The sequence below is a fragment of the Indicator indicator genome, chromosome 28 (genome assembly GCF_027791375.1).
Source record: "Indicator indicator isolate 239-I01 chromosome 28, UM_Iind_1.1, whole genome shotgun sequence".
Lineage (NCBI taxonomy): Eukaryota > Metazoa > Chordata > Aves > Piciformes > Indicatoridae > Indicator > Indicator indicator.
This window is the reverse complement of record NC_072037.1, coordinates 12,204,876-12,326,771: the sequence shown is the minus strand read 5'-3', so window position 1 is coordinate 12,326,771 and position 121,896 is coordinate 12,204,876. Positions and strand designations below refer to the sequence as shown.

Sequence of the window (121,896 nt, the reverse complement as noted above, 5' to 3'; positions counted from 1 at the left end):
ACAGCAGCGCTGATCTTGATGGTGATGTGCTGTCATCGTGCTTTGTTCTCACCTGATCAAAGCCATGCAGATGGATTTATACCAGTAGCTTTCAGCTGTGTTGAGGTGAGGAGCAACAACACTGATCCCTAGCTGGTGGCAGTTCTGCCTAGAGATCAGTCCTGCTTTCTGCAGCACTTCCCCCTAGGCTGCGCTAGAGCCCCACAGCACCTACAACCCTGCTCCACTTGCCAGCTTTTTAAGACAGAGGATGTTTTCCAGTCCTGCTCCCACCCAAGAAAGAGTCTCAGGTTGTTTTCTTAGAGCTACCTGAGCCAGCTGCTGCCTGAGCATGTGGTTTCCTATCACTTAACATCAGAATTTGGGCTGGGAAGTTTGCCTAGCGCAGAGCAGAATAAAGGCTTGAATGAAGCTATTGTCTTTCTGCAGAACCAGTGTATGAATAAGCAAAGTTTGCAGCTTGCTTATTGGTGATAGAGAGCTGTACCAGTGTAGAAGCAGGGCAGATGAAAAGTGAAGTGTGTTTAGTGCCTTCATTGTTAGAGTTCCTCCTGTAGCTGGAGCAGAAAAGGCAAACAGAAAGCAAGAGAACGCTGGAAGCTCAGTTACCAGGAGCTGCCAGCAGCAGGAAGTGCATCCCTGCTGGCAAGTGGTCTCCAGATCTGAGCAAAAGGGTGACTGCTGCTCTTCTCTGCTTGCTCTTGGAGGTTTTGCCAGGCCCCTGGGAGGATGCTGGGCTTTCTGAAGAAGCCAGTTGTGGTCACTGCAGAGATAAACCTGAACCTGGTGGCACTGACTCTGCTGGGGTTAATGAGTCGGCTCTGGGGCCTCTCCTACCCACGGGCTGTGGTGTGAGTACAATGTTTGATTTTCTCCTGCAATGACACAAACTTGAGTGTTTTGTAAGAGTGCAGGAGCAGAGGAGCAGAGCTTGCCCGCTGTCAGCCCTGTACCAGTCACAGTGTTTCCCTGGTAGAAACTCCTGAGGGGAGGGCGAAGGGGCAAAGCCACTCAGCCTCACTGCATTCTTAGCTTTCCACCAACAAACCAGGGCTTCCTTCCCTAGTGTCCCTAGGGCTTGCAGGGTGTTTCCAGTTAGCTCTGACATGTTTCTACCTGATGTTTCAGCTTTGATGAAGTTTACTATGGCCAGTTCATTTCGCTCTACATGAAGAGGATCTTCTTTGTGGATGACAGTGGCCCCCCTTTGGGCCACATGCTGCTAGCTCTGGGAGGTAGGGCAGCTCCTGGATCTGGGAAGTGGCTGCTGCTGAGGCAGAGAGAAGTGCTGCTTAGAAGTGAGATGTCAAATCCTGTTACTGGGGAAAAGCAGAAAGCAGCTGAGAGATTCTGACATAGGGAGAGTTAAGATTGCCCTCATTTGCTATTGTAAGGGGCCTGTTGCATGAGTACTGGGGAGGTGGTGGAGCCCTGTATCCATTACCTCATTGTTGTGCAGCCCTCTGGATAAAGAGAAAGGTAAGATTAGAACTGCCAGTGACTAGAAACAGCCAGCTACAATCAGACTTTCAGGCCTGAATATCTTTCTGTAGCTGGGATACATAAAGATGTATGGGAAGGAGAGATAAAATATACATGGAACTCTCTCACTGAGAGTCTCTTCATCCCAATTTCTATTCTTTGTGCCTCTGCACGTTATCAAGCACTGCTGCAGGCAGAACAGCACCAAAGAGGACCCTTCTGGGAAAGGGTTTTCATGCATGGAAAAACTGTGTTAGGGAAATGGTTCCAGGACTAATTTAGCACCAGTTTTAGACCTGTTTTGAGACTGGAAATTCTGAATTGCTGCTTCTGTTGTAGGTTACTTAGGAGGATTTGATGGAAATTTCTTGTGGAACAGGATTGGAGCTGGTAAGAGCTGATTTGAACTGTCTCATTTGTTTGAGAAAAGCAGCAGTATTTCAGTGGCTGACATTCCTCTTGCCTGAGTAGTGGAAATAACACTTTTATGTGACACCTTCACTTCTCCTCTGGGATAAATCATCTGCAGGTCTCTACCAGAAGTTTAAGGCACTATGATCCATGGCACAGGTTGTTTAAATCAGCTAAAACAGTTTAAGCAGCACAAGATGGACAATAAATTCCTAGGAGGGGAGTCAGGTTCGACAACTTGTCACAGCCATGAGGAGCTCGTTATTGATCTACCTTCTCTGCAATTAATGGCTTCCAACTCTGAGCCCCACTCTTGTCTCCTCTTTCAGAATACACCCTGAATGTTCCTGTTTGGTCCCTGAGACTCCTGCCAGCCCTGGCTGGTGCTCTCTGTGTGCCTTTAGCATACCAGATTTTGGTGGAAATGCATTTCTCCCACTGTGCTGCCCTTGGAGCTGCTCTTCTGATTCTTCTGGGTAAGAGGCTGGGTCCTATTCGTCAGACACAGGCAGAAAGGTCTCCTTAACCCATGTGAATTTTAGGGTGCATGAAAGGCTGGAGAAGTCTCTCCCCATGGCATGCTAAGAACACATCAGAGCCACTTTCAGCCCTGGCCTGAATCAGTCTCTGCTGAGCCTCTCAGGCTGCCATTCCAGGCTGAGGCTTTATCTTTTCATTATTAAGCAAAGTCAGCAGCCTCAGCAGCCCCACAGGAAGCACCTTCCTTGCATCCCAGGAGTTCTGAACCCTTTTCCTCAGGGCTTTGCAGGATGAGCTACAACACACTGGGTTTTAACAGCAGGATGATCCTCCTTAGAGTCAGAGCTCATCACGTTTCCTCATCTCCAAACTGTAGCACACCAGGCTGTGTCCCTGGCACCATGGTTTGACATTGTTTTGGTGTGTGCAGCTCAGTTGATTGTTTTGTTTGTTTTGTTTTTTTTTTTTTCTCAGAGGGTTTGCTGGCAGCTGCCTGAAAAGGAAAGAGTCTCTCAGCAGCCCTTTAGCAGTCTGATAAGAGAAACCTCTCCTAGCTGCTGGCTGCTCTGAGTCTGGCTCAGAGAATGCTGCTCAGAGCAGCTCGTTGCAGCTCTCTCTTCCAAGATTTGTCATCATGCTCTTTGCCTGCTGAGGTCACTGCCCTGACTCTTTGCCCCTGGGTTTCCCAGCATTGATTTTTCTCTGCCTTTGGAGGCAAGCAGAGGACTTTTATCTGCCTCCTGCCAGGCTTTACTGCTTGCCCACCTCTTTGTCCTTGGAGACAGTCACAGCCATGTACTTTGCTCCTGCTGGAGGTGCTTTTGTCCCTTCAAACCAACACCACCCCATTACAGCCAGTAAGATTGCAAATTAATTGGCTGTCCTTAAAGGGCCAGGCCCTTCTGTTGAGTAGTGATCTGATCTTCACTTCTGTCTCTCTCTCTCTTCTCCAACAGAGAACTCTCTGATCACTCAGTCAAGGTTCATGCTCCTGGAATCAATACTGATTTTTTTTATCCTGTTGGCAGTTTTGTCCTACCTGAAGTTCTACAATTTGCCAAGGAACAGGTAAAGCTGGGTTGTCTTCCATCCTTTGGGAGGTTCTTTTTGTGTCACAGTCTGTGTGGTGTTTTGACTGTAAATCACTTCACCATTCTGCAACTGACTTCATCTGGTGATAAAATCCAATGCTGTGACCCCTCCTAGGGCTGCCCCAGAAGTTTGTTTTTCTTCTAGGCAGTGTTTTAACTGCTAGCAAGGTTGTCTGGTTTTATTATTATTTATTTTGCAATAAAAATAAAAGCCCTTGGGAGCACTGCTTTGCCCACCCAGATGTGTAGGGGAAGGTTTCCTTCTGTGCACAGGAACACTGATGGCAGTGAGTCACTTAATGCTTCTTTACTGTTGCCAGGCACTGAATTTAGAGATCTGTCTTTGTTCTTGTGATGTGACATAGTCTCTGACCCCTGCAGAGGGTAAAGCAACCTTTAATGAAGTAAAATCATCTTTAAAGTGAGCCCAGTGAGTGACTGAACACATTTCCTTTATTATCAGCAGGTGGTCAGTTTTGCTTCTCAGGATACAGAGAAGTGCATTTAACAGCACCCTGTAGGTCAGGGCTGAGAGCTGATGGTGAGGGAGGTTCAAAATGAGGCAGTCCTGAGCAGAATAAGGAATATTGGAGTCCTGCCAGGTGTTTTCAAGCCAAATTACAGGACCACAGAATTGTCAGGTTTGGAAGGGACCTCAAAGGTCATCTAGTTCCAACCCCCCTGCCATGGGCAGGGACACCTCACACCTGAATTCAGGATAAGAAGGTGCCCAGATCTCACCATAAATCCTTTCCTTTGTCCTTTCCTTTAAGTTCCTTCTCTGGGAGCTGGTGGTTTTGGCTCCTCTTGACTGGAGCAGCTTGTTCTTGTGCAATTGGGTAAGTGGTGATGTCTTTCTTTGGTTTAGGAAGCTGACTTTTGTGCCTGCCCGCTGAGGATTCAGTGGGGCTTTGGCTTCTGCAGACTGCTTCCTGGTGCTGTTCTGAGCAGACAGCTCTCCCTGGCTTCCTTGGATCATCTCTCTGGAGAGGATGGCAGTTCACAGGGGGCAGTGCTGGGATTGGAGGGTTCTGTCTTGGGGAGGACAACATCAATTTCTCTTTATGTTATAAATTAGCATCTGCATTTCATCCTCCAGCTTCAGTGAACCTGAATGTTAGGGACTGTGCTTTATGATCTTGTTATCCAGAAAGTTCTCTGCTATTATTTAATACTCTTGGCAAACAAATTTTATCTTCTGCTGTCAAAGCCTTGAAGCTTATTTCTGTTCTTGTACCAAACTGCTCATGGGGCTAAGTGCTTGGACTTTGATGATCCTGCTGAAGGGAAAGTTTGGATGTTTATTTCTTGTACTAGGTAATGGTGGAGCTTTCAGCTGTGCTCATTTCTAATGCCCTTTCTTCTCAGAGTGAAATATATGGGCCTGTTCACCTACCTGCTACTCCTGGCCCTTGCAGGACTGCACTTCTGGCACATGATAGGAGACCAGAGCTTCTCTAACGTAGGTAGCACAACATGCTGAGTGTATCATGTGCAGGAGCCAGCCAGGAGCCCTCCAAGCCCACAGATAAGGATGCTGTGGGTAGCTGGGTCCTGTACTAAAATTCCTTCTCACAGTCTGCAAACCCTCAGGTCACAGAACAGCTTCCCAGCTCAGCTGCTGGAGGAGATGGAGTTAAATTGAAGATAAGCATGTGTGTGTGGCTGGCTTTTCTGCTCTTATCCATGGCTCAGTGATTTGTGGCTCCAAGCCTCTACTGTTTCACATACCTCCTGCTGGCTCCAGTCCAAATCCTTAGTGGAAGTTTTCCAGCTGTCCACCAAGCTGGATCTGAGTGAGGGTGGTTGGGGAAACTTAGACACACAAAAGAAACCACGGGCACTGGTGTTCTTTCATGGTTTTTGTCGTTGGGGCATGAAACTATCAAGTTCTCCCTGTTCTTCTAGGTTTCCTTGATTTGCCATTTTCTAGCAAGGGGCCTGGCCCTCCTCATCATCCCTCTGGCCATGTACCTGTCCTTCTTCTACCTGCACCTGACTTTGCTGTACCGCTCGGGGCCTCACGACCAGATCATGAGCAGTGCTTTCCAAGCCAGCTTAGAGGTAAAGGAAACTGAAACTGATTTATTAGGGGAGCAGGATGGGGGAAATCTGTCTAGAAGAGCAGTGTGCCATCTTCTTCCTTTGGTCTTGCATATTTGTTCCTGTTGTGTCATTGAACTGCTGTTTAAAGATGGAGCAGCAGAGACTGAAGTCCTGGTGATGGTTGAAGAGCTTTGCCCACTGGACCAAGAGCAGCTGTGTTCACTCTTCTGCTGAGGGTTTGGCCCTTCCTGCAGGAAACTGCACAGCAAGAGATACAGTACTGAACTCTGAGTGATGGTTTTGTAGGATGACAGTGTGATTTTCTGCAGAAGAGTGCTTGCTCTGTCTTTTGGAACAGACTTTTAGAGACCTTCCCCAAATCCTGGAGTCTTTCAGGCCTTGCTGTGTTTACTGCCTGCAAGACGTGGTCTTTGTAGGTGCAACCAAATGAAGAGGCACCGTGCTGAGACACTGCTGTGTTTAAAGGGCTCTTCACACAGGATTGAAGCAGCCTCTGGGTTGTTTCTTGTCCTTCCCACTCACCCTGTTTTCTGCTTCTCAGGGGGGGCTGGCTCGGATCACCCAGGGGCAGCCCTTGGAGGTTGCCTACGGCTCTCAGATCACCCTGCGGAACGTCCTGGGCAAGCCCATGCAGTGCTGGCTGCATTCTCACCCCAATACTTACCCCATCAGGTGAGCTGGCTGGCTGGCTCTGTGCTGTTAGGGTGCAAGTGTGCTCTGGTTCCTCCCCTGCCAGTCCAGCCAGCTCTGTTTGGGTCCTGGCAATCTTTTCAGCAATCCTTCAGAGCATGCTGCAGGTGCACAGATTCCCTGTGCTCTGTAGGAGTGGAGCCAAGGCTGTGGTGCTGCTTTGTGTCTGCTGGGCACAGGAGGCAGCTCTCAGACTCATGTGGAATTTTAACCCTCTGTACAGGTATGAGAATGGCAGAGGTAGCTCCCATCAGCAGCAGGTGACCTGCTACCCCTTCAAGGATGTGAACAACTGGTGGATTGTCAAAGATCCTGGAATGTGAGTATGGAAGAGGTTTAAATGCCAGGCTGCTGTAAGCATAGCTCCTATGTGCTCCCAAAACCTAACCAGGGCAGAGCTTGGGTTGGGCATAACCCAACCCTGCTGATGGGTGCAGAGGCTCTGTGTGATCCTGAGCTGCAGAGCTGGTGGGGGTGAGCAGCCCTCCTCACTGTGGTAAAAGCATTACTGAAGACTCTGAAATTCTGTCTGAACTGCTTCTGCCATGGCTGTGCAGTGCACAAGGGGAGCTTTAAAGGCTCTCCAGACTCAGGTGCTCTGCCTCAGAGGGAAATTCTGCTGTTTGAAGTGTGTGAGCCATGGCATTAGTGTGCCTGGCTGAGTTTTATCAAGGAGAGAGTAGAAATCACTTCTGCAGAACGAGTGTTTCTTTGTATTTAAAGTGAGGGATGAGCTGCAGAACCTGCCCCATCAGGAGGGATTCCAAGAGGGTGCTGTGCCTGAGGGGCCTGGTTTGTGCTGAAGTGTTTGCCATTGTAGCTGTCAGTCAGGAGCAGGGCTCCTTGTGGTTTGCCAATCAAAGCCCTTGTGTGACAGCATTTTATTCTGCTCCAAAGGCTGCTCTTGAAGCTTTCTTCTGTTGCTCTGGGAGCTGTGTGAAGAGTCCTCCCAGGAGGACAGTGTGCCATTACAGACACCCACCTGGGGAAGCTTTGGCCATGCTGCTCTCCCAGAGCCACAGAAACCTTGAAATTCTTCAGACTCAGGACTCCTGTGAGCCCTGGAGGATGGGAAGTCCTAGAATAGAGCAGTCAAGTCCAGGCAGCAGTTGGGTGACCAGCAGCCAAAGCAAAGCCAGAAGCAGAAGTTTGATCTCCCTGGCAGCCACTGGTCTGAGAGTCCTGCCAGGGTGACATCAGTTGTGCTGCATCACCTGTCAGAGCTCCCTGGGGCACTGACTCATGGCATAGAAGCCACCAACAGCTGTGGGGGGGAATCACCTGACCCTGCTCCTGCCTGACCTGGATTCAGACCACTGACCTAATGCCTGAGATGTTGCCACCCCACCACTGATCCCCTGAGTCCCTTCTGCCCTTACCTCACCTTTTGCCTTGAGGAGCTTTGTTTCCATTCCAGTACTGTCTATGGATTGCTTGAATTTCTCTTAACTGCTGTTTGTCTGTCCCTGCCTGCAGCTTCTTGGCCCCCAGCTGGGTCATGACAAGGCTGCAAGTAAATCTGAAGCAGAATGTAACCAGTTCCTCCTGGCTGTCCCTCCCCCAGGCAGCAGCTGGTGGTGAGCAACCCCCCCCGGCCCGTCCGGCACGGCCACATCGTGCAGCTGGTCCATGGCATCACCACTCGCTACCTCAACACGTAAGGCCTCTCCTTCCTCATCCTTCCTCATCCTTCCTCTGCCTCTTTCTGCTGGGCTGTCTCTCAGAAGAGCTGCTCATGGCTTGAGGTGCACTGCCCTTTGCTTTCAGCTCTGTTCTGTCTCATGGAGTCTTAAGGCAGTGGGGCTAGGAGGGACCTCCTGTGGTTAGTTAGGTAAGGCCTGGAGCCCAGAGAGAGACAGACAGGCCTGGAGCCCAGAGAGAGACAGACAGGCCTGGAGCCCAGAGAGAGACAGACAGGCCTGGAGCCCAGAGAGAGACAGACAGGCCTGGAGCCCAGAGAGAGACAGGCCTGGAGCCCAGAGAGAGACAGGCCTGGAGCCCAGAGAGAGACAGGCCTGGAGCCCAGAGAGAGACAGGCCTGGAGCCCAGAGAGAGACAGGCCTGGAGCCCAGAGAGAGACAGGCCTGGAGCCCAGAGAGAGACAGGCCTGGAGCCCAGAGAGAGACAGGCCTGGAGCCCAGAGAGAGACAGGCCTGGAGCCCAGAGACAGACAGGCCTGGAGCCCAGAGACAGACAGGCCTGGAGCCCAGAGAGACAGACAGGCCTGGAGCCCAGAGACAGACAGGCCTGGAGCCCAGAGACAGACAGGCCTGGAGCCCAGAGACAGACAGGCCTGGAGCCCAGAGACAGACAGGCCTGGAGCCCAGAGACAGACAGGCCTGGAGCCCAGAGACAGACAGGCCTGGAGCCCAGAGACAGGCCGCTCCAGGCTCATCTGTGCTTTGCAGTTGACTTGGCAGAGGGTTTGATGCTACTCACAAAATGCTCAGTGGCTGCTAGCTGTTTCTGGTCTCTGCTAGTGGCCTTTAGAGGGGCTTGTGGTGGTTTCACCCTTGTTCACAATCCTTCTCAGCTGTGCAGGTTCCTCAATGCATGGTCCCTTGGTGGGTCTTCATCTGTGCCCTTCCTCTGCCTCTGCCCCAGGCAGGTGCAGATGCTATTTTGGGTGAGTTAACCCTACATGAAGGGTGTGCTCAGGATGCTGGGAAGATGTGCTGGGGAATTTGCTGTGCTGTAGCCAACTGCCATGGATTCTTCCCTGTTTTGCAAAGGCTGCAGCCTGAAATTGCTTCCTGACTGCTTCCCAAAGGTATCTGCATGTGCTTGAATATCCCCGAGGTTAGGAAGGAGGTTGTAAAGGTTGTTCTGAGTTTGGGGTTTTGCTGTGTCCCTTCCAAGTCCAATTTGTTCCTGACTGAAAGGGCAGTGAACGGCATCTCTGTTTGTCACAATCAGTGCTTGTTCTTCAGCCTGGCAGAGCAGGCATCTGTGCTGCCTTCCTCCAAGCCTCCCTCTGGCAGCTCTTGGTGGTGGGGAGGGTTGTCTCTGAGTCAACAGCACAGTCTGTAGAAATCAGTTACTTCTGCCTTTATTACTGAATCTGCTCTACCTCAGTACCTCGCTGGCTTGGCTTGGTTTGAAGCTGGAGGATCTCACTTCTCTTCCAGGCATGATGTTGCTGCCCCTCTGAGCCCCCACTCCCAAGAAGTGTCCTGCTATATTGATTACAACATCTCCATGCCAGCACAGAACCTCTGGAGAGTGGTGAGTGATCAAAGGGGGAGGGAGTTGCTCATCCTGCAGCAGGAGCAGCTGAGCCACCCTGGTGATCAAAAGGCATCTTTCTGTGGCAGGAAATTGTGAACCGGGAGTCTGACAGCGAGGTCTGGAAGACAATTCTGTCAGAAGTGAGGTTTGTTCATGTGAACACCTCTGCAGTGCTGAAGGCAAGTGGATTTACCTTTATTTGTTCCATGCTCTTCTCCTAATCTCATAAGCTGCTCCTCTCTCTCTGCTCCAGAATGCCTAAGCCCCTAAAATAACCCAAAAAATAAAGAAAAGGAAGCAATGAAGTTGCTAAATAAAGAGCAGCGTGCTGCAGGCACTTGTGGTCCTGCTCCGTGCCCTTTCAGCATGCAGAGCTGGTCTGTGCTCAGGAGCCTGGCACCCCTGTACACAACTGGGCCTTAGCTACACCTCAGAAATGGATGCTGGGGCTGCAGTGTGTGACAGCAGCTGCAGCAGTGACAGAGCTCTGCACAGGTTGCCAGAATCACTGACTTGGTGACACTGAGCCAGCATTGTGTGGTCCCTTGCTGTCATCCACTGCTCAGGCAGGGCCTAGGGGCTTCTATCCTGAAGAATTCCATCCTGAAGAACTTCCATCCTGTAGTTCCCTTGGCAATACCCTGACCAGCCTTCCCTTTCAGCTCAGTGGAGCATCCTTACCCGAGTGGGGGTACCGGCAGCTGGAGGTGGTTGGAGAGAAGCTGTCCAAGGGCTACCACCAGAGCATGCTGTGGAATGTGGAAGAGCACAGATATGGGAAAAGTAGGTCTCAGCCATGTTCCCAAAGCAGCTTTCTGTGGCTGGGAGGGACAGCTGGTGTTGAGGAGGGGGTGGGATGCTGTGTATGTGTGTGCAGCAGGCTCTGGCCCTATCCTGATGGCAGAACCTTTCCAGATCCCCTTAGAGTGCTCTTGCAGTTGGGTTGTGTATTGGAGAAGGGCTCCTGGGATGTGAGGAGCCAGGGAGAGTCTTTTATCTGCTCACCTGTTTTCCACCTATTGCTGAGCTATGCTCTTTTCTTCCAGGCCAAGAACAAAAAGAGAGAGAGGTGGAACTCCACTCTCCCACCCAGATGGACATCAGTAAAAACCTCAGCTTCATGGCAAAGTTCACAGAGCTGCAGGTGAGTTTTGTCTTATTTCTCCTCCTGCTGCAGAGCAGGAACTTGAGCAAACTTTGAGCCTGAGGATTCATTCAGTGTTTATTCCTTGCTGATAGAACATTGAAAAAAAATTCTGAATGCACTTAGAAGGGTGTTTGTTAGAGAGCTGTGCTGTGCAGTACCCAACACCCAAATGTGTGAAAAGGAAGAGGGAGGAAGATCAGCTGGGCCCTCAGACACTGTCTGCAGCTGCAGTCAGTGTTGCTGCCCCTCACAAGCAGTTGACTAAGGAAAGTGCATTATGGGAGAAGGAAGTAAACCCTTGCACTGATCAGCATCCAGCATCAGATCTGCAAAATCCTTCTCCACTCCCAGGTTAGGAGTGGATCATCAATACCTGGAGCTGTTCCCCTGTCCCTGCTACCTCACTCACTGGTCCAGGTCTGAACACCTTCTTGTCCACTTCTTTTTCTTTTCTTCCCTAGTGGAAAATACTCACCTTAAAGAATGAAGACACAGAACACAAGTACAGCTCCTCTGCTCTGGACTGGATCACCATGGACACAAACATTGCCTACTGGCTCCACCCCACCTCTGCTGTAAGTGTGAGTGGTGAAGAAGGAGCTGGGGAAGGAGGCAGGTGCCAAGGAGCTCCTCCTGGATGGTTCCCTCCTGAGGGTTGGGTTTGGTTTTTTTTGCATGGCTCTGAGAGTAATTGCTTTTATGAAATCATGGCTTCTTGCACAGTGGGTTTTGTGAAGGAAAAGTGCAGTTTAATAGTTTCCATGATGGATTCCATGTAGCTGAGCTCACCTCCAGTGGCATCTCTTACATGCCTTAGGCTAAAAAACAGCCTTAAAGTAGCAGAGCTTATGAGTAGCTTTGTTCCAGGAAACAGCACAGCCTGACAATGACCTTAGCAAGCAGCTGGAGGTGCTATTTAAACATGTTCCTGCTCCAGCCTTAGCCCAGCATCATCTTCTGTCCTTCAGGCCCAGATCCACCTCCTTGGGAATGTGGTCACCTGGACTTCAGCTAACGTTGCTGCTCTGCTCTACACCTGCCTGTCCCTGTGCTACTTGGTCCGACGGAGGAGGCAGATTTATGACATCCCTGAAGGTCTGAGCCCATGGTCTGTGTGTGCTGAGGGGGAGGAAGGTTTCTCATTTCTGCTACACTTCAGTGTCTCCCCAACCCACTCGTTTTTTGCAGCTATGTGTTTGGCTGTGCTGAGAATGTCCTGCCCCCTGAAATGGTTAACACACGACCATCTGGGGTAGCTCAGGAAGAGATTGCTTCTGGTTATTGCAGTATCACCAGCACCTGATGAGACATGACAGGAGCCAGCACAGGCTTTGAGTCATTCCCTGGACACAAGAAATGTTCAGGCCTCAGATTTAAGCTCTACTGAGCCCTTTTGTGCTGATTTAAAAGAGGCAGAGCCTGGCTGTGTGGGGAGGGGGTTTTGGAGGTGTGTTTGTCCCGGCCAAGGTCCCATCTGCTCTATGTGCCTGGACAGCCTTGCCCTGACCTTTCTGGCAGCACATTTTGTTGTCCTGCTGTGGAGCTGCTCTGTGCTGGCACCAATGTCCTGCAGCAATCTCCTTCAGCTGAGGGTGGTTAAGTTGAAGGCTGAATTAGCACAAAATGCAGAGTGAGGAAAAATAAAACCCTCAAGCCATGATTGTAGTCAAATTCCTAGACTTCAGGTTGCAGGGTCCATGCCTTGAGCTGCCTCCTGTCTCCTGCAGATGCATGGCAGCTCTGGCTCTCAGCTGGGGGCATCTCTGTTGGAGGCTGGGCTGTGAACTACCTGCCCTTCTTCCTGATGGAGAAGACACTTTTCCTGTACCACTACCTGCCTGCCCTCACCTTCCAGATCCTCCTGATTCCCATTGTCTTGCAGCACCTCAATGACCATCTCTGCAGGTATTTGGGTTGAGCAGCTGGACAGCAGGGACAGAATGCTGCAGGGCTGCCACCTTTTGTCACCTGCCTTTGGAGGAGACAGGCCAGCTGCTGGCCCTCCCTTTGGCTGCAGTGTTTGGCCAGCCTTGCTGTAACACCACTGCTTTTTTTTTTTTTTCCCCCCTCTCACCCCAGATCTCTGCTTCTCAAGAGCATGTTCAGTGGGCTGACCATAGCCTGGTTCTCCTCAGTTTACTTTGTCTACTGCACCTTCAGCCCTGTGACCTACGGGGAGCCCTCGCTGTCTGCCAGCGAGCTCAGGGCCCTGCGCTGGAAGGACTCCTGGAACATCCTCCTCAGAAAGCAGCAGCCCTGACTGCTGCAGCCACAACCAGACACCTTCTGTGCAAAGCCAAGAATTTATTGTTAGTATCATCAACAGCTTGACTGCTCTGGACTGAGAGCTGACAGCAGAAAAGGAAAATAAAAGGAGACTGTTACCAAAAAAAACAAACAAACAAACAAACAAAAAAAAAACGTCTGGGCAGCAATGGAGCTGTGATCAGCACAGCAACTTTTAACCCTTAACATTCACACTCCCACTGCTCTTCAGGAGCTGAAGGTGGCTGACCTCAGCTGACAGCAGCCCAGCTCCTTTGCTGGGAAGAGCATACTGCAAGGGTTTCTTCTTCCTCCTTCCCAGGAGTGTCACCTTGATGGTTTCTTCCTTACACCTCCTTGCACTGAGGCCTGTTCTGTGTTTCCCAGCAGCTTGCTCTGTACATGGACAGAGCTGCTCCTCTGCTCCATCTGCTTTGCTACCCCTAAAACCTTGGGGTTCCCAGCTCTAAAGCTTACACTTCTTTACCTGTCAGCTATCATCACCCTTCATCAGTCTTCAGCTCCATCCCCTGACTCAGCAGGGCATTATCTGCCCCCCACCTTTCTCATCCCTCTTTCATTACCTTACAGCATTAAGCTCATGCTGTACAGAACACCACCTTGGGACTCTTACCTATGGGTAACCATTTGGCTTTGCTGCAGTTTTTATAAAGCTGAGTAAAACAATAAACCAGACAAGAAAAGAATCACTGCTGCAGCTGAACAAGCTAAAAACAGAGCTTCAGGCAGGCCCCAGAAGTCAGCCAAAGCCAGGCTCCTGTGGTGCTTACCTGAAGCCTGGGCCTGGTTCTAGCAGTGGCTGCATTTGCTTTGCTGGGCTGCAGGGTCACACCTCAGCTCTGGCAGAAGGAGGCACTTGGAGCAAGGTGGAGGTGATTGTGCTGAGGAGGAAACCTGCTCCAGCTTGTACACATGGGTTCAGATAAAAAATAAACAGCACAAAACCTGTGCCCTGGCCTGCACCAGCAGAGGAATTCCCAGGGCAGAAGGGCTGGGATCACTCAGTGGGGCCTGTGCAAGGGTTACAGTACCTGAGCCACACTGGACTTCTGTTTCCCCTGGCTACAGCAGTAAGGTCTTTCTCAGATCCAACAAAGAGCAGCAGCCCCATGCAGCCCAGATGCTTCTGAGTTCCTCTCTGCTCTAACAAAAGCTATTCAGGGCTGCCCTGAACTCCCCCACCCCCAGAGGAAGCTATGATCCAACACCACAGCCATTCAGAGCAGCTTTTAGTGACTATTTTGCTCCTACTTGAAGCAGCCCCACAGCTCATGCTTCAGGGCAGTAGCTCATACTCCAAGTCTGTCCCTCTAAGCTAACCAGCAGCAGCTGGGACATGAACAACTTCTTCCTCTGAAGAGTGAGCACTGACAGCTAACAAAGCTTCACCCCTGGCCAGTGTTGAACAGACTGCAGGGATGCCAGGCTGCAGTCTTAAACCTCTTTTTTTTTCCCTGTCTCTAAGGCCTCCTTCAGCCATTCTGAGCTTAGAACTGCTGAGTACAAGAACACCTCCAGCAATGTTCTTCTCTGTACCTCTGTGCAAGCAGCACAAAGACCTTGAACAGAAAATAAGTCATTTGGGTTCACTTATTAGCCAAATGAGCACACCCACACCCCACAGCCAGACCCCAGGGGGCTGGAAAATAGCAAATATGGAAAAAAAAAACTCTTAATATTATTTCCCCCCAACCCCCCTCATTCTTAAACTCACCCCTAAGTCCAGACTCAAGAAGGACACCACAAGGACACTGTCACAGCCTCAGCCAGCACTTCAGAACACTTTTTTCCAGAAGCAGTGTCCCTGCCTGGGCTCTTTCCAGTCTCTGCTCTTTCTCAGAAAGCCATAAATTGAGTGCAAGGCAATGCTCTGACCCTGCCAGGCACAGCATCCCCTCCTTGATCTGGATCTCACCCCCACTCCCCCAGCTCTGGAAGCAGAGAGATTCTGCCCAGCAGAATCTGCAACCAGCAGAACAGAAATGCCCTAAAAGGACTGACAAGGGTCAGCTTGCTGCTTCCATGAGCAACTCAATCCTGTTGGAGCTCACACAGTCAGAAACTGTAGTAAAGGAGACTACTTGGGTACAAAAAAAACACAATCATACTGTGGAGCAAGGGTCAGGAGCTTAGGAAGGAATAAATTAGGAACCAGAAGCACACAGATTCTTGGGCCTGTCCCCTCAAGCAACTGCAAGGTCCCATTTGTCCCACAGTCCCTGTTCTGTCTCTCAGAGACTGCTCTGCAGGTGCATCTCTGCCCCCAGGTGCTACTACAGGCTAAAAACAGAGGCAGGAGAGCAATCCCAGAGCTCAAGGTGCCAACAAGGTGAAGAGCAAGGACTGCACTTACTTGTTACAATGAACAGGGTGTGAGCAAGCCTTGGGTACAGAGACCTGGATGAAGACAACTTCCCTGCTGAGGAGGAGCATCCTCAGGGACAAGGGCAGCCTTGCAATCACCTCAGGGGAGATGCCAACATCAGAAGTCATTGGAAATGAAAATGTGAGGCAAGCAGCACTTCCCTGAACCAGTTCACTGAGTGACATCCTAACTCCAGACACCGTGGGGAGCAAAGAAAGGGGGTTCAGAGGGGAGAGGGGCTGCAGGCCAACCCCTTCCTCTCCTCTCTGTGAGCAGTTTCTCACCGGTTTCCCCTCCGCTGCCAGGATGACTTAAAGGGCACTTCACCAACCCTGCTGCTGAAGTCCTTTCCCAAAGCTGTCTCAGCATGGACCAGAGGCAAGGCCTGGGAGGGCTGGGGTCAGTGAGGGCGGCTGCTGGACTCCAGGTGGGAGCGTTTGCCGGCCCCCAGCACAGCGCCGCCCTCTGGCTGCTCCGGGAACGGCCGCTTGGAGCTGCGGCTGTGGCCGTTCACAGCCCCACGCTGCCACTTGCAGATGTCTCCGTTGAGGATGTCCTGAATGTGCTGCACGATGAGGTTGATGGCAACTGCAGAGAGGAAGAGGAGATACAGCACAGGGCTGGGTTGCTTGGCTGAGCTATCCAGAAGGCATGGAGCAGCTCAGGTGTTAACAAGCCCTTGCATAGCACCATGGCTGCCCCCTCCAGTGAGGTCAGACCCCCCTGCAGAAAGCAGCAGCTGCAGCACTGCTGCCCTGCTCTGGCCCCATTTCCAGTCCTCCACAGGCTGGTCAGGCCCCAAGCAGCTCCCACACCTCCAGCCCTCTCCACCAGAACAGCTCTCCTTAGGAGCATGCAACCAAGGGCCATGCTGTGCCACCTGTGCTCCTCCCAAGCCCACTGGTGGTCTCCCCAGGGAAAGCAGGCAGAGAACCCAACCCCCTCTTACCCATGTTGTCAACTCCTCGGGGGATGATCACATCTGCATACTTCTTGGTCTGCAAAACAGCAATGGTGTGGAGATTGTCAGTGGGAAGAGCCAGGTGGATTCTAGAAAGAAGCTGCAAAAGCAAGCTGGGGGCTTGTGCTCTGGGGCACAGAGTTAAAGCTCTCAAGTCATGGGAACACCTAAAGGAATTAGAGTCATCCTGGATAACTGGATTTAAGGTCAGGGGTTGCTCTTGCTGCCCCTTTGCTCTGCCTGGGTCAAAACAGGAGCCTGGGTGAAGGTGGTGAGTGTGGAGGGAAAGGAGCTGGGGTGAAGCTTGATGGCAGAAGCAGCAGGTCAGGTGCAGAGCACCTGGGTCTGACCCTTCTGAAGAGCCTTGAGCTGGGCTGCCTGCTCCAAGGCTGAGTCTGTTTGCTAAGAGCTGGCTCTAATCAGCATTTCACAAGCCACTGCTAAATCCCTGCAGAGAGCCAAGGTACCCAAGGTGTGTGTGAAACTCCTGCCTGCCTCTGAGGACCCATTATTGATCTCCACCAGCAGAGCCTCTGCTTCTCCCTCCCTGCCTCTGCTTACAACAGGGCTGGCAAACCCAGCACTGCTAATGAGTGCTTTTACAAGCCCAGAACTGCTTTGATCTGGGGCAAGAGGAGCCTTTTCCATCTCATTTAATCCACACACTGCATTCTGTTCTCAAAGGCATTTCTTACAAATTACTCTGATTACAAGAGCACCTAAACTGGCCTCACATTAGGTGGTGGAGCAAGTCAAGGCTATCATAGCCTGCCCCAGGTGTTCATCAGGGCTCCCTGTCAGGAGTCTGCTGGAAACTTCTTCCTGCAAGACCTGAGAATCAGTGCAGGAGGGAAGCATTTTGGTCAGAGGGACCCAAGACAGTGAGAAAAAAATGTGTGCAGCCTCCTCCATGCTGGACTTGATCTTAAAGATCTCTTCCAACCAAAACAATTCTTAGAGGGGTTGGCAAGCAGAAGGCAGGAACCATTTCAGTTCCTTGAACAAGCAGCTCAGCATGGGCAAAGAGCTGAGGAGAGAGTGGGGCTCATGAAATCCCAGGGTCAAAGCCCACTTACTGCTCCATCTACACTGCAGCTGATTCCCTTCTTTCACCCCTGCCAGAGCCCTCCCCAAATGAAGTGAAGGAAGCTCCCAGTACCGGCAGGCAGAACTCCTCGAAGGCAGGCTTGACGAAGGTGGTGTACTGCGTGAGGATCTGCTCCAGGTCCCTCCCACGCTTCATATCTCGCAGCACTGGCAGAGGAAGAGAAGTGCCATGAGCTAAGGAGGGAGAGAGCCAGCAGCTGGCTGGTGCTGCCTAGCACAGCAGAGCCTCACCTCTGCGGGACAGACGGACGTCGGAGTCGGTGTCCACGAAGAGCCGCAGGTGGAACATGTCCCGGATGTCCTGGTTGTAGAAAACCAGGATCCCCTCGAAGAGCACAACATCAGCAGGGTAGACCACTGTGGTCTCTGCCAGCCTGCCAGGAAAAAAGCACCCAGAGCATATCACACTCAGGCTGGGGACATCCACAGGCACCCTCCCAGGCTTCCCACAGCACCAGAACCCACCTAGAGTGGGTCACGAAGTCGTAGGTTGGTACCTCAACAGTCCTGCCCTCAACGATGCTCTTCAGGGTTGTGTGCATCAAATCATTGTCAAAAGCATCTGCAAGAGGGAGGTTTAAAAAGGAAGAACTTCAGATCGTGGAATGGTTTGGGTTGGAGGTGACAGACTCACAGATTGCATCAGGCTGGAAAGTACCCTCAAAGGTCGTGTTGTGCAACCCCCCTGCAGGCAGCAGGGACACCTGCAACTGGATCAGGCTGCCCCGGGTCAGAGCAAGGCTGATCTTGAATGTCTCCAGGAACAGGGCTTCAACCCACAGCCCTGGGCGACGTGGGACCTTAAAGATCCAGTTCCAACCCCCCTGCCATGGGCAGGGACACCTTCCTCTAGCCCAGGTTGCTCTAGTTACTCTGTCACTTAGCTTGGAAAAGATCATTGAGTCCACCTGATGCTGCTGCCTCAGATGATCTGCTCAGATTGTCTACACCTGAAGGAGAAACTCCCTAACTGGTTTGTTTTTTTTTTTTCCAGCAGCAAAAAGGGACCTTAGGGCTTCTTCTTTCCTACCAGCAGCAACCCAACACTTCCTGCCTGAGCCAGAACTGCTCTGCTTGGTGCACAAAGGAGGAAGAGAGAATTTGTTACTTGTAAATAACTGTAACACAGTGACAGTAAGAAGCTGAAAGCTGAATCACAGAGTTGTTCTGTTTGGAAAAGATCACTGAGACCCTCCAGTCCAACTCTCAACCCAGCACCACCACAATCACTAACCCATGTCCCCAAGAGCCATGGCCACACAGTTACTGAACATGTCCAGGGATGGGGACTCCACCACCTCCCTAGGCAGCCTGCTTTGGGGATCAGAGCCTCCCAGGAGCCCAGGATGAAGGGACAGGGCTGCTCCCAGCTCTCCAGCAGAGCTCTGTGCAGGTGTACCCCCGAGCAGCCGTTACCAGCCGCAGCAGCCCAGCTGCAGCAGCCCAGCTGCAGCGACCACACCACGGTAAGAGCTGTGCCGCTGCTGGGACGAGCGCCTCTGGCGCCCCACACTCCCCAGACCCTCCCAGCCACTCTCCACCCCCCAGCCCAGCACCCTGAGCCCGGGGGGCGCCACTCACCCGGGTGGTCGAAGTTGTACTGGCCCTTGAGCGCCTTGGCTTGCTGCTCGACTGTCAGCACCTTGTAGAAGGAGTCCTGGCTGAGGATCAGCACCTTCCGCTGCCGCCGCTCCACCTCGTTCTGCCCCAGCAGCTCCATGATCTTCTCGCACACTGTGGACTAAGCGGCCCGGAGCGGGGGGGGGTGCTCAGGCAGGGCTGGGGGCCTCACCCGCACCCCGCCGAGCCAGGGGCAGCCGCGGCCCCGATCCCCCCTTGCCCGGGCCCGCAGCGCAAGGAGGAGGCGGCTCTCGCCGCCAGGGAGGCCGGGCCCGGTTGAGCCGGCACCGGCGATACACCGGAGCGACTCAGGCCTGTGCCGGGGTCTCACCTTGCCGCTGGCGGTGCCGCCGCTGACACCGATGAGGAAGGGCTTGGGGTGCGGCCGCTCGGACTCGGCGCCACCGGCGGAGGCCATGACAGAGCTACGGCGCTGCCGCTGGGCATGGCGGGAGATGAAGGCCGGGGCGGGGCCTGGGGCCGTCGGGCACGGGAGGAGGGCGGAGCAGGGCGTGGCTACCACGGAGAGACCGGGCGGAGGGGAGAGCTCCCGGCTCGATGCAGCTCCCTGAAAGGAGATTGGAGCCAGCTGGGGTTGGGCTCTTCTCTAGTCTCAAGTGATAGAAGGAAAGGCAATGGCCTGAAACTGTGCCAGGGGAGGGTTAGGTTGGAGATTAGGAACAATTTCTGTCCTGTAAGAGTGGTCAGAGACTGGCACAGGCTGCCCAGGGAGGTGGTGGAGTCCTCATGCCTGGAGGTGTTCGAGAAATCTGTGGCCATAATGCTGCAGAGTTGCTGGTTGGACTGGATGATCTTAAACAGTTCTGTGATTCCCTATAAAATATGTACAGGTGCAGCTCCACCCCAGCTGCTTTGCACCCATTTTGTGCCTCGTAGACGTGGCTGGGACGTGAAGGCAACCCTCTCCTCACCACCCCCTCAAATAAAGCCAAATCTCTCTTTAACCCCTGAAAATCTGCCTTTAACCCGATGCCAACAACCACCCCCACCCACCGCATCTGCACCTCCCCGCTCCGCTGCGGGGCTGGCACCGCGGAGTCCCGGGGGGGTGACCTCGTCCCTGTCCCGTGCCCTCCCAGCTCCCTTGGGTGCTGGGGCCAGGCTGTCCGTACCGGGCGCGGTCCCGCCGACGCAGGGCCCCGGGCAAACAGCCGGTCAATGATTAACCGCCGGGCCAGGCCCGTCCCGTCCCGCCGCGCTCCGGCCGCCGGCGCGGGGCCATGCGGGGACCGGGGAACGCGGCAGGGCCGTAGCCGGGGCTAGGGCCGAGCGTCCGGCGGGAGGGACCCCGCGGGCACCGACGTGAGTGGGGACGGGGATGGGGCTCTGGGGGTGGGTTCGGGCTGCCTGGGGGGCAGTGGGGTTCAAGGGAGGGGGAGAGGCCAGGGCGGTGGGGGGTCCGCTTAGCCTGGCCTGAACTCGATTCGAATTACAGGGGACGGCTGGGGGTGGGGGCGGGCACAGCTCCAGCCATTGCCCAGGGGGTGGGGGACAGCGGGGCAGCCCACGGCCTCCTTGTGTCCCCAGGATTCTCCGCAGGATGGAGGCTGAGGAGCCGGCGGGGCTAGCGGAGCAGCGCGGGGGCAGCGGAGCAGCCGGGGGGCTGCAGGACCCCGGGACCCGCAGGGACCCTCCAACCCCTCCTGTGGGTGGGCCGGTGGTGGTGGCGGCGGTCACCAACGCGGCCTTCGAGGAGGACCCCCCGCCCTACACCCCGCCGGACCCCAAGAGCCTGCACCTCCTTTACCCTCCCTTCCCGTCCGGATTCTCCCCGCAGGCTCCGGTCGTCTACCAGCCGGGGCCGGGGGGGCCCTTCCCACCCCAGGGCATCCCTTCTGCCCCCCTGCCCTACCCCACCGTACGTATTCCCCACCCTGCCGTGTTCCTGCGGGGTCACCCCGCATCCCCCCTCCCGGCTTTCTGGGGTCCCCAGCAGCACTTCGAGCACACAAGCCGGGTGGGGAGGGCACAGGGGGAGCGGTGCAGCTCTAACCAACGCCCCCCGCCGCCCCTGTCGCAGTTCAACGGACAGCCGAGCGCGGGGTCGGCGCAGCGCCTGCCCAGGGACTACCTGGTGGAGTCGGTGCTGGTGACCGTCTTCTGCTGCCTGCTCTCCGGGGTCATCGCCCTCGTCTACTCCTACGAGGTGAGGACGGTGTGGTCCTGATCTGCACCAACCCACCCAGCACCTCGAGCCCTGCTGTGGGGCTCCTCTAACCTCTCCCCTTCTCCCCCTGCGCCAGACCCGAGCTGCACTCAGCCGCGGGGACGTGGTCCAGGCGAACGCGGCATCCAAAAAGGCACAGTCCCTGGTCCTCTTCAGCCTCCTCTTCGGGTTGTTCGCTTCCATCAGCTGGGTCATCTACGTCCTGGTGTCCCTGAACCTATGACAGGGACCCCGAGCCCCAGGGACCCCTGCAGGAGGCTCTTTGTGGCTCACCACCGCCCAGGGGCCAAGCGCAGGTGGAGCAGCCACAGCCCTCGTGTGGCATTGCCAGATGACCACAGAACATTACTGGGGCCAAAGGGCAGCATCCATCCTTCCTGGTGGGGTGAGGAACCACGTTGGAGCCACACATTGCCTTCACCTCCCTGCTCTGAGCCCCACGGGCAGGAGGAACCCAGCCCAAAGCGCTGCTGGTGCTGTGCCCTGCTGGGACCGGCTCTGGCCAGGGAGCTGTGCTGCAGCAGAGGCACCAAGCGCAGCCCCAGGCTCTGCTGTGGGACCTCGGATCCCATCAGCACGGACTGTCACCTGGAGGTGCCAAAGGGGAGTGTGGTGCATGGGGAGCACCTTGTGGAATTGGGGCTGGAGAGGGAGCAAATGGACAAGGGATAAGAGAGAGGCCAAGGCTCCCCCAGCAGCTGCAGCTCTGGGCACAGAGCAGCCCCCACTGGCGAGTATCAAGTTGAGAAGACACAACCTCACCTCTCCAGCTCCTCCTTCCTGCTTCCAGACTGAAATAAACACAGCTGTGGCCAAAGCTTCTCTTTCTGTGCACACCGAGGACCTTCCCCTCAGCCTGTGGCTTGTGGCCACCACAAATTCAGGCTGAGGTCCCCAGGGAGACCCCTGGGGAAGGGCAGCCTGCATGGGGCTGTGCTGGGGATGCAGCAGCCCCAGCTCTGGGGGTGCCCCTCGGGGAGGATGAGCTGCTGGATCCTCTGAAGGCTGCTGTGATGAGCAGAGCTTGGCTGTGTGCCCTGTGCCAGGGACCAGCTCTGCTCACACCTCTGCCTCCTGGGGGCTGACAGACCCCACAGCCCCCCACACTTTGCAGGGCCACTGGGACATGGCACCATGGTCCAGCTCTGGGGAACAAGTAGTGGGAATCTGTGGGGTCAGTGTCTGGGCATCCTCCTGAGCTGCTGATGGTTCCCAGAGGAATGTTGAACCCCATGCAGGACTGGCACAGAGTGGAGCCTGCTTGGCCACCCAGGCTGCTGTGGGGTTATTTATAGCCCTTGGCTGCCTGGCACGGGGCCAGGGCTGGGCACACACCTGCCAGCCTGCTCTGGGGAGCAGAAACCCCTCATGGGGTCAGCAGTGCCCAGAGGGTGCCAGGAGCAGAAAGCCCTTCCCAGGCACAGGGCTTGGGGTGGGACCAGCTCACTGGGAGGTGAAGAAGAGATTTGTAGGGGAAAAATAAAAGGGAAAAGGGCCAAGGGAAGGGCAGATCCCTGTGGGGAGGGTGGAAAGCAGGAGGCCAGACCAGAGGTGGACTCGATTGTCACTTTAATCCAGACTGCTGCATGCACCGCAGGCAGGACCGGCAGGAGGCTTTGTCACTGCTCTTTATTTGACTTCAATAGAAAAGGTACAGGGCTGAGAGGTTGGCAGGGAGATGCCACCAGCGGGGCTGGGGCAGCGGCCAATGTACAACACAACCCAGCTGCTGGGGGTGGGGGAGAGGGGCAGGGGGCTGGTGACCAGGGGCATCGCTTCTCCCCACTCCCTGCCCTGTGTGGAGAGGGGATTGAGACCCCTCCCTGCCCCCAGACAGAGGTGATGGTCTCAGGGATGCTGCCTGCAAGCCACAGGAGTGTGCCCATGGCCACTCTTGCCATGTTCTGGGCTCCTGCTCCCCAGGGGTGCTGCTCCTTGGGGATGGGGTCTCTGGTCAGCAAAGCTGAAGCTGCTCTGCATGAGGAGAGCCTTCTTTAGGGTCCCTCCAGCCCTGTGACACCAGCCTGAGGTCAGGACTCGAGCCAGGAGCCATGGTGGGGCCATCCTGCTTGGCTGGCGATGAGGGCACAGTACAGGGGAGAAGCAGGGGAAGACAGCCAGGGGCTCAGCCCCACCATGCTGGAGGAGGTGCTGTGACCACACCGACCTCCCCCTACCCCATCCCACCCCATGGGCTGAGCCTCTGGCTTCTAGGGGGCTGGAAGAAGATATGGAGCAAGATCCTCCCATTCTGGTGCTAAGAGGAGTCGTGGAAAGAGCCTGGAGACAGCTCCTGCTCCCCAGAGCACCCCACAGGGCTAAGGACCAGCTGATCCTCCTGTCCCTCTCTGGCATCGAGTCCCCAGTGTGGACTCTGCCACCCCCAGGGCCTCACAAGGGAAGGGGAGCAGTGAGGGAAGGGGAGCAGTGAGCTGTGGTTCCAGTGCTGCCACCACACACAGTGCTCCCAGAAGCAGTCTGTGCCACAGCACAGGGCCCAGAAGAGGTGCTGGAGGCAGCTGGGGGAGGCCAGGGCCAGAGGCCAGGGCTAGATGCCAGAGCCAGCTGTGGGCTGTGTTTGTGTATTTGCCTTTTCACAGTCTGGTGCTGTCAGGTTGCTGAAAACCTCTTATTTACAAAGGAAAGAGGAGCAGGGCTCCTGCCTGTGAGCCTGGGGAGCCTCTGGGCATTGCAAAGCCTGGGGGCAGGGGGGGCACAGCACATGGCCCAGGGCCCTTGGTACCACCAAAATAAACTGGTCTGGAAGTGTCCTGGGCTGGAGGCTGCTCACAGCAGCTCCTCCCACTCTGGGATGCACTAACCTGTGTTGGGCCCCACACTCTGCTCCCCCAGAGGATGGCCTCAGTGGCAGGGGAGGTCTCTCTGCTCTCCAGGCACTGGGCTGCTGCACAAGTCCTGTGCTTGAACCTTGGGGCAGAGGCTGGAGCTGGGTGCACTCCTGTGAACTGCTCCCCACAGGGAGCCAGCTGAGGCTTTGCAAGCTGCAGGAGGAAGTGCTGGCAGCTCTGGTCCACCCAGAGCAAACAGAGAGGCTTCAGCAAACACAGGGCTGCTGTTGAGAAATAAATTAGGGATGCTCTGCCAGGCCCCCTGCCCTGCCTGGGTTCCTTGAGAGCTGCTGCCCTAAGCCTGCAGGACTCTGCCAGAGAGGGCTCTACAAGCCTGGGACTACAACACAGTGCTGAGAAAGGTCTTCTGGGGCTACTAACACTTTCAGTGTGCCCTCAAACCCATCTCCCACACCACAAACCTGGGATGGGGACAGGTAAGGGATGTGAAATGGCCTGGCTGGGGCTGCAGAGGGGAGGGACACAGGAGGCCCCCCTGGGTGGGACACGGAGAGGGGCCAGAAGGGCTGAATAAGGCACACAAGAGATTGGGGTTAACGCTGCCTGTGTGGGAAACGAGACCCCTCCATGCCCAGCTGCCCCTGCCCTGCTGGGGCTCCTGCCAAAGCACAGCTCACAAAGCACAGCACCAAGGGTCAGCCAGATGGGGACCCCCTGAAGGAAACATTTGGCAACAGTGAGAGGAGAGGGGAGTGGGGTGGGGGGGACCAGGGTGGCTCAGCCAGGCGCAGGGCTCCCTCCTGCTTCCCACCCCCAGCTCCAGGAACGGCTCTGCTGGCTCCTGCAGCCTCCCTTCTTCCAGCACTTGGAATGCTGGGGGCTGGTTGTGAACTGTACACAGAATGGTTTGCAGGTTTCTGCCCCCAATGCCTCAGTCTCAGCCATGGACCCCCGGGGCTCTAAGCTCTAATCCCTACACTCCTGTGTCCTACAGCAGCTGCTGTGCAAAGCTCTGTACCGGCGCTGCCCGGCGCGGGCCCAGGGCGGGCACTCGGTGTCTGCAGGGGCTGGGGGGATGAAGAACGTTGCTTAAATAAGGGGATCTGAGAGGAGGAGGAGGAGGGGGGGGGGGGGGATTGGATGGCTGGAGATGGCAGGTCCCTGCCCACAGTTTCAGTGCCTCTTCCATATCTGTGGCCGGTGCCTTCCTCCCGGTGAAGAAGGCGCCGGGGTCGGGGGTAAAGCCAAGCCCCCTGTAAACACAAGCAGCTCTCTGACAGCAGAGCTCCTCCAGCAGGCAGTGGGAGTCTCTTCCATCCTCATCTCCTAGGGATGGACACCGCTCCAGGTGGCATTGCAGGGGACACTCAAACCCTTGGCTTCCGCAGCTGCTGCCTGCTGAACACCACTCCGGAGGCAGGGCTGTGGCTGCTGAGCTCTCGCCGACCCTCCCAGACCCAGCGCTGGGTTGCTCCCAGATGCCATCAGCTGGCAAACCAGTAACAGGCTGGCGTGGGACCCTCCTTCCACAGAGCTCTCTGCCCGGGTTGGAAGCTGGTTGATGGCACAGAGGGATGGGAGGAGGAGGAGGAGGAGGAGGGCGAATGCAGCGAGCACCGGCGGATCCCTGCCTCGGTCACTCCTCTGCTGTGACGGCCCCACGCTCACCCCCCGGGGGCACTGCCAGCTGGGAGGAGGGGGCATTATCCAGTAACAGGAACAAACATGGAACTCCAGTCTCATAGCTGCCCTCGGTGCCTGTGTGGAGCAATTCTGCTGGCTCACCCGAGCCCTGCTCCTAGGTTTTCTCCTCCCGCTCTGTTTTCCGCCTGGTGATGTTGCGAGGTTTGATTTTCAGGGACAGTTCCCACAAGGCCTCCTCAGCCAGGTGGTCGCTGAAGTCGTTGAAGAAGGACACGATGTCATCATTCCTCCTGATGTCATAATGTCTGCAAAGCCACACAGGAGGAGGCTGTCAAACCAGGAGGAGGCCTGCAGCATCCTGCTCTAGTGGGAGGTGTCCCAGCCCGTGGCAGGGGGGTTGGAATTGGATGGTCATTAAGGTCCCTTCCAACCCAAACTATTCCATCAATCTCAATCTATGAATCAGGGCCTACCTGGGGACCTCTCCCAGCTCTGAGCCACCCCTGCCCTGCTCTAAGGGACATCCAGAGCTGTGGAATCTGTGGCATTACCTGAGCCCAATACTTGTGACTGTAGAGTGACACCAAGAAGGGAAAAAAACATCATACCCAGTGCTGAACTGGGGGGGGCACAAAGCCCCCATCCCACTGAACCCAGCAGCTACATCTGCTGCCTCTGCTGCAAGACAGCACTAAAGACCACCCTCCAGAAGCTAGGGAATGGTGGAACCAGCAACAGCAAAACCTGGAGGAAGAACTCTTGGCTGAGAGGTGGTGGCAAAGCCTCCCTGCACTGCATCTCCAAACTCGGAGAGGAAAAGCTTCTTCACAACTTTCAGTCCTGGCTAACCCAGAGATGGAGGAGGCTGAGCACAGCCCTGGCCTCCCCAGGTCTCTGCACATCTCCACCATGGTGCTTTGACATAAAAGCCCTTCCCTGGGCCTCCTGTGCACAGCCCCTCCCTCCTCCAGCCCCCCAGCTCTGCCCCACTCACACTTGCTGGAAGCACCTCATGCTGTCCAGGATGTTAAACTGCTGCCAGCGCTTGGAGAAGTTCACTTTGCTGTCAATGTAATCAGGGTTCCCCAGATGGACAAAGGTCAGGTCCTGCAGGATCAGGCCTCTGGAAGAGAGAAAGGGGCAGCAGGCCAGGGAGAAGGCAAACAAGGGCAGAGGTTAGTCACACAGGGGCAGGACAGACTGCCAAAAACCAGGCAGCCCAACAGGCCTCCCACTGCTGCCACCACTGCATGGCAACCTCAGACCAGAGGGAAACAAGCCCCAGGAAGCAGAGCTGAACGTGTTGAGGTGCAAGGTGCTCATCATACACAACCTCTGAGGCACTCATTCTCACACTAAGGATACTGAGATTGCTCTTTCACCCTCCATGGAAAGAAGGACCAGGCTGGAAGAAGGTCATGATGGGAACTGCCTGCCAGGGGTTAAACCACAACTGCAGTTGTATGCAAGAGGGATTCCCTCACCTGCAGGTTTCCCAACAAGGAGGTCTGGGCTCCCTTCCTCTCCCTTCCTCCCCTGCTCAGCCATGTCTTTGCACAGCCCTGCTGTGGTGCCCTGCCAGCTGAGATGCCAGGTACCTACACAGCCTCTTCCTGCAGAACTCACTCATGGCAGAAAGCAAGACCAGGAGTTTTGCTGGTGTGAAGCCACAGCAAGTCTGGTATCTAGACCAAAAGGCCTTTAGGGAGAAGGGCATTGGCTTCAACCTTCCATCAGAGCCAGGATGAAGCAGCAGTTTGCCCAGGCAGACTCTCCTGCACCAGCTCTTGCAGTCAGCAGAACCAGGGCTGTGGCAGAGGATCAAGCAGCAGCTTGAAGCTGTGGGATCCATTGCACCTCTTGGGGAAAATTTGTCTTTCTCCACACAGACCCCAAAGCAAATACAGTTGAAAAAGGGTCAGCTGAAGATCCAGGCCCTTCATCTTTCCTTTGCCACCACCACTTCACAAAGGGCCTCACAGAGAGACAGCTGCCACCCTGCCTGCCTGTGCCACAGGGGCTCCAGAGGGGGCTCCTGGGCTGGTGGCAGACGCTGCTGTGTCTTACTCTAGGTGTAGGGCAAAAGGCAAGAGCTGAGCTGAGCTGAGCAGAGCAGAAGCTGCTGAGAACTCCTTGAAGGAACCATCTGAAGGTGCAGAAGTGACAGCAGAGGACAGCAAGTCCCCACTCACAGGTAAGGGATGCAGGGAGGCTCCACATCAGCCAGAGCTGCTCGGTAGGCACGGAAGGAGGAGGAGCTGTCGATCAGTGTGCAGTACTCTGCCAGGCCCTGGGACAACACAAAGCTCCTGCTGACACCACTGCTGCAAGCCCCTTTGCTTGGTAACCTCTCCCCAGAGAGCCACACAGGCCAGGGGCTCAATGCCATCCTGCAAACAGCTCCAGCTGAGTTACTCAGCCTGGCCACGATTGCAGTTACACAGAACCTCGCTGCCTTCAGCCTCACCAAGCCTTCCATCTGCAGTGAGGAGGAGGAGGCTGTTCTCACCCATGACTGTGCTGGCACTCCTGCAGCTGTCAGGATGCCCACCTGCAGCTGTCAGGATGCCCAACCACTCTGCAGGCTTCCAGTACCATGGAATTATCTATACCCAGTGGAGAGCAGCTCTCCACCTTCCCTCCCACCCTGGGACATTGCTGAGCTGACAGAACCACCCCAGCTGCTCCACACCACACCCAGAGGTCCCTCTCTCCCCTGAAGCTGCCAGCCCTGGCTGCTCCTCACCTCTGAGGTTTGTTTCTGCCACTCCAGCCTTCGGATGGGTGCAGAATCCAGTGCAGAAAGAATGGCCAGGTAGGAATTGAAATTATTCAGCTTCCGTAAGTGCTGTGAAGAGGGAGAACGTTCCAATGACTCCAGAGAGCTGAGAGGCCTTCTAAGGCTCCCAACAGCTTTCCCAACCAGAAGGTCCCCCTCCCCTGCTCCTTTCAGGAGTGCTGTGTGAGCTTCACAGCAAGGATCAAGCTGATACCTTCATAATCTTTATAAATTTCAGGAGCAGCCTCTCTCGGTCTTGGGCTTTCTCTTGGAGCATAATTATTGAACGGACCCTGGAAGAGCAGAGAGAACACAGAAAGGATAAATTCACTTAAGCAGAGCTCAGATTTCTTCTTGTTTCATTAAAAAAAAGCCCTGATAAGGCTAGGCCAAGAATGCTAAAAAGCTGCAGCTTAGCTGGAGGACTCTAGCTCAGCACCAGGCCAGCCTAGTTTGGAGGACCAGCACAGGAACCCTTCCCAGGGAGCATTTCTTTGCAGGGGCAATGTTGGTTTGCAGGTCTCAGTGGTGCTGAGGTCACAGAGCCCTCCACAACCCTCCTGGTTTTCTTTCTCATGTGCTCTGGGGTCTTACATGAGTGCTCTGCACCTACTTCCTAGCCAAGATCTGATGTCCCACTTGTACCAAGGGAACCCAGCTCCATGAGGAATGTTTGCAGGGCACAGGAGGTTAAGGGCAGTTCAGTGCCACAGCTGGCCCTGGGCTCCTTACCAGTAGGACATGTTATTAAAGTGCTCTGTGAACTGTGTCAGGTTGGGGCTCTTCTCTTCATTTTGCTCCTTTGCCCAAAGCAAAACTTCTGGGATCTGCCAAGGAAGAAGAAGAGAGGGGTGGGAAAAAATGCCACAGATGACAGTGGGATTTGTGCCTCAAGAGTCCCAGCTGCAGTCTGTGGTCACAGCCACTTGCTGCCAACAAGCTCAGCTGTCACCTCCCACCCAGCAGGTGTCCTTGAGATGCTGCAGGGAATGCCAGAGATTGCAGAGGGTCTGTGTGCCAGTTCCCACCACCACCCTCACCCCACCCTTGTCCCTCTACCTCGATTTTGTAGAAGAGCTCAGCATCGAGGAGGGTCAGCTGCTCAGCGATCTCGTGGCTGTGGAAATCATGCAGAGTCCCTGGCCTGTAGGGAGCAAGGGACAGGTATCAAGGGTGAGGTATCAAGGGTGAGGTATCAAGGGTGACGTATGTAGTATCAGGTGACAGGAGGAGAGGACATGGCCTGAAATTGTGCCAGGGGAGGTTTAAGATGGGGACTAGGAAAAATTTCTTTGCTGCAAGAGTGGTCAGGGATTGGAACAGGCTGCCCAGGGTGGAGTCCCCATCCCTGGAGGTGGCACTTGGGGACATGGTTTAGTGGCCATGGTGGTGTTGGGTTGCTTGTTGCACTGGATGATCTGAGAGGGCTTCTGCAACCCAAACAATTCTGTGACAAAGCCTAAGAGGGCCTGGACTCGTTGGCCTCTGGAGGTCCCTTCCAACCCAAACCATTCTCTGGTTGCACAAAACCACAACCTGCTCTCTTTCCTTTCTTCTAGTTCTGACTGAGCAAATTCTCCTGTCCACAAGAAAGGGACCTCCTGGCTCTCAAAGGACCAAGCTGTGGTGACTTGCATCTGTCCTCACCTGGCTGCCACCCCTCTGGCTGCCAGAGGTTTGATGGAGTTGGCATAGCTCAGCATCTTCTTCTGATCCACTTTATCGAGGATGTTCTTGCGTAGGACCCTGGCCAGGCTCAGCTCCCCATTGCAGACCAGCCTGAAGACCAGGTCCATCAGCAGCTTGAGGATCTCCTCTGTCAGCTCCACCAAGCTGAGGGAAAGATGCAAAACCCCAGGAAGGCATCAGAGCTGTGACTGAGCTGCAGAGTTTCTACCTGCACTGAGTCTTGCCTCCCTTTCCTACAGGCAGAACCAAGGGCCTGAAATTCCTGCTCTTCCCAGGTCTTCCCTTCCCAGGGATTCTCCTTTCACTGCTCAGTTTAAAATCACTCAGCCAGGGAGGACACCCTGAGACCCTGCTCCTCCACCAGGAGGGTTCAGCACTGCTGGTGTAGATCTCAGCTGTCATCACAGATAGGGTTTAAACACCACATCCTCATAACTACCTGAGGGGTGGGGGTCAGGATGAAGGTGCCAAGGCTCTTTCTGGTGGTGCCCAGTGAGAGGACAAGGAACAGCAGGTACCAGCTGGAGCACAGAAGGTTCCTCCTCAACATGAGGAGAAACTTCTTGGTGTGAGGGTGCTGGAGCCCTGCAGCAGGCTGCCCAGAGAGGTTGTGGAGTCTCCTTCTGTGGAGACTTTCAAGCCCCACCTGGATGTGTTCCTGTGACCTGCCCTGGGTGACCCTGCTCTGGCAGGGGGGGTTGGACTGGATGACCTCTGGAGGTCCCTTCTAACCCCTGACTTTGTGTGAAACTCCTGCAGGGTTACCAACCCCACCCTTCCCACCCCAAAAGAAAGCAGGCAGCTCACCAGAGCTCATCCACCACTCTGACCAGCACAAAGAAGGTGTTCTTGCTGACTCTCTTCTTGAACGTGTCTGGGAAGTGGCAAAACTTCTCATATGTTGGTTGCAAATTAAAGAATCAACTTGTGGAGGTCAGAGCAGCAGCAGCACCACTCAGAGCTGCTTTGATGGACAGCAGAAGGGTGCTGCTGGTCTGTCTTGACTGAGATTGGTGATCAGTTTCCAGGAGATAAGGGCCAACAGCTCCGTGGCTCTAATTAACGTGGCAGTGAGCTGCTAGCAGCTGCAGGCAGCAGGGGTTGAGGAGGGACTTACACCTAGCAGCAGTGGACCCTGCAACTGTTGTCTCCAAGGTGGAATTTAATGAGCAGCACTCAGTGCTATGATCTCCTACAGCTCTGTGACATCTGGTCTCAACAGATCACAGATGTCACCTCCATCTTCCTCCCTGCTGCAAGGGGAATGGTGGCAGGGGAGACAGCACAGGTTGGGAAAGCTTCTGCCAGGTGCAGGAAGGGGAGAAGAAGGTTCTGAGTGAGCCAGACACTGATATGGGGCTGCAGGAATGCCCCAGCAGTGGTGACTGACAGCTGCTCTGCAGTCATCTGCTGTGTCCTTGGCCAGGCTGATCCCAGCAGGGGCCAGGGGAGTGGTGCTCTGCTGCAGATGGCAGTGAGGAGCTGTGACACAGGACAGGCTGACGTCAGAGGGTGCAGCAGGACCAAAGCCCAAGGCCCACGAGGTCTTTGCACTGCCTGAACCCAGACACTGACCCAGCTCAGCTGACAGCCAGGGGAGCTGCAGGAGCAGAGCCAAGGGGAAGGAGCTGCAGGCAGGGTGCTCAACAGCAAACCTGCTCCACACCCTGCCAGCAAAGCCCCAGGGATGCACAGAATCTGACCTGCTCTTGTGCCTGGCCAGGTCCAGTTCCCCACCCTGCCTGGCCCTGCCCAGTGTGCAGAGGTGGAAGAAGTCCTGCTTGGGACACCTCCAGGGCAAGCACACAACTGACCATGTTTGTCAGCTGGCCTCTGACCAAACCAGCTGCCAGCAGCTGCCCCCAGCTCACACCAAAGGATATCTGTACTGCAGCTTCTTGATCAGCTCCTCAGGGGTGATGAAAGTCCTGTAGGTAGTCAGGAAGGCTTCACAGTACAGCACCAGGTCTGCAGAGGATGACAAGAAAGCCTCAGCCAACCCTGCCTGCAGACAAAGGAAGCCTCTGCACAGGCTGAGTGCAGTCTCCCAGGCAGAGGACACAAACAGGACAGGAGTGGGCCCTGCAGGGATGCTGAGCTGATTGTCTCTCACCAGCAGATGGACCCTCCAGCACCAGATAAACACTGGAGCCAGCCCTGTCCCCACCAGCCTGGCTCCCCTTGCAACACTCGGGCCTTGCTGCTTCACTCCTGCCACCCCCAAAGGGGTCAGTGGCAAACCCTCTGTGGGACAGGAGCTGTCAGTAATGGTCAGGGTTTAGCCCTTGGGAATACTTCAAGAGAAGCTCTGGTGGGGAGAGCTGGGTGCCTGTTCTCTGTCTCTGCTGCTCAGGCAGCACAGAGCCCTGGAGAAGGACAGGGTCACTCTTCCCTCCTGCTCAGCAGATGGTTTGGACATGATGCTGTGGTGCTGCAGACCCTCTGCCCTGCCCAAGGGCAATCTAAGATGATTTTCAGCCAAAGGAAGAGCAAATTGCACTGCAAAACCTGACACTAGCACCACCATGACCCTGCCACAACACAGCACAGTGATGTGGTGTTCAGACAGCTTCTGCTGACTGATCTGCAGCAGTGGCTGCTACAGGCCCCCAGAGTTACAAAGGCTTTGGCCACTCTCATGGGCACAAAGGAGGGAACCTGAACAGGCAGGAACTGCAGGTGGGACAGAAGAAGGTCAGGAGAAGGACAGAAGAAGCAGGTCAAGACTGCCAGTGGGCAGTCCCAGCAGAGTCACTGTGGACTATCACCCTACTATCAGGTGACAGAACAAGAGGCAATGTCCTGAACTTGTGCCAGGGGAAGGTTAGGTTGGAGAGGAGGAAAAGTTTCTTTGGCAGAGCTTGGAACAGGCTGCCCAGGGAGGTGGTGGAGTCCCCATCCTTGCAGGTGTTCAAGAAAGGTGTGGCCATGGCACTTGGGGCCATGGTTTAGTGGCCACGGTGGTGTTGAAGGCTGGACTCAATGATCTCAGAGAGCTTTCCCAACCCAAACTCTTGTGTGGCTCTATGGCAGCTGTGGTCAAAATGGAAATGCATTAGCCTGGGTACGACCACGCAGTGGGGAGCCACAGTGCCCCCACCCCAACTGCTGCCAGGGAGAAAAGGCTCCTGCCTGGGCTTGGCCCTGCTTGTAAAGCTTGGTTCAGCCAGGCCAGGGCTCAGCCCCCACCCCTGGGCTGTGCCATCCACCCCTTGTGTGCAGAGGGAGGGAGAGAGCAGGGCACTGCCTGTGCCACTCCACCTGCAGCACTGCTCTTGGCAGGAGCTTGTGGAGACAACACCTCCTGCTCTTAAACTACAGAGTGCTGCTGCTGCCTGGTGGTGACAGACAACCAGCCCTGAGCTCTAAAGCTGGAGGCTGGGTGGTCATGCCAGGGGTGAGTCCTTGGCCTGGCCCAGCTGTAACCCTGCAGCCCCAGCAGGCACTGTCTGTCTGGGTGTGTTTGGCCGACCCTGGATTTCCTCCCTGCAGACCTCAGGTCCTCTTCTCTGTACCCCTGCTCCCATTTAGCTCTTTGGGAAACCTCAACTGGACAAGAAGCATCATGCAGCAGGGTGTGGAGATACATTTCTTCTGGGTTCCCATCTGCCCAAAAGGCAATGTGAGGTAATCCAGCTGGGGCTGCTCTGGCACTTGGAGCTGCCAAGAAATTCATCTTTGAAGGAAAGCCTCTTAAGGAGACCCCTCTGTGCCTTTGGCTGATTGATTTACAAGCCCTTGCCAGCTTAATTCATTCACCCTCTCAGGCACCCAGACACTGGGTTAGCATAGCAGGAATTCCTCTGTGCTCCACTCAGCTCCAGAGCCTGTGGGGCTGAGCTCTGGGACCCTTCTATGCACAGCTCCCTCCACCCTTCAAACTCTGAGCATTCCAAACCCTCCTCTAGTCATGTCCTAGTCCTCAGAGGTTCTCCACAGCTTCCACCTCACTGCCTGCAGCCCCCTGAGCTCCCCACTCAGCAACTGGAGGTCTAGCACAGGTCCCTTTATCAACCAGCAGCCTTTCAACACAAAGAGCAGGGAAGCTCTTGCAGTGTGAGGCTTGTCCTGGAGAACAGCAGGAGTCACTCAGAGCTGCTCTGTTCCACTTCCAGCACTTTGATCAGAGCCATTTCCACCATCCCATCTAGACCAGGTTAACATGCCCACCTCACTGGCACAACTCACAAGTGCCTCCTCCTCCTCCCTGGTGTGCTCCTAACTGTGGTCCTTTCTGCCTGGATTTGATGCCCAATGTGAGCAGGGCAAGAGCTGTCAGGGGAGAGATTTTCTTGCTAGCTGAATGGTGCTGCTAAGTAATTGCAGACACCTTCTGCTACAGCAAAACCCCTGCCACTTCTAAATGCACACAAAAGATATTTCCCCTCTGACTATCAAACCTATGAGTGCTTCAGTGGGTTAGTGCATTTTGCCTGGCATCCCAGGAGATAAGGAGATCGATTCTGGTTAAGGCCATCAGCACAGATGTGTTTGGCAGCTTCAGAATCCCTCTCTGGAAACACTGCAAAGGGTCTGAGACAGGAGCTGCTGGTGACTGGGCTTGAGAGAGAAAGTGAGGTTTTAACAAACCTAGAGCTAAGGGCTGCTAACCTCCCTGTGCCTCCCCCACACCTCCTTTCTTGGACTGTGGATTCCCTCTCTGAAGTGGCCTCAGTGGCTACCAGCATGCAGGTGGGACAGGGTGGGACTGGGAAGTGAGATGGTAAGCTGGAAATGAGGGGTGGCAGCACACCAGCACCAGGACAGCTTCCCCAGGGATACTGCATCAGATCCAAACCAAGGTCCCTCACTGCAGCAGCTCCTACAGCACCACTGCCCTGAAGGTCAGAGGCAAGGAGCACCTCTGAAAACAGGATCTGTGCCACAACAGGCTGGGCACAGCTGCACTGGCAGAAGGCAGTGGAGACACCAGCACAGCACAGCACAGCACAGACACAACTCCACTGTCAGGAGTTAACACCATTCCTGCTGCTCAGTGCACCAGGAGGGCTCACCCAGCTTACCTCCATGTCACCACAGATCAGCACAGTCCTCCCCTCAGAGGGTCACAGACAGAGCCCTCCCCAGCCCAGCCCAGCCCAGCCCAGCCCAGCCCAGCCCAGCCCAGCCCAGCTGCCAGCAGCCAGAGCAGCCAAGCAGCAGAAGGCCCCAGCAGGCCGTGCTCCTCAGCCCTGCTCTGGGGCAGCCACTTTACCTTTCCTGTCAGTCTCTGTGGCATGCACCAACAAAATGTCTCCAGATCCACCACGAACATCTGGGCCATCATCTCCCTGCAATGAGAACAGGACACATCAGGCAAGCTCCCAGCTCCCTCCAGCCTGGTTCAGCAGCTCTGGGGTTCGAGCTCAGCAGCAACTGGCAGAGGACTCAATGTTCCTGGCACTGCTTGCAACACAAGCTGGGACATGGTCTTCAGTGCTGGGATAATCCTGGAATTTGAATACAGCATTTGGTGTCCCAGATGAGGATCTGGGCTGATCCTCACTCAGGGTCTCTGACTCCTTAAGGCTGTGAAGCTCAGTGAAAGCTGAACCTTCTGGCCACAGAAGGTTGGACAGAAATGTGCCAGGCTCCCAAAGGCTCCCCAAAGGCCACCAGCAGAGCAGGAACACTGTGAGAACTCTCTCAGCTTGCAGGATCACCTATGGCAGAGGCTGTGGGGTGAGAGGTTGTGCATTCCACCTGCATCTTCCTGCAACACCAAACCCTAGCAAGTTAATTCCTTAATCTGGAACTGTTTAGCTGGAGGTTCCCTGAAGCCATCCAATAACCAGGAGCAGAAAACAGCTCTGCTAAGTGCTTGACCCTTGCCTTTACCACTCTGTAAAAACCTCTTTTCTCTAGCTACTGCAGTCCACAACTGAAAAGATGCAGAACTGATCTATCTATCACCCAGCCAGCAGTTCCCACGCTGCAGGACCCAGCTCTCAGTGGCAGCTCTCTGCTGTTTCAAACAAGAAAGGAAGGGAATAAAAGCAGTTAAGCATTGTCACAGATCTGTTGGTTCCAAGGGTTCAGAAATCACTGATGTTTAATTGTTTTTTTTTCAAGGGAAATATTCCTGCAGAGGAGATTGGAGTCACATCTGCCTTCCCTTAGCAGCATCTTCGTCATTTCACTACACAAACCACTGCAAGCCCCACATGGACTACAGGCATGGAGCAGCTACCTCTAAAAAGTGCATTTTTCTGGTGACCCTCTGGCAAGCCTCAAGAAATACTACTTAAGGAATGAGTAAGAGCTTCTCACTCTCTCCTGCACATCTCAGCTGACCAAAGAACTCTCCTGAGGTGCCAGCAACTGCTGCATTCTCTCTGGTTTTCAGACTGCCCCCCTGACAGCCTGAAGGCTTCAGCTGCCATTGTGTTCCCTCCAGCTGTGTGTCAAAGGCAGCTTAGCTCAAGAGTGTGGTGAGCAAAGCACCCAAGGCTACACACAAAATCAGTTGTCTTTCTGAGTTACTTTGGCTGCTCTTCCACACCAGTAACACCAGTAAAGTCCTGCTCTGGAAATCTGCTGAAGCTGCCTTCAGGCTGAAAGGCCAGCACCATAAACCCCAGCCTGAGTTTATTGTGCTCAGGCTCTCAGGTGCTTCTCTTCAGATTGTCACTGGCTGAAGAGGTGGGAAGGAGAAGACTGGGTAAAGGGCACAAGATCATAAAATCACTGAATGGTTTGTTGGAAGGGACCTTAGAGATCCTCCACTCCAACCTCCCTGCCACGGGCAGGGACAGGTTCCACTAGACTTGGCTGCTCAAGGCCTCATCCAATCTGGCCTTCAACACCTCCAGGGAGGAGGCATCCACAGCCTCCCTGGGCAACCTGTTCCAATGTCTCACTACTAGCAGTACTGAAGAACTGCTCCCTAAGCTCCAGTCTAACCCTGCTCTCCCACAGATGTGCTGGAGAGGCAGCTGACATTTGGTTAACCCCCACTCAGTGCTGATGCTCCCAGCCTGTACCAGCAGCTCCTTCTTCCACCTGCACAGGTAAAGCTGCACACCCCTAGGCTGCAGCCTGCTTCTCCCTGGCAAACAGGAAAAAAGCCATCAAAAGCTGCTGCCTGGCTGGTGCACAGAGAGAATCAAATTTCAACACAGCACCAAGCAAGCCCTGAAAACAAACCCTGCTGCACCTACCTCCTGCTTCAGCGTTAACCGGGACATGATTTCACTGTGGTCGATAAGGGACAGCTCATCCACCTCCTCCTCCAGCTCTGAGGACTCCAAAGCGTCTGGAGACTGCTGCTGCCTGTTTAAAAAAAAAAAAAAAAACAAAAACAAACAAGAGGCAAATACCCCTCAGTGTCTTTTCCCACCCAGGGGAAGAGATGCTAGGTCCACCTGAGCTCTCAGCACACAAACCTTCATTAAACAACACTAAGTCCGCAGCCAGTCTGGAGGTAAAGCTTTTGCAAACAAGCCCCAAACGTTCAGCTCTAATTCTGCTGCTCTGTACATCTCTTGAAACAGATAAAGATGAACCTTCAGGACCTGAGCACTTGTCTGCTTGCACTGCTGGCAGGCAGGATTTGCCTGTGCCCTGCATGTGTACACGCTGCCATGGTTCCTTAATCCAGCGCATTTGGAGTACACACAAATCTAAGCCCTTCCTCAAACCCACAGAGGCTGAGCACACTCCAGAGATCTCAGTCAGCTCATGGCTCAGGCTGCTGCTCCAAGGGCAGGTGAGAGGCTCTGCTGCTGCAGGAGCACACAGCAGAAAGCTCTGACCACTTGTTTTGGTGTATCTCAGATTCACAGAATGCATGGGGTTGGAAGGGACCCTCCAAGGTCATCTTGTCCGACCCCCCTGCAGGTAGCAGGGACAGCTCCAACTGGATCAGGCCACAGCAAGGCTGATCTTGAATGTCTTCAAGGATGGTGCCTCAAAAACATCCTTGGGCAACCTGTTCCAGTATTTTCCCACCCTCTTTGTGCAGAACTTCCTCCTGATGTCCAACCTAAACCTGCCCTGCTCCAGTTTCAAACCACTGTCTCCCATCCTATCTCCACAGCTCTACCCTCATGTGCCTGGACACATGCTCCCTGTGCCTGTATCCCTAAAAACAGCCCAGAGGAAACACTTTTGCATAGCTTTGCCAAAGCACAGCCCAACCAGTCCCTACTCTGAGCAGAGTGAGCTCTGCAGAGGGCTCCCGCATTGTCCCCATCCTGCAGGGATTAAAACCCTCCAACCAAGGGCAGGAAAATGGGGGAGGGAAGTTGAGTGTCACACACCACACAATGCTGCTCTCTGGGCCTGCTTTAGAAATGCAATCGAGGAGCAATCTCAAGCAGCAGGGAAGCACTCACCCCACTCCTCCTGGAGCCCATCTGTTCCAGCCTGCATCTCTTCATTTACATAGACAAATGAGAGCTAAGAGCATTAGGAGATATAAAGCCTCCTGCTTCAGGGCCTCAGCCAGCCTCTAACTAGCAGGGTTAAGGAAGGAATTCCCCCTCTGGAAGACTATTTCCCAGCAGTGATACAGACTGGTTTTGCACATTTCCCTGGAAGTAGGAGGGAGCAGCCAGTGTCAGTGAGAGGGCTGCCAATGAGATGGACTTAGGAGGGCTTCCAGGGGCTGCATTAACCCCTGTGAGCTCACTCAGTTAAGCAACATCTTGCCAGGATCCTCCTCATTCAGCAGGATCTCTTTTTTTTGTGCAAAAAACCCCCAAAGTGGGATTAAGGCTTTGGCAACATGGAGAAGGTTGAGGGCAGAATGGGGAGCCCCAGGGATGGCTGGGGAGAGGAGAGGGCCCATGGGCACCCTTTGAGGCTGGGAAGCAGGAGGAGCAGGGGAACCAGGCTCACCTTTCAGCACCATCTTTGCCTTCCTTCCCCATGGTGCTGCTGTTTGAAGTGGAGTCTTTGGAGTCTTTGACAGAGGGAGATTCCTGCAAAGAGCAAGAGGATTTTCATGGTTACACAGGGCCCTGCAGCACAGCCAGCCTTGTACTTACAGCCTTGCCTGCCTCTAAATGGCCCTTTACTGTAAATTCCTACAGAGAGGTTCAAGATTGATGCAAGTTAATGCCAAATGCCAGGAAAACACAGAAGTTAATTAGAGAGGAAATTTGGGACCATCTCTGGAGGCCAGTGTAATTAGTATTGTTTGCTTTTAACGTTGTGAAATGATGCTGAAAGTTACAACACGAGTCAGCTGTTGGCTTGGGTTTTTAACCCTCTCAGGACTTTGGTTTTAACTCCAGCCCTTACTGGTGAATTACTCTTGGCCCCTGCTTTAACTAGAAGGGACACAGCCAGCTCCAAGCTCTCCAGTTTCAGTTCCCCCTCCTGGTCACAGCCCCCCAAACACCAGCCTGCCTTCAGGGGTGGATGCACACTGCTGTTTCTACCTCCCATCAGAAGAAGTTATGCACTGATGCAAGGTTTCCACTCCAAGGCTGTGGAAATGAGGCTAATGCAAAAAACAAACAACCCCTCAACAGCAGAACCAGCTGAACCAGTGGCATGGAACAGCAGGTAGAGAGCTCAGAGCAAAGCTACAGCATTTTAAATTAGCCATTTATCAAGGAGACAAATAGCCATGAACAGCAAATAGGAATATTAATCTAGCAGTGCAGGAGCTCAGAGTTATTTAGCATCATGTGGAAATTCATCCAAGGAAACAGACAGGACTGAAAGTCCCTACGCAGTGTCCCTACACACTGCTGAGCTCAGGTTGCTCGGTGGCTAAAGGATTTGTCCAGCCTGTATCTGCAAAGACCTTTGCTTCAAGGTTGAGAACCAGCTCGTGGCTGCCCAAAAGGATGAGCCCTGCCTGGATATGTCTGCTGAAGGTCTCCTGAGGTAATGGGAGTGCTACCTCCTGGCGTGTTCAGCAGCAGCATGGGTAAAGGGCTCGGAGACATCCTGTAGCAGATGTGCCTTCCGTGATGAGGGCAGGCAAAAAGATGCCCACAGACCTCTGCTGCTGTTTCCTGTGACCCAGCAGGAAGCCAGGACCTCCCTGCAGTGGAAAACACCCTGGGCTCCTCTAGGAGCATCTAAGATGGGAGTAAAGGAAGAAAGCGCCTGTGATTCTGGTGCTACATCAATCACTCACTTTGTGTCCAAGGGGTGAAGGAACAAAGAAATGCTTCAGAGCACAAAGCTGTCTGCATTCAAAGGGAGAAGCCAAAACAGTGACAAGAATAGAGGCGGCCCCAGGGCAGTGCTGTCCAGGCTGCAGCTCTCTGCAAGTGAACCTCAGGCAAGCAGCTCCGCACAGGCAGCCAAGCGCAGACCCAAGAGCACCGGCAGGAGAAGCCATCCCTGCCTCTTGCCAGGGCCCGCTGTGACCCCAAAGCCATTGCCTGCTCTCCACCCAGCCCGGGAGGCCACCGAGCCTGCAAGGCAGGAGTGGGCAAGCAGAGGGACCAGCAGCGGAGGAGCAGGAGAGGCGAAGGAGCTGCGGGGGGCGCGGCAGGGGCCGGGGCGGAGCGCGGCAACCCCGGGCGGCTCAGCATGCAGCGGCAGCACCATCCCCTTACTTACTCCTGCAGAGCCTGGGACTTCCCCGTTGCTCTGGCCAGAGGAGTACAGATTGACGTATTCACCCTCCCCAGCTTCCTCACTGGCGTTGTCACTCTGAGGGAGACAGGAGGACAGGACATCCGTGACCCAGCACTGCTCTCAGGGAGAGAACTGCCCTTGGGCTGGCAGGGGAAGAGCTCCTGGTGGCTGCTCTGACCTAACTGGGAGCCCTTCCTCCAGCTCAGTGGCCAGCACTGGCCACCAAAGCTGGACCTTCCTGGGGTAGTCCTTTCCTGGTTCTTGAGGACTGTCCCGAGGCCCTGAGCCGCAGCAGGGCAGCAGCAGGCACTCCTTTGCCAGAGCTGCCATGTAAGGGAGGATGTGCAATGGGGGCTTCAAGGTGGCAGAAGCTGAGCATCCAGTGATTGGCACACAGGTGCCCGTGCTGCTAAATGCAGGTCAGCCCAGAGGTACCTCCCAAACTAAGCTACAAGCACAGGCTGGAGCCAGCACACCAGGGTGCAGCAAACTCCAGGTCTTCTGGGCTGCAACATGGACCCAAGGCAAAGAAGATGCAACAGCAAGGTCAGGTCCAAAGGCTGAAAACCTGATGGTTGACTCTGTGTCCCTCCTCCAGACTGTGAAGAGGCAGCACCAGCAGGCACTGTGCTGACAGCTGGAATCCCATCAGCTTCAGGCTTTGCAGCACACAAAAGAGGAACTACCTTGAAAGTGAGGTGTTCAAAAAGTGTCTGTAGTGGACAAAGCTGCTCAGTGATCTGCACAACTGCTCTGGGAGCTCACACTGGTAGTGCCCTGTCAGCATAGCAACAGTGTTAGTCTCACTTGCACCAGCCGGCAGTACCTCAGAGCACAAGCTGGGGCTGCTGGAAAGTGGGAAAGAGCAGGAGCCTGGAGAGAGGAACAGGTTTGAGCACAGGAGAGACAGAGCTGGGCTGCACCCCCTGCTCCTGGGGCTCACTGGTGCTGTGGGAGGGAGCAGGGCAGCCATCACCAAATGCTGCCGTGGCAGCAACTGCAGGCTGTGAGCCACTGGTAGGAGCCTGTGTTCAGAAACAACCTCACCAAACACTCCTCTGCTCTCCTCAGCCCTGTAGCATGATTGCAGGATTGCACAGCAGCTTCTCCTCTCCCCCCTTCAGCAGCATTTGCCATTTGCTGTTTCCTACACCTGCCAACCCCTCCTCAGAGCTGCTGAGGCTGCTGGTTTTCCCTAGCCACCACCTCTCTCTGCAATTACCTCTCTGCAGCTCTCACTCCCATGTGCAAAGCGCCCCTAGATCACATTCAGCAGGTATGAACACCCCTCCCCCCAAATAAACCCCAGCCTCGTGGTATCTCTTTGGAGGGTCTCACCGAAAGCGTCTGGAGAGAATCAGTGAGAGAGGTTTCAGAAGGAAGGCAGACAGCAGCACTCCCGTTAAAGCTGCTCTCCTGAGAGGAGGAGTTTGGCACATCCACAGTGCTGGGTGACTGGCTGGCTGCGGAGGGCACCGCTAGGTCAGAGCTCTGAGAGGGATGGACGGGAGGAAAAGGTGGGGTGGAGCAGGAGGAGGAGGAGGAGGTAGAAGAGAGGAAAGGAGGTATGGAGACTTGGTTGTGAGGCACAAAGTCCTGGGAGTAGGACCTAAACACGGATTTGTACTACGGGATGCAGAGACGGACGACACGGAAACGAGATGGGGGGGAAAAAGAGAGACACAGAGAAAAGAAAAAGTAAATTAGATTAGCAGCAGCACAGCAGTGCCAGCACAGGGCACTGCCAGCACAGGCACCTCCCTGGTGAGAGGCCAGCTCCAGCAGAGGCACAGCTGGCTCATCAGCCACACCTCAGAGCAGGGATTGCCACCTGGGATGAATCAGGCAGGGCTTGCACAGAGCCATGCTCACAAACAGCAGCCTGGCTGCTCCTCTCAAAGGGCAAGTGGGCACCAGGGAGTCTACCTGGAGGCATCCAGCCTCTGCCAGGCAGGGGGCCGTGCTGGGTTAGCTCAGTACTGCTAGTGGCAGTGATCCTGCTTGAGTGGATGAAAGGTTGTGAAGGCACAGAACACCACAACTGTGAGCGTGCTGGAAGGATCCAGATAGAGAGAAGTGTTCCAAGTGCTTATTGCTTTTCTGGGATTTTCCACAGGATCCAAATTTAAGATGCTGCTTGCTCCAGCCCTGTAATTTTACAGCTACTGTGTCAAGCCTGTTCCAGAACACAACAGCTCCCAGGGAGGAGTGGCTGGATACTGTCTTCAAAGTTCTGCTGAAGGATAAAGGAGATTATGCTGCTACTCCTTCCCATTTGAGAAACATCAGGAGCAAAAACTGGTAATTGCCCTCAGGAGCAGTGAATTCCTTATCAAACCCAACCTAGAGTGCAGTGCCTCAGAGAGCCAGCTGAGGAGATGAAAAGAGATCATCTGTGCAAAGCTGCATTTCACTATCTCTCCTAATCATCAGATTACTGCTCAGATAATATTAAACAGGCTGCAGTGGGAATACATTGTGCCAAGAAAAACAAAGAGCAACCCTCTGCCTTCTAACATCTGGTGAGAGTTAAGATTTGCCATCAGGGTGAGGCCAAAACAAAGCTGACACCCATCAGAAAAGGAAAACAAAGACAATAATGCTACAGCTGCTGGAGAGGAGTTTATGCTACAACCTGTAGAGCTGAACCAGTAGTGAGGTCTGCCTTGAGGCCAAGTGGACTGAAGGAAGCATCACAGCATCAGGAAGCTTGGAAAAGCCCTCTAAGAGCATCAAGCCCAACCTTCTGCCCCACACCTCCATGACCACTAGACCATGTCACAGCATCCAGGAAGCCCACACTGAAACCAAGCTGGTCTGGGTGCCCAGCTGCAGCAGGATGCAGAGCTCTCAGGAAGCACTGACACACCTTGCTCTAACCTGGCTGCAAAGTGACCCTGCCGAGGTGTGAGAAGGGGAAACAAAACTGTGAATGGGAGAGTTCAGGCTGCTCAGGAGACAAAAAGCCAAGCTCAGGCTGCCAGCTGAGCCCTGGCAGCTCGGCAGAGGCAGTTTTATTTCTACTTAGGGAAGATGTGAGCTTAAAAAATCTAACCTGAGAACAGCCTTGGGCCAGAATCCTGGGCAGAAAAAACCCCAAACCTCTTCCACTACAAAGGAAAGGAAATGCAAAGGTCGATGGCTCCACTTTACCTTGCACCACCTCAATCCTCCAGTGGCTGCCCTCTGCTGTGCCTGGAGTCCGGCAGTGCTCTGGGTGTGTTCTTGGGGCCATAACAGAGAGGAGCAGAGGGGGGGATGCTGTGGGAAGGGAGCTTAAAAAACGACTGGCAAATAATTAAAATGCAAATCCCCACCACATGCCTGTGGCTAAAAGGAGCCTGGCTCCAGGACAGGCTCCTCTCTCTCTCTCTTCCTGCCTGTTTCTTTCCGGATGAGCAGCCCTGGCTCCAGGGACACTGTCAGCTTTGGGGCTGCCTCGGTGACAATGACAACTCTAATCTCTGTATTTACTTTCTGCCTGGATAAATGCTCTGCATTTATTCATTTTCACTTGCATGGACAAAACACTAAATCCCTCGTAAGACGCCAGGCTCATGACATCATCTTGGCTCAGCAGATTCATTCTGCCTGCCCTGGCTCCCTGCTTCATGAGCTCACTGGCACTGATATGCCAACCACTGGCCTGAGCCCCAGCCTAGACCCCAGAAAAGAAGAGGAACAGAGCAGATGGAGAAGGTGCAGTCCCACCAACTGCTGCTGCAGTGGCTCAGGAAGGTACTCCACAAGCTGCTGTCCCAAGAACAAGACCTGCTCCAGTAAAGGAAATAATTTGCTCCAGCAGAACCTCTGCCAGCTCTCCTGGAGCTGGGCTGCCTGCAGCCACGCAAGACAGGCAGCACAAGTTGTCCTGTGCTTTGTAGCTGATGGACATCTCCCATGGAGGAGGCCTAAGGGCTTTTATCTCTGACCTGCCAAAGCCAGAGAAAAAGCCAGGCTTGTGCAAAGCAGCAGCAGAGCTCAGACAGGGCAGGAGTGAAAGACAGTCCCTGTCCTCCAGCAAGGCACTTGGGGACAGGCAGCACCCCACGAAGCTCTCACGCTGCGTGATGCCGCTGGCAGGGTTAGCTCAGGGCAAACACCAGCCTGGAGGCTGGGCAGCTGAGGTGCTGCCTGCTGCCCTGCCAGCAAGTGAGCACTCAGGAAGATGAGTTCCTGCTTCTGGGGAAGGAAAATCACACAGAATGAATCACAGAATGGTAGGGGGTGGAAGGGACCTCTGGAGACCAAGGCAGAGTCACTTAGAGCAGGTCACACAGGAACACATCCAGGCAGGTTTTGAATCTCTCCAGAGATGGAGATTCTATCACCTCTCTGGGCAGCCTGCTCCAGGGTTCCATCATCCTTAAATTCAAGAAGTTCCTCCTCACGTTCAGATGAACTTCTGATGTTCCAGTTTGTGCCCATCACCCCTTGTCCTGCCACTGGGCACCACTGAACAAAGCCTGGTCCCATCCTCTGCCACCCACCCTTGAAGTATTGATCAGCACTGATGAGATTCCCCCTCAAGCTGCCCATCTCCAGACTAAAGCTCCAATTCTCTCAGTCCTTCCTCATCACAGAGAGGTTCCAGTCCCCTCAGCATCTCTGTAGCCCTAAACTTTGAAACTCTGCAAGGCAGAGGCTGTGCAGAGACACAAATCCCAATCCAAAGGCAATTCACACCTAACTACAACCTAACTTTACATAAAGGTTTGCAGTTTGGATGAGGACACACCACTATTGACAACCACCATGCATCAATCTCTCCTCAGCCTCATCAATACACCTCTCAATACAGCATCTTGGCAGGAGATGTGTTGAAACTGCTGGTTGAAGGCCCAGGTGCCCAGGCAAATGCATTCATCTTCATTAAGTGATCTGTGAACAAGCACTTAAGGAGGCAGCCACACTCTCAGCAGGCTGTTAACAAAGGGAGCAGGGCAGAGAAGCCTTTGGTGTGCTGGCATTAATTAGCCAGGGCTGCTCTCCACTTCCACTCCTGTTGTAAAGTTGCATCTTGAAGAAAGGGAGCCAGGGAGCCCCCTCCTTCCTCTGGAGTCTGCAAGCAGCTCTGGAATTCCAGCTATGCAGCCATGCTGGGACAAGAGCCAGGACTGAAGCATACTTCTAAAGGGGAAAAAAAAAAAGTCCAAACCACCCTGTGGTGGAGCGGATGGCCATATGGCACCCAGTGCTGCTGCTCCCCACTTTGACCCAGCCCAGCCCAGCCCAGCCCTGCCAGCAGCTGCAGCAGGAATTGCAGCCATGGTTTCCATGGGGTTGGGTGTTGGCAGCCCTGCTGTCATCCTTTAGAAGACAAACTTCTGGGAGGGGACAGCCCATCCAACACAACTGCCACAAGCAAACCAGGCAGCCCCTGGCCCTCCCCACCAAGAAATCCCAGTTTATCTTGGAGACCAATCAGTGCTAGCTCTAATCTGCTTCTTGGAGGCCTCTTGCAGGGTCAGCAAGGCCTGGGTTATGTCTCTACTGACACAGCCTCCTACTCCATGGCTTTGCTTTCAGTGAAACACTTCCAAGAGCTCTGGGCAAGCTGGGAAGCAGGATGCAGACAGGATGCTTTCCTCTGGCCCAGCTCTGCCCATGCTGCCAGGTTCCCAGCACAGGACCCGGAAATGGTCTCCCAGCAGGAGCAATCCTGATCTACAGAGAGAAGAGAGAGATCCTTCAGCTCTCATCACTAAATGGATACAAAAAGCCCTGTCTGGCACTTGGGAAGTGCTCCACAAAGGCTGCTTTGAGCTGGGAGCAATCTCATCTCCTGGGAGCAGCAGGAAGCCGATGTGCCTGGACCTGAAGGTGTACCACAGGCAGGGAGGTCACCCAGAGACGGCATCTTTCAACGTTTCTAATTTGCTGCCTTTGATTTTTTTTTTGGTGAGGGTCACTATTTCAGAGCAGCTTTCCATCAGCAGCAGCAGTGTCACAGGATGTCCCAAAGGGCAGTGACATTACAGTTAATTATTTGGGTTAGATGGCAGGAGATAAGCACTCTGACAGAGGAGTTCTCTCAAGAGTGAGGCTGCCCTGCCTTCACCAGGCATGGCTGAGCAGGGGGAGTCACTGGTTGAGAGCACCAGCAGCCTCCATCCTGAATTCCAAGCTGAATGCCATTGTGTGGCTGTCAAAGCATCTGCAGCATCAGCAGCCACACTCTTTACCTTTTAAGCATGGCCTCTACAGACCTCTTCTGCCAAATCCAGCTGTGACCCTGCCAGACACTCCCAGATCAGATAGAGCAGCAGACTTCCACAACACCAAGCTGTCAGAGGAAAGGATCAATCCTTGAGCTCTCCTCTGCTAATGCTATTAGGAGAGAGCCATGGGCAGTGTGCCAGAGCTGGATGCCCAACATTCTAGCAGCAGAGAGCTGTGTTCACACACCACTGGGTGTGCACAGAATGCCTACACCCAAAGAATGCAACAGACAACTGCTGGAAAAGGTTTCCCATCCCCTGACACAATGCTGGGCTTCCAGGTACTTTTGCTAATGAGGAAGGAAATGCTCCCACAATGAATGGCTGGAAGCAGAAGCTGCCAACAGAATGGCTTCAAGCACTGCCACAGGAAAGGCAGCAGCAGTTCCTCCTGCTTGAGTGTTTCTCAGCACAGCCTCTGGCCCAGCTGCACAGCTGACCTCCCTGGTTTCAAGCAATGCTTAGCACAGCAGATGGCTGGACAGGGCTTGCTGTTCCCTTGGGAAAGGCTCTCCCAGCTTCTGCAGGAGAAAACACAAAATCCAGACCTCTCCTTAAGTGGGAGGGATTCTTGTACACCTTTGCAACAGAACAAATAAGGAGGCAGAGGGGGGGAAGAGAACATTTGTGAGGTTTATTAACCATGCTCCCATGCTTCTCTCTCTTGAAGAAAGCTATCAGGGGGCTTCAGTCTGATCACAGGCAAGGCATCAGCTCTAGTGCAGGCAACACCACAGTATCTGGCAAGTGGATCTTTCAAAGGCAGAGCCTGGAGGCACAAACAAGCTACTAACAAGTCAGTCACACAGAAAGTGTGACCTGTGAAGTCAAGAGGGGACTGCTCAGAGAGAGACCTGCACAGAGCCAGGCAGAACCCCTGCCAGAAAACTCTGGAATTCCAACTGCCAGAGAAAAGTACAAACCACTGGAGAAGTGGCTCTCAGAAGCAGGATTCAGTGATGCCAGCAAGCAACAGCACCCTGAATGCTACCAGACAGGCCTGCCCTGGGCACTGGAAGCGAACACAAAAGCAGGAGGAACTCTAAACAGGAAAGGCCAAACAATACCCAGACCTCAGCAGCTGGCTAAATGGATGCAGATCTTTTTATTCCCCCTTCCTTCTGCTCCCAACTAAGAAGCCAAACCCTGCTCAAGACAGAAAGGAACTCACACAATGATCTTGAGCCTGATGGTGGCTCTCACCACGAATCAAAGCAGCTCAGTCTCTGCAAGTGCTGCAGACTGGAAGTGAGCTGCAGGAGCAGGAGCCAGGCAGGGAAAGCATGCGAGGCACATGTCTGCACTCTGCCTGCCTTTAAACACTTCTCTGACCCTCCTTTTCCTCAACATACCACAGCACACACACAGCAAAGAGGAACAGTTGCTGTGAATGTTCTCTGTGCTTGTTCAATGTGCTCCAGAATGGTGGCAACAAGTGAGAACAGAAGAGCTGAGCTGCAGCTTTCCTAAGGACACCGCCTGGGCCGTCTGCTGCAGTCCCACAGCCTGTTTGGTGTCTGGGAAATTCCAGGAAATGTTTCTTAATTAAAAAAGCAAACACAAGGAGAAACAGCATCTTGAGAAAGGCAACTTCTCTCTCCACAGGGAGGATGCAGCCCAAATTCCACTAAAGGCATGTGCATGCCTCAGAGAAACAACTGTGCTCCTTGTTTCAGCGAGGAAAAGCTTCCCAGCTGCAGCCAAGGCAAAACCTCCTGCAGCCTTTGGTGGACAATGTGTGGCTGGGTGGCAGTGGAGCTTGCCAGGGACTGATCTCCTCTACCAGTGCAGAGTCACTGGACTGACCTCTATCAGTGCAGAGCGCTCCAGCTGCCAGGAAGTAATGAGATGTCCAGATCTGAGTCCTGCTGGTCAGGCATCTGCCCATCCACTTCCACTCACAGCACAAGCAGTTGACAGAGCAAAAGACAGTATCTGTGACTTCACAAGAAGGGCAGGAGGTGATCAGCCAGAGTCATGGAATTGTTTGGGTTGGAAAAGGCCTCTAAGATCATCCAGTCCAACCACTGACCCAACACCACCATGGCCACTAAACCATGGCCACAAGTGCCACGTCCAGATGTTTCTGGAACACCTCCAGGGATGGGGACTCCACCAGCTCCCTGGGCAGCCTGTGCCAATCCCTGACCACTCTTGCAGCAAAGAAATTTTTCCTAATTTCCAACCTAAACCTCCATTTTGAGGCCATTTCCTCTCCTTCTATCACTTGACAAAGCAAGGGGAAAACTGCCAAGAGTCACTGAGGAGGATGCTGTCTTACTGCACCCCTCCCTTCCCAAGTACTTCCAAAAGAGCTGGGAATCCCCGGAGTGATTCTTGACAGGACACTGCAGCCATCCCTCTGCTCAGGATTTGATGGTTTCAGTGGTGCATGGGATGTGGGCTGTGATGCTGCAGGGTCAGCCCACACCACAGACAGGACCCTTTCCTGGCACCGAGGCCAGACAGGAACCAGACTCGGTACAAAACAAGCAGGACTTGCCAAACCCATGAGGTTTGCTCCAGTTGCTCAAGATCTGCCTCTCTCCAGTAAAAGCCATTACCTCTGACACCATTTCCTGCACAGAAGGGAAAAGCACCATTAGTGGCTTGACAGAGCACTGGTGGCTTCTGGAGTGCAGCAGAGTCAGAAGAAAAGGAAGAAAAGAGTCAGGCTTCCGGAAAAGCAATGGGAAGAGCAAAGAGCTCTCAACAACTGTACCTCTTCTGGCTTCAGAACACTGAAACCAGGCTTTGGAAGCTCTGTAAATCAGGAGTAAGGCACAGAATGGTTTGGGTTGGAAGGGACCCCAAGGATCATCCACTTCCAACCCCCCTGCCAAGGGACACCTTCCACTAGACCAGGCTGGCTCAAGGCCCCATCCAGCCTGGCTTTCAGCACTGCCAGGCTTGGAGCCTCCTTCTCTGGGCAGTCTGTTCCAGTGCCTCACAACCCTCATAGGGAAGAATTTCTTCCTATGTCTCATCCAAACCCAGCTTCTTCCAGTTTGAAGCCACCACCTCTCATCCCTGTCACTCCAGGCCTTTGTACCAAGTCCCTCCCCAGCTCTCCTCTAGCCCCCTTCAGGTACTGGAAGGCTGCCCTAAGGTCTTACTGGAGCCTTCTCTTCCCCAGGCTGAGTAACTCCAACCCTCTCAGCCTGTCCCCAGAGGGGAGGTTCTCCAGCCCTCTGATCATCTTTGCAGCCTCCTCTGGACCTGCTCCAACAGTTCCATGTCCTTCTTGCACTGAGGACTCCAGAGCTGGACCCAGCACTGCAGGTGGGGTCTCAGCAGAGCAGAGCAGAGGGGCAGAATCCCCTCAGCATGAACTCCCTTGCTGGGACTGGGGCCAGCTAATGCTTGTTCTGGAGCAGGTTTCTTGTTCCCCACAGTGCTCACTGGAGCAGCCTGCCTCTGGTGTGAGAGATCCCAGAATAAGAGGAGCAGAGTAAGGTGCTTAAAATGTTCCTGGTGCAGCATCCCTTGTGTGAAAGCACAACCACTGCCTGTGCTCAGGAGCAGGCTGCAAGAGGGGCTCTGGTCCTTCTCAGCACTGAAATGCAGGGTGTCACCCTGGGAAGGATCCAAACCTTGACAGCTGTTTCACATCTCTGCCTTATTAGGGACAGGGAAAATGGGATAAAGCCTGGGTTTGGTATTCCATAGGTCAGCTATGATGCATGTAAGGACATTGGTATTTTGTGGCTCAGAGACAAAGTGAAAATCTCCTTTTTGCCTGTGAAAAAAACAGACCAGCCAGGACTGGAAGCAACAGGAGACAGCAGAATTTAAAGGCATTCATGGAAAAAAAAAAAATCTCCATTTTTACTTCAGCTTCATGCATCTGACAGGGCACTGCCTAATTGCTCTCACTGATCCTCATGCCCCAGCCATTTGTTCTCCTCTCCCCTAATCCTTGCAAAAAGGAGAAAGGATTTTTCTAATCAAGTTCTGACATTCCATGAAATAATATCCCAGAAATCAAGTGCTGCAGAGCGAGGGGAGATCAGGAGGCAGCAACCATTTCATCCAGCCAGGCCACTTGCTGAAATCCAAGTGCCCACATCACTTTAGCACCATCATATTTATAACCTCTCAATTAAACCACAAATAGGGAAGTGCTTTTTACCTGCTCCTGCAGTCTTTTAGTGATCCTTGAAAGCAGAGAGTTGGACAATTCTCAGCTTTTCCATGACTTCAAGCATTAAAATTGTTCATCACAAATGGATGCAAGCCCAAACCTTTCCACACCTGAGCTTTTTCATCTGTGCAGCACAATTATGGTGCTGCTCTCTCAGTGAGAGGAAGCCAAAGGCTGCATCTAGAAGAGTGTGGGCAGCAGGGCAAGGTAGAGGATTCTGCCCCTCGATTCTACTCTGCTGAGAGCCCACCTCAAACACTGCCTCCAGTTCTGGTGTCCCCAGCAGAAGAAGGACAGAGAGGTGCTGGAGAGAGTCCAGAGGAGGCCACAAAGATGACCCAAGGGCTGGAGCAGCTCTGCTGTGAGCACAGGCTGAGGGAGCTGGGGGTGTTCAGCCTGGAGAAGCCTCCATGAGGACCTCAGAGCTGCCTGCCAGGACCTGAAGGGATCCTGCAGGAAGGCTGCAGAGGGAATTTTCCTGAGGATGTCTGAGACAGGGCAAGGGGGAATGGTTTGAAGCTGAGGCAGAGCAGGGTTAGACTGGAGCTTAGGGAGTTCTTCAGCAGGAGGGTGGTGAGAGTCTGGCACAGGCTGTCCAGGGAGGCTGTGGCTGCCTCACGCCTGGGGGTGTTCAAGGCCAGGCTGGATGAGGCCTTGAGCCTAGCTGAGGTGTCCCTGCCCATGGTGGGAGGTTGGAGCAGATGATCTCTGAGGTCCCTTCCAACCTGAGCCGTTCCATGATGCAACTCAAACATCTCCACACCTCAGCCTGTTCACCTGTGCAGCACACCTGGGGTGCTGCTCTCTCAGCAAGTGGAAGCCAAAAGCTTTAATTCACTGCCTGGGAAGCAGCACTACTTGTCAAGCCCTTGACTATTTCCTTCTTCCTCAGAGCCATGATTATCAGTAATTTGCAGATAGGGAGGAAGTGTTGAAATGGGAAGATAGCAGCAGCACAGTGGGAGGAGACCGTTTTCCAATATTTAATATTAAACTAATTGAAGACTTCTCCTTTTTCTCAGCTCTGATTTGCTAATTTCTTCTCCAGAAGAAGCCTCATTTGCTAAGCACCCAGGTCACTGTTAAACCCCAGCCTCTCCTCAGTTGTCACCACATGGCAATCAGAGCATAACCACACAGTCTGACATGCAAAGCAGCCCCAGACTGATGAGCTGCTGGGATCCCATGCTTAGGTTTCATGGCATTCCAGCCCACTTTGTTATTACTAGCAGTCAATTTAAGCAGCTGATCACAGATGTGAGCACTGCTCCAAGATTGTTCTCAGCTCCTCCTGTGGTTCTCTCTCTTCACCAGTGATGTGGGAGAAAACTTTGCTTATTCATCAGCACATCACACAAGCTCCTGAGCTTCTTTGGGACTGTGGGGATGTGAAGGGAAGCAGAGAAGTAAATAGGAAAGATCTGGTAGAGGCCATTTGCTAGCAAAAAGGTAATGAAGGAGCTGCAGCCACTGTTCCACACATTTGACTGAATCCATGTGTTTTGGGGGCAGAATCTTGTTAGTCCTTCACAGGCCAGATCCACACAGCAGCCTCTGACTCGTCCACACCACTCACATTATGCAACACAACAAAAAGACTCTGCAGCTCCAACGTGCAACCTTGGGAGCATGAAGGGCAAAAGGAGCATGCCTGGGCTCTGGTGAGGAGCAGCTGAAGGAGCTGGGGGTGTTCAGCCTGGAGAAAAGGAGGCTGAGGGGACAGCTTCTGGCTCTCTACAGCTCCTTGAAAGGAGGCTGGAGCCAGGTGGGGGTTGGTCTCTTCTCCCAAGGAACAGGATGAGAGGAAATGGCCTCAAGTTGCACCAGGGTAGGTTTAGGTTGGACATGAGGAGCATGCCAGTAGCAGTGTGGAGACAGGGTAAGGAAAGCCACAGCTCCCTTGTGCTTCCCTGAGTAACCTTTACTCACAGTTTTTCTCACCTGGCTGATTACTCCCTGAGTTCAAAAGCCCCCAAAAGAACCTTCCCCTTTTACCTGCACCCCAGAGTGTAAGCACAGAGCTTGCACACACGTCTTTCACTGAGACAAGGACACACAAAGGAGGTGTTAAAGTGCAGAAAGCAACTCACCGAGTGCACAGGAAAGGAGCTGTGCCGGTTGAGAAAGGAGTTAGAGACTGACATAGTGAGGCCCTGAGTGGCAGCGCTGTCCTCGGGGGTGAAGGGCACTTTAGTTTGCTGGACACAGTAGGAGACAGAGGAGAAATAGGAGGCAGCATAAGAGGCCTGCTGCAGAGGGGGAAGAAAGGCAGAGACAGGAGACACAAAGAAAGAGAGCACAGGCTGTGAATGCAGGGTAAGAAATGCTGCCTGTGAAACAATGCAGATAAGGGCTGGCCTGACAAGCAGCCATTCACACCCAAGTGCCTTCCCCTAGCTCAGGAGGCAGACACAAACCACACTGCAAATCTGCTTTGTTTCACAAACCCCAAAGCACAAACGACCTCCCACCTCCCTCCCCCTGGACAGCTGCTGTGGGGACAGGCAGGATGCTCCCCACTGCCCTTTTTGATCCTGGTGTGGGGGGCAGATGCCCCAGGGAGAAACTGGCTCCTGCTTGTGGCTGTCCAGCAGCCACTTCCTGCAGACTGCCAGATTTTGTGGCAACCTGCAGCCTGGCAGCTTGGGTGTCTCCAGGGTGGGCCCTCTGAGGTGAGTAATGCTCAGCCAGTCCAATCTAAACTTAGATTTCATTTGCAGAGGAGGGAGACTTCACATTGTGAGGAGCAAATTTCATCGAGGAATTGCTCCTGAATTCCACTCCAGTAAGGAGTCTGAAGGAGGCCAAGCTCTGCCCAGGCTTTCCCAGCTCTGCCTTGTTGACTATAATGTAGAGGGTTTCACAAATGAGATCTGCAGCTCACAAGGCAGGACTCCTTCATTATTATTTTATAGAAGAGTCCATCCAGCAAAACCTGCCCAGCTCTAGAGCAGCTGCTGCCTGTGTGAGCTGCTGAGACAGAAACCTTCCCAGCAGCAGCATCAGAGGAACAAGAGCCTGGTGGCTTTCACAGACACTGCTGAACAAGCCACTGCCTGCTGGCACCACTTTGCCATCAGAGAGGTGCAGGGAAGGGTGGGAGGCTGCATTTGAAGAAACCTTTGCCCCAGGGGCACTGCAAGCAACACCTTGATGGCATCAGCTTGTAGAATTACAAGAATGGCTGGCAGGCAGAGCAGGGACATCTTGGCTGCCCAGATCATGATGAAAGGCAGCAGAGAGAAGCTTTGCTTCAGCTTACAAATTGAGAAAAGGAGCAGGATTTCCCTTCTGCACACTGGCTGCAGGGAGGTTGTGCTCTGCACACCCTCTGGCATGACTGCAGACTAAGCTACCACTGCAAACTATCAGGAGAGTGCAGCCTCCTAGGAGGAGGAGGTAGGCCAAGGGACCAGCAGGTACAAATGACAGTGCAAGGATCACACTGACAATGGGACCACAGGCTGCAGAACTGCCTCATCCTGCAGAGAGGAGCCTTGAAGACTCTTCAGTGTCCCTGCAAAGCAGATGGGACAAGGGTGCCTAAGGTCTCACCCCCACAAAGCACTAATGCTCAGCCTGGCTGGAAAGGTTTCCTTTCTCTTTTTAGGGCTCCTACCTGGATCACAAGAATGTGGTTATGCAAATCCCCCCAGGAGGCTTCTCAGCTGCTTTTCCCATTGCAGGAAGAAGCACCACCCTAGGCCAGTCAAACTTTAGCATAGATAACATGAAGAAATACTGCAACAGTTGCCCTCCTGATGGGAAGCCCAGGCTCTGTTCCCACATTTCCTCCTGCTTGTTGAAGCCAGGACCAATTTAATTTAACTATTTCAGCACAAAAGATACTATTTTGGGTTGGGGTTTTGGGTTTTTCTTTGTCGTTTTTTGTTTGTCCATGGATTTTTGTTTGGGTTTTGCTTTGTTTTGTTTTTAATACAGGATTAATAGAAACAAAGCCCCTAAAATTGGAGTTTAAATAAAGAGCAAAGAAAGTCCCCTTAAAGGACAAAATCCCAGCTCCACTGAGGCTGGAAACAAATCTGCTGCTGCCATTTACTGGAGGATTCCATCCACCAGGTGGAAAAGGGCATTTGGCCCAGCCAGGAAGGTGTGGATGTGCCTGGGAGGGCCGAAAAGCAGAGAAAATGCTGAGAAAAGAGGCCTGAGCTAGATGCTGGCTGCACCAAAGTGCTGTGGCTCTGGCACAGGCTGAGCCATACAGGCAGCTGCTGTGTTGGCCTCTTGCTGTTGGGCATCCTTGGCAACAGTTTCCAAACAGCACTGGGACCAGGAGTGCAGCAACCCCTTGAAACTGGGGGTGCCCACAGTGTCCTAACCTTCCAAGTGGTGGTTACACAAGGCTGCAGCCTGGCATGGATTCAGCCATGCCATGTGGAAGACTAAAGCTTCATTTTGAGGGCATTTTAGGACTTCCAGAGCTTCTGGGGAACAGTCTGAACCTGGGGTTAGAAAGGAGCTCAGAGAACACAATGCCTAAAAACAAATGCCTAAAGCAGATGACAAGGAGCATGATGTGGTAACACCTCTGAGACATCCTCCCACCACTGCAGCCTGTCAGGAACAGGAGCAGCCAGAGCTGAGCTGTCCCTGGGAGGCTGCTGTGCCCTGGGCACTGCAGATGTCACTCACCAGCTGCCGCTGCTTGGGTGGGAGAGCAGGAGGAGGTGCCAGGTCCTGGGAGGGGTCTGAGCTGATGAAGGAGTCATTGATGCCATAGACTTCCATCAGGTGCTTGTTCTTCTGCTGGTAGATGTGCTCATTCTGAGGGGTCTGGTAGAACATGGATGGCTGTGGCTCTGAGTAGTCTTCCACAAACTGCATGTATGCCATCACTGCAAGGCAAAGAGAGGTCACACTCTGCTCCTGCTCCATGGGCTGCAGCTGCAGCAAGCATGCTCAAGATAAACCCAGAGTGAGGCCCTTCCAGCTGCACAACATCCTTCCAAAGCCCACACAGCTCTGCGTGAGGATTAGTTCCTGCTGCAGCATTTCAGTGCTGGATGGGAACACAACACCCAGTGCCAGAGGTAAGACTGCTACAAACCCCCAGAACTAGAGAATCAGTGAATCATAGAAGCAGTCAGGTTGGCAAAAACCTCTAAGATCATCAGGTTCAACCCAGCACTGCCAGGTCACCACTGAACCATAGCCCTCAGCACCACATCTGTATGTTTCCTGAACCCCTCCAGGGATGGGGACTCCACCACCTCCCTGGACAGCCTGTGCCAATCCCTGACCACTCCCTGCAGCAAAGAAATTTTTCCTCATCTCCAACCTAACCCTCCCCTGCCACAATTTCAGGCCATTTCCTCTCACTTTATCACCTGGGACTAGAGAGAAGAGATCAACCCCACCTCACTGCAACCTCCTTTCAAGGAGCTGTAGAGAGCAATGAGGTCTGCCCTCAGCCTCCTCTTCTTCAGGCTGAGCAACCCCAGTTCCCTCAGGAGCTGCAAGGCAGAGCCCTCTGCCCACCTGCCTGTGCAGATCCCTGGAGCAGTCCATTTCAAACAGGATGCAGCCCTGCAAATGGTTTTTGGCAGGAAGGAGTTGCTTTGCACCTGCTTTTTTTGCACCTGTTTTTTATTTCAGATTTCCTCTAATATTCTAAACTGCTGTTTAGAAATGGAGCTAACACAGCTGCCCCTTCCCACAGCCTGATCCAGCTCCTCAAAAAAAAAAACCCCAAAACCCCAGAAAAACAGAATAAAGAAGAAGGAAAAGAGGTTGTGGCAAAGGGAGCACAGGAAACCTCAGCTGCTGGATTTCAGTCCTGACCGGTAGCACCTGCTGGCCCCATCCTGTGACCCCACATGGTCCTGCCAGTGGACAACCTGTTCTTGGCCTGCAGCCCTGCCAGCTCCTGCACAGCTCTGCCAAGGCAGCTGAATTTCTGACCTTCAGCAGCCCCTGCTACCTGAGCCTTGCTCCTCTTCCTCCTCCCACTGCCCTTCTTCTGCCTTCCCAGATGCAAGTCCCCACCCTTGCTGGTTCAGAGCTTTCCTTGGGAGGAGTGAGGGCTCAAAGTGCACACCTAGGTGTGCAGGTGTCTGTCTGTACCCACCCTGCTGCTGGTAAGCCAAGATCAAACCTGCTCATGTGTGTGGATTTCAGCTCACACTGAGAAGAAGCAAGTTCTGGCCATTTTCTCTCATCTGACACCCTGTTGAAGGAGTCTTGGTATAGAAAACACAAAATTGCTAAAATACTGCCCTCAACTATCAGCAATTCAGGTGGCTGAGGCACTTCTGTTAATAGCTGTGCCCTGCAAACTGCCTTGGTATCAGGGAAGAGCTTTAGAGGGTGAGATCTAAGGAAGGCTTATGTAAGATCTTTGTCTAGCAGCAGAAGTGAACTAAGGATCAAGACTCCTTGGAGAAGTGTAGAGGACAAAAGCTTGAGGGGAAAGACCACATTTTGAGAACTCATCAACTGAGCAGGACAAAAGCCAAGAAGTCAGGACAAAGGCAGCCAGTGCAGCAGCCATGGCTGCATTCAGATCAACCCTTCAGGTGGAGCTGGCTACAGAAGCAGCACTTCACCAAGCAGCCAGAGCTGGAGCCAACTGGTAGCTGTGGTGCCCTGGGCATATCTGTGTGACCCCAGAGCTCAGGAAGTGGTGGTGGAGAGGGGATCACATTAGACACTTGGGTGAAATTAGATTACAGCAACTGAAGGTAGTGAAGCCTGAATGCTGTGGAGAGCCTTAACTCAATCTGCAAGGCAATAATGAAGAGCTCTTTTATCTCAGCTCTTTATGAGCCTAATGCATCCCAGCGGCACTGCAGCTCCTCTGCCTTGCTTGTTACAACTCATCCAGGGCAGCTGAATGTGCCTCTGCTTCCACTTTGGCTTCTTCTTTGGTTTTGGGTGAAACGAGAAACAGTTGGGGTGGGAAAAACACAAACCTGGCTCAGGACAGCGACTGCAGAGAGCAAATCAAAATGGGCACTGTTCAAACACTGCCAGGCTTGAAGGGAGAGGGAGCAGGAGTGCTCCTGAGACTGCTCGTTGCAAAGGGTCTTCTCCCCCCTCTCCCTCCACCCCTTCCCCTCTCTGCTGTGGATTTTAGCAAGGCTGAAATGTGAAAAGCAGATGGGAAATGACATCTCCAGCTCAGCTCAGGCTGCAGGCCCTGCAGCCAGGCTGTGCAGAGGGAGGGATGGGGGCTGCAGCCTCCATGGGGAGCAGCTGGGCTGGGCTGCCAGAGGCTGCAGGCAGCACCCCGGGAGGGAAGGGAGGCATGAGCGAGAAACCTCTCCCACCACATGCCCAGCTCCTGTTAGTTCTGAACCCAGACAGGAAATACCTGAAATAAACCCTCCATACACTGTCAGAGGGAGGCCTGGAGCACCTTCCCAGCAACCTGCTCCCAGGGCCTCCTGTCACTCCTGGAGGAGCCAAAGCTGATGAGGGATTTCTGGCACACACCAGTTCTGCCCACAGGGTAGAAGTCACAGCTACTGCCCAGGGTGCAGCAGCAGAACCTCCAGCCAGGTCACTATGAGAGCAGCTGATGGTGCTGGAAGCAGCAGGAGAGGGGACAAAGCATCAAGTGTCCTCTTGTCAGGGAAACACCCTCAGAGTCTGCAGGGAGCTGCTAGCAGGTTCCCAGCAATGAGGCACATCTGCAGTAGAGGTGAGGTGCAGCAGTGCCCACTGCAGAGCACTCACTGAAGGCACTGTGCCAGCAGCCTGTGTTACAACCAGCTCTGCACAAGGGCCAGTTCTGTGTGCACAGGCAGGAGCCAAAGCAAAGGGAATCCTTAAGCTAAGCTGCACACCAACTTGCTGGAGAAGCCAAGGTCAAAGGAGCTCATCTTTGCTGTCACCCCTGGGAGCAGAGCTGCTTTTCAAAGAGCTCTCTTTATCTGCTGGCTAAGCCCAAGCTGCCCTCAGCATGGGTCCTCCAGTTAAACACCAGCTGCCCACAGGGTACCCCTGCATTGTGTTCCCTCTGACAGAGAGGGATGAATCAATGCCTCACCACCAGCTTTCAAGATGTCCGGGGGGAGGATCTTATTATTTCCAGCTCTGGGCTCTTCGTGGCAGAAGCTGCTCCATGTCTGTGTCTTGTAGAGCAGCAGCATGATGCTGGTGCTCAGGGAGAAGTCTGGAGTCCCCTGCCCTCAGCACAGTAACCTGCACTCCTACAGCACATACCAATAATTCATGCCAGACTAAAAGCCTTCTCACTCCTTGGTTTGAATTATACAGAAGTCAACTCTTGGAGGTCCCTCAGAGCACAGCTCACAGCAGTGCAGGTGCTTCACTCAAGCAGCATCACCACTAACAAGACCATCAAGGCCTCTGCTGCAATGTTTCCTGCCAGCTACCAAAAGATGCCTCACAACAAAGGGACTACGACCAAGTCCCATCTGAGTGAGCTCTAGAGCTTGGTAATAAATTCATAGAACCAGAGAATTGTTTGGGTGGGAAAAGCTCTCTGAGATCATCCAGTCCACCCAGCAACCCAGCACCACCACGGCCACCAAACCCTGGCCCCAACTGCCATGGCCACACATTTCTTGAACACCTCCAGGGATGAGGACTCCACCACCTCTCTGGTCAGCCTGTGCCAATCCCTGACCACTCCTGCAGCAAAGAAATTTTTCCTCATCTCCAACCTAACCCTCCCCTGCCACAATTTCAGGCCATTTTCCCTTGTCCATTTCACCTGATTCTGGGAGAAGAGACCAACCTCACCTCACTCCAACCTCCTTTCAGGGAGCTGTAGAGAGCAATGAGGTCTCCCCTCAGCCTCCTCTTCTGCAGGCTGAACACCCCCAGCTCCCTCAGCTGCTCCTCCCCAGCCCTGTTCTCCAGACTCTTCCCCAGCTTTGTTGCCCTTCTCTGGACATCCTCCAGCCCCTCAATGCCCTTCTTAGAGAGGCCCAAAACTGAACCAGAACTCAAGGTATGGCCTCACCAGTGCCCAGCACAGGGGGATGATCACTTCCCTACTCCTGCTGGCCACACTTTTCCTGATCCAGGCCAGGATGCTGGTGGCCTTCTTGGCCACCTGAGCAAATTCATGCATCTCCTCCCAGATCCCAGGAGTTTGTTGGGGTTGTGGAAGCAGCATTGTCTCACCTGGGTGATTACACAACAATATCTGCACACATCAGCCTCCAGGCAAACAATAAACCCTCCTGGGTGCTAGCATACAGCCTGAGTAATGTTTTACTGCCCCTTGAATGTTGAAAAGAAAAGTAAAACCACCACCCCCAGATCCATGGTGTGATAGGCTGTGGGGTAAAGACAACCCAGAACAAGTTCTTAGTGTCACATGAGTGCAATTAAAGAATCCACAGCAGTCAGGTATCAGCCCAACCACCACTGGAAGCTTTGAGCAAGGATGGTTTATCACAGCATCAGAGCTGCCAACACACCAGGGAAGAGCTCCCACCTGCCCTCACAATGCAATCTCATCAATGCTCCACCAGCTTCTGATAGTGTTGGATGCCAGGTGACAATTAACCAGCCTAACATCAAAGGAAATTCACATCCAAGACCTTGGTGATGAGGTTAAAAGTGTGCAGGGGAAGCAATGCAGAAGACAGCTTTTTAAATGGGGTTTAAGTAACTCCCTGACATCTCAGATGATAACAGTAAACAAAGGCATGGAGCTTAAAGAGGAAAGCAAACAGCCCAGGCCTCTCTTTCAACGTCCAAATGCTTCTTGCCCAGGGCTCAGCCACGTATCTACCCCCAGGAAAACTGCCTGTGAGTCCAGGTGCATTTCCCTGCATCCCTCCCAATCTGCAGGGTGTAAAACCTGTTGGGCTCAGCCACCCTTGTGCAGAGCCCAGCAGGGCAGGAAGAAGGCTGTGGGCTGAGCAGCAGAGCCTTAACACCCAGCCTTGGCTGCCATGGACAAGATCCTCTCTGAGGCTGCTCTTCTCCAGCCTAACAGCCCCAGGTGTCTCAGCCTCTCCTCACAAGAGAGTTGCTCCAGTCCCTTAATCATCTTGGTAGCCTCCATTGGACTCTCTCCAGCAGTTCCCTGTCTCTGTTGAACTGGAGAGCACAGAACTGGACTCAATATTCCAGGTGTGGCCTTACTAGGGCAGAGGGGGAGGAGAACCTACCTCAACCTGCTGGTCACATTCTTCTTAATGCACCCCAGGAGACAATTTGCCTTGGCCATGAGGGCACAGTGCTGGCTCATGGGCAGCTTCTTGTCCCCTAGCACTGGCAGACCCTTCTCCATGGAGCCTTCCCACAGGCTTACGAAGGTGGACTGCTCAGGGAGGGATAATGGGAATGCTCTCAGCCAGTGCCCTGGCTGGCAGAGCTCACTGCCATGGAAAGGTCAGAGCACTGCCCCATGGTACTGTGATCTCACTTCCACCTCAGGCTCAAGGAGAAGGATGTTAAGCTGCAGGAATGAGTCAGCAGCACTCTGGAAGCAGCTCTGGACTTGGGCTGGCAGCCACACACCAGCAGGCTGTGATCCACATCTTGTGCATGCCACCTCCTTCTGCAGCACACAGCAAGCAGGCCCCCGGCTCCTGAACCAGCATCTGCTGCAGCTCCCCATGTAGGCCATGGCCTGCCCTGGCAGATCAGGGTGCCTGCTTCTTTGGCAAGAGGTTTCAGCCCTGAATATGAAGGGAATTAGAAGAAGGTGGTGAGTGGCAGGCAGTGCTGGTGTGCCAGGAGTCTGGCTGGGCATGGGAAGCCTTGGCCCTCAGAGGCTGCTCATTTTAACAACGTGGGAAATGCTTCAGCATCCAAAGGAAATGGGATCCTGTAGCAAAACAGCACCACTGGGCACTGGGTTAACAGTGCTGCCCTGCAGAGCTGTGTGGGTGACTGTGCTCCTCTTGCCAAGTGACTGCTCTGGCAAAGCTTGGCTTTGGACACAGAAGCAGCCCTTTCTCTGAGCTCTTGGAGTGAACCCAGTTTTCTTCTGCAGTGGGAAAACATTCACAAAACAGGGGCAGGGGGGAAGGAATGGACATAACAATGAGGATAAACCAGGAAGATCTGCAAGGCAGAGTGCCTCAAAGATTTGCACTCAGGTGGAAAGAGAAGTAGAAAGGTCTCACTATAGTAATTAAGATGCTGCATGATGCCAGCTCCCCTGGGCCTGGATCATTCCCTGCTCCAGGAGTCACTCCCTGCCTGCCAAATTCCCTTCCAAGCCTTAGACACTGACTGATTTTGACACTCAGCCTCACCTAAGCAAGGACATTACCTTGGAGTCACCATTACTCAGTAGTCACCAGAAGCAGGACAATGCAAGGAAAGGGAAAGGTAGAAGGAAAAACTCAAGCTGAAGAACTTGCTTACTGTGTTTGTTTTTCTTCTCTGGCAGAGGTGGTGGCTTCTCTGGGTCACTGTTAGAATCTGGAGCAGCAAAGTCAGCAATGAATTCAACTGGTGCTGAAGAGTTTCCTTGCTGGATAGGCAAAACAGCAGCAAAGGGTGGGAAGGGTACTGGGGGGAGCGAGACTGCGTTCTGCAGGTCATCCTCCGAGATGTTGTCGTACTGGGAAGGGTGCCTCTCGTAGGACACCCTGCAGCCTGAGCTCTCTGAGGTCTGAGAGGCTGCACTCCTCCTCTTCTTCTCTGGCAAAGCTGGAGGGGTCTCTGTCGGCTGCGCTGCTCCTGAGAGGCTGCAGAATTCCAGGGGAGGAGAGGTGCCCTGCGGGAGCTGGAAAGGATGTCCATGGAAAGGGGAGCCAGACTCACCCGAGGACTCTGGCAGTGGGCTGAGGATACCTGGCACCTGCTGAGGCATCTGATCAGCGTTGGAGAGGTCCTGCTGCAGGAATTCATAGTCTGGATCATAGTGATCTGATTGATCTGGGTCAAGAGGGGACAGCAGAAGGCTGCATTAGCTTTTGGCTTTAATTGTCCAGCCCTTCTCAACCCTGCCCCTCCCACTCCATCAGGTGATTAATTCATTCATTTATCAGAGTGCTGCTTCCTTGCAGCAGGGCCCATCTTGTCACACCTTCACCCAGCCTCAGTCAGCCTCTTACCCTGATGTCTGTACACAGACAAGTAACCAAAGCTATACGCTGCAGAGATTATTGCTGTTTGATGTTTGCATTTGCTTCCCTAGCAGGCAGAAACACCACGGCTGCAGCCTACCGGGGCTGACATTTCTGCAGCCAAGGCTGAGATCAACAAAACATTCCACTTGAGAGCTGAATTGAGTTTGAACACCTCCACCTATAACTGAGCAAACATTTCCCTGGGCTTCTTCCCCATCCCACAGAAGATAACTCTGCAGAGAGCTGCCTGCAGCAGCGACGAGATGCCAGTTGCAAGCACAACCAATTCACTTCTGCATCACAGCCAGGACAGTTCCCAAAGGAGCCAAGGGGCTTCCTGCAGCAGCCCTGGCCAGCCCCTGGCCACTCACCCAAGGTTTCACAGCTTGTGTTGTGGGAGCACTGCCCACTGTCACGGTCCAGGGAGGAGAGCTGCTCGTCGGACTTGCTGAGCTTGCCGATGCTGCTGCACGGGGAGAGGCGAGGAGACTCCCCCCCGTAGGAGTGGCTCCCACCCGACAGCCTCCTCTGGGCATAGCAGTCCACATCGAAATCCTGAAGCAAAAACAAAAGGAGAAATCAAATCCCCATCACTCTTGGCAGCTCATCAGCAGGCAAGATGCAGCTGGAGCAGCGAGCACCTCGCAGCTGCGTGAAGAAAAGCAGCGGGGAGAGGATCAGTGCTGCTTCTGTCACCTGATGCCAGGGAGAAGAGGCCAACCCCCACCTCGCTGCAGCCTCCTTTCAGGGAGTTGTAGGGAGCAATGAGCTCTCCCCTCAGCCTCCTCCAGACTAAACATCCCCAGCTCCCTCATCTGCTCCTCACCAGCCCTGTTCTCCAGACCCTTCCCCATCTTCCTTGCCCTTCTCTGGACCTGCTCCAGCTCCTCAATGTCCTTCTTGGAGTGAGGGGAACACACCACATGGAACTAACCCTGGGTGAGATGTCAGCAAGCACAGCCAGCTGCTCTCCACCCTGATCTATTTGACCTGGCAACACTCAACTGCTCACATCATCACCCCCTGCTACAGCTCAGGGCAGCAAAGTTTGCAGCAATTTGTTAATTAAATCCAACACCACCATAAAAGCTGAAGCTGTTGCTGACATTGTGCTGCTGTTCCACTGCCACTCCTGCTCCACAGCTCTCCCGTGCAGGGCTGGTTGGGACGAGCAGAGGCGTGCAGGGAACGCCTGGCTGCAGCTCCCAGCAGCTCTCTCAGCTTTTGCTGTCACTCCCAGCTTATTTCCCTGGGCTTTCTCAAGGGGCTCAAGCCCTTACCTGTCTGTTGATTCCAACAGGTAAGCTGGACCCACTGGTGGCTCGACTCATGGGGGCCACGACTGCCACTCTGGTTGGGGAAGGTGCTGACTGCCGCTTTTTAGGGGGCAATGCTGGTGGAGGGCTGCAAGACACAACAGGCATGGATGCTTCCATCACTCTTCCACCAAAGAGACTTCCTGAAGCTTCCCAAGCTTGTTTATCCAGCAAGCCTCTGGCTTTCCAGGCTCAAAGCTCACAGGTTCTTCATGGAATCCCAGAATGGTTTGAGTCGGAAGAGACCTTAAAGGCCATCTAGTTCCAACCCCCCTGCCATGGCCACTCTTACCTGTTCTCTGCCACACGAATGCTGGGCAGAGGGGGTTTGGGAGGTGCAACTTCTTCATCCATGGAGTCAGTCAGCAGCTCGTTGGACTGGGTCATGTTAGTCGTTTTGTTGAGGATCTCCATTTCTCGCTCTGTGAGGGGAAGCTCTGAGGGGCTGCAACAAGCAGAATGCAGATTGCAGTCATGCAGCCCAGCTGGCATGCAGCACACTGACAGCTTAACACACGCTACAACTCATGGGCAACAGCAGAGACACCTCCAGCAGAAGGCAACACCTGCAGGTGGAATTCCATCTCCATACACAACACAACGTGCACAGCCGAGCCACGTTTCGCTGCCAGATTTGGGCATCCTCCCTGCCAGAGCAGATGCCCTTTAACTGGCCCCACTGCAAGGCTACCTCGAGCACACGGGGCTGCCCTCTCTGAAGAGTAACTGAATGCTGTGATTCAGTTCTCAGCAGCCAGAAATGGTCCTTTCTGCACAAAGAAGAAACCCCTGCTGGTCACCCACCTGTCGGATTTACATGCTGGCAAGCTGGGCTTCACTGGGCTTGTGGGAGAGGGATGCTCCTGCTTCTCAATGGTGAGCTTGACCAGCTCCTGATGGATGGAGAGGAGAAAGAGAGAAAATGACCTGCTGAAGGCTGTACTCCAACATGCTGGGACAGAAAGGGATGGTACTGCAGTTAACTCTTGGTTACCCCGGTCATGGATTAAGGGTGGCACAGACACAGAGAATGCTGAGCTGGGTGTGAGGCTGGCACAGAGAGCAGAGGTGATGCAGCACAGCTGCTGAGGAGCAGCCTCACCCAGGAGCACACAGTCCACAAAGGCCAGCCCTGCAGGGGTTCTGCACAAACCCACACCTGTGTCTTTTTGCTTCCTCTTTCCTCCATCACCATGAACATGTTCCAGGCCCCACGACACCCTAGATGATGATCAGTTGACTTTGCACACATAAATCTAATCACAGGAGAGCCCTGCAGAGCGGAGTGCCTCACCCAGCCTGCACAAAACACGGAATCATTGCTGTACATTCGATAAAGAAGCAAATATTTGTTTCAAGAAGCAGGTTTTCTGTCAGATGCCCAACAACCAATTAAAGAGTGAGCACCTTGATTAAAAAGCCTGATGCCCTGAAGCCATCTTCTCAACCTGTGAGCGATGCAAGACTTAATCACCCAAAGAACCACTGCAGCCTAGCTGGCAGAGGCAGATAAGGCTCTGGATAAAGAGATAAGGGCATGATAATCCTCAGTTACAAGTCTGCCAGCAGTCAAAACAACAATCACTCACACCAGCAAGATGGAGAGAACATTTTATGGATGGCTGAGGCTGACAAATAGATCCACAGCTCGCAGATGAAAGCACAAGGCCTCATACAGGCAGGCTGGAAAACTGGCAGTGCCTCCTGCCAGGACTGGCTTCCAAAATATTATGCAAAGGGACCTCTATGGGATCAATTCTTTCTGTCTTTCCTTTTCCTTTCTTTCCTTCTTTCTTTCTTTCCTTTTTTCTTTCCTTTTCTTTCTCTTTCATTCTTGTCTTTCTTTCCTTTCTTTCTTCTTCCTTTCCTTCTTTCATTCTTTTTCTTCCTTCCTTCTTTCTTTCCTTTTTTCTTTCCTTTTCTTTCTCTTTCATTCTTGTCTTTCTTTCCTTTCTTTCTTCTTCCTTTCCTTCTTTCATTCTTTTTCTTCCTTCCTTCTTTCTTTCCTTTTTTCTTTCCTTTTCTTTCTCTTTCATTCTTGTCTTTCTTTCCTTTCTTTCTTCTTCCTTTCCTTCTTTCATTCTTTTTCTTCCTTCCTTCTTTCTTTCCTTTTTTCTTTCCTTTTCTTTCTCTTTCATTCTTGTCTTTCTTTCCTTTCTTTCTTCTTCCTTTCCTTCTTTCATTCTTTTTCTTCCTTCCTTCTTTCTTTCCTTTTTTCTTTCCTTTTCTTTCTCTTTCATTCTTGTCTTTCTTTCATTTCTTTCTTCTTCCTTTCCTTCTTTCATTCTTTTTCTTCCTTCTTTCTTTTTCTTTCTCTTTCATTCTTGTCTTTCTTTCCTTTCTTTCTTCTTCCTTTCCTTCTTTCATTCTTTTTCTTCTTTCCTTCTTTCTTTCCTTTTTTCTTTTTCTTTCTCTTTCCTTCTTTCTAGTCTTTCTTTCCTCCTTTCTTTCCTGCCTTCCTTCCTTTCTTTCCTTCCTTTCTTCCTTCTTCCTTTCCTTCTTTCTCTCTTTCCTTCTTTTTCTCCCTTCCTTCCTTCCTTCCCTCCTTCCTTCTTTCCTTCCTTCCTTCCTGCCTCCCTTCCTTCTTCTCCTTCTTCTCTTTCTTTCTGTTTATTTATTAACTTTTCTTTCTCTCAGCCTGAAGTCCAGTGCCATCATTCCAGTACCACTTCCATGTCCATGTCTGTTGAGCTTGCAAACAACTGTCAGGGCTCTCAGTGCAGTAACTGCACCTGGAGTGTCATTGGCATCACCCTTCCAAGGAAGAGAACTATTCCATTTCTCTTGTTTTTACAAAAGGTTCAGTTTCATAGACTCACAGAATGGCTCAGCTTGGGAGGGACCTCAGAGATCATCTACCTCAACCCCACCACCATGGGCAGGGACACCTCTCAACTAGACTTGGCTGCTTAAGGCCTCATCCAACCTGGCCTTGAACACCTCCAGGGAGGGGGCAGCCACAATCAAGCCCAGATCTTTGGTGCATACACAGCTCCAAACCCAGCCAGATGCACACTGTGCTATTCCTTATCAGCAAGTAAAGAGATTCCTGCAGCAGTAATTAGAGATAATTAAAGCCTCTCCAACAAAGTTCTGCTACTTCAGCAAGCTGGAAATTCCAAAATGAGATGGATTTTTAAGAAGTTACATAACGAAAATGAGGATTTGGTTTATTTTTTATACAGTCACTGGCACAGGCTGCCCTGGAAGATGGCTGAATCCCCATCCCTGGAGGTGTTTAAAAGATGCAGAGGTGTGGTGCTGAAGTTTAGTACCAGCCTTGGCAGAGTGGGAGAATGGTTGGGCTTGATGATCTCCAAGGGCTTTTCCAACACAAATGATTTGATGACCTGTGCCTAGCAAGGCACTAAAAGCTGAGATCAAGCCAGAAGTAGCACAAGTGACCAGGTGACTCCTTTCTGCTCAATTCTGGAAATAAAGGAGGAAGTAGGCACTGAAATGTGGAAGTGGATCTTGTGTGTACACAAGCCAGAAAGCCAAAAAAGGCTCTGTGGAGCAGAGAAGTGTCCAGCTTCTCAGTTCTGCTTCCAGATCTGAAAGCTGGCTTGGCCCTTCTCAAAACACCCTTGTTCCTCACTAGGAGTCACTCTGCTTCCCAGTGCTGCCCTGCTGATGGGCACACAGCTCACCCACCAGCCAGCCACACGTCTGCTCTGGCCATGCCCCAAGCTGATCAGACATCAGCCAGCTCCAACTGGGAGGCCAAAATAACTCTAACAACAAAGCAGAGCCTGCTAGAGGCATGGTCCCAGCAGGGTTCCACAGCTCAGGCCACTGCCTGGCCATGCTGGCACCACTTCCAGCCTGACACCTTCCACCCATCACACCTCTTTGGCTGGAAGGCAACAGGGACCAGGGGTCTAAGTAGTGCTTGAGATGAATGGCCAGTGGGTGTCCAGGTGGCATGCAATGAGACTACACAGCTCCCTCCTGGACCTGCTGATGCCACAGCTCCCCATGGGACTGTGCAGAGTGCCAGCAGGCACTGCCTGGCTGTTTGCTGGTGTCACAGCTCAGACATCACAGCACAGACTTCAAATGGCTGCAGAATTCCAACACCAGCAGCAGCTGGGACTTGAGGCTAAACTCTTTTTCTCTCTCCTGCTGTGCAAATTTAAGACCAGCTTTACTTTTCAAATCTGGAGCTTAAAGTTAAAGGGCGTGCTGTGCAAAATAATCCTGGGAAAGCTGTCGGCTTTAGGTGCTGGGAATGGTTTGTTTCAAAGATATTTGTTCCAGAGGCTCAATGAGTAAGAGTAGATTTTAGTATCTGTGTTTGAGTACCATGAAAGAGATATTCAGAGCATGCAAACAGCACACCAAGGGTCCTGAATGTGTGACTGACAGCCAGAGCTTGGGAGATCTACTTCACTTCTGCATTCAGCCCCAGTTCATAAAAACTAAGCTGAGTTTGATGCTGTTCCTGCTGCACTGATCCAGGTGAGACACCTGCTGCACAAAACTCTGCCCCAGCTTTCCTTCTGTGCTTCATCTCAACATTCCTCCCTTGAGATTCAGCCTTGCTGTTGAAAGAGGCTTAACTTTCTCTAGCTTTCAAAATCAGATTCCCAGGAGACAGATTCCCAGATGGCACTGGGTTGGAAGGGACCCTCAAAGGTCATCTTGTGCAACCCTCCTGCAGTCAGCAGGGACACTTCCAACTAGAGCAGGCTGCCCAGGGCCACATCCAGGCATAGGTCCTCAACCACATCTCTGGACAACCTGTTCCACACGTGATGGTTGCTCTGCTGGTGCTTGAGCTCAGGTCAAGCAAACTTGCAACTAGGAGCAGCCTCTGTGGCCAGCAGCAGCCCAGAGACAAGCCTGAGGAATGGCAATGGTGGGGACCAAAAAGGTCCCTGGGAGGTAGAAGGAAAGCCAGCACTTTCCATGGGTGGGGCAGGGAGGGAATGCTACAGGCAGGTCTCACAAAGGATCCAAAGGTTTCTGTTAAATGTTGCCATGAGTTACGTGAAATGAGTCTCCAGAAAACTGAGCTGAGCTCATCACCTGTCCCACACCCTAAGCCAGCTGCTGGAGGCAGTGATGTAGCCCTGACCAATCCCCTGACACTCATGTTCAGGGATGGAGCCTGGACTCCCTGGAGGCATTGGCAGGAAGCACTTCCATTCTATTTTGCTGAGACAGAAAATATGCAAACTCTGACTTCTGATCTGCAGGGGAGACTGGGAATGACCTGCTGAGGCTTCAACACAATGCTCAAGGAAGATTTATTGCTTCTTCCAATTCACCCCAGCACCAGGGTGAGCCTTGCAGGAGTGCACGCTGACAGCCAGACTGTTTGTGCTCATCTTTAAGCAGCCCTCCAAGCAGGATCATTTCACTATGGAGCAGGTGGCTTAAGAGGTAATTTACTGAAGGCAAGAACAAGATCTTGATGTTTTACCTGCCCTTAAAAACCTCTTTCAACAAGATCTCTTCTACAACACATTCCTGGTTACTTCATAGAATGCAGTTTACCAGACTTGGCTCACATACCTTGACTCCATCCAGAACAGCTTTTATCACACCTTTCACTGTTGTCACCATCTCCTTGTCCTCTGAATTCACCCCTTCCAGCATCACCTGATCTGACCAGCGGATGAGGTTGGCCAGGCTCTGGTAGACACGGCTGTAGCAGGACGAGATGGCAGAACTGGATGGCAGGGGAGGGGAGAGGTGAGAAGAAAGAACAAAATGAAATTGCAGAGCTGCTATCAAGTGATTCCACCCTGTTAAAAACATGCCTGCTCTCCTTTGCTCTCTGCCACTCACAATTTGTGCCTAGCAGGTGACAAAGCCCAGGTTTCTCCTCTGCTGCAGCTGATGCCCTGCCCTCCAGCACCAAACAGGCCAACAGCTCCTTCTCAGTTCACAGAAGGAGCATTCTGGGCTGCAGGTTAACACAGCCATGCTAAAAAGAACCTGTGTTCCATTTTCATTTACAGCTCCATCCTAAGTCTTAACTTCAAAGGTAAATATTTCAGCCCTATCTTGAAGTCTAGGTTCTATTATTGCAGTGTTATCTACGATTTCCCTCTTCCTTATTAACTCTCCTCAAAAATGTCTGGGATAATTGAGAGCTGACTGTACTCCTTCCTTTACAAATCATTTCCTCACTGTTTATAATGCCTGAATGCAGGTAATTAAACCCTGCTCCTTCACAGAACTGGAACTGAATGAATTTCAGGTTGGGAAGAGGAAGGGTGTTGCTTTGTTTTGTTTTTAATGAGAAACAGAATTGAAGCTATTGTTCTGAAGGGGGTTAAAAAAAAGAGACAGAGAGACTGCTGGAAGGCTGACAACTCTAAATAAAAGTTAACTCTACTAACAGTGCTCAGAGGCATTTCCCTGGCTGTGCAAACCCTGACTTCAGCACTGCCCAAGGTGTGTGAGATGGCAGTGTTTCGACAGCTCTTTGTGAAGTGAAATCCATCTCACACCGCATCAAAACCACAGACAGGGGAGAGAAGCTGGAATCTCACAATCACACTGACAGCAGTGTTCCAAATTATAGAATCCTAGAATGGCTCAGCTTGGAAGGAACCTCAGAGATCATCTGCTCCAATCTCCCCACCATCGGCAGGGACACCTCTCAGCTAGATTCAGCCTCATCCAACCTGGCCTTGAACACCCCCAGGCAGGAGGCAGCCACAGCCTCCCTGGGCAGCCTGTGCCAGACTCTCACCACCCTCCTACTGAAGAACTTCTTCCTCAGCTCCACTCTAACCCTGCTCTGCCTCAGCCTGGCCTCACAGCAGAGCTGCTCCAGCCCTTGGATCATCTTCGTGGCCTCCTCTGGACTCTCTCCAGCAGCTCTCTGTCCTTCTTCTGCTGGGAACACCAGGACTGGACGCAGTGTTTGAGGTGAGGTCTCAGCAGAGCAGAATCAAAGGGCAGAATCCTCTCTCTTGCCCTGCTGCCCACACTCCTCTGGGTGCAGCCTAGGTTTCCCATTTCTCTTTGGTATCCATTTTCCAGTGGCTTCACTCCAGTGCTTTCATTATCTGGGAGAGGAGAATCCAGGCCACAAGCTTCAGTGAGGTTCTTTAGGTGAATGAGGTTTGCAGGACAGGGGAAAACTGTTGTCAAGTTCCACTCAGGGCAGACAAACAATGGAAGTGCTTTTTTGGTTGGTTGCTTGGGGTTTTGTTGTCCTTTTTTAAAGCCTGCTGCCTGCCACTTGTTCCAATTTCAAATGAAATTAGCTTGGTAGGAGATATTTCCTAAACAGGGCCCTCCCCCAGCTCTTTCCAAGCCTTTGATTTCTCTGCCATTAATCTTCAGCCTGCTTCCTCCTAAGGAAGCAGTAATTGAAAGCCCATTTTGTGCTAGATTTAATTACTTTTTTTTTTTCCTTGATGCAAATGCTTCCCCCTAAAGCAAAAAGAAGCACAACAACAATTGCAGGGCTTTCTTCCACACTGCCACAAGCTTTGCTCACTTTTCATGAGGGAGATTTGCTACCAGAACCACCTCTTTGTGGCCTGCCACTGCTCAAAAGACATGAAGTGCACAGGTGGGCACGAGAGGATATGGCTTTGAGCATGCCAGAGCCCTGGATTTGTCTGCGAGGCTCAACAAGGCAGAACATCCACCTGGCATCTGTGCTGGGGGACACAGCATGTCCAGAAAGACCTCCCACCACGGAGAGGACTCCACTGACTACTGACTAAAGGGCTTGCTGGAACAGCATGAGGGGGAATGGAGTGAAACTTGAGGAGGACAGAGTTAGGTTGGAGATTAGGAAGAGATTCTTGACAGTGAGGGTGGGGAGACACTGGAACAGGTTGCCCAGGGAGGTTGTGGCTGTCCCCTCCCTGGAGGTGTTCAAGGCCAGGCTGGATGAGGCCTTGAGCAACCTGGGCTGGTGGGAGGTGTCCCTGCCCAGGTCAGGGGGTTGGAACTGGATGAGCTTTAAGGTCTCTTCTAACCCAAACCATTCACAGAATCATAGAATGGCTGAGGTTGGAAGGGGCCTTAGAGATCATCCAGTCTAACCGTCCTGCCATTCTGTGCATCTATGACTTCTGCTGAATACAGACAGGCAGCTGGCAAGGCTGCCCCAGCTCACTGCCACCAGACAGGGAGTCAGCAACTGGAAGAACAGCAGTGCCTGAAACACTGCTGCTGCCCAAGCCCACTTAACTGATATTTATTTCCCCAATATAATCTTGGAAGGGAAGATCATCCAGTGAATACCCAGTGGCTGCACAAATCAAAGCAAGCAGCTCTGAAGATGACATGTTCCAGCCTAAGAATATTTGCTGACATTTTCTGTGTTCTCCTGGTGTAAGAGGAAAGTTCATTCTGGCTTTTATGAAGTGAAAGCAGGTGCTTGTCAGAACTCAATGGCTGTGGGAAACCTGAGAGCAGCTGAAAAAACTCTTTTTGTGCCTGCATCCAAGGCCTTGATGAATGTTCCCATTCTAACAGCTCTTGTTCTTTGGACTTCTACAGATCTAACCTAAATTGGCTCTCTCCTGTCCCAGACACAGCTCTGAGACTCACTCATTGCCTCTTTCATTTTGTACTGCCAGATGCAACCCTGGCCTACCTAACACAACAAAGCACCCCTGGTTGCAAAATATTTGGCCCCCCTGCTGCTGTCTGGACCACCTTACAACTCCTACTTGCACTACAACTGAAATAAGCAATTAGAAACAAACCCTGGAGAGATGCTTCATGGCAAAACAAATAGGACAAACCAAACTGGCAGGATTTCAGGAACCAAATACCTGCATTTCTCTGCCTAGTTTGGTGCTTTTCTCTCTCTGTGCTAATTTTGCTCTCTCCACATTAGTCACCAGTGCTGCCTTGTTGTGTGTACATCAACTGCTCCAGCAGCTCTGTCTCTGCTGCTTGAGGACTCCACAAATTTTTGTCACCCATGCTGAGCTTTGCTTTGGCAAACTTCTACTTCTCTTCTGGCTTCCAACCCGCTGTCTAACTGGTTAAAACATAATACACATAATCTGTTAGAACATGAAACAAATAATCTGGGGAGAGTGCAGAGGCCTGAACTTGGAGTGGTTAATCTACTGAAGTACAGCTGTTCTGTTCTGTGCTTGATGCAGCACAATCACATAAAGCAGTTAAAAGAGTGCAGGCTCAGGGTGGATAAAGTGAACACAAAAAGGAATTACTCTCAATATAAACTCTTTTTTTTTTTTCCCCAGGTAAAAGCTATTGGATTTGTTAGCTTGTAGGATATTGTCACAGGCTGCACAAACAGAGTGGCAGCTGAGGAGAATCTCCCTGCTAGTAAAGGATGAGTTTCCAAGTTTATGTTAGGAATCAGCCCTCCCTGCTCTCTGGAACCATTCTGATTTGCTTTATCTTTCCTCAGCACAGAGAATCTGCTTTCCAGGGTTGTCTGAAAACTTTCACCTGATTAGGCAGGAGAGGAGTCACTTCCTTAGCCACTGCAGCCTCTCCTCTCTCCTGCACAATGTCATCCTTCAGGCACATGAAGGAGAGGCTGGGAGCCTGCTGGTCTGTCCAAGCCAAGTCAAGGGAACTTACCTCTGCTGGATGCGTGGCTCAGTTTGCACCAAGGGCAGGATGGCTTCCAGCACTTTGCTTGCAGAGCCTGGCAGCATCTCCAGGACTTTCTTATCAATTGCCATTTTGTCCACAATAGTCTTAAAGTAGCGCAGAGCACTGACGACCTCCTTCTCCTTCTCCTCCAGCCATGACACGTTCTGGAGGAGGGAAAAAGGGGAGATAGGGTAAAAATATGAGGATATGCTGGGAGGATAGGCTGAGGGAGCTGGGGTTGGTCAGCCTGGAGAAGAGAAGACTCTGGGGGGACCTTAGTACCTGAAGGGATCCTACAGGAAGGCTGCAGAGGGACTTGTCCTGAGGGTGTCTGGAGACAGGCCAAGGGGGAATGGTTTGAAGCTGAGGCAGAGCAGGGTTAGACTAGAGCTGAGGAAGAAGTTCTTCAGTAGGAGGGTGGTGAGACTCTGGAACAGGCTGCCCAGGGAGGTAGTAGAAGATCCATCCCTGGAAGTTTTTAAGGCCAGGCTGGATGTGGCTCTAAGCAACCTAATCTAGTATGAGGTGTCCCTGTCCATGGCAGGATGGTTGGAACTGCATGATCCTTGAGATCCCTTCCAACCCTGACAATTCTATGAGTATTATTGAGTAACTCTCCTGCCTCCAGTGTGCCTGCTTGGATGGAAGTGGGATACACCCACAAATGAAAACTCCTTTCTGCTCAGTCTCCAGCCCAAGGCATTTTGTGGTGCTGCTGGAAGAAGGGAACTCACAGGCTTGCCACAAAAGCTGAGCTTTGGCACTGGTGAGTGAATGCTGCAGAAGAGAACAATTCATTGGGATAAAGCTGAGCTGTGGTCACCAACTTCTGTGCCACCACCACCACTAGGAGAGGAGATTCAAAAGTGCCACCTGATAGCTTCATGGATTTCTAGATGGGGATCTGGTTAAAAAAGTTTACCAGAGTATGCCTGGAGGACTTTCAATGCCACAAGTTACTCCTAAGTGAGATTTAAATTAACTACTGAACAGTGCTGGAAAAGGAGCAGAGAGCTCAGCAGAATCAGGTTTCATCCATTATCTCCTCAGTAAATCCTGCTTCAAGGATTAATGACCTCTGGGCACTGTGTGCTCCCCACACTCTTGTCAGCCCTTAAACTGCTGCTTTTCTGCTAAATCAGGCCAGCAGCCCAAAAGGTTTGGGGAAGAACAATTTATAGCCAGCACTGGTTAGTAATTTGGGGCCAGCTGCATAAAAGGATTAGAGTCCTGAGTTCCATCTAGCTCCAACTTTAGCAATCTAAGTCCCAATCCAAGATCTTGCAAACCACCCTGTCATTTTCCAGCTCATCTGGGAAGTGCCCAGACTCTGCTGCTGCCTCCACCGCTGACAGCATTGCTTGCCAGACACCTCAAATTCTGCTCTGCAGCTCACAGCCACCACAAACTTCCCTGCTGGGGACCATCCTGGCAACTTGTTGATGTCAAAAATGACATTTCCCATTTCTCAGGCATGTGCCCTCCTCACTGCAGAGTTTCCTGCAGGCTGTGGAGAGGCTGATTCCCTCTTGTGAAGGTTTTGCACCTTCGGTACCCAGCTGCCGGACATCATCTGGTTCTCTTTGGCCCTGCTTGGCGCTCTCTGGCCCTGCTTGGCGCTCTCTGGCCCTGCTTGGCTCTTTTTGGCCATCTTTGGTCTCGTTTGGCCTTCCTGTAGGTTTCTTTCAGATACTGAAATGCAGCTCTGAAGTTTCCCTGGAGCCTTCTCTTCTCCAGGCTGAACAGCCCCAACTCTCTCAGCCTGGCCTCATAGCAGAGCTTCTCCAGCCCTCTGATTATCTTTGTGGTCTCCTATGGACCCTCTCCAGCAGGTCCATGTCTCTCTTGTCTTGGGGGCCCCAGAGTAGAGGGGCAGGATCCCCTCTCTCCATCTGTGCTCATACTTCTTCTGATGCAACCCAGGCTGCCACTGGCCTTCTGGGCTGCAAGTGCCCATTGCTGACTCATGTCCAGCTTCTCACCCACCAAGATGTCCTATGAGAAGAATCAAAGCCAAAGTCCAAGGGACAAAAGGAGACTCTGAAAAAACCTCCCCCTGTGTTGCCCACATCTTGGTACAGGAGGAGATGTCTGCATAACCTTCAGCTTCCACCTAGTGATTTGACATTAATTTTTGGTATTGCTAATTCTGCTCTACAGTGATTATCTACTTCAAGAGCACAAAAATAGCATCTTAAGTACTTAAGAGGGAGGAAAGGATGCTATTTGGTTGATCAAGTGTGTCTTCTGACAGAAAAATCTCCTGTTTTCAGTTTGTCAACTGATGCTTATGAGCCAGTGAGAACCTCATGACAATCCAGGCATATCCTCTTTTCCATCCCTCCACACAAAGCTAATGAGCTGATGCCATCCAATTAATTGATTAGTTGGACAGAAGTTCTTAAAATAGATAAGGGATGAGCCAGAAACCAACAATATTTCATAGCACAGAAATGCGTCCAGTTTAAAGAAGCATTCACTGCATAAAACTATTGCAAGTGTTTTGTCTTCCACTAAAAAAAGTCTTAACCAGTCACTGAAAAAGGTTTTCCATCTTGAGCATTACTGGGCACCAGTAAATCCTCTTGCATTGGTTTTGAGATGGAAAGAAACTAAAAGTCACCTGTTCCTAACATGCTGATCTGTATTTCATAGAATGGCTCAGGCTGGAAGGGACCTCGGAGCTCATCTGCTCCAACCTCCCACCATGGGCAGGGACACCTCTCAACCAGACTCAGCTGCTCAAGGCCTCATTCAACCTGGCCCTGAACACCCCCAGGGAGGAGACATCCACAACCTCCCTGGGCAGCCTGTTCCAGAGTCTCATCACCCTCCTACTGAGGAAAGATGAATGTCCATGCTGCACATGTTCAACAACTGGGAAAGATTCTGAATTATCCTAAATGAGCTCAAAACTCTTCTTAATTTTTGGCTTAGATTTACACTTGAAAACTGACTGCAACAGGGCTGGTAATCTCCAGTCTCACAGACTGCATAGGGTTGGGAGGGACCCTCAAAGGTCATCCCTGCAGTGAGCAGGGACATTTCCAACAGAGATCAGGCTGCCCAGGGTCTCCATAATCAGGTCATAACAGCAGAGGAGGTAACACTTGGATAGGTTTGTGCTGGAAAAGAGAGGTGACCTCAGCTCTGAGAGGGCTTAGACTGTGCTGGGTCTGAGGAACAGTGTACTGGAATCAGCAGCTGCCTGAAGGCATCTGTTTGACTCTCCCTGCTGATGTCATTAGATTGAGCACATCTTTGGACCAACTTCAAGGCTCTGCTTGCCTGGGTTTGGAGGTTTTGAGAAGCTCCCACCCCAAAGGCAGGCAGCTCTTTGGAAGCTGTGAGCATCAGCCATAGGGTGTGCAAGAGGGGAGGATGCCTCAGGCACAGGCTGCGTTCCACAGTGAGGTACTGAAATGCTTATGGAAGGAGATCTCACCAGGCTCTCCAAAGGGAAGCAGATGCCTTGGTTGCTCTTATTTTGTACCACACAGCAGAGTTTAACCATAAAGCAGCCCTGAGGATGCCTGAAAAATCTGCAGCCCCCTGCAGAGGCCAAAGCCACACACTGGACTCTGAGCAGCTGAGGTACCAACAAGCAGGAAACCAGCAAGGCTAACAGAACACATCCTTTGGTGCTTACTTTGTTGACTGCCTTCTCTGGTGTTTTCACTGTCAGGTCCACTTGCTTGCCTTTCTTTGAAGGGGTTCTCTTTATTTTTGGCGAGTGAAACTTGCCCTTCAACTTCATAGTGAACGAGGAGAGATGGGAACGCTCAGAATCTGGAAAGACACAGAAATGTGGTGCTGGGTTAGGCTCAAAGTGTGGAAAGCAGAGATGTTGTGGTACAGCATTATCTGGAACCCCAGCCTAGGACAAGTATTGCAACCATGTGTATTTATTGAGTGGAACAGGATAAAAAAAAAACCCAACAAACCAAACAACATAAATTGTGGCTCTCTATTATGTTTCCAACCACGATGTCACCATCGTTTCCTGCTTCCCCTTGGAGGCAGCAAGACTGCCAGCAAAGGCAGGAGCAGTGGGATTGCTGCTGCTCTGGGTCTTGGAAAAGAAAACCACCTCTCTGCAAAGCACTCATCTCCAGCAGACCCCAAAGCACTTTACAAAGGAGGTTATCATCCTCCTGCTCCTGCAGATGAGCAACTGAGTCCAGGGGATGAAGTAAGTTGTTCCCAGCTCCTGGCTGGGGGTCAGCAGGCACCATGGGGTTCAGGCAGGGCTCTGCTGAGACCCAGGACTGGTGGCTGCTGCTCCACAGCCTGAGGTAGCATCCTTCTCAGGCTGCTGATCTCTACCCACTTGGGAGCATCACCTTTGAATTTGGTCTGGTGGATAATCTGAACAAAAAAGCAAACCCAAATGCCCTTGTCCTTCCCAGAGGATTTCACTGAAATGCAGCAGAGCAAGCAGAGAACGGAGGAACTGCCTCAGTCCCAGGGCAGCCTTGAAGGAGCTCAATTACTCAAACTTTTACAAAACTCTATTTTCATCACTTTTTTAATATCTCCAAGCAGAAGTCTGAAAGGTTTGCAATCATGCCATGTGCAGACTTACTGCTGAGATGTATTTTTATCTGTTTGGCCACAAAGCCAAATCAAACCAAGCTGCCTTGTAGAGAGCAATTTTGGACGTATTTGGAGCAAAGAGCACTTTAATAAATGAAGGCCTGAATCCTCTCTAGTGACCCAGATAATTCAGCTGAAGGCACCAAACCTCTCTTTAACTACATTACAAGTAAAGTAAGCAGTTTCTGCTGTGGCTCTCACTTTTCTTTCAGCTTATTTGGGAACTGAAGTTCAGTGGCAGCAATGAGTCAAAGGTCCCATGCATGCAGCACTGCACCACTTTGTTAGCATGCAGCCTGCAAACAGAACAGGCTGCTGAGTCAAATCTAGCACCCAGAAGCTAAATATCACTCTGCAGCACAAACACAGCTCCTCACACTCAGAAATCACCTAACCACAGCTCAAGGGAAGGAACCTGGGCCTGTTCCTTCCCCTTAGGCTGTCTCCCTTTAAACTTGGTTTCCTGGCAGCCTGTTAAGACCCTGATATTAACACCTTCCCCGGCGCCAAAACTCTGGTTAATTGTGTCCTCTAGATCAAAAATTTGCAGCCAATCCTATTAATAGAAGCTGCATCAGCACTGATTCTAATCTAGGCTGGCTGCAGACCTGCTCTCCAGTTACAGGAGTAAATGTTTCTCAGAGTTTTCAAGTCCTGTTCAATGCAGCAAGGAGGGAGGCACCACAAGCCTGGGTCCCTGCAGACAAATCCAGACATATCAGTTGACCTCTGAGGAATCACTCACAGCAGCTGGCACCCAAACTTAGCCACCACCAACGTCACTGCTTTACAGCCACCAAGGCATCTCCGAACCTTTCCAACCTCTCTGGCTCCACAGGGTGCTGAAGGTCACCACAGGAAACGGTCCCTGCTCCGATAATGCTCTTGCCCTCTCTTCCCCACCAAGACTTTGTATTTATGTCACATCCCCACGTGAGAGTTTCCATACCTGCAGGTGCTGGCCAACAGAAGCCAGGGCTCTGAAGTGATTTTTTTCAGAATTGGTAAGCAATTACAATAATTAATCTACAGGGAAATGATGGCAGCACCAAAAAACTGCATCTGGCTCCTGCAAGGGCTGCAGTGAGACCCCAGCTGCTGCTCTAAGGGAATGTTCAGGTCCTACAGAAGCCTCAGCTGCCTGCAGTGCTGAGTTTGCTTTGCCAGGATAAGGAGCTGGGGAGAAAGATTTCAGAAGGTTGTTATTTCAGAGATTCATGGAATGGTTTGGCTTGGAAAAGGACCCCAAAGATCACCCAGCTCCATCCCCCTTCCAAGGGTAGGGAGACATCCCACCAGCCCAAGTTGTTGGCCTAGAACACCTCCAGGGAAGGGACATCCACAGCCTCCCTGGGCAACTTGTTCCAGTGTCTCCTCACCCTCATTGTAAAGAATTTCTTTCTAATCTCCAGTCTAAATCTGCCCTCCTCAGGTTTCAATCCTTTCCCTCTTTTCCTATCCCTACAACAAGCCTTTGTAAAAAGTCCCTTCCCCGCTTTCCTGAAGGCTTCTTTCAGATAGTGGAAGGCTGCTCTAAGGTCTCCCTTTTCTCTTTCTCACCAGACTTCTCTACCCACCTTTATGGGGCCAAACCAAGAGGAGATGTCTTGTCAGCACAGAAAGTTTCTCTTCTGTTGAGGTCAGATCCCCACCCCCACCACCAGCAGCCCAACCACTGCTCTTCCCTCTTTCCCCTTCCATCCCACCAAACACTGGAGCACTGGCATGCCACACTCCAAGGGGACACAGAGAGACCTACAGGGTGAGGACAGGAGCAAGTGGCTGGAGCAGAATCGGACCTTCTTTAAATAGTTCTAATGAAGTGAAGCAGCTGGCATTGGCCAAAATAATCCCTGCTGAGTCCTGCTTTGAAGATCACAAATTAATGCAGCTTTTCCCTACCCTCTCTTCCCATCCACAAGAAGCCTTTTTGCAGATCTCATCTGCTCAGGAGTTTCTGCATTTGCAGTTAAACAAATGAATCACAACCCAATATTCTCTTCCACTCAGTTACACTCAGCACTTAAAATAGCCCTCCTCTTGTTCCAAGCACAGGGCAAACATCTCTTCCTCATCCTTAAACAGTCAGGTCTTCACCTTACTCTGCAGATGGGAAGCAGGCTCAAAGGTGAAGCAACTTGTCCAAACAGAGCAGAGGGTGAGTCAGTGGCTCCCCACACAGCATCCCCAGTGAAGCTCAGGCCCTCTCCCCATATTCATGAACAAAGCAGTGGAGCTGCTGTGATTATCTCCAGTGAAGCCCACAGAGATCATTTGGCAGGATGGGCTTCATGGGTTTCAGCAGATACATCACTGCAACAAACAGAATTTGTACTTAAGTGAATCTGGAAGAAGTATAAAAGAGAAGGTGAACAGGAAAGGATTCTAGCTTCAAGCTGCACCTTGCCTGAGCTTTTACAGACGAAGAACTGCTGTAGTGAGTCCAGAGGAGACCACAAAGATGATCCAAGGGCTGGAGCAGCTCTGCTGTGAGGACAGGCTGAGGGAGCTGGGGGTGTTCAGCCTGGAGAGAAGGCTCCATGGGGACCTTAGAGCTGCCTTCAAGTACCTGAAGGGATCCTGCAGGAAGGCTGCAGAGGGACTTTTCCTGAGGGTGTCTAGAGACAGGCCAAGAGGGAATGGTTTGAAGCTGAGGCAGAGCAGGGTTAGACTGGAGCTGAGGAAGAAGTTCTCCAGTAGGAGGGTGGTGAGACTCTGGCACAGGCTGCCCCTCTCCTGCCCCTCTCTTCCCTTCCTGCCTGTCCCCAGTAACCAAACCCCCTAATGCAGCACTGAGATTGCTCCTGAGCTTGGTGGTGTGCCCACTGGAAGTTGTTCTATTGTATTACCTCTCCTGATGGATGCCCAGCAGTGTTTAACTGCAGCCTCAGCCCTGCCTTTCTCAACTTCGCTTTCTCCTTCCTGGTGAGCAGGAGGGCTCTGTCTACTTTTGTCCAGGTGTTTGTAAGATGAATGGGAAAAGACAGGGGAATAAACTCAATGGAGTGATTTCAAGTGGAAAGGGGGAAAAACTAAACCAGTGCTGTTGTACCAAAGTGTTTCTGTCCCAGAGGAGCTGCTGCCTTTCTGTCCCCTCCTATTTCATCCCTCTGGATGCTCTGCTGCTGCACACAGCCAGGGGATAAAAAAAGCAAAGAGCCCTTCTGAATGACTTTGCTATGGATTTCAGCTTCTTGACTTCTGACTGGAAGTTTTAATACATCACTGGTTTCACTGCTAATTCCATCCCCCTGCTAATGAGGCTCCTGCTCTGTTGGCTTGAACATGCTCCAGCTGTTGAGTCATGGCCCTGCTCCGGGCTGGGCTCCCCCCGGCCGGCACGTGTCGGGGGTCCGACCACACACACACCACCAGCAAGCTCCTCATCTTACCTGCCTGCTCTGGCCACAGGGGCCTTGCCAGCACCCCTGAGCCCCTCCAAGCTGGGGTGGGGAGGCCATGCAGAGCTGGGAGCCACCTTGTCCCGTGGCAGCTCCAGACAGAGGTGCTGCCTGTCGGTTTGCTGACAGAAAGCTAAATCTGGTGTGGACAGAACTGCAGCTTTTATATGACAGAGGATTAGAAGGCACAGGGGGAGGCAGATAAATCAGCTTATGTGCTTGTGGGTGAAGAAACTAGGCTGCTTAGGAGAAAGCCAGCAAGTCAAAGCCCAATAGCCACCCCTGCCACAGTCACTTTCCACCTGGCTTCAAATAACACCAGAAATTAAGTCACAACCAGGCTCAGGCTGGTGAATTCCACCAAGCTCACCCAGCAGCAGCTTCTCTAAAGTCAAAGTGAAAGTTCAGCCTTTTACAGAGCTCAGTCAGAACAGACTTTCCAGCTGCCAGCTCCTCCATGCCAGCCCCCTGTAACCAGCACATGGTGGGGTCCAGAGGTGAGGACATAACCCCCTGGCTGCTTCTGGAGCTCCTGGTCATGTTCCTGTCACTGTGGCACAGCTCAATGGCAGGCAGGCTCCAGAAGCAGGGATGGGCAATTTAACTGCTCAAGTACCCTAGTGCTTGGAGCATGCCAATTGGAAAGAGACTTCATTTCTTTTAAACAAAACCCCCCAACCTTTAGAACACAGAACTTTGTCTTTTATAGAATCATCCAATTGTTTTGGGTTGGGAAAGCCTTCTAAGATCACCCAGCCCAACCTTCAACCCAACACCACCACAGCCACTAAACCATAGCCCCAAGTGCCATGGCCACACATTTCTTGAACACCTCCAAGGATGGGGACTCCACCACCTCCCTGGGCAGCCTGTACCAATCCCTGACCACTCCTGCAGCATCCTCATCTCCAATCTAACCCTCCCCTGGCACAATTTCAGGCCATTTCCCCTTGTCCTATCACCTGAAAACGTAAAGCCTCCACCTTCTCTCACTCTGTACATGCTCACAGACCAAACCCCTGCAGCTTTGGAGAGGGTGATGGTTCATTTTCCAGCTTGAACTGACTCTTGCAGCTCATTAGGAAGAACAAAAGTGGAGTCTCCAAGTCTTAGCCCACAAACAGTTCTCTTCTCAAAGGCCATTTGGGCCTCTGCTGGATGCACAGATTTCAAAGCTATCAGATTAAAAATAACAGCAGATAGCTCTCTCCATGTCATAATGAAGCTATTGTGCACATTTTTAATCATCTGCTCCTGCCATTTATGCCAGGAGTCCTTTGAAGGCAAGAGGTGACTTATGTAATGAGTTATACAACGATGCCCATTAAAATGGCATTTGTTCCCCTGGGCTCAGCTCTATCATTTCTGGAAGACAAAAGGCAAGTTGCAAGGCTTCAGTCAAACCCTAGCTGACAGGGACTTTAAGACTTCTGAAGCAAAAAGGGAAAAAATCATGAGTGCAGCTCCAAATGACCTTTCTGCTGAGGATGTTGGGTTTGTACTGCCATGCAGTGCCCAGTGAGGGCTGCGGGGCTGGGGCTCCTCAGAGCCAGCTCTGCTGGCAGAAACACAGGAGGAGAGGTGACTGAGAGAGCCAGAGAACAGTTTGGGTTGGAAAAGACCTTCAAGATCATGGAGTGCAGCTGTTAACCCAGCACTGCCAGGTCACCACTAAACCATGGCCCTCAGAACCACATCTGTGACTCTAACTCAGGAGGGACAGATGGGCTCAGGAGAGCTTCCCACAGGAATCACAAAGCAGCTGCAAAGCTCAGGGTTTTTTCAAGAGGTTATATGAATATTGCTACAACCCCCAAACCTGCCTTAGGGCAAGGGCTGTACCTACTGCACACCTCACCATCAGGAGAAACTTCTGCACTGTGAGGCTGCTGGAGCCCTGGAGCAGGCTGCCTAGAGAGATTGTGGAGTCTCCTTCTCCGGCAACTTTCAAGCCTCATCTGGATGTGTTCCTGGGTGACCTGCCCTGGGTGCCCCTGCGTTGCAGGGGGGTCAGACTGGATGATTTCCAGAGGTCCCTTCCAACCCCTAGCATTCTGTGTTATCTGTGAGTATACAGATCTGGGGGGGGTGGGTCTTTGCCCTGGCTAAAGCTTTTGAGCTCTGCTGTAATGCAACCATTAAAATACCAGTGGCTGACAGAAAATCAAAGCCTTTGAGCTTTGCAGGACTGTTGCTCTAACCTGAAGCTCATCTCCCACCAGCCAAGCTCCTCCATAGCAGAGCCAAGGCAGAATCAGGCTGGGGGGAACTCAGCAGTGGACTGCAAGCATCAGAACACAGGGGCACTGTTAAAAATAATTTTGTGGTGGGGGGCATCTCCTTTCTGCAACAAAATGTTCCAGCCTGCCAGTGTGCAGCCATGAGGATGGAGAGGGAGCAGGAGGCTTTGAAGGAGGGATGAAGAAGCAACTGAGGAGCAGCCCAGCTACCTGCTCAGCCCTTTCACACCTGCAGTGTGTGACTGGGCTCTGGCATGATGCAGCAGACAGCCTTCTGCTACTTCTCACAATCTCTTTCTCCAGAAGTCCTGGGGATGTTTAGAAGCTTGAAAATGCTGATACGCAGCACTTGTGCAGTGCTGTGTGCTCTCAACAGGATGAGCTGGGATCCTGAATACAGGAAAGACAGAATGTGACAGAACAGAATAAAAATATCCCCCTTGTAAAGTCTGAGCTGGTGATGCTGCATCACGAGTCAGACCTTCCACTTCCATCTCCACCACCTCACTTTCCTCAACTTCACCATCACCCCCCAGAGACTGAAGCAAAGAGAATTTATTCACCAACCAACAAACAAACAAACAAACAAGACCTGGTAGGGGAACCAGAAAGGAAGAAAAACCAAAAGGGAGGGTCCAGTGTCAATCAGGAAGTTTGCCCACCCTAACCTTTGTACCTTAGGTGGAGCTGTTTGTAAGCTGCTCCAAGTCCCTCTCCAGGGATTCCAACTGCTAGGAGAGCCGCCAGCTTTGAGAGGAAAACGGTGGAGGAAGGGCAGCTGGAGAATCAAACAATCCCTCTTGAGTGCTACAGAAACTTTCCCTTCAGCATCACGTCAGCTCGCAGGCGGCCAGCTCCGGCAGCGGAGAGCCTGGCTGCCCTTTGGCTTCCTTGGCAGCGCTGCAGTGAATGGGCCAGGAGCAGCCAGCACCAAGGCTGGGCACTGACAGCTCCCCAACTGCTCTGCAGAAGGCAGGCTCAGCTCCCTCTCAGCTGCCCAGCCACTGCTCACTGACTCACAGCCTTCATTATTTTTAACACCGCCCTCCGGGGCCTGCAGAGGAAGGAAAACATTTTTATTTGTCAGGCAGCACAGTTGGGCCTGCAAGGGGGTTTTGGGTTTTTTGTTTGTTTTGGTTTGGTTTTTTTTCTTTCTTTCTAAGCAACCATGAATGAGGCATCTCCAGCTGCAGCAACCTCACATGGGAAGAGCTCCCAGTGTTTGTGAGGGAATTGGGAGGCACAGAGGACAATTTATCAATGCAGCCAGGGCTCCCGACTGCAGGGAAAAGGATCAGGTCAGCAGCACCAGCAGCTTGATGCTGCATCTGTGCTTCTGCCTTCCACCTGCTGTCTGGAAGCAAATCTGCAGGCTGTGATGCAGAAAAGATGCACCAGGACAAGTAGCAAGTGAAGAGCAGCTTACCAGGTTCCCTCTAAGTCCTCTTTTAACCTCAGGTACTTCAGAAGAGAGAAAGCTCCTTGCACAGGAGGTCCCACCTCAACATGAGGGAAACTTTCTTTGATGTAAGGGTGCTGGAGCCCTGAAGCAGGCTGTTCAGGGAGGCTGTGGTGTCTCCCTCTCTTGAGACTTTCAAGCCCCATCTGGATGTGTTCCTGTGTGACCTGCCCTGGGGGATCCTGCTCTGGCAGCGGGGTTGGACTTGATGATCTTTTAGGAAAAATTTCTTTGCTGCAAGAGGTCAGGGATTGGAACAGGCTGCCCAGGGAGGTGGTGGAGTCCCCATCTCTGGAGGTGTCCAAGAAACCTGTGGCCATGGCACTTGGGGCCATGATTTAGTGACCATGGTGGTTCTGGCTTGAAGGTTGGACTCTATGATCTTCTATGATTCTATGATCTCTGGAGGTGGTTTCTAACCCCTACCACTCCATGATTCTACACAAGGCATGGCCTCTGTGTTCCTCCAGCAAACAGCTCTGGATGCAGAAAGGGCTGTGGGGAAATCTGCTGAATTTCTCTGCTCACCAAACATGACTTAATATGGGGTCAGTGGGCATCCCCACTCGTCTAGCGGCTCTGGGAGGATCCAGTCATGGCAGTGATTCAGCCAGCTAAAAATAAAGCCCTGCAGGCACAAGTCTGCCTGCATAGCACCTGAGTCACTGAGGGCTGGAGGGAGCTTGGGAGCCAAGGCTCAGTCGATTCATTCACTACTGCCATGGCCAAGCAGAAACCTTCTCACTGCGCCCTGCTTAAGCTCTGCCTCCCCTCCTCTCATTTTACTTGAGCACATTTAGACTCTTTCCACGTTGAAAAACCTTTGCTGGGCTTGGGTTTCAGTCCTGTGTCTGTCAGCTTTGAAACTCAGACCCGAAAGATTAGAAGCTGCTGTTGCTGAAGCTGTTTATCCATCTCCAAGGTGACAGAGTGGCGTCAGCGGTGCTCTGCAGGACGGCCAGCAGAAAGCAGCAGCAGTTTGGATGCTTTGGGGAAAAGCCTAATTGCTCACCACCTGTCTGCAGGTTCTGTAGCTGCAAAACAAGGTTGTAAAGGAGGGGCTTGACTTTGCATCTGCCTCACAGCACCAGCTTTGAATGGGAAAAACTCATCCCTCTTTCATCCTTGGAGGGTAACCTCAGCTCTCATTCATTAGGCAATGGAAAAAAAAAGAAAAGAGAGAGAGAAGCTGGCTGGGATCTGCCTGACACAATTTCCAGTTGCTTTGGACATTACTAATTATAGTCATCTTTATTTTTGACCTCTGATTACAGACTCTTTGCACATCCATTCTGAACTGCAAGCCAACCTCTCTTTTCTACTGGGCTTGGGAGGAACCTTAGACCTTGCCCAAAAGCCACCGCCCACACTCCTCTGAGCTGAGCACGAGAAATAAGATCAAAACATGGAGAGAATTTGCTTAAACATGCTCAATTTTGTTTCCTTCTTTAGCAAGGACCACAGATTAAGGGCAAGAGTCCAGGTGAGGGTGTGATGTAAGCTCTTTTCCATGCATGTTAGGAGATGAGCTCACTCCTGTGCAAGGAAGCCTGAGCGAGGCTGTTCTGACTAGCGCTCTGTCCTCGGGGCCCAGATGCTGAAAGGCAGCTGCTATTTGGATGGATGGGGGAGATTAAACATGCCTGCACAGCACCATGCTGGGGGCTCATCTCTGCAAGGGGAAGAAAAATGACATTTCAGGAACCAAGCCAGCACCATCATCTCCTAGACAGGCATTGCAATCCCAGCGTAAACTTCCCTAACTTGATAAAGCAAGGCCGGCGCAGGATGCAAACCACTGAACTTTGAAGCACTGCTGTGCTGCTCCCCAAAGGGTCAGCTCCAGCTCCACACACACAGGAGTGTGTGAGAAGTGATACAGCAGCACCAGAGGTGTGAAATTTCTGATGCAATTGGCTCAGAAGCTGCTTTGTTATTGTTGTGCTGCTCACACAAAGGGTTAAGAAGCTGCAGGCTATATCCTCAGCTCCATACCCTGCTCTATACCTGATAGGATCTGCAGCCAAACCACCACTTTTATTGCCTGCCTACAGGCAGCAGGAAATTTTAGTCTTCTCTGAACACAATTTGAAACATCACTGCCTCCAGCAAGGGGAAACCGAGATGTTAATTGAACTGAGCAGCCCAGGAGGGAGAGGAAATACAACACTCCCCCCATCCTCTTTGTTAGCTGTAGGATTAGCACATCCCTAGCCCATCGTGGCAGGAAGCATGAGGGAGCTCAGGGTCTAAGTGGGATGCCTACTTTGCACTCTTCTGCACCTAAATGTCACAATTACTTGAGCAGTAAACAATTATTTGTGAACAACTTTATATTTTATCCTGTCTCCTCGAGCCTGAGTTAAAATCTCCTGGTTACAAGGCTCCTGCAGACAGCAGGTTTGAAGGAGAAGACATCCAAACACCTGCACTTCTCCCCACTCTCAGCAAATCCTGACTTGAAAACAACCCAAAGAATCAAACTTGAGCAGATCTGCACAAGCAGCAGCAGAAACGTGAAGGGAATCTGCAGGAATCCATCTGGAACACAGCTGAGCCTGCTGAGCACTTGAGGCAACAGTCACTAGAATGCCACCTGGGAATTTAATGCTGGAGCAGCAGCTTCCCTGGGCAGCCCATTCCAGTGTCTCACCACCCTCATGGTAAAGAACTTATTGTAAAAATACTCATACCTTAATCATAGAACAGTTTGGGTTGGAAAAGACCTCTGAGATCATCCAGTCCAACCATTAACCTCACCACCACGGCCACCAAACCATGGCCCCAAGTGCCATGGCCACACATTTCTCAGACACCTCCAGGGATGGCGACTCCACCACCTCCCTGAGTAGCCTGTTTCAATCCCTGACCACTCTTGCAGCAAAGAAATTGTTCCTCGTCTCCAAGCTAACCCTCCTCTGGCACAACTTCAGGCCTTCCCTCTCCTTCTATTACCTGAGACTAGGGAGAAGAGACCAACTCCCACCTGGCTCCAACCTCCTTTCAGGGAGATGTAGAGAGCAAGGAGGTCTCCCCTCAGCCTTCTCTTCTCCAGACCAACCAGCCCCAATATCCTTCGCCAGCTGCCTTGTCCTTCTGTGGACACACTCCAGCAGCTCTGGGGTTTGTCAAAGCAGCAAACCCACAACTGTCAAAGCTGTTTAAGCCTCTGGAACACAACACACAGCTGGTGTGGTGATGCCACCACCCAGCCCTGAAAGGTGAATCAATAGCAATCTCAGCCTGTGGCACATCAAGCAGTGCTTCTGGAGCTCAGGAGGGCTGTCTGCAAAACAGTTCATCTGTAAGGGGAAGCTTCAGCTCATGAGGCCTCAAGGCACACAGTGCTGGGTCTGGCAGCTCCAGGAGGGCTAAGGGTCAGGTCAGGCCAGGCTCCATTATGCCCAGAGGGCACTGCCTGGTCGGTCAGGCCAAGCCTGCTGCTTTGTCAGAGCTTCAGTGTGATTAACTTTCTGCTCTTTCACTGTGAAAAACATTCAATAACCTGATTTCTGTGGTGGATTTAGTGTGTCACAGCAGCTGAGTTCAGAAGGACACAAAAGATGGTCATAAAAATACCTTTGGTGCTGTTATCAGAAGGTAAATCCCATCCAGGCCTTCTGCGCTCTATCACCTGGCAAAGCACAACCACCCTGCACAGCTTCATTCCCACCAGGTTTTGAGCCTTCAGCTGAGTCCAGCCAAGGAGGCAGAAAAACTACACTGCAATAAGGCACAAAGAAATGCTGCAAATCACCTTCCTGGTCCTGCATGGGGATGGGGGAGGTGTCAGCTCAGCAGCCAGCAGAAAGGGAGAGGGGGATCCTGCAGAAGGGAATGGGGATGGGATGATGGAGGGACCACACCACCTCTGGGACTGCAATTGGATCCCATGGGAGGAACAGAGGGAGGGATGGAGGAAGACTCATGGCAGAAGTGGGGATTGATCTCCTAAAAGTCCTGCTAGGGACTGCTGGGAAGCTCTTTTCCTGGGGCAAACTTCATGACTTAGTAGTGGATTCCACTGTGCTGGGTTATCAGTTGGGCTAGAGTTGCCCAGAGAAATTGTAGACACCTCATCCCTGGAGGTGTTCAAGGCCAGGCTGGATGAGGCCTTGAGCACCCTGGGCTGATGGGAGCTGTCCCTGCCCATGGCAGGGGGTTGGAACTGGATCATCTTTAGGGTCCCTTCTCAAACCATTCAATGATTCCAACTAATGAATGCAGCACACACAGCAGTGCCTTGGAGCCAGGTTTATTAATCTCATTTTGCAGCATAAGAAGCATCCAGTGCTAAGCTTTGTGGCAGCCTTGTTCAAAACCATAGCTTTGTAATTGCTACCTAATACCACAGCAGCCAAGAAATGCCAGAGATTAAGTGTCTGAGACTCTGCAAGACCAAAAACCAAGTGGGCAGAATGGCAGCCCCAAGACCTTTCTAGTTTCTCTACTCTTATCTGAAAACTCTTAGCAAGGGGAGGGGAAAAAAAAGAGGAAGAGGATGAGCTGGAGAGCTGCTGGGCAGAAATTCCCAGGTGTTGTAGGAGAGAACTGAGAGGAGTTGAATGCTGCAGCCTTTCAACTGCAGGAGCAAACATCTGCTGCCCACAAGCAGCACTCTCCAAAACCAGACCCTGCAAGACTTCCCAAGGAGGTTCCAATCCCAGCTTGGACCTCATTCATTTCAGCCTGTGTTTCTTTTCTACCTTGTTTACAGATTTACACAACAAAACCAATTTGCCTCCCTTCCCAAACAAACAAAGGTTGCCTTTTTCCTCCTCTGTGTACTCACCAGCTCTGCTCTGACACTCAGCAAACAAACCTCTCAGATACATCTGCTTCTGAACTGCTGGTTTCTGTAGAAGAATGACAGATGGAAGACCTCTCTCCTGCTTCATTTTTTGGCAGCTCTGCACTCAGGAGAGCCTGAAGACACTAAATGTGCCATCATTCTTCATTAACCTGAAACCCAATGATGCATCTCTTGCAAAGAGTGCAGAAACTGGAAGATTTCTCAAACAGACCCTGCAGAAGGCTTTAATTTGGGCCAAACTGCTTCATTTGGGACTGGAGCATCTCTCTCATGAGGAGAGGCTGAGACACCTGAGCTCTTTAGTCTGGAGAAGGCTGACAGGGGACCTTATCCATGTCTACAACTATCTGAAAGGTGTCTGATGGTGCAAGGTTCTTTCCAGTGACAGGATGAGGGGCAATGAATGGAAACTCAGTCACAGCAAATTCCATCTCAATATGAGAATTATTTTTTTTTTTTACTGTGAGGCTGCTGGAGCCCTGGAGCAGGCTGACAGAGAAGCTGTGGAGTTTCCTTCTCTGGAGAGCTTCAAAACCCACCTGGACCTGGCCTAAGTGGTCTTGCTTTCCAAGGGGGTTGGACTCAGCTGCCTCCCAATACCTGAAGGGGTCCTGCAGGAAGGCTGCAGAGGGACTTTTCCTGAGGGTGTCTAGAGACAGGCCAAGAGGGAATGGTTTGAAGCTGAGGCAGAGCAGGGTTAGACTGGAGCTGAGGAAGAAGCTCTGCAGTAGGAGAGTGGTGAGACTGCAGAACAGGCTGCCCCTGTTGGCCAGGAGGTTGGAGATGATGATCTCTGAGGTCCCTTCCAACCTGAGCCATTCTGTGATTCATTCAAAGCCACAGAACCTTCCAGCTCAGACTTTAAAGGACACCTCTTTCCATCCAGGAAAGTTAATTCAAATCGAGGTGCAGGCTGGAGGCTCACACACATGCCTCCCAATGAGGTCCCTACACAGCAAGACAGGCAGGGATTTGGGGCTTCTAAAATCTTCCTAGCAGAGAAATCATCTCATCAATTCTCTAACATTAAGTCTCCTAGGCTTATTTGATAAAATTACTGGCCCAACAATGAGATGATCTATTTGGAAATCATGTTATGCTTGGAGGTATAAAAGAAACCCCATTTTCATCTCTAATAGCCATAAATCACTTCATTTTCAGACCACAGCCTGGGGACTGGGGGCCAAGCTAGTGATAGGATTTCTCTTCTGTTTGCACCATGTCAGCATCTGCTCTCTTCATGGGAAAACAAAAAGCTGCCCAAGGCCATTACAGCACTTTCACACCCTGAGCCACCCAAATCCCAGAGAGTCTGCCCAGCTCAGTGAGTTCCCAGCACGCCACATTGTCTGCTTCCTCCTGGTTTAGCACTGAGGGTGTCCAGGTGACTCTGACAGCCCTGACTGGTGGAGCAGCTCTTTTTCACCTCCACACAGACACAAACCACTTCTTTATTTGAAAAGCTGAAGTCAGATGCTCCAAGGCTTCTCTGAGACAGTGATCATGTGGCAGAAGGATGAGAGTGCAAGGTGAACACCAGAAGAATGTCCTCTCCTCCCTAGATGCGCTCCTGCTGCTCAGTCACCCTGTGTGGTTTTCACATGCCCAAGGAACCACTCCTGGCAGTGCTGGGGGTTTAAATTTAGATACACCTTTTACTGCTCTATATAGACACTGTCTAGTGGAAAGTGTCCCTGCCCGATGCAGGGGGGTTGGACTTAAATGATCTTTAAGGTCCCTTCCAACCCAAAGCAGTCTATGGATCTATGAAACAATCACCTCAGGGTAAAAGGTAGCAACCAAGCATGAAAAAGATCACAACAGGAAGAGGGGAAATTCTGCTGCGGATAGGAGAGCCAAAGATGCTGCTTTCAGAGCATGCCAGGGGCTGAACAGAGCCCACTTACTGCAGATGAGAATTCAGATTGCATTTTGGAGGTCTAACCTGAAATGCAGAGGGTCATCATACTGCTGGGGGCAACCAGCTCCAGAGAGCATCAGTGCCACAGGAGGAAGCTTCTACCAAATCACCACCACTCTTCCTTGAGTCCCTACCTCCTGGTTGGGTATTACCATGACAATCTCAATGATCTTAAGCTCAGCCTGTCAATTCACTTCCACAGAAGCACAGAAAGGGAATTCCAGAGTTGCATCCCATTCTCTTGCTGGATCATACAAACCATAACACACAAAAGGTCACCCAGAGGGACCTGATGCAAAACCCAAGCGAGGAAACCAACCAGAGAAGGAAAACCCTGAGACAAAGAAGGAAACATCTTGGAAAGCATCGATTCATCCACTCAAGAGTGTGAATTCACAAAGGTCTGGCTTGCTGGAGCTGCTCCTGAACTGTCACCACAGTCTGTGCCCTTTCATTTACAAAGCAGAGCCCAATTTGAATGTCTGAGCCAGAGCACAGCTGCACCCAGCGCTCTGCATGCTAAAGATGTGGCTCCAGTTCCACACGTGCCCATCTCTGCAGTGGCAAATCTGTTGTGACATCACCTATTGTTCCAGCCTCTGAAAAGCAGGGAGGCACAGACAGTGCCTGCCAGGGGGGGCTGGACAGCAAACAGCCTGAATACAGAGAGGCTGAGCAGCCAGAGGAGGAGCAAAGGGGCAGATCAGTCCAGGGTCAGGCTCTTTTTAATCAGGCTGAAATGTTTTGCTGCAGGGAGGGTGGTGCAGGCTCCCCAGCCCACAGCCCCATCATTCATGCTGCTTTCTTAATTAGCAGCAAGTGGACAACGGCTGTCAGTAGCCTGGAGGCCAGAGAGTTATAGGCCAATAGTGGTGAGAGCTAAGGACAGAGCCTTAGCTGAGCAGGGCTGGGCACAGAACCACAGAAGGTTAGGGGCTGAAGGGCCTGATTGCTACTGCCAGCTGTGCCAATGGGCAACTCAACACCACTGGAAGCAGCAAAATACATTATTAAGATGTCCCACTGCCCATCTGTTAATGACAAACTGCCATCACCCTGCTTCAACTTCCTCAAAACACCCAAGCTTCTTCCAGATTTGGCTTTAGCCTCCCCAGGAAGCACAGATCTGGAGCAATCTTCTGAGGCCTGTCTGGCAGTTCTGCCAGTTCTAAAAATATACCTGAGCTGGAACCCACACAAGGGAAGCTGGGCTGAAGGTGGAAGCATCACCCCCCAAGCTGCCAGTAGACTAGCAACACATCTAAAAACCCTCATCAAATTAAGTGCTTAATTAACAACTCAAGACTTTGAGACTCTGGAAATGAGGAGAATCTTCTGGGAAATTTCTTGGTCTCCCACAACAGAAACTACAACCTTCAAGCCAAAAAAAAAAGCAGAGAGTTTGGAGAGTGTGAGCCCATCCCATCACACCTGGTACTAGCTTCATCACCCTCATTCCCAGAGAAATGTGAGGTGAGATCTGCAACTTCATTCCAGATTCCTGAGCCTTTGTGAGAGATTGGGATCAGCATAACCAGGAGGCTAAGCCATGCAGAGCAGTCTGATGTAAATGGTTGAGAGATGCTTGTTGGGAAGAGCTGATGCCAAGCTTGCTGTGCAAAAATCTTCTCACCCTCACCTTGGTGAATATACCACAGGCAGGGCCACAAAGGACAGTGCTTGGACAAGGTCTTGACACACAGCAACCCAGATTTGTTCAGCAGACCATGGCTAAAGCTTTGCTGCTTGCTCTGCTCCTCTAGGTGGCATGCTCTGTGCACACATCATCTGCACCTTCCCACCAACGGGGAGATGCCACCACTGCCCACTCTCACTACCTAATGGGATCCTGGATGACTCAAACCCATGACCTCACAACCCACCCACAGAGAATGCAGCTCCAGTGATCAACTGGAAAGCCCACAGAAGCTTATGGAGAAGCAGACACCAGCTGACCAAAGCAACAAGTTAAATCACAGCAGTAAATGGAGCGAGGGCAGAAGTTGTCCTCACTATTGTCACCTCACTCCAGACAGCACTTTCCACCACCACCACCCATCAGAGGGTCAAAAGTACAAATGCTTGCTTGCACAATGCTCTAAAAAATGTAAAGCTCCAGCTGAGCACCAAGCATGACACATTTTCCCTTTTGATTCATGAAATTATTGCAGCAAGGGAAACGGAATCTTCTCCTTCCCAGTGAGCCGTTTCCCACTGCCACCACCCTCATCAGCCATGGCCTGAGCACCACACTCAGCAGCAGGAGAAGCTCTGCTGCTTGGGCAGGATGTGGATGTGTGTTCCTTTCCTGGGACATCTATTTGCTGGCACATCCCTAAACATCTCCAGGACAACCCTGCTGAGTCAAACCCTTGTGACACAGGCTCTCAGACAGGAACATGAGTGGGTGAAAACCAGAGAGAAATCAAGGGAAGAGAGAGGTGACAAAGAAGAAATCACATCCTGGTATCAGAGACAACAAGGAACACCACCAAAGAGCAACTCAAACCCAGAGTGCAGATGTAGAGTGGAGGAAGTAAGTGATGGGGCTGGAAGCATCTCAGCAGCTTTGCTAGGAAACAGTGATGCTGGGTTGGCTCACAGAACACATCAGCCAGAGGTGAAAGGGTTTTCCCCTTCAGCAGCTTATCTCTGCACACTCAGCTCCCAGACAGGTTCACATCTGAGCACTTCTTGCTCACTCATATCTGTGAGCCAAAGGTCAGCAGTTCAGCTACAGCCACCCATGCCCAGGTAGAGCCCACTGGGGCCCAGCACCTCCCAGCTGCTCCCAGCCAGCCCAGCCCAGAGCAGTTTGGACCAAAGGAATCCTTTCTTTTTCCAGAAAATGGCAACTACAGAATTCACCAAAACATCCCAGAACACAAACCAAGCTTTCTGACAGCTATGGAAATCTCTCCATCAGTCTTGACAGAAGTCAGCTCCATGATCAAAAGCAGAGCCAGACTATAACAAGGACTACATCATAGAAGCACAGAATGGATGGGGTTGGAAGGGACCTCTGGAGATCATCCAGTCCAACCCCCTGCCAGAGCAGGATCACCCAGTGGGGCTTGAAAGTCTCCAGAGAAGGAGACTCCACAATCTCTCTGGGCAGCCTGCTCCAGGGCTCTGCTGCCCTCACACTAAAGAAGTTTCTCCTTGTGTTAAAGTGGAACTTCCTTGGTTCCAGCTTGTACCTCTTGTTGCTTGTCCTATTAAAGCTGATCTTTAAAGGTCCCTTCCAACCCAATGCATTCTATGAAATAAGTCCCAGCTCCCTGTTCAGGCAGCCAAGGCCAGGCAGCTGTCAGCATTTCAAGGCTGTGCCCTGTCTAATACCAGCCCTGGTACAACCCAGTCTAAGTCACACTGGTGCTACACTGCCAGGGGACCAGCTGAGATGCCTGCTCATGGAAACTGCCACATGGACCCAACAGAGGATAAAGCAAAGAAATGTGTAGCCTGGAGCCAGAGTCTGGGGAGCGTCCAGACAAGCCCTTACAGATCTGAACCAGCCTGAAGTTAAATACCTCTCTGTAAACTATCCTACAGCCTTGGACACCACAAGAACCAGGAGCCTTTTCCTCCCCAGTATAAAATTCTGAGCAAGTGGAAATGTGAAAGCAGTTCTTAGCTTAACCACCCTTTGCTGCTGATCATTCCAGCTCCTGCTGCTTCCTTCTGATATTAAAGCCCTGACAAGATTTTTCATAGGTCTTACTCATGCTGAACAGCTGCTCTGGCAACTGCTGCAGCCAGTGTGGACTTCCTGCCCTGAAAGAAAGTCATCCATAGATCTCTGTACAGAAAATCAGACCCTCTTCAAAACAATTCATGATAGGGTGGAGATACCAACTGGCTGTGTGCCACTGACACTCCCTTCAACAGTGGTCACACCCTCTGCACAGCTCAGAATGAAATTGCTGGAAAGGAAGACATTTTACACAAGTTCCCAGGCTAAAATCTGGTCTGGGGCTGACATTGTTCTGCTAAAAGAATAAAGATCTGAGGCCAAATCGTATTTCCTTCACCACCTTCCCAGACTTGCACAAGAAGAGCACCAGCCTGAGCTTTCCTTTTATGCTTCTGGTGCTCTCTGACAGAACAGAACTCCAGCATTTACAAAACAAGCAAATTAGAAGTGCTGCAGGTTATAGAATCACAGAATCCTTAAGGCTGGAAAAGCCCTCTGAGACCAAGTCCAACCTTCTGCCCAACACCTTCATGGCCACTTGACCACAGCCTGAAGTGCTACATCTGTTCCTTTTTTTAACACTCCCAGGGATGGGGACTCCACCACCTCCCAGGGCAGGCTGTTCCAATGCCTCACCACTCCTGCAGGAAAAAAAATTCTTCCTCATCTCCAACCTAAACCGTTCCTGGCACAGCCTGAGGCCACTTCCTCTTGTCCTGCCATTAGTTACTTTGAAGAAGAGGCCAACACCCATCTCATTCCAACTTCCTTCCAGGTGGAGCTGTAGAGAGCAATGAAGTCTCCTAATGATTATGATTTACCCTTCTGTGAGCATCTCCTGTGGCACCAACCAGACCCTTTGCCAGCTAAGAAGCGGTCTGGAACCCTTTGGATGCTGACTTTATGCTGCAGAGAGATGCTGAGTCCTCAATCAGAGATCTCCTCCTGTAGCCAGGCTGCTTACAATGCTGCCACAGTGAGACAGGGTGTCAGGACAAACATCATTGTATTAATTGCATCTGTTGATTAACCAGCCCAAGAATGGCCTCATTTCAATCACAGCCTTTCTTAGACAGCACTGAAATGTTGCAGTAAGTGTTGAGAGGGATGAGTCAACAGATAAAATACAAAAGCATTTGTAAGGGACTCTGGCTGGAGTAATTTGATAAGCTGCAGAGCTACACAGAATGCTCTCTGTAGGGACAGAGCTGGCTCAGGCAGTCCTCAGCTTGGTTTTATCTTTCAGGCTTGGTTTTTGCAAGCTCTCCAGTCAAAGCCAGGCAAACACAGGGGTCCTGTTACCTTGGCAAAGGGGAAAGATGGGGAGAGAGCTGCAAGCAATCTGCAAATCGCTTAGAAAGAGGTATTAGATGCCAGCCCTTCTCACGTGGGGAGCTCACAATGGCTCTCCTCTGTGTTGGGGAGGCTTTCCTGGACCCAGGGGAGTGAAAAAGGCCTCACACCCCACAGGTGAATGAATACTCCACTGGGGGCTCTGGGGTCAGCCCAAGGCAGGAAGCACTGGAGGTGCAGCACTGCCAGGCCTCTGCTGCTGCTCCCCCCCGGCTCTGCGGTGCCACGTAAGGTCAGGAGATTCAGGTTACTGCAAGAATGCCATTTTAAACCTGATACCTCTCTCATCCCAAACCATCTGCAATCCATCTTTTAAGGCTGAGATAATTCCTCCCAGGGGAATTATCCACTAATCAGTTTTTATCTCCAAGCTCAGTCCTCACGCTTGCAGCTAGTCAAGAGCTCAGTCTTGCAAAGCTTTTGGTCCCTCTCCTTCTCCCCAGAGATTATGGAAACACAGAGGTCTCCCACAGGATGGGCTTGAAAATCCTGGTGTTGGTGGCAACTCCATGACAAAAGGCAGGTCTGAGCTAAGGAAACTGGCACCAATTTACCAGGCAACAGACACTCTGCACAGCCAAGGCAGAGAGACACAAAGCAAGGCTTCACCTTTCCTGGGCTGGGTCTTAGTTCTTGGTGTCCTCTTGCCCAGGGAACCACCATGGTGTGGCTTTGCCTCTCCAGGATTTTTTGAAGTAGGATAAAAACTAAGCAAAACTAGAATGCACAGGATGAAAAAAAGGAGGCAGGGACTCCAGGATTCCCTCCCCCCCAAATATATAAGCACAGAAAGAGGTCAGCACTGTCTTTTTGGCTCTTAAAGCACACTCAGGCTGTGCTGTTCAATATTTGTCACAGCCAAGTGTGAAACTCAAGAGGAGCATGTGGTCAAGTGAGTAAACACCCTGGCTTCTGCAAGTCCCTCTCCCCTACTTATTATAGCTCATCCTTTTGCTGCAGCCCTGCCCTGTTCCAGCAAAGCATTTCAGATCTAGCTACTGCTCATCTGCTGTGAAACTGGTTCCTTCCATTCCCGCACCCATAGCATTGAATTTAGGGACATCTCCATCTCCCACAACAGGTATCCCTGTTCTGCAGGAGCTTCACAAGAAGATGAGTCCTGGTGAGGCCACATCCTATGTCCAGTTCTGGGCCCCTGAGTTCAAGGACTTCAGGGAACTGCTTGAGAAAGTCCAGCAGAGAGCCACAAAGCTGCTGCAGGCAGTGGAACATCTCCCTGTGAGGACAGCCTGAGGGAGCTTGGAGCAGAGGAGCCTGAGGGCTGCCCTCATTGCTGGTGATGTGCAGGGCTGGAGCCAGGCTCTGCTCAGGGATGTCCAAGGACAGGACAAGGGGCACTGGGGGCAAGCTGGAGCAGAGGAGGGCCACAGGAACAGGAGGGAAAACTTTGGCCCTGTGAGAGCCCTGGAGCAGGCTGCCCAGAGAGGTTGTGGAGTCTCCTTCTGTGGAGCCTTTCAGGACTCACCTGGATGTGTTCCTGTGTGCCCTGCCCTGGGTGATCCTGTCCAACCACCCCTGCAGGATGATCTCCAGAGGTCCCTTCCAACCCCTACCATTCTGTGATTCATGCCAACCCCTCCAAAGGCCAGGCAGAGGTATTGGCCTCCTGCATTTCACCCAGAAGCCAAAGCCATTACTGCAAACCTTGCAGTTGGCAGCAGCAGACACAGCAATGCGATCATTTTGGTTTATCTGATTTTCACTTTTGAGGAGTATGTAAAAAACCCAACCCCCAAATCAAACAGAACTCAGCTGAGTTTCTTCTGAGAAGCAAATTGTTGAACTGGCCAAAAATCCTCTTTCACCCATTGCAAAAGAGACATTCTGGAGATTCTTCAGCTGGCATGGTTGAGGATAAAGGGCATTTTCCAGCTGTACATGTGAGGGTATTTTGGGAGAGAGAGATGCTTTTCATTCCCTCTGGTGCATTTAATAACATCTAAACATCATAGCTTAAAATAATCCTGACAGACAAAGCAGGTCAGACCTTCCTCTCCCATAGAACCATGTCACAACCAAGTCCCTACCCTCTCCTTGGGTAAAATAGCAGGGATAGAGCAAAAGAAACCATTCACACATGAGAGCTGAAACCTCCCTAGCCAGACCCATTTGTTTCACTCTGCAAGTATTGACAGATGAGTAATGAAAACTGCTGCAGACACAGGGCTCTTCTTCAAGGCACCAGCAGTTAATAAACCACAACCACAGCTGCAAAAATATTAAGGAATTTAACTAAATGGCTCCTTCAAGGGCAGAGGCTTGCAGGAAGAGTCAGGTTTTGTGCTTTGTTATCCTCCCAAAGGTTAAGATCACAACGTGGAGCATCAACACAAACCAGAGTTATTTTTCCTGGCTATCAGCTGATTCTATGATTTACAGATAAACTCAGCTGCCAGAAAGAGTCAGAGAATCCTTGTGGTAGGAAAAGCCCTTTAAGCTCATCCAGTCCAACCATTCTCCAACCCTACCAAGGCTGGGGCTAAACCATGTCCCTCAAGCACCACACCTCTGCTTCTTTAAACACCTACAGGGATGGGGATGCAACCACCTCCCTGGGCAGCCTATGCCAGTCATTGAAAACTCTTCCAGGGAAGAATTTTCTTCTACTATCCAACCTAACCTTCCCCTGGAGCAACTTGAGACCATTTCCTCTTGTCCTAACACTTGTTCCTTGGGAGAAGAGACCGACCCCCACCTCAATCCAACCTCCTTTCAGGGAGCTGGAGAGTGAGGTGGTCTCCCCTCAGCCTCCTCCACACCAAACACCCCCAGCTCCCTCAGCTGCTCCTCCCCAGCCCTGTTCTCCAGACCCTTTGCTGCCCTGCTCTGGGCCTGCTCCAGCTCCTCGATGTCCTTCTTGGAGTGAGTAGCCCAAAACTGAACCCAGCACTCGAGGTGTGGCAGTGAAGCAAGACCCCAAGATGGGCAAGAGGAAAGGTCCTTCCTGAGCCTCACAGAGAGCCCAGGGGGGATATCCCTCAGGGATTTCCTTCTTTATCCCTTCTCCAGCATCTTAACTTTAGCAAGGACAAAAGGTGTAAAATGCCCACTTGGAGGTAACCCTGAGCACAGACACTTGTGGTCAGCTGCCAGGGAAGAATTTTTTCCTTATACACAGAGTAAAAGGCCACAACAACCCCAGGCCATGAGGGAGGCTACACCAAAAGCTGGAACTTGGTGCTCACCAGGCTGCCAGCCAGAATGAAGCTCAGAGAAGCTCTCCTGTGTATCACTTGTGGTAGGGCTGATACCTCCAGGGAGCCCTAGAAGTGAAATGCATCCCTCAGATTGGAGGGCTAATGAACAAGGCTGTAATTCAGGATCAAACCAAAGAGTCAGAGCTGCCAATGCACATTGAAAGGATTTATACAGAGCTCTCAGTTCAGACAGCCAGGAGCAAACCCATCTGTGTTTAAAGACTACCTGGAAATACACACAGACAGCAGGGACAACCAAACTCTCTCTCTGCGGGTTGTATGGACATTGAAGATGCAATTCCAAGCAGTAAACACCAAGCCCTGCAACCCCTGTCCATCAGAAATCTGGCATCAGGCTTCACAGATGACTTCATGTGACCTTTGCAAGGATATTTATACAGACAGCCCAGCCCCTGCACACACCACTGCTCTGCACCTTCTCCAAGACCCTGTGAAGTCATAGAGGAGCTCTACCTAACCCTGCAGGCAGACTGCCCTAGTTCCTCAAACTTATTATTCTTGACTAGAATTCAGCTGAAAGCTTCTCTAACCAGAAAAGCAAAAACCATACTCTTGAAAAAAATAAGATGGAAAAAAAATGTACCCAAACAGGGCTGTTTAATCCCTCTGGTGTGAAAGCTGCAGCACACACTGCTGCCAGCAGTGAGATGTGAGGCTCATGGATTCAGAGGATGGTTTGGGTTGGAAGGGACCTTAAAGCTCATCCAGTTCCAACCCCCTGCCATGGACAGGGACACCTCCCACCAGCCCAGGTTGCTCCAAGCCTCATCCAGCCTGGCCTTGAACATCTCCAGGGAGGAGACATCCACAACCTCCTTGGGCAACCTGTTCCAGTGTCTCACCATCCCCACCGTAAGGAATTTCTTCCTGATCCCCAGTCTCAGTCTCCCTTCTTCCAGCTTCTATCCATTGCCCCTGATCCTATCACTCCAAGCACTTGCCAAAAGTCCTTCCCCAGCTCTCCTGTAGCCCCTTCAGGTATTGGAAGGCTGCTCTAAGGTCTCCCTGGAGCCTTCTCTTCTCCAGGCTGAACAGCCCCACCTCTGTCATCCTGTCCCCACAGGGCAAGTTCTCCAGCCCTCTGATCATCTTTGTGGCCTCCTCTGGACCTGCTCCACGTCCTTCTCATGCTGGGAGTATCAGAACTGGATGCAGTGCTCCAGGTGCTCTCATGAGAGGAGAGCAGAGGTGCAGAATCCCCTCCCTTGTCCTGCTGGTTGTGCTGCTAAGCAAACAGAGGCAGGGAACTATCCACACTTTACCTCCCGTTCCTCAACCTGACAAACTTCTGCTCATGCAGAGCAGAAAAGAAAAGATGCTATCACCCAAGGAAAGCTGTAGCTCAACATCATTGTCCTGCTAGCTGAAGGCCGCTGTTGGATGGATTCAGTGAGCACTGCTGTCTGGAATTGTTTGGAATGCACTCTCCAAGCAGAACTAACACATTGATTTCCCTGGGTGCCCTTTGTTACATCATCTTTGGGTCGTAAAGGAAACTTTCTAAATATGGAATGAATTCCTGAGGCTATTTTACCACCTCTTGGGCAGCCAGGACAGGGCAGGCTGGCAGCCTGAGGAGCACAAAACAAAGCATCCAAGGGTAGGGGACAAAAGAATGCACTGTGAACACACTCCTTTTAATTAGTAGTATTATGAATTAGTAAAGACTACCTACAACACACACTTTAACAGATCTGAACTAACACATTCACTCCAATCAAAGTTTAACCAACCAACCAAGCTGCAGCAGCTGTTACTCCAACTTTACCAACTAGTCTTTGATTTTAACCTCTATTGATTTCCCCCCCACCCCTTTCTTTGCAAGAGCCTAGGGAAAAAAAAAAAAAGGAAATTCCCATCTATTTTCTTTCAGACCCCAAGATTTTTCTACATGGGAGGGATGAAATTAAAGCTCTTGTTCAGAATATAAATGGGACTGGTTCAATGGATGTGTTAAGTAGGCAACAAAGGGCATCCCCCAGATGAAGCCTTCAGAGAGAAAGGCTGAGAGCAGGAGAGTGCAGGCAGGCTGTAACCTTTCTCCCTCAGCAGAATAAGGAATCAGAATTTCCTCAGAGGCACTGACAGCCACATCAAGACATTAACTTGAGCCACAACATGCCCTGACACAAAGCAGCAATGACCAGCACCCAGGTAAAAGCAGATAAACCAAAAGAAGGATTTGCTTGCAGCCCCATCATTAAGAAATTTCTTTGGGTGCCACTCATGCTCAGCCAACCCTGAGGACATGGCCTGGCCCTTGTGTGTGTGGGGCGTTGGGTTGGGGTTGGCCTTGATCTTGGAGTCTTTTCCAACCAGGTGATTCTCTGACCCCATCTCCATCCATCTAGCAGTGATGGTGTTGCAGAGCTATCAAAAATGCTCAGTGATTTGGTTTGGTGGCCACAGTGGCCTTGGGCTGATGGCTGGACTCGGCGACCGGAGGGGTCTTTCCAAACTGAAACAATTCTATGATCTTTTTCTTCTGCCTGTTCCTGCTCACCTCTGCCTTGCCCTCAACATGCACCCCTCACCTGGCAGACTGCAGAAGGGGTAAGCCATGGCAGCAGGCAGCACAGCAATCAGGCACTGTTTGAAAGCTGCAGAGCTTTAACTGCAACACACAACACAAACAAAAAGCAGACCAACAACCTCCTCCACCAACCTTCCCCACGGAAGACCTGGGGACATCCTTTGTCTCTCACCCAGATGGGATTGTTTGCTGTGTCAGTACCAATGTCACAGCACAGGAAGAGCTCAGAAATGTGCTTCACAGAGGGATGCTGTGGGTCAGGTCCTGCAGCTGTGCTCCTGCAGTAACCTGAAGAGCAGCAGTGCAGAACATTCCTTTGGCAGTATGTCCCAGCCTGCAGGATCCCTGCAGCTCTTCCAGACTGCTGAAATTCATCTCCTGTCTCTTTGCCTTGGAACAGGCTCCTGTGCAATCCGCTGGCAGCCTCCTCCCTGCCCACTTTCCCCGCTCTTCTCTCTCTAGTCTTCTCCTATCTGCTCTACTTGCATGCAGCTTAGCTCTCCACTCCCTCCTCTTCTAACCTCTGGGGGCTGAGCATTCTCTCGCTCCTTTTCTACTCATTCCATCAACATCTCCACTTCTGATGTCCCTTTATCCTTCTCTGGCCACCTTTTTACACACCTTGGAGCTCTGGGGCTGCAAAGGTGAATAAATCTGGTTTTCCTGCAGCCAGCTCTCCCTTTTCCTCTAATCTCTACTAAAGCTTGAATACTGCCTCCAGTTCTGGTGTCCCCAGGATAAAGAAGCAACAGAGCTGTTGGAGTGAGTCCAGAGGCCACAAAGATGATCCAAGGATTGGAGCACCTCTGCTACGAGGATAGGCTGAGGGAGCTGGGGGTGTTCAGCATGGAGAAGACTCCAGGGGAACGTTGGAGCTGCCTTCCAGTACCTGAAGGGATCCTACAAGAAGGCTGCAGAGGGACTTTTCATGAGGGTATCTAGAGACAGGACAAGGGGGAATGGTTTCCATTCCTTGTTCACAGAGAAAGCCAACAGAATTTCACCTGAGGTATCAACTGCAACTCAAAGCTTTCAAAAAGATGAACAAACCCCCAAGGAAACCTGAATAAAATAGTTACATATTGAGTCCCTTCCCCAGAGTGGGACACTCAGGTTCCTTCCACTCCTGCAATGCACTGCAAGAAGCAAAGCCATGCTGACAGCCTGCAGGTCCCTCACAGGTAAGAAATGCTCACTGCAAGTGAAGCAACAGACCTAGGTGAGGACCATACCATCTTCACTGACAGTGAACTTCCACTCATCTCTCTGCTGTGAAGAGCCAGGAAGAGTTCCCACCACAGAGAGACCCCCACCAAGAGATATATTTAGCCCCTGTGGGTCAAGAAAATTGACTGCATGCACTGGAAATAAATTTAGCAATTGTTTCCAGTTTGTGTTTTTTCAGGGGCTAAGGCACGACCCAGCTGCTTTACATTCCAGCAGGCTTCAGCTGTCCTTTTTTCCTCCATTCCTCATCCACTTTCTTCTTACAACTGCTACAACCATCTCGGTCTTGCAGCAGTTATCCCACAGGCTACATTTCTGAGCACTGCAGGCTCAGAGCTGTGTTTGGCATGGAGCTCCCATAAAGATGAGGATTCTCTGGCCTCCTGAGTTGTTCCTATTTTGCCACTTGCCTTTTATGAGTGGAAGTCCTCCTGGGATTACCCTGAGATGTTTACACCACCAATACTAAAGGATGAGACTTCAGAGGTAAAGTTGCTTATCAGGCAAACACTTAGCATAGAATCATAGGATGGGACCTTCAGAGACCATTGAGAACTACTTTTATGAGTAAAAGGTGAAGACAAAAGCATTTCCAGTCTGCTGGGAATAAACACATCCAGTTGAGGTCTGAGCAGACCAGACTGCACAACCTCAACCAAGCCTCAGCAGTTTCCATGGGATATGGAAACCCTACAAGAAACGACAGGATGAGGATTGAAAACATCAGGTAGAAGAAACCCTCACATTATGGCACCCACATGTTCTTTGGTTTTAATAAAGGGTGTTCCGGACAGACCTGCTTCATGGATGAGCTCTTGGGTTAGACCTGAGAGCATCCAGCTGCTGCCTGATTCTCCCTGAATTGGTACGGAAGAGTCCAGCTCCCTGGAGCACATAAATCCATCAGGTAAATACAGGAATTCATGGATTGCCATGGCAACAGGAAAGCCAGGCAGAAGCTCTGACCTTCTCTACTCCTTCTTGGCATCCCTAGTTTGGCTTTTAGCTCCAAACTATCCAACTAACAAGGGCAAGCACAAAGATTTCCTGATAGTGCAGATGAAAAGTCACAGTTTAGAGGAAAGCCAGCCCAGTGCTGGGGGCTGTTCCTTCTCTTCCAGTCACTGAGGGCTCTGCTTTGAAAAAGTATTTGGAAGTCTGTGGCTGCAGCCAGACAAAGCAGTGAACAAAACCACACCGCCTTATTCTCCACTACCAGATGGTTCCTCTGCTCTCCAAAGCCCTGCTTTGAATTGCTCTACAGTGACCCTTCTGTTGATTAAAGAGCAGCACTGAGAGGCTCCAGAGGGAGCCTTGTCGGCTCCTCCTTGGTGGACAGGATGGAAGCTGTTATCTCTAATCATTCATTATTGCTTTTTATTAAGTGCCAACAAGGTGTTTCATTTACAGACCGAGGGAGCAGATGTATGGAAGATCTCCAGGGACCTAACCCTACAAGGTAACACTTTCTTCCCTAGCAGCCTGACTAGAAGAACCAGACTCCAAGCTTGGAAGTGCACAAAGCCAGCTTGGATGAGGCCTTGAACAACCTGGTCTAGGGAGAGGTGTCCCTACCCATGGTAGGGGGGGTTGGAACTGGGTGATCTTTCAGGTCCCTTCCAACCCAAACCATTGTAGGTTTCTATCACTCTATGACAGGAGAGCCAAAGCAAAGCCCAAGCCCATTCCAAAGCTTGCCAGGATGGTTTGTTATCAAGCCACAGCCTCTCTTTGATTTACAACATAATGGAGTTTGCATCTATTTCTGTTCCCAGAAGAAGAAAACAAATTCAAATGTACACAAGCAGGCAGACCTTAGACCTGGCAGCATTTGCTTCATGACTCTCTCTCCTTTGTTCTGCCACTGTATACATTTTGACAAATATTATCCCAGAATTACTGTGGTGTTTATTTGGTGACGCCATTAACCAAGCTGCTTGTGTCAAGCAGGAGTTCAAACACTCAAGAACAGCACTCAAGGCTTCCAGCCCTCCTCCACTCCCCTGCCCTGTCTCTTCCCCTCCAGTTTACATTTGGACTGGAGTTTGATTTTTTGTTTTTAAGCACCCTTCATAGAGTCACAGAATCACAGAATGGTAGGGGCTGGAAGGGACCTCTGGGGATGGAGTCCAACCCCCTGCCAGAGCAGGATCACCCAGGGCAGGTCACACAGGAATGCACCCAGATGGGGCTTGAAAGTCTCCAGAGAAGGAGACTCCACAACCTCTCTGGGCAGCCTGCTCCAGGGCTCCAGCACCCTCATAGTAAAAATTGTTTCCTTATGTTGAGGAGGAACTTCCTGGGTTCCAGCTTGTATCCATTGCCCCTGAATAGAGACTAGCACCTGGAAAAGACCTCTAAGATCATCGAGTCCAACCTTCTACTCAACATGTCCATGACCACCAGACTATGTCCCAAAGTGCCACATCTGCTCCTCAGAGAATCACAGAACGTTAGGGGATGGAAGGGACCTGCAGAGATCATCCAAGTCCAGCCCCCTGAAAGAAATGAAAGCTCAAGCAGCTGAAAGAGGGCAGCTCCCCAGCCCCACAGCTCCTCTCACTTTGCAAAGCACCACCATGAAACACATCCAGCAGAAAGAACACCTCTGCACCAAGGCTTCACCCTCTGCACCTTCACAGCACTGACCTGGGGCTGGCTCCTGCATGCAGTCTGCAGTTCTTCAGTGTGTGCAGTGCAGGGGGGGGTTGTGTGGTATTTTTGGCCTTTCTGTTCTCCTGTTTACAGAGCCATGCTGTGTTTGTGTGTGTCTAGAGTCATCTTCCTGCCTCTCAGCTCCTCAGGCTGCTGTGCTGCTCTGCAATTGTATTTACTACTCTCACAGGGTTATTTACTGCACATGAATAAACAAACCATGATCACTTATTTATGTGTCTGTCACTGCTGTCTGCACAGCTAGCAGCACCTGCCAAAATGCCAACCCAAACCCACCTCCCAAAATGCCAACCTAAACCCACCTGCCAAAATGCCAACCCAAACCCACCTCCCAAAATGCCAATCCAAACCCAACTCCCAAAATCCCAATCCACCTGCCAAAATGCCAATCCAAACCCAACTCCCAAAATCCCAACCCACCTGCCAAAATGCCAATCCAAACCCAACTCCCAAAAATCCCAACCCACCTATCAAAATGCCAACCCAAACCCACCTCTAGCACAAACACAGCATCACAGATTTGCCTAGATTAGAAAAGACCTTCAAGATCACTGACTTCAATCATTACTCTAACACTGACAAGTCCTTGACTAAACCATGTCCCTCATCACCACACCTACAAGACTCTTCAATGTCTCCAGGGATGGGGACTCCACTACCAGCCTGTTCCAGTGCCTGAGAACCATTTCAGTGAAGAAATTCTTCCTAGTATCCAACCTAAACTTCCCCTTGTGCAACTTGAGGACATTTATTCTATCACTCGCTGCTTGATCAAACAGACTGACCCCCACCTCACTCCAGCCTTCTTTCTTTCAGGGAGTTGCAGACAGCAATGAGGTCTCTCCTCAGCTTCCTCTTCTCCAGACTAAGCACCCCGAGCTCCCTCAGCTGCTCCTCACCAGTCCTGTTCTCCAGACTCTTCCCCAGCTTCATTGCCCTTCTCTGGACATGCTCCAGCTCCTCAGTGTCCTGAAGTGGCTGGCCCCAGGTCCCTGTGTGCTGCCAACACCTCCCTTCCTCACTACGCACCTCCTGGACAAACAGTTGCAGTGATGTTCAAGTAAAGCACTGAGAAGACAAAGCCAGGAGCCCAAAGCAAAGCACTGTGCTGCAGGGCTGTGTGAGGGATCACACATGGGATGACCCTGGGATATTTCTGGCCTCACATTTGTGCCCTGATGGGAAGCACACTTGTTAGACTCAGCGCTAGGAGCTGGAACTATGCCTGCACTCACTGCCAGCCTGCTTCTCCCCAAGGCTGCTCCAGAACCCACAGCACAGGAGAACACATTCAGATACAGAACAAAACGAGCATCAAATGATCCTAGTGAGTCCACACCTGGAATACTGCATCCAGTTTTGGGCTGCTGCCCAATTTAAGAGAGACAGAGATCTGCTGGAGAGAGTCCAACAGAGGCTACAAGGATGAGAGGAGGACTTGAACATCTCTGATGTGAGGAGAAGCTAAGAGACCTGAAGCTGTTTTGTCTTGAGAAAGCTGAGAGGGGATGTTATTGATGCCTATAAATATCTGAGGGGTGGGTGTCAAGATGAAGGGGGCAGGCTCTTTCTGATGGTACCCACTAAAAGGACAAGGAACAGCAGGTACAAGCTGGAACCCAGCAGGTTCCACCTCAATGCAAGGAGAAAATTCTTTGGTGTGAGTCTGCTGGAGCAGACTGCCCAGAAAGGTTGTGGAGTCTCCTGTGGAGGCTTTCAAAACCCACCTGGATGTGCTCCTGTGTGACCTGCCCTGGGTGATCCTGCTTTGTCAGGGGAATTGGACTCACTGATCTCTGGAGGTCCCTTCCAACCCATACCACTCTGTGATTCTATGATCACAGAAGAACAGATCCAGAACAAAACCAGGATGAAATGATCAAACCTAGACAGCACTGCTCCCAGCTTCACTCTTTCACTCACTCTTTCCTGAGTGGGTGGATGCTGTCCTGGGCAGCCTGACCACTGCACCTCACACCCCCTGACTCCAACTGCTCCCCCAGCTGGAAACTGCCAAGCTGTTCCTCGCAACAACACATCCAAAACAGCATTGATTCCACCCCCCCTCCCTGCTAATTAAATGCAACATAATTAAACTAAATAACTTCAGTGCTTGATTTGCAAAGCACTAATTGGATCTTTAAACATACTACTCCCGGTACATGGGAAAAAAACAGAGGCGTTCAAAGCATCTAAAGTGACAACTGAGAACCAGCCACGACTCCAGAAGCACAGAGAGACAATTTGAGCCGAGCTTGAGCCTTTCCTTCTGAGCACAGAAGGCATCTCAGCAGCCTCCCCCGGCTCCGGCGCTAGGCGAGCACTCAAGGCACGGGGAGAGCTTGGCAAGAGAGAGGTAAAAACGACCAAGTTCCCTCTGACATTTGCCCAGGACTCATCTTTGTTCACCATGCACAACCACCCGAAGAGGAAAGTTGGAGAAGTTGCCATTAATCAGTGTGGGTAGGCCCCAAAGCGCTGCAGTGCCCAGGCTTTGCTGATGCTCTGCTGCATGGGAAGGATGGCAGGGTGCGGGAAAACAAACAAAACATGGGGCGGAAAAGGGGAGAGAAAGGGGAAAAGCAGAGGAGAAGACAAAAAGCCTGACCCGAAGGGCGCCCGGGCAGCCCAGGAGCAGTCCCCGGCAGCGGGGCCGCCGGGCAGAGCATCCCCCGCGCCACTCCGGCCCAGCCCCGGCCCCCACCCGGGCCCCGCCGCCGCCGTGACTGGACCCTTCCACCGGCGCCGACCGCCGAAACCCGCCGGGCACACTGAGGGGGCCCTGCCCACCTCCCCCAGCTCCACCGGGCCGCGCCAGGCCCGCGGCCGACACCTCCGGCGGGCCGCGGCGGGGGGGAGGCGCTGAGCGGAAGGCGGTGAGTGCGCCCACCGCGGCCGGCTCCCCTCCGCCGTCGCCGGGGCCTCCCGCCGTGCCGGAGTCGCTTACCTGCTTTCTCGATCTTGCCGGACATGTCGGAGCCGGGGCTCGGCGCTCAGGCCCGGCCGCGCAGGTAGCCGGTAAGAGCGGCCGCGGCGCGGGGCTGGCAGCCGCCGCCGCTGCCTTCCCCTTCCCTCCGTCTCTCCTGCCTGCTGAGGGCCGACCGGCCGCGATCCGGGAGAGGCGCTGCTGCCGCGGCGGCCTGCAGAGCTCCGGTGGTGGCGGCGGTGGCGGCGGCGCAGGCAGCGCCCGCCCCCCGCCCGCTCCGCCGGGCCGCCAGGGGGAAGAGGCGGCCCGGGGGCTCCCGCCGCACGCGCGCCGCTCCGGCCCGCAGCACCCCCTGCCGGCCGCGCCGCGCAATCACCGCCAGGGCTCAACGGCAGGGGCGGTGCCGGCGGCCGGGCAGAGCCCCGCCCAGCACAGCGGCTCGGCAGGCACCGGGCGGGGAGCGCCGCTGCGGGCACGGCTGCGCTGCCCGGGGCTCCGCGGAGGGGATGGGGGAACCCTCAAAGGAAGCAGACGGCTCCCGGCCAGCCCCGGGACTCTTGCAGTCAGAATGGCTTTGGTCGAAAGAGACCTTTGAGATGATCGAGTCCAACCGGTACCGCCGCGCCGTCGGGGCACCACCGAGCCGTGTCCCTCAGCGCTGCATCTGCACGGCTTTTAAATACCTCCTGGTCCAGGGCTGGACAGCCCTTTTGGAGAAGAAACCATTCCTCGTGTTCGGTGGGGATGGCCCCAGGCACCAATAAATGGATATTGAGCCTATCTGAAGGTTGACTCATTTCTACAACTTAATTAGGGCAACTTAATCACGGCAGCACCTTGACTTGCAGCCAGTGCCCTGTGCTATGGTGCCAGTAAGCCTCTGAAACCTGGAGAGCCCTCAGAGGCTGTTTACAACTCCCTGAAAGGAGGTTGGAGCCACATGGGGGTTGGTCACTTCTCCAAGGAACAATAGGAAATGGCTTCAACTTGTCCCAGGGTAGGTGTAGGCTGGACATTAGATGAAAAATCTCGACTGAAAGGGCTCTCAGACACTGGAACAGGCTGCCCAGGAAGGTGGTTAAATCCCCATCTGTAGAGGTATTTAAAAGCTGCAGAGATGTGGTGCTGAGGGCCATGGTTTAGCATAGCCTTGGTGGAGTTAAAGGATGGTTGGACTGGATGATCTTAAAGGTTGTTTCCAACCTAAATGATCATGTGAGCTATCAAATGATCATTCAGGAAGCTGCTGATTGGTAAGAATCACACACAGCTGCTTTCAGCCCCTCACACACCTGGGGCTGGTCACAAGCTATAGGAGTCACAGACCGCATTAGGTTGGAAGGGAGCCTCAAAGGTCATCTTGTCCAACCCCCCTGCAGTCAGCAGGGACACCTCCACTAAGATCAGGCTGCCCAGGGCCACATCAAGTCTGATGAGGACATCTCTAAGAGAGGAAGTGTGATTGTTTCTCTCATTATCTCTATTTGCGTGTGTGTGTGTGGAGAGTTCCTGGGTGCATTTGCTTAATAAACCCAAAGGAAAAAAATATTTGGGAACATATTCTTCTTTCACTCACCCTGGAGTAAAAGTGGCAGTCGTGTAACCACTATCACTCCTATTGGTGATAGTAACCAGGAGCTGTAGTGGCTGATGCTGGTGTAAGCAGCCCTGGCTGTGAGTACACACAGGAAGCAGAGGGGTGAAGTAAGAAGCTGCTATTCTTACACCCTGCGTTTCCAGGCTCGGGTGAGGAAGAAGCCTGTGTGCAATAATGTGAGATATGAACAGAACAGCTCCTAAATTGGAAGGTCTTTTCATAGTCTCTGTTATAAAAAGCCCTGTTCTGCCCAGGATGTGTTGCCTCCGGGGGATGCTGGAGTTCCTCTCCTGCTTTCTGCATTAAAATGTAAAGCACAATGCTGGGGAAACCTGATGCTTCCCAAAATCCCATCGAGTCAGCTGGGGAAAAAAACACCCAAGAGCTGAATGTGTGAGTGTGGATGTGTTGTTATCACAGAGTCATAGAATTGTTTCAGTTGGAAGAGAACTCTGAGATCATCCAGTCCAGCATTCAACCCAGCACCACCGCGGCCACTAAACCATGGCCCCAAATTTCTTGAACACCTCCAGGGATGGGGACTCCATCACCTCCCTGGGCAGCCTGTTCCAATCCCTGACCACTCTTACAGCAAAGAAACTGCTCCTAATCTCCAACCTGACTTCCCAGCACCTGATACTAGGGAGAAGAGACCAATCCCACCTACAGCTCTATGAAAGGAGGCTGCAGTGAGAGGTCTCCCCTCAGTCTCCTTCAGATAAACACCCCCAGCTCCCTCAGCTGCTCCTCACCAGCCTATTCTCCAGACCCTTCCCCAGCTTCCTTGCCCTTCTCTGGACCTGCTCCAGCCCCTCAATGTCCTTCTTGGAGTGAGGGGCCCAAAACTGAACCCAGTATTTGTGTTGTGGCCTCACCAGTGCAGACCACAGGGGCATGATCACTGCCCTACTCTTGCTGGCCACACTATTCCTGATCCAGGCCAGAGATGGGTCCAAGAGGGTGAGGGAATTGTGAAAAGAAATGTGACTTTTCCTGCTGTCACAGAGCAGCCTGCAGGGAAGGCTCTTGCTGCAAGCTGGAGAGGAAGGAAAAGGGATGCTGGAAGCTGGGTACCTCAAGAGGAGCAGTTCTGAAACACCCTGAAAAAAGCAAATTTCTCAGGTGGTGACACTGCCTCAGGGAGAAGAGGAGGGAGGTCGTATCCTGGTGGATAGATGCTGTGCCATCAGATGAGAGTGCAGTGCTAAGGTTGGCCTTGCAACTAGGGGCACACAAGAAAGGGGCAACAACTGAAGCCTCCTTCTCCAGTGTTTCTTCTCTAGGAGAAACTCCCTGGCAGGAGCCTGCCAGCAGCTCTCAGCAGTCCGTCTTTGGGTGCAAACCCATCAGACTGAGCCTACTCCAGCCTTGTCCACTGGGCTGGCAGCAGCCAGAGGGGTCCAGCAGACAGAAACTGCATCTCCACAGGGTCATTTCCTGCAGTGAGTCACTGAACTTTGCCACTGACCCCAGGGACCAGCGAAGTTGTGCAAGAAATGCCAGGAGTTCCCAGGATGTGCCAGCACAACAGAGTTCTCCTGCCCTCTAGTGCCCTGGCCCTCTGCTTCTCTCAGCCCAGCCTCTGCTCTCCTGCTCTACTTTGGCATCTGGGGCTGGGGTGCTGCAACGTCTGTCCCTGCAGAGATGCCAGGAGCTAGCAGCCCTTCAGCCCCACGGGCAGCTGCCCAGGTGGGTTCCAGTCGCAGGGAGGAGCTGGGATTATGCAGGGAAATGCAGTTTAGCCAACTGCCTTCCTAGGGCAGGATCACAACATCATTTAAGTTGAAAGAGATCTTCAGATCATCAAACCCAACCATTGACCCAGCACTGACAAGTCCACCACTGAACCATGTCTCTCAGCACCACATCTCCACAGCTGTGAAACCCCTCCAGGGATGGGGACTCCACCATTGCCCTGGGCAGCCTGTGCCAGGGCTTGACAACCCTTTTGGGGAAGAAATTGATCCTCATGCCCAACCTAAACCTCCTCTGGTGCAGCCTGAGGCCATTTCCTCTCATCCTATTGCTTTCTACTTCAGAGAATAGAGCAACCTCCACCTGGCTTCACCTTCTTCAGGAAGCTGTAGAGAATGAGGAGGTCTTCCCTTGCATGATGGCTTCTGGGCCAGCATTTGCTGCTGGTCAGCGTGGCTGGGATTTGGTTAAGACACAAACAGCTCCCTTGACCTCATTCCCTGTGCACAAGGATCCCCAAGTGACAGACACACCACAGTGACCCAATGCACCCTTGCCACCACACAGGCTCAGCCCTCAGCGTGGGAACCATTGCAAATGGAAAAACATGGAGGGGAAAAAAAAAAAAAAAACAAATAAAAGTGGAAGCAACTAAAGCAGAAGGGCAAGATTCTCACCTCCCGGTTATGGCTGCAACTCCTCTGAGCACTGCTCTGCTGGGAAAAAATAATGGTGAGATACCAGCACATGGGGACGGAGAGGAATTGTTCAGGGAAGGAGAAAATAACATGATTGCAGGGGACAGGCTCTGAGTGAGAGACTCAGAGGGAGGATGCAGAAGGGGACAGAGCTGGGAGCTGAAGTAAATGAGGATAGTGTCTGCATCAGTCCCCTGGAAAAATATATATGTGCTGACATGGACCTGTTTGAGTATCTCCAGAGGAGACTGTGAAGATGAACAGGGAGCTGGAGCACCTCTCCTGTGAGGACAGGCTGAGAGAGTTGGGATTGTTCAGGCTGGGGAAGAGGAGGTTCCTGGAACACCTTGTAATGGCATTTCAGTGCTTAAAGGGGTATGCAGAAAAGATGAGGAGAGACTTTATCAGGGGGTGTAGGGATAAGCCAGGGCTGATGGTTTTAAACTGAAAGAGAGGAGATTCAGATGAGGCATCAGGAAGAAATTCTGTACTGTGAGGGTGATGAGGCACTGGGACAGGTTGCCCAGAGAAGTTGTGGATACCCCTCCCTGGGGGTGTTCAAGACCAGGTTGGATGAGGCTTTGAGCACCCTGGTCTAGTAGAAGGTGTCCCTGTCCATGGCAAGGGGCTTGGAACTGGATGACCTTTAAGGTCCCTTCCAAGACAACCAAATCTGTGCTCTGTGTGGACTGCATCAAACTTCGTATGAGCAAAAAAGCACAAATGGGAGACCTTGGTGTTGGGTCCATCTCCACTTTCATCCCCTTGAAGCAGCCTCAGTGTTTTGCAGGGGGGTTTGGGGCATCAGCCTGGTGGTGCCAGCTGCTGGAGTGAGAGACAAGCTGTTACTGGGAAAGCTGAGGGTCTCGGAGGGTGGAGCAGGGATGTGGTTCTCCCCCACTAACACCCAACTCTTGCTGTGGTTTCTGGCCGCGGGGGCTGGTGCCCCGTGGGGGTCTCACCCTGCTCCCACACCCTGCCCAGCTCCGGGGGGGGATTTTCTCTGATTCAGCCACTGACACTCGTGGGTGTCAGGACTTGCTTCCCACCAGCCTTTTGCTTTCAAACCAGGGAGGTTTGGGTGCTGACTCTAGAGGGCAGCAAATGACGGCACATGGGGCTGGGGGTGGGGGGGGGCACTGACACCCCCCCGCCAGCCTGAGCCTCCTGTGCTCGGAGAGACGAACCCCGGCACCGCCACCCCCAGGAAGCATCCTGACGGTGCTCAGCAGGGGCACACCGCTGCCCTCTGAGCATCGGCACAGACAGGGAGGACCAGGAGCCAGCCAAGTGGGCAGTGGTGGAGCTCATCCCCACCTGCAGGGGGGAAATCCCAACTCTGGAACCCCTTGGTCCCTTCCTTGCTTGGCCACAGACTTTCAGTTGTTTGGGTTTGGTTTTCTTTTTGTTCCTTAGACAAATCTGAAAAGGATGGGGTGCCAAAACCAAACACAGGAAATCTCAGCCCAAATTCCTCCCTGTCCCTGCCAACAAGGCAGAGCTCTGCAGCCACACAGCCCTCACCTCAGCTTCACCTCTGGCTTCAGGAACCCAAGACCAACAGATCCTGCTTGAGATGTGCAGCTCATGGTTTCAGGGCTCCCCATCTGCAAAACACAACCAGCCCCAAGGGTGGGCAGAGCCCTGGTGATGCTCAGGAAGTAAAGAGGGGAAAATTTTGTTGGTCTCACAGTGCCATAAGAGGATGAGGTGGGTCTGGGGAGGAAGGCTGAGAAGAACTCCAGACCCTGGGATTATGAGAAAGAAAATTAGAGAGAGATTAACAACTTTTGACAAGCCCCTTGTACATTCAAAGCAATTAAAGAGGTGAGAGTGGAAGGAGAAAAGGCTGTAAAGGTTCCTTCTCTGGCTTAATCTTATGCTGCTGCTGGGGACTACATTTTACAGTGGGAAATGAGCATGTGAATCACCACTACAACATTGGCTCCCACCAAAGGGAGAGCCTAACAAGCTGCCTGGCACCCCGAGGTGCTTCTGTCAGCACTTCCTCAGTGGTCAGACGTCTGCCTGTCCTTCCACCTCACCGCGAGAGGAGCTTCACAGCCATAGCTCATCCTCTGGGGTTTATTGAGACAGTGGCAGGTGAGTTAATAAAGATCTCAGCTGTGCATGGTTGGAGCTCAGCTGCTGACTTGGCTGACCAAAACCCGACCATGTGTCCAGCCTTGCTGTCCCTGAGGAGCAAAAGCAGCTCCAGAGCCAGGACTTTGGAGCCTGTCCTGACTGGTTTGACTCTGGAGTCTGTGGAAACAGGAAAGCTGAGGTCCCTCTTTGCCTTCAGAGCCCAGGGGGGCACCCTGGGCAGCTCTTTCCACTTGCACAATTTGAGGACCTCTTCCCAGAGACACAGAAGGTCCCAAGTGCATCCCCACAGGATAGCTTGGACTCAACTAGAGCCACCCTGCATCACAGAGGCTGTAGCCAGGCCTTGGAGCTGGAGCTGCAGAATTAAATGAAAAAAACCTCCAAAGGGAAAGAGAAAGTGGAGATTTTTCTTAGCCCACCAGCTGCTGCTGTTGTGAAAGGGCTGGGAGGCATTTCCCTCTGCCACTGGCAGCAAACTGGGGAGAGAAGTAACTCAATTCAACTCAGCTCCCTTAAAAGAGCAGCCATGGGTTTGCCCCCAGCACTCCCAGACCCTGGCCAACCTCTGTGTGCTGAGGAGTTTCTCAGATCATGGCATCAGCTCTGCAGGACATTTACCTTAGACTCTGCCTGGTACCACTGAGTTTCCCTTCATCTGAAGCATCATTACAGGGTCACAGCTGAAGATGGGACACAAGGAGCTGGACACACTCCTGGGGTAAACCCTCCCCTCCAGTCGAGACCTGGTCCTGATGTTCCTGCTGCCCACAAGGATTGGAGGAGCTCCACATCCAGAACTTCATCTCCATACATCTCAGACCTGCTGGAGAAGGAGACAAAGCACCACCTAGCCTGGGGGTTCTGAGGAGGGACAGGATGGAGGGGCCCAACTCAGAGCATCAGAAGCAAACCCATTCCATACACAAAGAGCTCTTTCAATCCTTGCTTTTCCTCCAGGTCATTTTTTCCATGGACAAGTGACCCTTCCTGCCTCCCACTACCAGACAAGCAGAAGCTGAAGGTGACCCAAGTCACTCCCCTGCAGGAAAGAGTGAAACCAAAATGAATCAAAAAAGGAAATCAAAATCAATATTCCAAAGTCAAATCATAAAAATTGTGTTATGGAAACAGAGGTCACCCAGGGAAAAATGTAATGGGAGGTGACAGCTCAGCTCTGATTTCCTCTCTCTGCCAGTCCCAGGTGGGGAGACCTTGTGCCCAAGCCAAAGTGTCACCTGCCCACATTGCCAAAGCACCACACAGGTTGCAGTGCTGGCAGCAGAAGTGCAGACCTGCAAGGATGGGGGAGAGAAACCTGAGGGAGCTGGGTGAGAGGCAGAGGGTGGTGGTTTGGAGCAGCAGAGGGTTTGCAGGGCAGGAAGGAGCAAACCCACCTGGGGAGCTCAGTGCTGTGCAGGGCAGGACTGGCAGCTGCTGAATCCTGAGGGGTCCAGGCTGGGGAAGTGCAGCACAGGGGATGTGCAGGAGGGAAAGGGCACAGGTTTGCTGCTGGAAGGGCACCACCTTCAGTGCAGAAAGATAACTTGGGGCAGGCAGATCTCTCTGTGCCTCAGTTTCCCCTTCTGTATCTTGGGGCAGGCTGGGCTCTCTGTGCCTCAGTTTCCCCTTTTGCAAAAGGGCCCTTTCACCTCTGCAATTAGCCAAGGGAGGCACAAACTCCTCAGCACCTCATTGGTGAGTGGAGCAGCTGGCACCAAGCTGAACCAAGGATTCTGAGCCCCTCTGAGGTCCCTCTCAGAAGCGTGTGGGGCGATGAGCTGCAGTGTTTGCTGCAAGTCCCTCTTTTGGCTCTTCTGTCCCCAAAGCAGGGACTCTGTGTGTGTCCCCCTCCCCTGCTGCTTCTCTCAGGCCTCACAAGTCCCTGCCTGCATCCATTTCAGAGAGCATTGTAAATGTGGGGCACGTACCTCTGATAATGATGCAAACTTCAAACCATTATTTCTCAGCCCTGAGCGCTTCTCCTCATCACCAAGCCACTGCTGATGGGTTGTTTAGTGTAGCTTTTGCCTTTTTTTCCCTTCCTCCTTCCTTTTTTTAAACTTGACCTCCTGCTTCTGCCTGGGAATTTATGTTGGAGTCTTTTTATTATTGCCCTTTTTTATTATTATTATTATTACTGCTGCACCAAGTTAGCAGCAGGAGGATAAACTTCCCATGAAGTTCATCCTCCAACAAAGCTTTCTTTAGCAGAGCAGACAATGGAAAAGCAAAACTAATGCTCTGCCTGGACATGACATTTGCAGCACCATGGTGACCATGGTGGCTGCTCTCTGTCCCCCCACAGCCAGCCCAGGGGTGACCTTCAGCTCCATGAAAGGCTGCTTTCATTGTCAGCTTTGTGCTGGGCTGAAGGCTCCAACCACAGGAGCTGCAGCTTCTCCATTCTTTGGCAGCTCCCATCTTGGCAATCTCCTCTCCAGCTTCATTATCTTGTTTTGCTTCTTCTGGTCTCCAGTGCTTCCCTGTAGGCTGGAGCAGTTGGAGGATGTCTCCTGTGTCCTCAGGGGCAGCTGGATTGAACTGAGGAGTGAAGAGGCAAAGTAAAAAGTGTGGTGAGGTGGAGGGGTTGAAATCTCAGTCAGATCCCTGTCTCCATTAACCAAGAAAGCTCCAAGGCACTGAGGAGAAGGCACAGAGCTCACAACCTTGATCTCCCTCCTTGTCTGTGTCTGCAGATCCAGCTGGAGCCCCTTGAAGCAGCCACTCTGCCCAGGGAGCTATGATCAGCCTCCCAGACCTCCAGGCTGGAGCCCTGTGGGGGATGTTGGTGTGGTTCCGAGGGGAGGTGATGGAGCCAGGCTGGGTGCTCCTGCCTGGAAGAAGAGGCACAGCTGAGCTCCTCAGCAGGAGCAGTCCCTGCACTCCTGAGGGTCCTTCAGCCTTCAGTGCTGCTGCCATGGGGCCAAGCCCTGTTTTCTCCCCAGCTTAGAGATGGAACCAGTTTAGCTCCATTTCTGGTAAGAGTGGCCCAGCTGTGGTGTGGAGAGCAGCAACCCTGCCCTGCAGCACATTTCAGCTGGGCATGAAGCCTCATCTCCTTGTGACTGTGAGAGGAAGAAAAGAAACTTCTCATTAGCACCCCCCAAAGCAAACTGGAAAAGCAGTGAAAGCCAAACCCCATCTTGAAGGAGGCTTGAGGGATAAAAATCAAGGAATCATGGACAAATAACAACAAAATTAACTAACTTAACTGCTATGTACCCAGGTGAGCAGGGTGAGTGGGGACAACCCCTTGGCAAAGGAGTTTATCCCCCTGAGACACCCCCAGAGCAGCTTCCCCAGTCTAGACAGTGAGGACCACTGCCTGCCACCCCCCAGGCTTTCAAGATCTCCCACGGACCCAAATAATTTTGTCTAAACCGGGCCTCCTCCCCAGTTAAAGGGGAGTCTGTGCACTGCCTGCAGCCCCCCCAGCAGACACAAGAAGCTGCTGGGGCTGTGGATGTGCTGGGACAGAGCTGGGGCTTGATGGAGGATGGAAGAGAGTGAGGAGACCCCAAAGGCTCCCCATGACACAGGGATGTTGCTGAGACACACGTGGAGCAGCAGCAATACTCTGGGTCCAGAGGGTCCAGAGCCTCTGTGGACCATGCAGCAGCAAGACCTGGGTGGGGGAACTCAAAATAGCTCCCTGAGACCCAGAGATGGTTGAGCAATGCTAAGGAGAGCTCAAAAAAAAAAAAAAAAAAAAAAAAAAAAAAAAAAAGAGCAGGGGCTGAGCAACACAACTGTGGAGCTCACCTGGTGTGACAGCTCCTATCCAAACACGTGGGGAGAGGCTCCTTCTGCTGGTGGCTGGGGTCTCACTGGGCAAGGAGCTGCCAGGGAAGCAGGAGGGCAGGTCCAGGAGCATTTAACACAACAGGCAGAAGCCAGTGGGGCTGGACAGTGCAGGGAGAGGTGGCAAAACCTGCAGATGATGTTGTGACTTAATGAACTTCACCTTCAGCAGGAGCCTGCTCTCTTCACCCCCTCACCTCAGCAAAGACTGAGCAGGAATGGAAAAGATCCAAAGAAGGGCAACAAATAGCATCAATAATCCATGAGAGGAGATTGGAAAGATTGAGGACAATTTGGTTAAGGAGAAGAGGGGATGGGACAGAGATGAAGACAAGGAGGGCATGGCAGAGGCTTGAAGAGCCATGGCTGGTACAGAGGAGGTGCCTGGGAGGATGAGTTTGGCCCTGCAGCAGCAGAGCAGGAGACATTCAAGGTGGTGAGAGGACAAAGCCTTCCAAAGCAAGAGCAGGGAACAGGGGCAAGCAGAGCTGCAGGACTCCCTGCCATGAGGTTTCACATCAGTGTGGAGCTCAGCAGGATCCACATCCCCAGTGGCACAAAGCAGAGCGAGGCTGGTGTTAGCCAGGATCAGCTGAGGGAGACACAAACTGTCCTGGCCAGGACCTTGGAGCTCTCTGGAAAGGGCTCTGCTGGAGACAGGACAGTGGGCTGGAGGAACGAGCCTCAGGGGGGTAATTCCTGCACCTCCAACAGCCTCATGGTAAAGAGCCTGAGGACTGGCCCTGAGCTACTGGAGGGGAAACAGGAGCTGGATTCCAGCAGCTGCCTGGAGCAGATCCCATGAGCATCCTTCAGGGACTTGGCTGTGAGATGAGAGAAAGATATTTGAGGACCTTCAGAAAAAGCAGAAGTGAGGAACAATGCCTGGCACCAGCAGGGTGCCCTTCATCCCTGCAGCTCAGAGGGAGTGCTGGTGACTCTCTCCTATGTGCCTGGAGAAACTGAGGCACGATGAGCCCTGGGCAGAGGTTTGGGAGCTCAGCTGGAGCCCATGGCTCCCACACACACACACATTTGAGGCACTGACAGCTTCTCCTCCCTGGAGCTGCACTTCCAGCTGGCAGCCAGGCGAGTGAGGGTGAGTGCTGCAGGAGAAGGAGAGCCAGGGCCAGGAGGCTGCTCAGGGAGGACTCAGGGATGGAGGGAAGGATGCTGGCATGCCGGGGGGGCACCCACAGCATCATCTGCAGCAGCTTCTCCCACTGTCCTGCAGCAAACAGAATCCCCAGGGCGATGTGGGGACAGGAGCTGTGCCCCCAGAGCAGCTCAGAGTGAGGGGTGGTGGCACCGGCAGGACCAGGAACAGTCACGTCTGGCTGAGGGGGGTGGGATAAGGTGGGGACCACCTGCTCCACCTGGATTGTGCAGAGGGTTTTGCTGGGCTGCTGTCAGAGCCCAGGAAGAGGCTTGTGCTGGAGCCTGCCAGCAGGGCAGTGACATTTATCAAGTGCTAATCCCTGCAGCCTGTCTCTTGCCAGCACCTTTGATAGCAGCTCCGTGCTGGCTCCCGCAGCCTCTGCTGCTCAGGAGTGGGCTTGCTGTGCCTCAGGGACTCAGTGGATAGTTCCCACCCCAGCCACTTCTTCTACCAGGAATTCCTCCTCCTCCTCCTGTCCCACAGCTTGTCTCTCCTCCTGGGTTTACCTCCTGCCTTGCTTTGATCATCTGCTCCCTCCCTGCTACCCCAGGCCCCCAACTTCTCTCCTCCCCAGTCACAATCCCTGGTGCCAGCTCTGCCAGCTCAGCCCTATTTAAACTTTAAACGTGGCTTAAAAGATTCTTTACAGGACTAATGGGGGGGGGGGAGAAACAAATATTGTCCCTCCTTATGTCTGCTGGCACCCTGCTGCCAATTCCCCACCAGCCCCAGCCCCAGCCCAGCCTGGAGGCACCAGGGGAGCTCGGGGAGCACCACACCACGGCGACAACTTCTGTCGCTTGGTCACCCTCAGGGAAAAGAAAATGAGCAACTGTAGCTTTAAAACAAAGATTAGATGCAATTTTCTCTCACACCCCCCTCCTCCCCCCCCCCC

The 121,896-nt window shown here is 52.3% G+C and overlaps 4 protein-coding genes across 5 annotated transcripts; 2 read left to right on the top strand and 2 right to left on the bottom strand.

Moving 5' to 3' along the window:
* The first annotated feature begins 729 nt into the window (after positions 1 to 729).
* Positions 730 to 12,964, top strand: POMT1 (protein O-mannosyltransferase 1). Of its 2 annotated transcripts, XM_054393316.1 has the most exons (19): positions 730 to 851; positions 1,129 to 1,235; positions 1,822 to 1,872; positions 2,223 to 2,369; positions 3,330 to 3,441; positions 4,238 to 4,303; positions 4,833 to 4,926; positions 5,373 to 5,528; positions 6,073 to 6,203; positions 6,445 to 6,540; positions 7,786 to 7,878; positions 9,350 to 9,446; positions 9,536 to 9,628; positions 10,112 to 10,232; positions 10,496 to 10,593; positions 11,058 to 11,171; positions 11,565 to 11,691; positions 12,324 to 12,501; positions 12,676 to 12,964. In XM_054393316.1, the coding sequence occupies exons 1-19, from the start codon at positions 730 to 732 to the stop codon at positions 12,854 to 12,856; spliced, it is 2,184 nt and encodes a 727-aa protein (XP_054249291.1). In that variant the 3' UTR covers positions 12,857 to 12,964. The 2 variants fall into 2 exon arrangements, with proteins under 2 accessions (XP_054249291.1, XP_054249293.1); XM_054393318.1 differs by lacking the exons at positions 10,112 to 10,232; positions 10,496 to 10,593.
* Positions 12,965 to 15,647: 2,683 nt separating this feature from the next.
* UCK1 (uridine-cytidine kinase 1) lies at positions 15,648 to 19,353 on the bottom strand. Its single transcript, XM_054393386.1, has 7 exons — positions 19,267 to 19,353; positions 18,897 to 19,056; positions 17,781 to 17,877; positions 17,547 to 17,689; positions 17,368 to 17,462; positions 16,197 to 16,245; positions 15,648 to 15,835 (listed from the first exon to the last, which is right to left on the bottom strand). Exons 1-7 carry the CDS (start codon positions 19,351 to 19,353, stop codon positions 15,648 to 15,650), a joined length of 819 nt encoding a protein of 272 aa, XP_054249361.1.
* Positions 19,354 to 20,496: 1,143 nt separating this feature from the next.
* On the top strand, positions 20,497 to 21,346 carry PRRT1B (proline rich transmembrane protein 1B). Its single transcript, XM_054393262.1, has 3 exons — positions 20,497 to 20,814; positions 20,977 to 21,102; positions 21,200 to 21,346. The coding sequence occupies exons 1-3, from the start codon at positions 20,497 to 20,499 to the stop codon at positions 21,344 to 21,346; spliced, it is 591 nt and encodes a 196-aa protein (XP_054249237.1).
* A 4,385-nt stretch (positions 21,347 to 25,731) lies between these two features.
* Positions 25,732 to 109,991, bottom strand: RAPGEF1 (Rap guanine nucleotide exchange factor 1). Its single transcript, XM_054393261.1, has 26 exons — positions 109,853 to 109,991; positions 77,514 to 77,653; positions 73,850 to 74,028; positions 69,824 to 69,980; positions 65,108 to 65,196; positions 64,596 to 64,748; positions 64,268 to 64,391; positions 63,359 to 63,542; positions 62,278 to 62,793; positions 55,609 to 55,811; positions 53,046 to 53,204; positions 41,929 to 42,216; positions 40,573 to 40,665; positions 38,887 to 38,969; positions 37,206 to 37,317; positions 35,261 to 35,336; positions 31,929 to 32,013; positions 30,853 to 30,945; positions 30,004 to 30,189; positions 29,416 to 29,500; positions 29,089 to 29,183; positions 28,571 to 28,649; positions 28,324 to 28,425; positions 27,770 to 27,867; positions 26,572 to 26,700; positions 25,732 to 25,882 (listed from the first exon to the last, which is right to left on the bottom strand). Exons 1-26 carry the CDS (start codon positions 109,989 to 109,991, stop codon positions 25,732 to 25,734), a joined length of 3,798 nt encoding a protein of 1,265 aa, XP_054249236.1.
* Positions 109,992 to 121,896: the final 11,905 nt, after the last annotated feature.

Bases quoted from the DNA above. Each gene is read 5' to 3' on its own strand.
- POMT1 (XM_054393316.1), top strand. From the start codon at position 730: ATGCTGGGCTTTCTGAAGAAGCCAGTTGTGGTCACTGCAGAGATAAAC. The intron at 5,529-6,072 runs GTAAAGGAAACT...TCTGCTTCTCAG, and splicing joins CTTTCCAAGCCAGCTTAGAG to GGGGGGCTGGCTCGGATCAC. The intron at 7,879-9,349 runs GTAAGGCCTCTC...CTTCTCTTCCAG, and splicing joins ACCACTCGCTACCTCAACAC to GCATGATGTTGCTGCCCCTC.
- UCK1 (XM_054393386.1), bottom strand. From the start codon at position 19,353: ATGGCCTCCGCCGGTGGCGCCGAGTCCGAGCGGCCGCACCCCAAGCCC. The intron at 17,878-18,896 runs GTGAGTGGCGCC...TCCCTCTTGCAG, and splicing joins GTACAACTTCGACCACCCGG to ATGCTTTTGACAATGATTTG. The intron at 16,246-17,367 runs GTACTGGGAGCT...GCTGTTTTGCAG, and splicing joins TCGAGGAGTTCTGCCTGCCG to ACCAAGAAGTATGCAGATGT.
- PRRT1B (XM_054393262.1), top strand. From the start codon at position 20,497: ATGGAGGCTGAGGAGCCGGCGGGGCTAGCGGAGCAGCGCGGGGGCAGC. The intron at 20,815-20,976 runs GTACGTATTCCC...CCCCTGTCGCAG, and splicing joins CCCCCCTGCCCTACCCCACC to TTCAACGGACAGCCGAGCGC. The intron at 21,103-21,199 runs GTGAGGACGGTG...CCCCTGCGCCAG, and splicing joins CCCTCGTCTACTCCTACGAG to ACCCGAGCTGCACTCAGCCG.
- RAPGEF1 (XM_054393261.1), bottom strand. From the start codon at position 109,991: ATGTCCGGCAAGATCGAGAAAGCAGGTAAGCGACTCCGGCACGGCGGG. The intron at 63,543-64,267 runs GTAAGGGCTTGA...TTTTTGCTTCAG, and splicing joins CTGTTGGAATCAACAGACAG to GATTTCGATGTGGACTGCTA. The intron at 28,650-29,088 runs GTAAGGAGCCCA...CTGCTCTTCCAG, and splicing joins TTTAATAACATGTCCTACTG to GGTCCGTTCAATAATTATGC.